Below are 144179 nucleotides of genomic sequence, written 5' to 3' on the forward strand. Positions count from 1 at the left end.
AATGGTCTAAATACAATTTGCCCCCCCAGGGGAGCGACCCTTGCCTGATGGGTCGCTCCCCATCTCTAAAAAAAGAAACAACAAAAAAAAAAAACACAAAAAAAAAATTGCCCTGGCGCCTAGAGTGTTCTGCCCCCCCCCCGGGGGCAGTTCGGCCTAATAATAGGCCGATCTGTCCCCCGGGGGGGCAGAAATGGCCTAAAATAAATTTGCCCCCCCAACCCCCAACCCCCCGCCCGGGAGCGACTCTTGCCTACGGGGTCGCTCCCCCTGCGTGACATTGGTGCCAAAAAACAAATCCCCGGTGCCTAGTGGTTTCTGCCCCCTTGGGGGCAGATTGACCTAAAATTGGCCAATCTGCCCCCAGGGGGGCAGAAATGGTCTAAATACAATTTGCCCCCCCAGGGGAGCGACCCTTGCCTGATGGGTCGCTCCCCATCTCTAAAAAAAGAAACAACAAAAAAAAAAACACAAAAATAAAAATTGCCCTGGCGCCTAGAGTGTTCTGCCCCCCCCCCCGGGGGCAGTTCGGCCTAATAATAGGCCGATCTGTCCCCCGGGGGGGCAGAAATGGCCTAAAATAAATTTGCCCCTCCAACCCCCCCCCCCCCCCCCCGGGAGCGACCCTTGCCTACGGGGTCGCTCCCCCTGCGTGACATTGGCGCCAAAAAACAAATCCCCGGTGCCTAGTGGTTTCTGCCCCCTTGGGGGCAGATTGACCTAAAATTGGCCAATCTGCCCCCAGGGGGGCAGAAATGGTCTAAATACAATTTGCCCCCCCAGGGGAGCGACCCTTGCCTGATGGGTCGCTCCCCATCTCTAAAAAAAGAAACAACAAAAAAAAAAAACACAAAAAAATTGCCCTGGCGCCTAGAGTGTTCTGCCCCCCCCCCCCCGGGGGCAGTTCGGCCTAATAATAGGCCGATCTGTCCCCCGGGGGGGCAGAAATGGCCTAAAATAAATTTGCCCCCCCAACCCCCACCCCCCCCCCGGGAGTGACCCTTGCCTACGGGGTCGCTCCCCCTGCGTGACATTGGCGCCAAAAAACAAATCCCCGGTGCCTAGTGGTTTCTGCCCCCTTGGGGGCAGATTGACCTAAAATTGGCCAATCTGCCCCCAGGGGGGCAGAAATGGTCTAAATACAATTTGCCCCCCCAGGGGAGCGACCCTTGCCTGATGGGTCGCTCCCCATCTCTAAAAAAAGAAACAACAAAAAAAAAAAACACAAAAAAAAATTGCCCTGGCGCCTAGAGTGTTCTGCCCCCCCCCCGGGGGCAGTTCGGCCTAATAATAGGCCGATCTGTCCCCCGGGGGGGCAGAAATGGCCTAAAATAAATTTGCCCCCCCAACCCCCACACCCCCGCCCGGGAGCGACTCTTGCCTACGGGGTCGCTCCCCCTGCGTGACATTGGCGCCAAAAAACAAATCCCCGGTGCCTAGTGGTTTCTGCCCCCTTGGGGGCAGATTGACCTAAAATTGGCCAATCTGCCCCCAGGGGGGCAGAAATGGTCTAAATACAATTTGCCCCCCCAGGGGAGCGACCCTTGCCTGATGGGTCGCTCCCCATCTCTAAAAAAAGAAACAACAAAAAAAAAAAACACAAAAAAAAAATTGCCCTGGCGCCTAGAGTGTTCTGCCCCCCCCCCCCGGGGGCAGTTCGGCCTAATAATAGGCCGATCTGTCCCCCGGGGGGGCAGAAATGGCCTAAAATAAATTTGCCCCCCCAACCCCCCCCCCCCCCGGGAGCGACCCTTGCCTACGGGGTCGCTCCCCCTGCGTGACATTGGCGCCAAAAAACAAATCCCCGGTGCCTAGTGGTTTCTGCCCCCTTGGGGGCAGATTGACCTAAAATTGGCCAATCTGCCCCCAGGGGGGCAGAAATGGACTAAATACAATTTGCCCCCCCAGGGGAGCGACCCTTGCCTGATGGGTCGCTCCCCATCTCTAAAAAAAGAAACAACAAAAAAAAAAAACACAAAAAAAAATTGCCCTGGCGCCTAGAGTGTTCTGCCCCCCCCCGGGGGCAGTTCGGCCTAATAATAGGCCGATCTGTCCCCCGGGGGGGCAGAAATGGCCTAAAATAAATTTGCCCCCCCAACCCCCCACCCCCCCGCCCGGGAGCGACTCTTGCCTACGGGGTCGCTCCCCCTGCGTGACATTGGCGCCAAAAAACAAATCCCCGGTGCCTAGTGGTTTCTGCCCCCTTGGGGGCAGATTGACCTAAAATTGGCCAATCTGCCCCCAGGGGGGCAGAAATGGTCTAAATACAATTTGCCCCCCCAGGGGAGCGACCCTTGCCTGATGGGTCGCTCCCCATCTCTAAAAAAAGAAACAACAAAAAAAAAAAACACAAAAAAAAAATTGCCCTGGCGCCTAGAGGTTTCTTCCACCCCTGGGGGCAGATCGGCCTAATAACAGAAAAGGCCTTCCCAAAAAATTCCCCCCCCTGGGAGCGACCCTTGCCAAAGGGGTCGCTTTGTTGCGTGACATTCGCGCGCAAAAACAAACTCCCTGGTGTCTAATGGTTTCTGCCCCCCTTGGGGGCAGATTGGCCTTATCAAAATAGGCCAATCTGCCCCCAAGGGGGGCAGAAATGGCCTAAATATATATTGCCCCGTAGGGGAGCGACCGTTGCCTAAGGGATCGCTCCCCACCTAAAAAAAAAGAATTCATCACAAAAAAAAAAAAAAAAAAAAAAAATGGTCCCTGGTGCCTAGAGGTTTCTGCCCCCCCTGGGGGCAGATCGGCCTAATAATATGCCAATCTGCCCCCAGGGGGGGCAGAAAAGGCCTTCCTAAAAAAATGCCCCCCTGGGAGCGACCCTTGCCCAAGGGGTCGCTCCCTTTTGCCAATTTCAAGAATGAAAAAAAAAATCCCTGGTGTCTAGTGGGGTTTCAAAAGCCGGATTGCAAGCAATCCGGCTTTTGAAACCTGTGAGATACTTCAAAGGGAAGGAAATACATTTCCTTCCCTTTGAAGCCTCTCGGGGCCTCCCCCATGGGATTGAAAAAGAAATGCAAAAGCATTTCTTTTTCACGATGGGGGAGACCCTGTGACTAATCAGCGCGCTTGCGCGCTGACGTCACAGGGGGGGTTGGGGGGGTCGGGGGTGGGAGGGGAAGGGCTTCCCCTTCCATCCCTGACTTGGGGGGGTGGGGGGGAACCCCACAGAGGGAGCGAGAGCGCTCCCTCTGGGCTCTGTGCACAGGACGTAATGGTTACGTCCTGGGCACAGCAGCACTGTGCCTCAGGACGTAACCATTACGTCCTGGGCACAGAAGGGGTTAAAGTGGCCTGGTGGGGACTGGGGAAAAAAGTAAGGCCCATATTTATACTTTTTTAGCGCCGCATTTGCGTCGTTTTTTGACGCAAAATCGGCGCAAACATTCAAAATGCAATTGTAAAAACTGGCCCACGAGTGACCCTGATGCACCGGCCCATTGCTAGTGCCTGAATGTCTACCTTCCCAATCTGACCATGGTCATCTTGAAGTTGGCGTCACACAGTGCATATTATTGGTTGCTGAACTGATATCTAGCATTCTTAAGGTTTTAAAACATTGTAGTCCTTCAGACCCATAGGGAAATGTACATAACAATGTAATAAACAGAGGAAGTAAGATTAAGCATAACTTAAAATAAAACTAAAGGTGTGGTGAAATATCGCTGATTTTAACCATGAAAGACTGAAATGATGTAATCCAAACACAGCATTTCAATAGATGGCGATGGTAGAAGTGGGAGCAGTCTTAAGGTTTCCTGTGGTAATTCAACTGCTATTGCGTCCCAAGGACCTGAGGTACCTAGCTATCAAAACTGAAACCAGTAGCTTAGAATTAGAGGTGAGCAGAGTTCACAGAATCCTACTACACGGAATTCCGCAGAGTTGGCTTAAAACTCCATGGAATTCCGCAGGGTTCCGCTTGCAGCGGACTGCCGCCTGCCCTTCCAACCTCGCTTGAATTATGCACCCGATCTCTGAAGCGCTAAGCAGAGTCGGGCCTGATTAGTAGTACTAACCAAGCCCGGCCCTGCTTAGCACTTCAGAGATCGGGGCCACTGCATTCAGGCCAGGGTGGTATGCCGCCCATAGGCAGCAAAAGTTGCTGTTTCAGGCCTCTTGTGCTGACACAGCCCACTGGCCTGGAGCCTGCACACTTCCCTTCACCAACTGCCCTCCTTCGCAAACTAGCTATGGCGGGCCAAACACACACACCCTATTTTGCACCAGCCCTGCAATCGCTTCCTCAGCACTTACACATAGCCTCAGACCACCCTTTCTTTGTGGCCCAGCACTAGCAGCTGCAAACCAGATCACCACCAGCAGCATGGTATTTTCACAAAGTGCCTACCCTTGCATCTTGCACTGGTGCAGCCATGAAGCATGCAGCAGCTTCACGCTACTGACTGACATTGGGCCACGTGCGCACTGCAGCCCAGTTATGGGGCACGCAAGTGCAGACTGTATGCGCTTGTGCTGTGTGGCCCATAACTGGGCTGCACTGCACACAAGGTGAGCTCAGCTACGCTGCCAGGGCTAGCGGAGTTTTTAGCTGAACTCCACACTCCAAGCGGAGCATCGAGTGACAAAACTCTGTTAACTCCGCCAGAGGAGCAGAGCTCACTGCCCACCCCCTCTTAGAATTACTTTTAGGGCAGTTAGATATGCCATGGTTCTCTATTACCCTGAGTGTAGAAGCAACGTTATGAGAGTTAGAAAAATGCCCCCTTTAACGGTGTCATACTCTTTCAGCCAGCAGGGCCGGAGGTAATAATCTATTTGATTTCTTTTTAAGTCAAGTCTACTACACAGCACAAGGTTTCTGGTTGTGAAAGACATATTGTAGACTTACCCACAACACAGAGAGGCTTGCAGTATCCATTGCTTACCATTTGTTGGCTTTGCTGTGACTTTCATTTGCCTGCTTCTTATTTAATTGCCTACCTTGCATACCCTCTTTGCCATCTCTTTGATTGGCTGGCTTCTGTGCTTTCTCTGCTCACTTTTTTGTCTAAAGCAATTCCTGAGAGTGCATGTGTTTTCCAGCTGTCTCCGTAGTGTGCTTCTCGTTCCCCTTTTGTGCTGCTCACTCTCTCCTATGTGTTTTTCCCCACCCTCTTGTGCTTGCCATCATGTGCTCCTCTCATTGCTTTGTCGTTCATGTGCATCTACCCTTCCCATATAAACGTTGCTGTCTCTCTCTCCAATTTGCTTTTTTCACCTGCCCCCACATTGCTCTTCATCTCACCTATTAGTTTTTCTCTCCCTCCGCCCACCATGTTGCTTCCGTGCACATAACTCCTTGCTTGTTTCTTTTGACCCCTCGTGTTGCTACAGCCCCCGACCCATTGCTTCCACCCTCAGTGTTGCTGCACCCTACCCCTTTAAAAACAAAAAGATTTTGCAGGTTATTTTTCTTATTATTTACTGATCCAACTCAGAATAGTAGAAAATGACGTGGGCAGCCGTGTTATCGTGTTTTTTTATCATTTAGCGATGTTGCACAGCAAATAAGTCCCAAAGGCAGTACCCAATGGCTTTGCTAATGTTTGTTAATTGTTTTTGCATCTTTTAGTCAACTTTAAAATGCTTTAAATTAAAGAAAAAAGAAGTTTCAATAGCTCAACTACTGCCCATATGGAGAGCATGATTTACAGGCTATAGATGCACAAGAGCCAATGGCTTTACAGTCTGTCGCTGAACTTTAAAAAGTTAACAAGTTTTTTCACCTGTAAAGTTGCTGTTGGATGGACATTTCCTCATTAGGATTTTGCAAATGGAGCAATGCCTCGCCAGAATAATTGCACTTCATTGGGCCAAAGGACATTGTGGTGGGGTGGTATTCACTGAAGGGATCTGGAACAAACTATGGAGTACCTGAGATCAAGCACAAGCTGAAACTGTGTATGGAGCTGCTACTGACATAACTTTCCATGTCCTCTTGAGCTCTAGAATCAATTAATGAATTGCATCTTAGTACTCAAACTACAATGCATTTAGAATGCTGCAGCACCTTTGCCTGTACCCGCCTGTCCTAGAAGCACTTTACTGGCTTCCCGTAGCTAGATGATCAATGTTCTAGGCACTCTGCATCGCTCACAATGTCACCCAGGGAAAAGGACAGTCAGACCGGGCATCCAGGGCATGATCTCCTCTGTCTTTTTTGCCTCTGATTTCTATGTTTTGTCTCTGTGCTGGACTCTGTTTTTGCTGTTTTTTGGTACTCTGGGCACTTTGCCACTGCTCACCAGTGCTAAAATGCAAGTACTCTCTGGGTAAATCAAATGCTGCTAGTGGGCCTGCAGCACTGATTGTGCCACTCACGTGAGTAGCCCTGTAAACATGGCTCAGACTTACCACTGCAGTTTCTGCGTGTGCAGTTTTAACCTGCCAGTTTGACCTGGCAAGTGTACCCACTTGTCACGGCCAAACCTGCTCTTTTTATATATGTAAGGCACCCCTCAGGAAGGTACGAGGTAGTCCCATGGGCAGGGTGCAGTGTATGTTAAAGGTGAGACATGTGCTGGTGTGTTTTACACGCCCTAACAGTGAAATACTGCCAAATTTGGTTTTCACTGTTGCAACGCCTATCCCTCTCATAGGTTAACATGGGGGCTGTCTTTAAATATGTTTTAATTGAGTTTCCCTTTGGGAGCAGATAGAGACATGGAGTTTGGGGTTCTCTGATCTTGCAATTTAAAAATACCTCTTTTGGTAAATTTGTTTTTTAAATTGTCAGTTTGAAAATGGCACTTTTAGAATGTGGGAATGTTCTTGCTTAAACCATTCTGTGACTCTGTCTGCTTGTGCATTCCCTGTCTGGGCCAGACTGACAGTTGGGCTGGTTGTGAATCCCCTCTAAACAGTGACACACAGGAAGCTGGGGTATAGCCTGCATATCTTGATGGGCCATCTGGGCTTGAGTGAAGGGAGGAGGGGTCACTCACACCTGAATGGGCTATGTCTGCCCTCACACAATGCATTCGCCAACCCTGAGTCTGGAGCCAAGCCTGGGCAAGGCATGATCTTGTGAACAACAGAGACTTTCCTTTAAAGTGTGTCAACTTCAAAGGCAGAAAGGGGTGTAAGTAGTGGACCCAAAACCCCAGATTTTCAGATTACTTCTGGAACCAAGAGGAAACTCTGCCAAGGAGAAGAGCTGAAGAGCTAGAGTAGTACTACTGCCCCTTTGCCTGTTACTGTGCTTTTCTGGGTTGGCCTGCAGTTGCTGCTTCTGCCTGAAAGAGGACAAAGACTGGACTTTGTGGTATATTCCTGCTTGTGAAGAATCCCCAGGGGCTTAGACTGAGCTTGCCTCCTGTTTTGAAGTCTCAGGGCCATCAAAGACTTCCTCTGCCAGCACTTGGACTCTCTGCTGAGACTCCTGCCCTGCCAAGTGGTGCCTGTCCAGTCCCTGGGCCCTTGAAAGGCGAAGCTGGTAGAGCAAGGACTGAAATCCACGCACAGGACGCACCACCTGCAATGCGGCTATAAAAACGATGCAGCACTCGCCTCATGGCTGAAATCGACACACCACCTGCAACGCAGCTTGGAAATCGACACATCACCTGCATCGCAGCTGGAGAAATGATGCAACACCCGCTTGCGGCTGCTGAAAATTATGCAAACCCCATGTAGAGCAGTTTTCCATCACGGTGCGGATGGATTTCTTGCGCATTGTTGCTGGGCATCAATAATCAACGTAAACCTGCTCGGACCTGAGGTGCCCTGTCCAGAAAATGACGCACTGCCTCACTTGCGGGTGAGAAAACAACGCTTTATTGACTTTTTTGACGCACGCTCTCCCAGGCGGCTTTAATTTTGCTGCAAATCAGGTGCTTTGTGTAACAACAACGTTTCCATTGTTTTCTAGAGTAAGACTCTTTTCATTTTTAAAATTCATATCTTGACTTGTGTATGTTGGATTTATGTTGTTTTGGTCTTGTTTGATTTAGATCAATATTGCCTATTTTTCTAAACTGGTGTAGTGTCCATTTTGTAGTGTTTTCACTGTTTTACTATGTGCTGTGGTACAAATACGTTACACATTGCCTTTGAGATAAGTCTGACTCCACGCTACCAAGGGGGTCAGCAGGAGTTATCTAAGTGTCCATCCCCATTGTCCCGACTAGAGTGAGGGTCCCTGCTTTGACAGAGTGCAAACAGACTGCCAACCTGAGACCCCATTTCTAACAAGCCCAAATTTATGTACAGCTAAAGTTTAAACACTACTGAAAAAAACAGGACTCTGCGCTCAGGTTAGCACTGTAAGAGATCATACACCCTTACAAAAAGAAATCCACTTGAGAGTCCGCAGTCTCAGTCCAAGCTGCAAAACGTGAAACTCATTGCAGCCAATTTGTGAATAGGAATTATCTAAATAAATTCCCCAAACACAGGCGCTAACAAAAAGCAAGGTATAACAACCAGCTGCAAGCACATGCACGGCACCCGGCAAGCAGGCACCCCAATAACCAGATGCCCATGTTCAGAAAAAATCTTTAGGCATCTCATGTGGGCCAGAGGCACTTGTTCTTCCCCCGTTCTCGAGCAGTCACAGCAACCCACGCTTCATAATGATTTTTAACCTCTGGAATTGGATATATCTACCAAGCTGTCTTCAAACTATAAATGATCTCTCTTCCACCATAATCTATTATTTGTCCTCTTTAGTAAACACGCAAATACTAGGTGGGCAGGTTCGTAGAGTTTCGGAGATTCACCAACCAGCTTATGAAATGAAGGAGTCTACATCATAGCCCATCTGTGCATATCTCGACCCACACAAAATACTCCTTGTCTGTACATTTTAAATATAAGTAAGAAGACCGTAATGCAAGTAATCCTGATGGATCCCTAGCCACCTTGCTAATTTGCATACTCTCACACACCACCACATCCCAAGTAGACACCCTTCTACTGCAACCAGCCTACACCAGGACCTGATGGGAATTCATACCATTCCAGGATCTGCAGAGGTACTCGGTGTGATAACCAAGACAACCTTAACTCTGTGGGTCTATCTCTTGTCTCTCTCACCCATGCCCTCAGATTCACAAGCCACTTGGAACTATTGCTGTGCAAACAACCACAAGAAAAGTTACACTTTTTTCTTATCATAGAACATGCATGTTTAGTTTTTCATTCATGTAGCTCTAGGTTTTGTCCTGTCTGGGACTCCTGGGAGGAACACTATGGGCACAGCACGTGGGATGTATGAAACTTTTTTCATATTACATAAGCAGCATCCAGCAAATTCTTCATATAGGTGATTCCAGAAATTAGGGAAAACTAGAAACTCAATTTGTTTCCAGAAATCAGGAATTAAGGGTAACTGGAAAACAATATTTTGTATTGATTGTGCATATATTTTACAACAGATAATGTAGCTATAATCACTCCTATCAGGTTATGTCATATGATTACACAGCCTTAGATTTCGTCTGATGAAAGCAATGACAAGCATGTGTGGGCTCACAGAAGCCATAACTACAGAAACTGAGAACATCAGTTAATGGATCAATAATGAAATAAGTCCCTGCAAGTCCAGCAACTGTTTGAGTTGCTATTGACCTAACCTTTCCTAGGCCCCACATTAGATGAAAGAGTCACAGCTAACTGACACCTGCCCAAGATACCTGCCAGGCAATCACTCTTCAGAGGCTCACACTTCCAGCTGTTGCCCTCCTTAAATGGGGTGTGAGCCTGAGTGAACCTCACTAAGGGCCTTATTATGAGTACGGTGGTCCTGGGACTACCGTACCTGCAGTGGCGGTCTGACCGCTGCCTCCTAGGCAGTCCGGCTGCCAGATAATGAAGATGGTGGTGACACCGTCACAAGACCGCCACAACTGCTAGGATCTTGGATCCTGTGGTGGCAGCGGTGCGGAAAGTCGTGGCCAAACATGGTGGTGTCGGCATCAGTGCTGATCATGACCTGCCGTTCCCTTGAGGTTTTCATGGTGGGGGCCCTAAGGCGATTTTGCTCACTGGGCAGTGTGGCAGGGGCCACATGTCCTGTCCCCCTATGCCTGCCCTGTTATTGCACACTGTTTGCCATGCAGAACATTTTGCCTGCCAGCTGTGCCTCTGAGTTGCATCATGGCCCTGCTCTGCTGCAACATGTGCTTCTGGCTCACTTTATGGACTGAAGCATGCCGCTGCAGTGCCACCTCTGCAGACACACATCCGGCGGTTGAGATGGTGCTGGCTTTGTGCGCTTCTCCCAACCGCTGGAACTGCAATCTGGCGGTTGGACCACCAAACCCAGAGTCAGGGCCTAAGTGTCTTCCCTGAAAAGTTTTCTCATACTGACATTGCTGCATTTTCAGGTAATTCTTCAGAACCATCTAAATAAAGGGATTATCTGTCTTTCTAAAAAGTCTGCAGGCAGCACCTGCCCAGCCTGGAAAATGACATCAGCAGCTATAGTCCATTAAATGCAAATAACGAGGAAACATTGACATTTGTGACATTGCATAAGAATTAATTCTGAGTGGGTAGGTGGCCATGGAAGGCACGTTCTGAGTTGCAGACCTCTGTGCAACATTTCTGTTCAACAGAGGGTCTTCAGAGTAAACAGTTTCTCACCTGAGGAGGTTTAATGATAGCAATCATGGCAGTGCTACTTGAACTACTTTTAAAGTAATGCTATTGCGGTACAAATGTGTGCTTTTTCACCTCTCCCACTATGTCAAATTCTATTTGACCTTTGCCTTTTCCTGAAAATGCTCTCAAGATGATTAGATGGGAGCAGGAAGGAACATTTGACCTCAAAAGGGTCATAGTATGAGCGAGCACATCAGACAAAAATGCAGTGCTGGGATTTACTATCTGCAGAGGGACCCTGTAGTCGTTCCAGATGTTATGGTATATTCCATTTATTGGGCGCACACTCACCAGAAGGTCTCTTGGCATTTAATCGAAGGAGAAAATCTAGCAAGGAAAGAAGCGGAGAACAAGCTCAAGGAAGAGGAGACCTGATCATAAAACCAGGTTTTAAGAAAACAACTAAACCTGGTTCAAGATTTTTCCGGGTAGAGGCTGTCAAGCACAGAGTCCTAAAGTTTGAGTATCGGATTATGTCAAGGCCTCGATCGAAGACTGGATTTTGAGTGAGGACTCACTATGACACACATAAATGAACAAATGTGGTCCTCAGTCTGAAGACTTCTGGTATTTCAGTGGCCTTGGTGGGCAAGGAGTAATGGTGATTGTAGTGTGCATTAGAATTACTTCAGAAGAAGTAGCCTGTCTTCTACGATAAGCATCCTCTGCTGGTAGCTGGTATTATAGGAATGATGACTTGATCTAACAACGGTTCTAGATCCAGTCATTTGTAGAGAGTGATTCATTCTAAAGGTAGGGCTATACCGGGGGGCCCAGCCCTCTATAATTTAGCAATCTTTGATTTGATGACATAGCAGAGCGGATGAGTACTGCAGGTATGGGAATTACCATGGCAAAAAAAAGATTTTCAGCTACTTGCAATTTTGGCACCAGGGGCAAAGCTTGATTTTGTAGGACTCTATCCCTCAGACTTTTATCTAGATGCAACTGATATGCAGTGATACAATGAATACGTACATCTCTCCATTGATAGAAGGCTCCATGGGATTAGCTCTTGAGTCACAGGCATCTTGCTAGTGTCAAACAACCTCCACAAATTAGAACAAGTTCCATACTCCAACATTACAGTCACCATACTCTATGTATAAGGTGCACTAGCATGCTTCACCATTCAAGGTTCAAAAAGCGTGATTCTAGGCATGTACCAACACACCTCAGACTGCAGGCTCTGAACATTTTAGGGTCCAGGACTGGAGTTTTGGCACCACAGGTATATTTGCGACAATAATCTATTGCTCTTTACCACCAATTTGAAAATGTGTTTCTGTGCTAAAAATGGGCAACTGCTCTGATGGAGAAACCATTACAATATGATTTACTCTAAGCCCCAAACTGAAGACTTCTCATTCTATCGTGACTTTCTTCATTGTCTCTCTTCTTCTTATCAACTCTTAGTAATGCATTATAATGTGAAGGGGGACTAAGCCTTTGCAAAACTGCAACGTTTCATGAAAATTTAGGAAAATTATACACAATTTCTTGAAGCAAAACTACCGACCTCCTCATTATGACCGTGGCGAAAGCACCACGGTCAGACCGCCACATTTTCACCGGCCGGCGGCCTTGTGGTGCCGGCTGTCTCAATCCACCAGGGCAGCACTGCAAGTCCCCTCTCCATTAGCTCTCTATGCAAAATTTGGCAGAGACTGGGCTTCTGAGGCCCCACGGGGGCCCCAACACTGCCCATGCACTTGGCATGGACAGTTCAGGGGCCCCCATGGCCAGCCCTGTTGCCCTTTTGACTCTCTGCTTGGCAGAAAGTGAAAAGCCGACGGGTGCTGCTGCACCTGATGTGCCGCAACATTGCCGGCAGCTCTGTTATGAGCTGGCGTCCATGTTGTGGACTGTTTCTCACTGCGATGGCGGAAGGAAACTCTGTTTACACCCTCCGACCCAGTGGAAAACTCTTAATAGCCATTGCGGTCAGATCACCCCACTGGCGGTTCTCTGACCGCACGGCTTCGGTGGACGAGCATGTCATCTCACCGAAGTCGTGATGAGGGCCTCAGTGTTCATTGTTCACTTGTTTGCTGATCTTTCAGAAATGTCTCAAACGTTCTGAAATTGTTTGAATGTTTTAATTAATGAACATCCTGTGTAACGCGCATATTGTGGAAAAGTCATGTTCTTTTGATTGTTGCATTTGGCCTTCTTGAGATGAGATAATGTGTACCAGTGGAACAATGGCCTCCAGTGCTCAGTGTAGAAAGTTAAAACTTGCAACAATTGCATTCTACTCCCGAAACATGTGATTCGGAGCAAGAGAAGAGGGTCCAATCATGAATGCAGAAAATGAAGAAAGATACTTCTCAAATGTGAATTGAAGTTCATTGGCTATGAACTAAACCACCTCATAGTCTGTCCAATAGAATTCTAGTTAGTGGCATTCTAGGATTTTAATATAGCAAAGTTTAGATGACGTAAATCAGATTTTCATTCCGCTTCAGTTGTGAGTAGATGTGTTATGTCCTTAGCTTTCCGCCATTGATGGTTCTGTTACAATAAGGCCAAACATTACTGAACTGTTTCTCTTTTCCATGTCATGTTCAAGAGAATACTGAAGTCGCTCTACTGATGAAGACTTTGCTGCTTGCTGATCCATTAAGGAGAGGTATAATCAAATGTGTATTTGTCATTTTGCAGGTTTTTATGTTTTTCTATCTTTAGAAATCCAACCATTTTTTGGTTAGCACCTTAGTTAGATGTTTTCCAAATAGATTTTTGTCTTGTTTTTCTTTTTGTATGATGTCCCACATGCACTTCTAATTAGTGTAATGGTTAAGGATGTCAAATTCTAAATTCGATCAAATAAAATTGGATTGTTAATAATTCACCTGTCCTAATTAAATGCATTCTGTTTCTATCTATCACATTCTATTGTTATTGATCAGTATTGTTATTCTCAAATGTTTGATGATTAATGCTGTGGCAAGATTGAGATTTTTAGACGTTTTGGTCAGCTGGTGTTGTTTCTGTACTTGTATTATTTGGTCCTTTGTATGATTTACGTGAACTTAGCATTGTTACTCTAGGGCAATAAATGTGTGAACTTTACTAAACTGGTGTGGTGATTCATGACCACATAGGCCATGGTGTGTGGAAATTAATGTCTCTAAAACTTAATGTAAATGTTAAATTGTTTTAATAATTATTAATGTTGTTTAATGTTGCTTCTTAGGATGTTATCGCACTCCTTTCTGAGTCTAAAGGTCCGTGTCGACCTCTATGGGTACTTGATGGATACCCTATATGTGACACCTTATAAATAATACATGAAAACAATATTAAAGCTATTCATGCCCACAATAATACAAATTTTGCAGATGCCTAAGTCCACGGCCTCAATCAAGCAACATGTCGTGCCTCTTTTTGATGGTGGGTTCTGTTTTATCTTACAAGCTTTTTGTTTCACTTGTCTTTTTCACATTTGTTTATTACTGGGCACACGAGCATCCTGGGTATTAGCAGTCTGCTCGATTTTTTCACATCCTGCAGTCTTCCTCTTTTTTGAGGTAATGTTATCTAATTACACTGAACACTACAGACCTTTGAGAGTTTTATTCCGTTGGCAATTTTCTTTTTTTGCACCATTTTACAAAGATATGTTTTTTGTGACGTATCACCCCTTTGCCCCATCACTGTGGCCTCTGTAAGAAGGCTATAGAGAACCTCTAGTGCCTACTCCTTGATATTTGGTGCACCTAGACCCACTTTAGTGATAAGGAGCACTGTTTTTGTGTGCGTCACAGTGTACCTTTAAATAGGTGCACCAGGCGCAAACAGGGACAATGAACCCTATAACAATGTATGCTGCCCCAAGGGCAGCACAATCAACAAAATACAGAGCAGCTGCTTCAAAGCCGCTCCTTGTTTCTCTGTCCAGTCGGCAACCCTCCTGCAATTGAGAGAGGGGAGGAAGATCTCTTCGCAAGGCATTGCAGTGCATGACTTAACGCACTTGAAGGTAGATATTAGTGGGGGGGTCCATGGAACCCTATTTCACCCCCCAGAGGGCTGCCTTCAGAGGGTGCTCTGGCAGTGTGCCTCCCTTTTGTGGCACACTATCAGTGTATCTCCTAAGGGCATGTTTGCCTCTGAGCTTGCATCCATAATACCGCATATGCTCAGAGTCAAAGTGATTTCCTCATTTCATGGGGCTACACCCCCTTGCACATGAGGGAATGCCCTCTGAACATAGCACTAGCACTACATGCAGGGCACTGCGAACCACTGCAAACCAAATTACGGAAGGGGTTGAATTTGCGAATACAGTCTCCTTGGTAATACCATAGTGCCCCAAGGACACAAAAAGAAAGTGCACTTGCCTGTTGTGCTACCTTGGGCACTATCTGTAATATAGCTACTGGAGTACATCCAAACTCAGGTAATTGGTGCTAGTAGTTCCTACCACTAGATGGCAGTCTTCTAGATTATGGATGCCTGCAGAGCATCATGCTTTAGAGAAATGCTCCATTATACTTATTGACGGAGCACGCATGCTGAAAGTTCAATTGATCATTTTTACCTCCTAGATCTCATCCATGTGACTCCAGAGTGCATTCAGCAAAGGAAGTGATATGGATTTCTGTGTAATAATGCAGACACTGACCTAAGGATTTTATAAGGCCTTTTCAATGAACCCGAGGGTCAAGCCATTGAAAACCAGATCAAAAGAAGAGAGAAGGTTCTTCATTTTAGAGGGTAGAGTTGAACACGGTCACTTGGTTGCAGCATCACTGAGCCGTGCGCAGTCTGCGTGTCATGACATCACTGTTTAGCGCACGTGGCACTGTATGTCTTGTAGGTCAGAGACTCCTATGCCCTCTGCCCAGCAGTGTAGCATCGCTCCGGAAGTATGACCACAACAGCAGCTGGAAGAGTCTGCGATGCAGAAATACGTCAGCTCACTTCAAGAGACCAGATTCTACTGGACTGGAGAAATACTTGTTGGAATAGAGTCCTTGGGGTTGATGCCAGGCCTAACACCGCCTTTTGTCTGGAAAACGTGAGAAGATACTCCTAACTTATTTGTAATTGATTCACGAATCCAGAATCCAAGTTACATATTTGAAAAGTCTAAAATGTAAGCATTCTCTGACATATTCGCTAGTCAGATGAGTGTCAGTGTGAAGAGGCTAGGGGTACAAGGGTTGAAACCAAAATAAAAGGGGTTTCAGAGGAGTGGGCAGGGGCAGGCAATGAACAATGTAGGAAAACCCACAACGTGGTAGACTTTAAGGCCATTCACAAAAGTTTTGAATTGTGTTTGTGACCATTGCGGCAACAAATACCCTAAATGGAAATAGCACTAGATGTGTGAAAAGTAGGAATTCTTGTTTATGAAGGCTAGGAAATGAAGTTAGGGGTGTAGATCACCCTTCTCTTGGGAAGGCTAGTGTAAACACCCAGCTTCCTTTTCACCCAGAAAATGGTCGTGATCTACAACTAGAAAGATCAGACATTGCATATATTCCACTGTTAAAAGTCATAAAGTGCCTTAGTTTTCATAACACTTATAGCTAGTAGAAACAGTTCTACTCTTTGGAAGCGGGCAAACCGAGAGACAAAGCTCATCCACTGCATCACGTCTGGGAACACCACACAACCAATTGTACTTTCAGCGGTTCAACCTCACCACACCTGCACAATGGACTATTAACGTATGTAAATGTATAGTGTGAACCTAGCCAAATGGCAGCAGCGTTGTACAGGGTAAAAGGCAAGGATGCAGCCAATGAGTGATTGAAGAGGTAGCTGGTTTCTGGGACCAGAAGTGGGTTGCTACTTGATAGGAATGTAATATTCTTTTAGGTGTGTCTTAAACTCCTTCCTAAACTGAAGCAGGCCCAGGGATGCTGTTACATATCCTGTTTGCATGACCTGAAAATACCTGTTGCCTTGGTTTTTACACTTCTTTTCATCCTGATGGCGTGCTGGTCACAGGTGTGCAAGAACATGCCCTGTGGGTTGCATCAGGGTGATATTTAATGATCTACAAAACATCCAGGATTTATAAATAAGGTCATTGTCAATACAAAAGTTACAAGATGAGCTCACAAAGGCTTGACATGCATGAAGGCCCTGTTTTTATATGGAGCAGGAAGAATGGACGATAGAGAAACCTACAATTTTTTTATCCTTACACCTGCATGAAATACAGAATGTGTTCTCTATGGGTCATATTTACAAGACAGTGGTGCATTGTCCCGATGTGCCACTTTTCTTTTGTTGCCCCTACCCCTCCTAACGACACCACGGTGGTTGTTAGGACAATCGCGTCAACATTTTTGACGCTATTGTGGCACTTTGCGGCACTAGTGTAAAAAATGTTGACACTAGTGCAGGGATGCACATGGAGGCCCATTGATTAAAATGGGTGCTTCATTTTAACACCTGCTCTGAGCAGACGTTAAAAAGGAAGGGAAAAATGGTGCAGTAAAATGTTGTAAATTTCACTGTGCCATTTTTATGGGCCTCCCTGCATCGGAATGCCTCCCTTGCATACATTATTCCTGGTGCAGGCATAATGTGGCACAAGGAATTACAAAGTGGTGCAATGCAAGCATTGTGCCACATTTTAAATATGGCGCAGGAGAAATACCTCTTTATCGCTGCCTTAGCATAAAAAAAATGATGCTAAGGCGGTGCAAGGTGGCGCTAGGGGCTTGTAAATATGCCCCTGTTTGTTTACAGGATTATGGACATAGGCGTGTGCCACCTTTTTTAGTATATATTAATACCAAAACATCCTGCATAGTTACATGTCTGCACTATGCATGTGTAGACTAAGTGCCAATAAAATGTGAACTTGGATGTTATAGTTTGTAAGCACAAGTCGGTCAGTAGTTCTGTTCCAGCCAAAAAATCCAGTTTTCCACCAAAATTAAATTATAAATTAGATTTTATCACAACCAGAATTGCCAAAAGCAGGTGCAATATGTTTCTCGTAACTTCCCATTCTAGGCCGAAAATACATAATTGATTGATAATAATGGTTTGATGCCCCATGGAAACAGTAATTTTGGTGCAATTTTATTTGCCCAGGATTACCGTAAAAGTCATGATTGTCCTCTTAATGTGATGCCCCTTAAAAGAAAACAAATTACATCATTCAACACAGGGAAGTTACTAAGTTTCATACAACTGTGCCCTCAGGAATTTAATTGTTATGCTATTGCGCTTTAAAGTAACATACGATATCTTCATCTCATCACATGCTTCTGTGTCACTCTTTTCATTACACATCTCTTTCAGTGACCGATACCAAGTGCCTGATTTAGGCCTTGGCACAGGGAATACTCTGTCAAAACCTGACGGATATCTCATCCATTGTATTACGATCCCCATTACTGGTATGGTTTCTGTGATTTTACACCCATCTACTGGAAAATCTTAGGTATGGCAGCTTGTTCTACAGTTCTGACAGGTTCTGGAATTTAAGGCCCTTGAGTGTTACTCTCTGGCCTGTGAGACAACCAGTAATGATCTCCAGTTAAGAATCCACAGGTGCTTTATACTTACTTTGTTACACTGCTGGCAAGACAGCCAAGAGAGGAAAGCGCTCTTTGCTGACATCTAGGTACAAACTGCAAGCCAATAGTTTGACCTCAAACCCTGCTGACTAGCCTTTCATCCTTCCGACCTCTATAAATGTTAAATTGTCAAATTAGATTATCATTAGCACATGCTTTATGAAAGTTCTCTTACTCCTCAACGAATAAATGATGCAGGATTTGGACTACAACTATTGATGCAAGTGTTAATAAATAATTGCTCTATTATCTCACATAAGGCCTAGATATAAATGAGCTGGAAAGTAGGGGGATCCTGTCTGATCCTTGCCCAGGCAGCCATTTCTGGCTGGATCTGGGATCAATCCAGCTCAGGGAAACATGCTGAATTTGGCCTGGTGTCATTTTCCAACACAGGGACATAATTAAGTCGTGCCCGATCGTTGTCTGCATTCAGTTCAAAGCAGCAATCTGCAGGCACCATGGGGATTTTTTATATTAACATCCAGCTTGGCTTTAAACAAAGGCCTAATTTAGAAGGCCATCAACCCTCCTTTTGTTCAATCATCAACCCTCCTTTTGTTCAAGTATCATCCTGGCTGGGAGCCATCTGGAGCCTAACATCTAGACACCAATGCAATGGAAGGGAATAAAGGTGCACTGCTTGCTATCAGTTCAGACGTACATAAGAGAAACTATTGGAGGCAGATTTTTTTACTTTGTTCACCTCACTATGTAAGAGATATGCTTGCACTGAAATAATGCAAGATTTATCTGTCTGTATAAGTAATTACACACATTTTGATTTAAATGACACATACAATTTTTTTTATTTAATTCTATTATAACTTTCTGTATCCCAGTGCAAGGTGTCAGAGTGCTTCAAATCATACACAGAGGCACAATAAGTCATACAAGTGAGTAAATCAATTTACAGGAAATATTACATAAGATAATGAGGGTTATATGATGAGATAATCACTTATCATTCATACCTGTAGACCTTATATGTTATGAGTGAATGGTTGAGAGAAACACAAAGTCAGACTTTAAAACGTAATTGTGATTGTCTTTCCTAACAAGACATCAATACTTCCCAAAGGACCCCTTCTTTGGAATCTTAGAATAACAACAGATTGAGAAAAAAATAAGGATCTACACCAATGACTTACAGTTTACATGCAGCTCCTTGAGGCAGGTAAATATATCACTGTGCGAAAGGATCTCTTTTGACATGGTAGCACCCCAATTTTTGCCTGGAAAAATATGTGTTTTCAAACTGTAAGTGCCCTCAGCCCCTGCTAAATAGTTTCCTGGGGCCAAATTTATTTCCCCAAAGCTGAACTATGTTTAGCACTAAAGCCACCTTCGTAAGTCCTAGTAAATGGTACCTCTGGTACCTGGGGAATTGGTATTGGAGAGGGCCTCCCAGAGCTGCAGCAACAATTGTGCCACTCTGAGAGGCTCCACACCAGCTTCATGCAGACTGCCATTGTAATTGCATGACCAGGAGTGTCCAAAGTTGAACACTCGATGTGGCACTCACCAAGAGTGTCAGTCCACTAACACTGCTTGCAGTGTAAGTAAGTCATCCCTCTGGTAGGCCTTACAGCCCTGAGGCAGGGTGAACTGCTATGCATGTGAGGGCATATGTGTCCATGAGTAAATATGCCCCTACTGTGACTTTGCTAATTTGTAGACATAGTAAGTGTACAGGAAAGCCATAGCAAATGCATGTGCAGGACACTGGTCATTATGAGTTCCCCAGCTACATAATGGCCTCTCTGAACCCTGGGTTGTTTGGTATCAAACAACTCAAAATAATAGACCCACACTGATGCCAAGGCTGGATTTAATATAAAATGTACCCAGCATAACCTAACAGCCATGGCATGGTTGCTGACTGGTTCTAGCCAGCCTGCCACCACCAGACATGATTCTGGACTCCTGGGGTGAGAGCCGTTTGCTCTCAGAAACCAAAACACAAAACCTTTCCTGGGTGGAGGTGTTAGACCTTCTACCCGACGCAGGCACCCTGCACCAGCGGTCAACTTCAAAGGCTTCACCACCTATGAAATCTGACCTCCCGACTGCTGCTAGCAGCAGATAGCTCGCCAATGGTTTTGCCCCCACTTTAGGCAAGAGAACTGGTGGGAAACCTAGCCAGGATAGTAGGAGTGGCCATCCCCAGCCTGCACCACCCCTCAGGTGCAGCAGGTGAGGTGACCACTTCATTTTATTTTCCTCCATCTTGGATGGTAGGAAACTAGCCAATCACGGTCAGGGATGTGACCCCCTTCCCACAGGAAGTGGTCACATAGTGGGGGTAGCCACCCTAAGGTAGGTGGCCCACTGGCCACGACTAGGTGCTCCCCCTAAAGCCCCCTAAATGTGGTCAGAAAGAAGACTAGGACAAAGAAGACCCAAGGTACGAGAACTGAAGCCCTGTAAAGAAAGAAAAAGGCACCAAACCCTGCCTGCTGCTCCAAGGACTCGACAATTGCCACTGAAGTATCACCTGGAAACCTAAAGGACTCCTCAAAACCCCAGAGTACCTCCCGCCTTATAAAAATTGCCAAGAAACTCCCTTTGAGTGAAGGTTTTGCGCCCTGCACGCTGAAGGCAAGGAACCCATGACGTCCGGTAAAGTCACCAGCAGCTGACCAATGACCAGGACCCAGCAGCCCAATCACATTTTGTACAATAACCCTTAAGGACAAGACCTGCCACTGTGCCGCATTTGGTGGCACTGTGACTCTCCAGGGCTGTGGCATATTCTGACCTGTGGGTACCAGAACCCCAACGTCAGACACCGAGAAGCAAAGTCCACTCCAGATTACCAAAAAGCTCAGAAGCAAGCACCAGTTGAGAGACTTCAAGACACCCAAGAACAACCCCCCACAGTAGCCCTACTGACCTGCAATCCACCTTCAAAGCTGCCTGCTCCTAACTCCAAGGACTCCAGGAACCAATACTCCTGGCTAACTTATCTGTGCTGCACCCAGCCTCCCTGGCCCCTGCATCAACAAACCAGCTGTGCTCTAGTGGTCCCTAATCCCTTGCAACCTCCACCCTCCAAAGGGACCCACAGGACTAACCTTTGAGTCCAACTCTGCAGTGTGTTTCCAAGTGGTCCACTTCTCCTTTTGGGTGCCAGCTCCAAGACCTTCAGCCGCTGCTCCCACTTGAACCAGGAACCACCCAAAGTTCTCCAGCTGGCCCATTGGACACTTCAATTACCTCGACCTAAAAATAGAAGGTGACATTTGTGAGAGCATTGCCTGGTTGTACTGTATATGCATTTTTAAAGTTTTTCCCAGTGATTCCTATGGTGTGGGATGATGCACAAAAACAGAACATTTTCTAAACTTTGAAAAATCATAACAAAAAAAAAGTTCTCACTGTATATCGATGATCTAGGTCTTAAAAATGTTGCACAAATGTATTTTTGTAAATTGGTCTCGAGTTGTTCACATTTATTGATACTGTGAGTACAACAAGTGCTTAGCACATCTCCAAGATAAGCCTAACAGCTTGCCCACACTACCACAAAAACAGAGCATTAGGTGGTCTGCTTTTCCCTCTGGATACCAAAGTGGGGTTGCTTGGACTCTCTGCACAGTGCACGTAATTTTCGTACACTGTGTAGAGAGCCAGCCTCCTACAATCACTTTGCTATATTAGAAGGATTGCTACTTATTAACTTGAAGTAAAAAATGATCTGTGTCAAAAGCAGTAGCACACTTACCTATCTAAAAATAAGAATCTATGATCTGCATGTTACACTGTGAGAATTGCAGAAGACACATTAACCACCTGTGCTACTTTATGAGCCGAAATTGTGATTGGGGCAAAGCACAGAACTCTCCCAGAACTGTGATAACTACTAGAGTTATCTTACCACTATTATAAATCCCTCAAAATTGTTGGGAATACAATTATCTCTTCAGTAGGTGTCTTAACCTTGTAAAAGCCTTGTTAGATATTTCAAAATGCAGCCTCTTTGTGACTAATCAAATAATCTAGAACACATTTTTTCTGTCACATATGTCCTTGTTGGCAATTTTCATAAATGTACAAATCGACCACCAGGATCTGCTTTTTAAGTTTTACTGCTTTTGACTCCACCCCCTTTCCAGTGCCACAAGTTGACCCCCAATGTATGGTTCATGGAGTAATTTTGTTCCCAATTCCAGCACTAGACATGCAACAACAAAAGAACTGTCTGAAATGCATTGTTGTGTTTTCTGGCAATCAACTCAGTAGCAGTGCAGAAGGTGGGTTAGAACAGTGATTACTGAAACCCTGCACACATAGAACACAAATGATCGTTTAGTTGCTGCTCGAATGTTAATCAATATCTCTCATGGCATGCTAGTTTACATGGGGCTTGTCAAATGTTGCTGCCCTGGTGGGTTGGCATAACAATAACATTGTCTGTGAACTTGGAAGCATATGTGATTTACATGGATGTTAGTTCGTGAAAAAGCCATTGGTAGCAGAATTGACAGAGTTCTTAGGAAAGAGTGAAGGGGGACACTGCCGACCATCCAAATAGGCCACCGGAGGCACACCTACCTACAATAGATTATGCCTTCACTGAACACATTTCACTAAGTCTGAATTTTGAAATGCTGCACAGGTCCAAGAGTTTCTTTTAGGACCAGTCTGTTCCATTTAGTTTTGGCATCCAACACGTGCTTAATTTGATCCAGTGGTTGCAGGTGGGTTCCACTAGCACTCTTTTTTGGGGAACAACACTTATTTTTCCTCACCAGACTTTGACCCAGAGCAAGAGAGAGAAAAAAACACAATGGAGGAAAAAAAGGAGGAAGCGTAAGATGGAAAAATGTAAAAAAAGGGTGAAAACAGGTATGAAAAAGACCCTGCAAAAGTGAGACAAAGATGCAGAGTGTGTAGGGTGGTGGATTAAAGGGGCCTGAGATGGAATCAAGGCTTTGCAGACTTAGCATTCAGCATGCCAATATTCAATAGCACCAGTCACAGACTTTGGAACACAATTTTGCACCCTGGCACTTATTATTTTACAGATTAAGCAGAGCATCCACCCCAGGGTCGGGAATAAGTAATTTTTTTAAAACGAGCAAAGCTGTTCTGTCTTTACGTAAAGGAACAGGTTAGGAATCGTTCCCACTTTTTAATACATTTTTGATAGATGTTGACCTATATGAAAGCATTGGTGGGAGGATATTGTATGACCACTGCCAACACAGGCGATGCTATTAATGGTTAAAAAGATTTCAGTGCCTTGAGTGCAAAGCTTTCAATTCTAATAATCTTTATGCCTTCCATTCACAAGCCATTTGCACATGTATGATCAAATTACATGTGCAAATTCATGTGCAAGTTCAACTAGGTTAATTTACAAATGCAAGATATTCACAGAAAGTCACACTGTATGCCTAAAATGTACTCCAGACCAATATTCCTCCATAATGGAGAAACAGTGCACAGGGGTTAGTCCTACTCCAGGGTTACTGAGTGAGAGTTCAGAGTCAAGAATTCCCTGGAAAGTTTGCAAATATGCACAAGCTGGAGAATTTGTGGGTTAACTTACCCATGTGTGGATGGTTAGAGATGTTCTCCGGCCAAGAAAAGGAGTAAATACCTTTCTAGGGATGAAATGAGCTTGTAACACCTCCAGGGGCAGAAGTTTCTTCTTTGCAAAAATGTTCCCCCGTGGAAGAATGAAATAAATAAATAGGGGGGCCTTTGCACAAATGTGGTGGCATCTTTCCTATTTACAGTTGTAGCACTTGAATGGTTGTGCACGAAGATATTCATGGAGCCTCTTAAACTTTTCCAGCAGGGCACCTGAAAGCCTGTGACCATCGCAGATTTGCAGTTGTAATCTTGGAAAGATTGACACATTCCTTACATTTGGAACTCTGCACACATGCAAGGTTTTTAATATTGCAGGTTTTTATTTCTAGACTTTACATTGATATGGGCCTTGTAGCATCTTTATTCTGGTTCAGCGCAGAAGCGGGACACTGAAGAAATACTGCACTGAAGGAACTGCCTGAAAAAGCTTGTTTTGTGTATATTCATTCCGCCCACGTCTAGAAACACGGGTCCTCACTCACAAAATCATATGTGCACTCATTCTTTCTGAGTGCACCATGGCCTGATTTGTGAGTACAAACTTGTGTTTGGCATACTCAAAACAATGTTTTGCACTTGTAAAGATTTACCTACACATCCTTTTGTGTCAGAAAATATTCTTCCGGGATAGGTAATTGGTTCTTCAGGGCTCGAATGCACTGGGACGTTTGTGTACACTCGAAAAAACGTCACATGCTCGTGGCCATTCGCACACTTTCCCATAACCCATTCCCATCCTGGACCTGCTTGGATTTTTTTCTCCTGCCAAAGGAAGGGGAAATCCTGTTGAGATTTGAAATGAGCAGGAACAGTCCTAAATTAGGGTAAGGAAAGAGGCTTTTCCATGGGAGTACATATATTTTCCTTGAAACAAAAAGAAAAAAAGATGCATTTATACGTGTGAAAATACATCTGCATAACTGCAAATTGTATTACATAAGATTATCGCAGCCTTTTAGGCATGCTCCTGGACCCCTCTTAGAATGACTAAAACGTCACTCACTTATTCCAATCAGACGAGGAAACCTATGAGAACATATTTTGATGGATTGGGCCACTAGAGTTTAGAGCCAGGCTGGATTCTAAGTGGGCTTGTAGACTAAGCAGAATTCAGTGTGTCTGGTTCCAAACTGTTGTCGTGTGTGACATTTTCTGCTAGGGGATTTGTTATCACTAGTGCAGCAGGTGCGGGGCCACTGAGTAACAGAAATGTGATCGATCCTCAGCGCCGCAATTATGGCTGTCATTTACTGGATGGGAGGTCAGTTTTCCTTGCTTGCATGCGGCCCATGATTTGAGTGGTATGTCGCTGATTTCGGTAAATGGATTTCAATTGAAAGGGCGCAGTATCCACAGAAAACAGCCCAGAATCTTGTGTGTGTGCGTCAGGCAGTCACACATCCTAGAGCTCTGAGCGGATGACCTTGTCCTCAGGATACACATTAGATGCACGCTTCGCCCTGCCGCGGCTCCATCCTAGATAGGCATCGACTGTTGACGTGTCTCTGTCGTGTCCTTTTCCCCGAAGGGAAAAGGGTTCTTTCCCACAGCCCTAGGGACCTCAGAGTCACAAAAACAAGCCCTTATCTGACATCCTATTTACGGAGTTGGTGTTTATACGATCAAGCAATCCTACAAGAAGTGATGGCATCTCTACAACTTTGACTTCCTTCCTAGCCAGTCAGTGGTGACTAAGCAGTGTATCACCTCACTATATAGCATAAAAAATACACATCCACTACACTGACCTAAGAGCTACAGTGTATGATAAGTATAGGTTAGCAAAAGTGGAGGAAAGAACAGTAAATATACACTGAATGATGCTGTAATAGCAAGCGATGTAGTGGATACAAGTTATTGCAGATTGATTTTATTGAACTCATTTTTGTGTCTTAGAACCAAGCAGTGCTAGTAGGACCCACTGGGGTAGCACTGTAGCAGGACCACCAATCTATTTCCAATGCATCACGCGTGGCATCTCACATTGTATTGTATTGCAGTGGTGTTTATATAGCATGTTATTGTCACTGGTTTGGCTTTATATTGCTGTGCAGTCCTTGTCTGAAAAAAATAGGTACAAGTAGCACAAGACTTCAGAAATGGTTATCTTGGCTGTTATGGTCGAAGGCAAGCTTGTCTGCCACGAAACCTCATCTGATTTGGTGCACGTAGGACTTGCATGCACAATTTACTTGAGGAGTTGGCAGAAGTGCTTTGGTTCAACCCAGAACATGTGTACATGATTAGTGGAGCAAGTGGTTGTAGTATGGCCTATGAGAGCAAAATTGATGTTGTGCATGGGGACCACACAATTGTTCTGAACTTGCCAAAGCAACTTGACACTGCTTGTATGTAGGCCTGTTTCATGGGTGGTTGTGAAAGGAGTATGGCAGCATGCTTTTGGTTGAGTGCATACCATGGATTATTTTCTCTCCTGGCTTGTCCAAAATCCTTGCTTTTTAGCACGTGTCTTGACTGAAGCAAGCATGGTTGCTCTATCCATTTTTCTGTCAGCTGGAGCATATGTGCCTGGTTACTTTGTCTAAATATTGGAGCTTGTGTGCTTGGTTGACTCGTCTGGTTTGGTACGAGCCTGACTGGCATACTCAGATCTGTATTTGAGTATTCCAGGACAATTTTATAGTTCAGGTAGATCACATTACCTGGCTCAACATGTATGATTGGGAACAAACAGAAGGTCATAAATTACAAATATACACCCAAAAACATCATAGATTCTGCACTGTTGAGTCATTGAGTGAATAATTCAATACAAATCACAGCATAGTTATTATGCAGAGGCTTAAACTGCTGCTGAAATCCGTCAGGATTTTGTTACTTTTCACAACAGATGATGGTCTGGAAGTTCCTTTTGCATGAAGGGCATATTCCAAAATGGTATGGTTTGAGAGCAGCACTTCCCACCTGGCATTTAGGAAACATGCAGATGACAAATAGTACAACTGCTTTAGATCTGATTCTTCCATGGTTGAAGGATTCATATCTTATGACACAGGAAGAGTTGGCCTCCATCATTAATTGTCTGATTTGTTATACAGAGTGCCTTAAATGAGATCTGTCTAGCCTGTGGGAGCCAGCGCAAGGCAGGAGAGCTCTAGTCTCAAAACTGGAATTGGAAAAGCAGCCTGGCCATTGTATTTTGGATGTGCTAAGGTGGCTGGCAAATGTAAATAGAAGCCCAAGCTCCTCTAGGCAAAAGAGAACATTGACATTGGTTGCCGATGCCAATTGTTGGGAAATGCATTTATGCATTCTTAAAGAGATATAACATGAATTGAAGCTGGGTATCGTTGAGAGATGTGTTCCTTGGTGCCCTTAGCTGTTCTTGTCTTTTTTTACTCCTGTATTAGCTGATGAACTGGTCTTGAATTAGTTCATCAGTTATGGGTTCAAACTGACAATTAATAGAAAGTTCATGTAATCTAGGCACAAATTTGTCAACTGATTCATTCATTCTTTGAGATTGGGTGTAAAATTGTAATCTTCTCATCGCCAAATTGACATCCTTGGCAAATCTGGTTTCTAGTCTCTTTCTGTCTCACTTATATAAATCAATGACTGGTTGACCATTAGGTCCAAAGGCTAATGATAAGAACTTAAGGGTATACTACCCTTCTTTCCCAAGAGTGCTCAATAACAATGACATGTTCCTTGCAAAGCAGAAGTCTTGCCCATCCAAAGTCAAATGTTTCCATCTACTCCCATTCTATTGGTGGTGGTCCAGGCTGTGTCGAGAACAGGAGGGGTGAAATGATGGCCCTGGTCTCTATGACACAGAGTAGAAAAGGAAGAACAAATAAATATGTCACTTTAACAAGAATATTGAATTGCTCTGATACAGTACTCAAAGCTATACACAGTGGCCCACAAACTATGCACCAAAAATGCAGCAATGATGTTAACAATCTGATTGTTTTGTAAAGTATCAGCAATCACAGACGTGATTATAGCACATACGTTACTATTGTTCATTCCTCTACAATGCTTGGTGTGCATCTGGTTACTTCTTGCTGAGCAGATAGAGCAGAAGAGAGCAAGGATGCTTTTGTGGGTCAGTGGACAGACCAGAGCAGTATGATCACCTGGCGGAACTGTGTGCAGCTCCCATCGAGGCTCACAATGTGTGAATCAGTTTGAGGGAAGAGCGGCCACAGGCAGCTTGGTCAATCAGCACAAGTAGAGCAAGGTTCCAAGAATCAGCTTTTTTACACTGATTTATACAGATTTTGCGGTATATTTTCCAGAGATTTTGAGGGATTGGATAATTTCACAGCTTCTCTCTTCGAAGGTTTGGAGTAATTGTTCACAGCCCAATTCAATGGGTTGTGGCGCCTTCTGCCAGAAGTTAATTCCTTCTTATAAACAGAGTAAAAGTGCTATGTATCAGTTTTGTCAACTTTCTCGGTAAGAAAAAGATGTTGCCTTGAAAAAAAAACACAACCTGTCTTTTTGGCAGGGTCCCTTGGCAATGCCCCTGCTGCTTATTCCCACCTCAAACTCTCAGCAGCCAGAGCGGCAGCTTATCAGCCAAAAAAACACACATTGTCCAGTAGGCTTGGAGCACAATTTCAAGGCCACCACAATGATGAAATGTGAATCAATCAGTAGGTGATGCTTTATTTATTTTTTATTAGAAATCTTGTTAGTTGTATAGAAACCTCCTCATTTTTTATGGCTGGAATCACTTAGTGATGCACTTTAAATACCATTGCAACCATGAGTTGATCTCCCTCCTCTCGGTCAGTAGTTAAATTAAATGAAATAATGCTGATTAATAAATTATTCTTTTTTTCTCCTGCTAATTGAATGTCATTATCTGCGGTCGAAGAAAACTAAACTTTAGCATTTGGTCAATTACCATTGATTGAGTTCCCATTTCTCAATTTCTATAATTTCTTCATTGCTTTTTTGTATTGACTTCCTTCTGTGTATTTCATGATGGCTTCCACTCTTTCACACATGAGAATACTTTGGTTTCTAAAGCAGAAGACAAAGATGAGCTTGTGAACCGGACGAAAGTAAATAACCAGTGCCAATTACTACCCAGTATGTTTGTTCGTTTTTGTGTAACTTTTGATCCAGCTTAACTAGAAACTCCTTTTCGCTAACATATTATATGGTAGATCACATATGCCATAAGGACTTTGTCCACAGAGGCACATAGTCTCCCTAGCCCTGTTTTTAAGTCAGAATGAGGAAGGCACCTCCAAACCATGCATGGTTAGTTAGTGATTGAGTGATGTTGAAAACAGAGTACAAGGTGCAGAACACTCCAGATGGTGTTGGACTGGCCACCACCAGGACCGACACCACGTTCTATGGAAATGAAGTGGCTCAGTGGTAAAGAAATGGTTAGTTATGTATTTTGTGTCACGTTTCATCTGACCACAGCCAGCACCTTCACCGCAATGTTTCATATAAGCTATGGTTCCTATCACAGAACGGTTGTTATCCTTTTCATTTAACCATTGACTATCCCACACAATGAGCACACGCATAAACATTGCTTTGCCGCACAGTCTGACTGTACATCATTGTATAATCCCAGCGAACAGACCCCTGAACTCTTATAGATAGTTTGCTACATGATCACAGCTATGAAAATCTCTGCAGCCGCACAGAGGAAGTAAAGAGCCATGTATTACTTATAACCACTGTCAAACTGTTCATTCTGCAGCAAGCGAGTTAAAAAAGTCAAAAGTGGACTTAGCAAGTGTTTATTCGCCAAGATCAGCAGCAGATCAGACACACAGTACTTCAGCATGCCCGAGTCTTTATAATCCTAGTAGGATACTTTAGAGTATAATTGTTCCTCCCAAACATGTAGACGTCCATGAGATACACCTTCCCGGATTTCAGGCCTTTGATCTTCTCCTCTGTCATTGCTCCCTGGGGTTCCGATCCCCGTAGTTGACGACAGGTCACCACTTCGGTCTTGGGCCTCGTGTCTGGGCCCAGGCAGCTGTTCTGATGTTTTCTGATCAATCTCAGGTCAAGGCTCCCCTCAATACGTCTGAGGTAGATGCAGTACTTGGTGGCCCCCCAAGAGCCTACCCACCTGACGGTAACTGCAGAGCATGCTTCTGGGTGATCGGAAACTCTTAGGCTCGTGTCAGAGGGAAGAGAAGTGAACGGGAGGTTCTGGGACCTGCTGGTCAGTAAGACTTTGACTAAGCTCGGACCTTTGTGGTTGGCTTTCAGTAGGACGGTGTAGACAGCTTCTTGGTCTACAATGAGTTCAAACAGATGAGCGCCCTCAATGCTTCGGGAAACCATAGTTTCTTGGCCGAGAGTGATTTGCAAACGAGCTTTATGGAGGCAGGAATGAATAAAAAGGCTTATGCGTCCATTCAGACTTTTGGCAGGAAATCTCAACACCTTTATCGCTTTACTCATGAGAAAAATGTCTGTAATCTCTTCGGCTCTCAGCTCGGAGATGCGAGGCTTTATTTTGGCTTTAGTTTCAGCAAAGGTCCCCGTGTAAGCCATGCTAGCTCCTGTCTCAGGATGCAGAGCAAACACATCAAAGTAATAATGTCTTCCAGGTCTGAGGCCGGGCACTGTGGCCTTGGTCTGGTTACCCACACAGAGTCTTTTAATGTCTGGTTTGCTTCTGGGAGCCCACACTACTCTTTCGTTTTCATTATGGAAGCTCCTTGGAATGCTGATTGAGGGGTTGGATTCATTAAACGCTTCGTTGTTGTGCTTCAAGAAATTCATCTCCATGCCAGCATCTGTTAAGCTTAAGCTTGATGTCCGTCTATTGCCCAGCTCCTCGGTTCTTACCTTGGAGCTGGCCTCGACGGCACACAGGGTTTTATAGTTATGCAGCCTGTTCACAAAGACACAATACTCAATGCCACTGCCAGAGCCCCCGGGGCTCGGATTCCATTCCAGCGTCACTTCTCTCAGCCCAGCAGAGGTCACAATCAGCCTGGGATCCAGGGGTAGCTGCAGGGAATGTGCCTGGGACTCTGCACTTGTGGATGTGAACAGCTGATATTCTGTGTCCTTTTCCATTGAGATGATGTCCAGTCGGTAAAGTCCAACAGGGCTACTAGATGTACGATAGGACTCCTCACCATTGCCTTGGTATGAAAATAATTCTTGAGGTGTCTTATTAGCTTGGCTTTTAGGATGTCTCATAGAATTTAGATGTCTGGCATCCTCTGCAACAAGAAAACAAATGTATTAAGCATCTCATCACCAAAGTGGTCACTTTTTCAGGTCACGCTGTGAGCAAGCAATACACATAAATATGACCAACCTAAGGTAGCATTTGCCTATGGCACCCTGTGGGAAGATCTGTGCTTTGAAACCTATGGCAACAGTCTACCATAAGGCCCATCTGTTTACCCTGCGGGATGAGAAACAATACCATAAGCCCTCCTTACACTGGGTTGAATGGACATGCATTTGTGCACCCTACACAGAGTTGCAGCGCTGCCAAACTCCTAGGTCCAGCCTATCCTTTTTTCACGACTTATCTTTCAGTTGAGGGTCAGTGGGGTTCCAATCTATACTACAATTGACTGGATCTCATTTCTATATGGTAGATGTGGTTATGCTGCAAGGCACTTTGCGATCTTTAACACTGTTTGCTGCTATTCTCCTTCCAGGGAAGACAAAGAAGGTTTAACTTGCTGGCACCATATTTGCACTTTGTTCAGATCATAAGGACTGTGCTCCAGATTTCAGAACAGGTATTTTTCGCGTTGCACAAGATCAGGGGTTCAACTTTCCTTTTTCTGATTTGTAAACACATGGATTTCTCCAATAAAGTATGACATGTGGGTATTCTGCATTTTCTCGATACACCTCAGACAGGGAATTTTTGTCAGGACACAGGGCTGGAGGCTCTACTTTGTGTGGCTCATGGAGGTAGTACCCCAAATCGGCTTACGCTGGGTCCTCTTCAACAAAGGGAAGGCTGACAGTCATCAAAAAGTGCTGGCACTGTTTGGACTGAAGCTAATCTCATGCATGTCCCAGAGAGATAGCAGCTATCTTGGATTATCAGGTATAGCTGTCCTCATAATACCTGTCGGCCTTTGCTAGGCAATCATACTTTAGTAGGACCTCACTATGTGGATTCCGAATGTGTTTCCAAGGGCTTGCTGCTCTTCAAAGGATTGTTCTGAATGGACATTTGGACTGCAGAAACTAATCTGAGGTGGATGAAAATGAAGTTTCTAACTATTCTCTTGAACATGTATTGAACTATTTAGACAACAGATTATTTCCTACTTTACCCGGTGAAGGAACTGAGGGTGCTCATGAAATTGATTATCGCTATGGAAAATGTCGTTTATAAGGTATTAAGAGTTTCAGTAAAGTTATATTAATGCCAAGATTAGGGAAAAGTTATTAATGGTATTGATTATTTTGCAGTTTTACAAAAGTTAGGTAGAAAGTATAACTCATCCTTGACCACAGTGCGTGTTGTGACGACCTTTGAGATAATTATCTTAAACGCAGGGAGAAGCACTAATGGACATGTATGCTTCAGATACTTATCTATTTGTGTTTAGTTTTTTGGAAATACCCATCACAGTGCTCAGGTATATGCATTCACCACTACAGATATGCTTAGCTGCCTGAATGTCAAGACACTTGAGATATATTTTTGTCCTACCAAAGAACCCATTGTCCAGCTATGTTATAAGGCAGCAGTGCTAGACTCCTCTGTTTCCTCCCCTGTCTCATTCCAATTTCCCTGCCTCCACCACTGTACATCTTATTGTTCTGTATATTGGGTCCTGGATGGGGCAAGTTAGAGACAGAAAAGTATATTGTTTCTGTTGAATCCTGTACGGAAGCTTAGTGCAATCTGACAATTATATATAAAATGACAAATACAAGGACTTCTCCAATCAAGTGTTGTTTGTGACTATCCCACCTTTTTGGGATACTATCAAGACAGGTATTATACACAAAACTTCACTTGGTGGAAATAATCATTGAGGCACAACCTTCTGTTTTGGGGTTTCTTTTGTACAATTCTCAATTGAAATCCAATGTCAACATCAAATACTTCATTGTTCCAAAATCTATTGTACAACTATGGCACTTTCAATGAATATACTGTTGCATCTGATATGGTATGTAACACAGCATCACTCTTAAGTCTGTCTGACCAGATTTACGTTGACTTCCTACTGCACTTAGAAAGTTTTTTTAAGATGAAGGATGTTTACAGAGGCAAGGGCCTGGGTGAGTCAAAAATACAGGAAAACAGAAAATAAAAGTGCTGGGTTAAATCCAGGGCCACTGGAATTTTGCGATTCTGCAGCTGCTGTGATTTTTGCATAGTTATGGATTCATCTGCTGCATAATCTGCAGATTTTAACAAAAAAGTTAGCTCAAGTCGATCAAAAGTTACTAAACTAGTGGTGACATATCTTGCCACCCAAAGGAAAGCCCTGTGTAAAGGTTGACTGGTTGTTTTTCAGTTGCTCATTATTGTATATTGATATTAAAATGGTACTTATAAAGTGAAACCTTTGCCCAGGAAGTGTTAGCATGTGAAAAAAATATAAAAAGATGTAGTAATAGTACAACAAAATGTGATGCATCGTGCAGCATAATTTACTTTTTCTTGCCGATATGAACGGAAGCTGTAAACCCTGACTAATAATTTGGTCATCTCTTGCCACATAATTCCAGTGGCCATGGTTATAGCAGATATGAACTGAACTTGTAACATGTTCAATACTGTCCAATTACTCATAAGGAGACAATAATTGGATAACTGATAAAAACAGGTCTCCCGTTTTTGCCCAGTGATCCTTTAGAGGGGGTTACTGTCTGTCTTTAATAATTAGGTGTAAGCTCTGATCTCCCAAAACAAAAAGACACATTTCAAAAAATGTCACCTAAACATAAATGATCAAAGTCTTGTGTAACGTTGTTTGTATAATGATGGCATTCTTTAACCTTTGCATCATTTAATTGCTTTGCAATCTAAAAACATGTTTTTCGCTGAAATAATCAGTTTGTGCGTCAAATCAGTATTTATGTTACATTTGTCATTTCCACAGAATAGAACATTTCTATGTCTCAAATCTACATGACCAAGTAAGGAAAAATAATTGGTAATTGGAATCGTGGTATTTTTTAAAACAACAGATACTTTTTAAATATCTTCTATGCAGGAAATGAGGTTCAGTGCTCAGTCAGGTTTTACTACTTTTCTGACTTTGCCTTAAAGATTCCTCTGTAGATCTGCCACAGGAAAATTCGATTTTTTGCATCAATAGACAAGCGTGTTTATTTAAAACCAGATGTTACTGAGTGCGTACCTTGGCCACTTCTGATGGCTTCTGAGGGCAACTCCAGGAAGCTCAGTCTCCAGGATAGAGGTGATTCGCATGGGGTGATGCGCACAGTTACAGGTGTGAGGCTCTTTGTCACTAGAAAGAAGTATCTAGGAGAATGGAAAAATAGAAATATTTCAGCGCTTGCATGTTTTCAAAAGGAATGCCAGCATATTAAGTAAACGTCATTGAACTACAGCGATTATCAAATTTTGCAATGATGACTTTGGAATTTATAGCAGCACACGTTTGTTGGTTAATGGTGTCAGCCGAACATTAAAATTCAGGTGCATTATTTTTAATAAACGCAACTATTCGCACAGAAAATGTTTAATGTCAGTAGACCTATAGTGGAGGTTGCTACTTGAAATGTGAGAAATCTGTAAAAGTAAAATTTTCCGGAATTATTTGTTTTTTTCTGGATCGATCACGCTGTAAAGCAGTGGTTCCCAAACTGTGCGCCGCGGCTCCTTGGTGCGCCGTCAAAATTAGCCAGGGGCGCCGCACACAGTCTGGAAACCACTCGGAGGTGCTTTTAATCGGTAGCTTTTCACCATGGTTTTGGAAACAAAACCCCCTGCATTAATTATTGTGACCAGCGGAGGGCGCCAGAGTACCATTAATAATATCCCTATAACAAAAGAAAATAAATAGTTTAAAATAAATGGTTTTCAGGAACCTGAACGAGAGAATTAAGAAGTCAAACTGTAAATAGTGTAGGTACAGGTACAGGCTGGGATTACGTTCCCCCACCCGCCAAAAAAAAGTAACATAATGGGGAGCCGTGGCCAACACGGCCAATAGGTCAAAGGAGCCGGGGATCGAAAAAGTTTGGGAACCACTGCTGTAAAGTGAACACCTGTGTGAGGGGACAGCTGCAGACAGGGGTCAGTCAGTATGTCCCATTTTGTTCTCTGAATGTAACTACCCGTCTTTACCTTGATGTCCTAATATGACACGTTAGTATGGATTCTCTATATGCCAGTCTATTCTTTTAGTCTTCCAGAATGTAAAAAACTAACTCTAAAAAATCCATTTGTGGCTGGTGTAAGTGACCAACCTATAATACATAATAGGTATTTTTATTAAGAGGTCAGGCACTCTTGTCATTTGAAACCCTCCAAATTGCTGCACTCTTATCAATGTAGAATCCACAAAAAAAACAAAAGATTTGTTTCCTAAAAGTTCATGATCTCTCTTATACCCACCTATAACTAGATTCTAATACGAGGGCTCAGGCCTGGTCCCAGTGGTAGTGCTCTGTTTCCGACAATGACTTTCATTGTTTATTTCTTTCTACTTACTAGATTGGGAACATTATATAATGTGGGTGTATCCCTGGAGGGCATTGGTCATCTTTGAATAGGAATATATTGCTTTTGAATATGGGGTTGCCTTGTCTATGAGCATGAGTGTACATTCTCTGAAATTGCCAGAGTATGGCCCTCACTACAAGTTGAACCTTAGTTTGAATGGCATCGGTAACAGCCCCTTGGAATTACCAGGCCCATTAATTTACCATGGGCCCAGTGTTTTTCTCCAAATGTCTTTGTGCATGTCTTAGCACTAGGATAGCAGTGCTTGACAAGACAGCATAGAGGCACATTGCAGAGCTTAGGAAGTTTGGGCCGGTGCAGCAGTGTGTGATAGGTCATCACAGAGAGGCACTGAGAGGGCTCTGCAGGTGCTTTTCTGTGGTGATAGTGCAGACAGTAACCCGGAACAGAGGAGCATTGTAAGAGCTCTCGTGATATTTCTGTCACTGGGGCATCATTACATAGTGAACGTGGGCCTGCCTAGAGAGGCGTTGTGAGATGCCAATAGCAGAAATGTCAACATGATAGCGCAGATCTCTGAAGAAAGACGTCGCATATACAAAAAAAATACATTATGTGAAAATTCGAAATATAGAATTTAAATATATCCAAGACACACTTTAAAACGTAACTGACACAAGAATATTGCCCTGTATTCTGAGTGGCCATTGCTTCTAATTTCTCTGCACCGCATAAACCCTATTCTGTGCTGGGACTGAGTGAGAGCCGTGCTATGTTGATATAGCTGAATTGTCAGAACAGATCCACTGATCCACTGATGCGCTGTTGATGCACTTTATGGCCAAATAAAGGCAGCATCTTCCATTTCAATTTTTGTTCCATTGTTTACATACACCTGGCCATATGCCAGTCACACCGAACATTTTACTTTTCGATCCTCCCCTAAAAACAAATGCTTTTCAATGCACTTGACAAATTATTGACTCCTTTATACACTTTGAAAAAACATTAAAAAGTAGGTTGCAGTAGTCTGTCTTCTAGAACTACTGTGTCCTACTGCGAAAGGAAACCAGGTGAGGAGGCCATTAAGAGGAGTAGAAGCAAAGCACAGAGGTAAGGCGGGATGAGGGAAAAGATACAAAGGTCTGGGTAAAAAGTTGTGGTGGGGATATGGGATGAATGAGGAATTATTATAATAAAAATGGAGTTAAGGGGCGGGAAGAAGAGGCTACGAATGTGTAACCATTAGGGGACCAATGATAGCAGAGGGCGAGGATGAAATAAAGGGAACCACCTCGACATGGGGTAGGGGGCTGCCACAGTGAGGCAGATGACGGGAGGAGAGAGAGAAAGAAAATGAAGAGAAAGGGGAATAAGTGGAGAAAAAAAAATCGTAAAAATATTACTTCTTCAAGAGGAACTTAGGGCCATATGTAGGAACACATTTTTCCATAGACACAAAATGGGTAAAACCCTTTGCTACATCTGGCCCTTAATGATTTCGATCTGACAATTTTCAGCTGTGCCAAGTGTTCCGTTTTCAAGTGGAAACCATCATGCAGTCTAGGCTTGTAAACCTAATGTGCTGAGATTTCTGAGTCCCTTCTAACAAAGTCGAATGTGAAATTACAAGCCCAGCACTGAAAGGTGCTTTTTTTCAAAGGAGCCGGGGCTGGCTGAAGGTCTTCGGCATGGCACTGGGCCACTTGACATCTATGAATATTATACTTGATTTTCATCAGGTCGAAGTATCAGATCAAAGATGACAGGGTAAATTTACGTTTTTACTGTCTTTTGGCAGCCTTACATCTGAGGTGTCGGCCATTTTGCCTGTGCAATCGGGTTTACCTCCAGCCACCTCTGGTGTATTAAATAACAGCAAATCGTAGTTTGGGGCTTGTATGTTTGTTCTTTTGTTTGTATACATCCATACTCTTCATGGCGTTCCCCTATCCATTATTTAGTTTTGCTTTGCTCATTATTGGCGTGGGCCCCCGAATTTTTGAGGTCTAAAAAGCCAGCACTGTCTGAAGATGCCACACAGGCCATGAACCTCTTGCAACATTTTTAGAATATTTGTCTGCTGTCTCATTCATCACAGGATTGTGCTAAGATGGCCCTCAATTTAGTCCACGTCGACATGCTTTGTTTACATATTCCTGTGCGTTGTGGTACATGTAGTTTTGAGTTTCTCATTTTGAATGTAGGGTTATATGTTCAAGCATTGAAAACGAAAAAAAAAACATGGGCATCGAGAATCAATCATTTTGGCAGGTTGCAGTATAGAGTCCCAATGATAAGAAGCAGCACATGCTAAGCGAAGCAGCACAGGTCAAGCTGGAGAGGAGAAAGGTCAGTCCCCTTTAGCTATTGGTTGCTGTAAGTGCCATTCAAATTGTGATCAGCCACTAGTTGATTGTAAGTGTTCATGGGCGTTTCCTTGGAACACTAGTGGTATGCAGAAGGGAGTTCCCTTCTTCCCATCACGCTTGTGAGATCTTGAAGCAGGAGCTCGACAGGTCCCAATACCTGTGTATGGGCAGAGCCTGGCAGACTCCACGAACGCATAAGTGCTGGAGTATTGCAAAACCACCAGACTGGCACCTCTGCGGAAGCGGACCACGGCGGTCTATGCCACAGACCCCACAGGTATACGGAGGGGCAGAGTAGCTAGAGTTTCTAATTCAAAAGCCGGGACTGGTGATCCCAGACGTAGGGCCTGATTTAGGTTTCGGCAGTGAGGTTACTCCGTCACAACAGTGACAGATATCCTTTCGCTGAAACATAAATCCCATTATTTCCTATGGCATTTGTATTTCGGCAGACAAGATATCCGTCACCGTTGTGACAGAGTAACCCATCTGGCGAAATCTAAATCAGGCCCTTAGTCATGGAACTATATAACATCAGCTCCCCCGGATGCATAAGGACCATAATGGCAGGCCCTTCTGCTGTAGAGAACTGGCTACAACACCGTGGACACTTTAAGGTCTGTTCCTGGTCTGTTACCTTAACTGTGTTTGCACAATGACATAACTGTTAGCTGCAATGTAATCCCTAAAAGGTTTCTCTATAAATCACCCTTATACTCTCTTTGACTAAAAAATGCTACGAAAAGCTGGTAAATAAATAGACAACAAATATAACAAAGTCAGGCATTTCACTTTGCTATGAACTTTTCTTTTCAGCGTTTCTCATTAGTTTAGATGTCTGAAGGTGCCACAGACTGTGCTCTATGTAAGATCCGAACAGCAATAATAATAACATGTAAGTCATGAGAAGGTCGTGCAGTCCTAAAACGTGCTTTCCATTCTGACACTTGTGGTTTTGTTTTTCAGATTATGAATGCAAGATTAAAAGTACCAGAATGCAAAAGGATCGCCCTACCTACCAGCTGAGCTCCTCAAGCCTTACATCAAACCTCTCAAGGCAAACACAATAATCCATTGAGGTTAATTTGGATGAAGAGGATACGTTTCCTGGATAACAAAAAGGGAGGATATTATCAGCATTTCCGTCTGAGAAGGGGCTATAGTAGGGGGAGACTTGCATAGCTGCCATGTGGCTCTGTGTCCACAGTGACACATTTAACACACAATCCTCCCCCCCCCCCCGGAATCGTAAACACCTGCTTGTAGAACTGGGAGCTGACACGATGAGCCCCACATTACATGGAGCTACTTAACAACTATGCACATTCATTTGAGATGGCTTTCATTTGTATTTCTTACACATAGAAAGAAAAAGGAAGGATGGTGCCACCAGCGGCTTCATACCTGATGTAGTTGAACATGGGATTTTTTAACCACTATGCTGTCAAACCTCTATCTTCTGTGTATTTTACTACAAACTATTTCTCTACTAAAGAGCATGCAGAGCCACCAAATAGAACACGATGTAAGAATGGCTTGATCACTGCGTGCCTCTTCACTTTTTGCGGAGACTTTGACTTGGACCTTTTGTGGTAGAGAACATTTGGGGGGCGAATTGGACATTTTTCTCAATGGTTGATATAAAGGCATCTGTAGGAACGGACTCTGGGAGGATTAAGGCACAAAATTGTTACTGGGCTTCAGTATTGTTAATTGTCCCATTTAGCTTTGAATTTTCAGAGCCTCACTAATATCGTACGCAAAACTGAACACCACATAGGATAGCTACGCAAAGCGGACAAGGCGTACATGAGAAGGTTGTGTGAGCTACAGACTCAGATCTTCATGTGCATAACAGTGGACAATACACCAATGCTCAGCCAATACTGTGTCTTTAGCAAAAACATTTTTAATTCTACAGACAGTGACACTGACACACATGAGAATTAGCTTCACAACATACACATATCAAAGTCCTCGCTAGTTCCACTATTGTTTAAAGAAGCCAACTTGTGATTTACATGTCTCAGTGTGTTACCTCTCCAAAGTTGGGGGGGGGGGCGAACTTCTTCGGGTCAAATACATCTCAACTTCTTCAATCGCCAACTGCACAAACGTTTGTTTGGGGTGATGAGAGCTTTCCCGCTGCAGTTCTACCCTCTTGCACATATGTGTGCAATGGCCACCCGCACTTCAAGCTGGGTCAGTGCATGCACCAGATAAAAGGAGTAAGAGGAGCTGCCCGCCATCAAGAATGCTACATAAGGGGACTGCCACATATTCTGGAGCCTCCAGTATCCTCTGAGCTCCCCTCGGGATTCTCTGTGGGCCAAGTAACCTCCGACCCAAAATGCGACCAAAGAGATCAATTATGCAACAGTGGTGATCCTTGGGAAAAGAGATGGAGTTGCTGAGACTCAGTGATGGGAGACTGATGTGAAACTAAAGGTGCAACGAAGCAGCAGTTACAAAGGAACTTCTTATATGAAGAGAGATTTTGCCCATCAGCTTTCAACAGGGATCCTGTCCTAATCTCAACTAAAGTCAAGTTTTAGTTTGGGGTAGGACAGGGTCCCTGTTAAAGGGTGATAAGTGACATCCCTCTTTATATAAGTAGCTTCTCTTAGGGGAAGACGGGGTGAAGGTTCAATATTCTTTCTCCCTCCCTCCTTACCTTCTTCCCTCCATCATATATGTAAAGTTTACAAGGATCCTCAGGCACAAGAGGAGATGAGCACTGGGAAAGCTCAATGTGTACTCATTATTAGGGGTGGGCATAACTTGCATAATTTTGTGTAGCGTAATCATGCAAAATTACCCAAAAATTCCACTAGTTTATGCGGAATTACACAAGAAGAGTAATTTTGCATTGAACAATATCATACTAGTGCAGAAATGACCCCATGCTCTTAAGGTGGACACAAGGATGCATTTTGTGGCAAGCAAATAGTGCTAAATGTAAGAGCACGTCAATAGCAAGAGTGAGCAGCCCCTCACTAAATGTGCACTTGGGGCACAGATTTCCCCAACCTACTCCCAGTCTAGAGCACAATTTCCTTAGCGCAAAATGCTCCCTCGCGTCCAAAATGGTTTTAAGGATGCATTTTGTACTAAAAAATAGTGCTAACTGCAACAGAAAACGTATAGCGAGCACAAACGGCTGCTCATGCTAACTAAATTTGCCACTCCAATTGGATTATTTTCTCTCAGATTACTTTTATTCATGCAAGGCAGTGTAATTGCATTATTATCGGTAATGTTGTATCAAAGAGTAATGCAGTATTACCAAAGTTACTCTGCCAAAATTGAAATTCAGCCCAGGCATATAGCCACCATTCACAGTTCAATAGGAAGGGGCTGCAGGAAGCACAAGTGGATGATCTCAGTTGACGGAATGTATGTGGCTGATGCAGCAGTGTAAATGTTGCCTCAGGCTTGATTACTCTTCACACTGGCTTCATTATACCTTCAGGCCAGAAGAGAGGACAGAGCATTCGATGCCCTAGTGGGGGCAGTCAGGGGCATGTGGGGAATCGTGGATAAAGGGGGTTCACCGAAGTTCTTGGAAGGCTGACCCTCCCCTGAGTTTCATGATGGTTGTTATTGATTCTAATTCCTCCTGTATAGTTCTACATCTATGGGATGCTGGGCTGTAGTTACCTCTTCTGTGAAGCATTCTTTTGTAGGGCTATCTCCAGTACCCCTCTCTGATTTAGATGAATAGGTTCCTTCCCTTATAGTTTCTCCAGGCAGTACTTCTAGCAGGATGTAGGACAGCAGGTCAGTTCCCAAACTGGAAGGAGAGTTGGTTGTCAAGGATACCAAACCTGAAGAGCAGTCACATTTTCCTCTCTACACTGCTGTGCAGAGCCTGGACACTGAACAGTGAAAAGTGCATGGGGTTCTGACTAAACCTGGGTGCAATTTACATTACACCAGTGTTGTTTGTGCAGTTTCAGGAATTTCATATGACTCTTGTTTAGGGGTGGGCGGAATGGGCAGACTTCATGTCACGAAATTCTGTGGAATTACATTAAAAGGGGCAGAGTGGGCACAGCAATGTGCAGTACGTATCCCTTGGTGCCTTTACAAACGTATGTAAGGGCACCAATGGGTATCCACTCCAGTGCATATCCCCTGGTGCCCGTATACAAGTGTTAGACCTGGCATCCTTCGATGGTTTTCCCTAACTTTTTTGCCTTCTGACCTCCTGTTTTGCTGACCTCGTTTTTGCTGGCTTTAGGACTGTGGGCACTTTACTACTGCTAACCAGTGCTAAAGTGCATGTGCTCTCTGCTTGAAACATACCAACATTGGCTTGTCCACAATTGGCAAATGTAATTTACTTATATGTCCCTAGTTAATTGCACTACCTACTGAGCCACACATTTCAGAAGGCCTTTAAACATAATTCAGAGCTTGTGTGTGCAACTTTAAAATGCCAAGTCGACCTGATGTAGGTCCTAAGCAGCACAAGGGCAAGGTGCTGTATAATTAAAACGTAGGACATCTACTTTTAGGTTTTACATGTTCTAGTAGTGAAAAACTCTTAAATTCATTTTTCACTACTGCAAAGCCTACCTCTCCCAAAGGATAACATTGGGTTTGCCTTGTTACATTTTATAAATGTAATTTCCAGTTGGGAACAGATGGGACTGTCAAGGTTAGTGTCTCTGGAAGCACAATTTAAAATCACAACTTATGGTGAAGTCGGATTTTGAATTATCATTCTGAAAATGTCACTTTCAGAAAGTTGGCATTTTCTTACTCTAACCATCTGGTGCCTTCTGCCTATCTCTGAGTGAACATCTGGTTGGCTGACAGCTGGGCTCTTGTGCCTCCACATAGCCAGACACAAAGGGAGCTTAGGTGTGACTTATGGGCCATCCACAGCCTGATGGACCATCCTGGGAAGGATGGGAGGGAAGAGATGACACTCATACCTGAATGAGCTGTGTCCTGATCCAACACAAAGAGTTGCATAACCCCCTGTAGTTAGTCTGGAGCCAGCGCAGGAAGGGGAGGGACTCTGAGCACTTCAGAGGCAAAGCTGGGTATAAGAACTGAACCTCAGACACAACACAATCAGTACACTTCTGGACCTGGGGATACTCTGCCAGGAAGAAGGACTGCTGCTGAAAAGACTTCCAAACTGGATTAAAAAAAATATATTGTATATAAACATTAATTTTAAATTGTAAGGTATAACATTTTTTGAAAGCTGTAAAATGATATATTTTCATTATTAGGTCGAGAGCAAGCGTTCGACCTCGTGTATACTTTTACTATACTTCTTATGGCTTAAAGCGATTTCATTTGTTGGCTGCAGTGTCCTTTAACAAATCTTGCTTGATAGTGGTCAGTTCTGCCCGTTTCTCTCTCCTTTTTCTATTTCAGAACAGTGACCAACTACTGTATTATTCCACTTTGGTTTCTTTATCTGTTGTTGTGATGGACTACTTAGGCATTTCTTTGTTGCTACTTTTTCACTGTGGGTGTTTTAGGCTGGTAGCTTCCTGCATTTTTTTTGCAGCATTCCCTTCCTATCACCTCCTCCCATGTCGCTGACATTTTTTTTGACTTTATTTCAGTACTGTCCTCCTTTACATTAAGCTTATTTTTGGGTGGTGTATGTAACATTAAAATATTTTTTTTACAAAAGAAACACCAATGCCTAAAGCTTAGCGTGCTCAGGAAAGCCACAATATGCCCTTTCTGGCAGAATGTAGCTAAACCTAGAAGCAATGATGTGAAACTTGCAGAGCCTGGTATCTTGAGTCTCTCTGGGGCCCCTCCTGACATCAGCACACAGGGCATTGCTTATCTCCTTTATTGGGGCTATGAATCTTCTCAGGCTGCCCTGCTATTAACTTCATTAGAGCATTGTAGAAATGTGAGGCAAGAACACTTGCATCATTTTCTCCAAGGGCTTTTTTATATAATGTATTGTATTTGTTCTTTGCCTTGGTTCAACCCCATGACTAACATTATGTTTTAGTTTATGTGCTACAGGCCCTGATTGACTATTGTTATGGATTTATACAGTATACTGAATGAACGTTGAGCTGAAACGCTGAACATAGTAAACTTGTTTGATAGTGTCAAGCTCTGCCGTCCACTATGATGCCCAAATGAAAATGAGGCACATGCAGTGGCGGAGAATGCTAAATGTCACAGAAAGTATGGAGGCCTTTTACTGACTTCATTAAGGCTGGCCTAGAAGGCCATCTATGGTGAGATATGAAGCTACATTCTACTGCATATTCTTTTTAAAGATTTTGTTTTAAGTATGGCTGATCCGCGGCGAGGTTGGCATACTGTAAACTATTCTCACGAGTTATTTGATTGATTAATGAGAATTTCTGTTTTTTGTGTAAGTCTATGTGAATAAACTATTTAAATGGCAAATGGACAACAGATGCCTTGTATACATTTCTGCAATGGTTTTGCTATATGTGTCCTTATTTTTGTCTATTGCAAATACCTTTACACAACGTTCAATGGAGTATAATATGTTTCCCCCATTCCATACCAAACAAGCAGCAGATACGGATAATTGCTTATCTCACTGTTTTTATCAAAAGCTGAAAGCCATGCATCATTGTGCTTCAAACTACAATAGATACACTGAAAAGAATCTGCCACCGACGGGCTAATATATTTAGTTCAGGAACAGTTATTAATTTTCTCTAGCTTACCACTAAGTGTTGCTGTAAGAGCAGGATTTCATGCAAATCCTAGCACAGAATTGTGGAGATCAGAATTTAAAAGCACAATTGCTACATCTGGGGCCTTTCTAGGCTTCACCCAGACATTCTGGGCTGATCTACGTTGCTATTTTCTCAGGGTAATCTAATTTTGTTCACAATATACATCAACAGTATTTTACATTTGCTTTAGGTTGTCCTTTGCTGCTTTGTACATTTTTTTATGTGTTTCATACATTTTGGAATGCCATAGTTAACAAACGACTTATTTTGCCATACAGTTGAGCACATTAAATGTCTGAGTGTATTTCTGCTTTATGACACTATCTAAATCTATCACCAGCAATTCGTGGGGAGTGGTGATTAGACCGAAAGGGCTGGTTCTCAAAACATTTTTAATACTGCTATTAAGGTAGTGCGTGCTCTTAACACCTTTTATCACCTTATTATGGACACATAACTATGGACATAATAATGTATGACAAAAATGTTCGTACACATTTGTTGCGATGGTAAATGTGTTCTGTTTTTTATTTTAGGTCACTCGCGAAAGTGCTTTGACCTGTTGTAATCTATCTGTGGGCATTTAACCATGCCCGCCGCACACCCATGACTATCACATGGGCTTGCCTTTCAAAGATCCTTTGCTATCGTTGGTAAATGCTTCACGTTTGTCGCTCCTTGTGGCAGTTTTGTTACCGCCTTGGACACCGACCCTGTTACATAGATATTTGCACTTTTGCCAATACGTTTGATTGCAAGCAAACTTCTTTTTCCTTTTGTGTCTCCTTCGGTTTCATGCTCATGGCGACCATGGAGCTTTAAATCGGCTCGCTTATGTTCACTGTTTTACTCTTCATTTTCAATTTATGTGGCAAGAAAAGTCCAGTTAGGAACTTACAACGCTAATAACTCTTACTTGAGGAAACACGAGACCCATTGCATTGTAAATGCTTGTTTAGGTTATATTTACATTGTGGCAATTTTTAAAATAATTTCTTTAACTCCTTGAATGCCACGGACGTAATGGTTACATCCGGTGGTGCAGTTCTCACGTGCCACGGACGTAACCATTACGTCCTGCTACTGGCCCTCGGGAGATGAGCTAGTGCTCCCCCTGAGGTCCTCCCACAACCCCCCCCCCCAGGGCAGGGATGGAAGGGGAATCGCTTCCCCTTCCACCCCTTGACCCCCTCCTACCCCCCCAGTGACATCTTGTGCGCTGACCTCATCAGAGGCTGCCCCCATCACGCAGGAAGCTGAGCTTCCAGCGCAGTCGGAAGAGAAGTGCTTGCATTTCTCTTCCGATCGGGGGTGGGGGACGGCAGAGCGGTTGGGCTGAAGAAATGCCCACTAGACAACAGGGAGTTTCTTTGAAGACATGTAAACAATGAAGGGGAGTGACCCCTTAGGCCAGGGTCGCTCCCCAGAGGGGCAATTTTTTAATAGGCCATTTCTGCCCCCGGGGGCAGATTGGCCTATTTTAATTAGGCTGATCTGCCCCCAGGATGGGTAGAAGCCACTAGACACCAGGGATCATTTATTTTTTATTTTTTAGATGTGGGGACCGACCCCTTAGGCAAGGATTGCCCCCATTGGGGATGCAAATTGTTTTTAGGCCATTTCTGCCTCCCTTGGGGGCAGATCGACCTATTTTTATTAGGCCAATCTGCCCCCCAGGGGGGCTGAAACCACTAGACACCAGGGATTTTTTATTTTGATGTCAATTTCATGCAAGGGGAGTGACCTCTTAGGCAAGGGTCGCTCCCCTGGGGGGCAAATTTATTTTAGGCCATTTCTGCCCCTCTTGGGGGCAGATCGCCTATTTTAATTAGGCCAATCTGCCCCCAAAGGGGGCAGAAATCACTAGGCACCAGGGATTTAAAAAAAAACATTTTTTACTAATGGGGAGCGACCCTTGGGGCAAGGGTCACTCCTCTGGGAGCAATTTTTTTTAGGCCATTTCTGCCCCCCTCGGGGGCAGATCGGCCTATTTTTCTCAGGCCAATCTGCCCCACTAGTCACCAGGGATTTTTTTTGTGCACCCAATTCCCCCAAGGGTAGCGACCCCTTAGGCAAGGGTCACTCCCCTGGGGGGGGAATTGATTTTAGGACATTTCTGCCCCCTTGGGGGCAGATCAGCCTATTTTAATTAGTCTGATCTGCTCCCAAGGGGGCCAGAAACCACTAGGCACCAGGGATTTTTTTTTTACTGATGGGGAGCGACCCCTTAGACAAGGGTCACTCCCCTGGGGGAGAAACCTTATTTGCGAGCCATTTCTGCCCCCTTGGGCGCAGATCGGCCTATTTCTAGTAGGCCGATCTGCCCCCGGGGGCAGAAACCACTTAGGCACCAGGGATTGGTGTGTTACGCCATACCCCACCCCAGTCCAAGTTTGGTGGAGGTAAGTCCTTGCCTCCCCACGCTAGACTGCTTTGCTGGGTACCGCGTGATTTGCAGCTACTCCGTCTCCTGTGCACTCTTCCAGGATTTCCTTTGTGCACAGCCAAGCCTGGGTCCCCAACACTCTAACCTGCAGTGCACAACCTCCTGAGTTGTCCTCTAGCGTCGTGGGATCTCCTTTTGTGACTTTGGGTGAGCTCCGGTTCACTCCTCTTTGTAGTGCCTGTTCCGGCACTTCTGCAGGTGCTGCCTGCTTCTGTGAGGGCTCCCTATCTTGCTGGGCGCCCCGTCTGTCTCCTCATGCAATTGGCGATATCCTGGTCCCTCCTGGGCCACAGCAGCATCCAAAAACCATAACTGCAACCCCTGCAGCTAGCAAGGCTTGTTTGCGGTCTTTCTGCGTGGGAACACCTCTGCAAGCTTCTTCACGACGTGGGACATCCATCCTCCAAAGGGGAAGTTTCTAGCCCTCTTCGTTCTTGCAGAATCCACAGCTTCTACCATCTGGTGGCAGCTTCTTTGCACCCTCAGCTGGCATTTCCTGGGCATCTGCCCAATCTCGACTCTGTCGCGACTCTTGGACTTGGTCCCCTTGTTCCACAGGTACTCTCATCTGGAAATCCACTTTGGTTGCATTGCTGGTGTTGGTCTTCCTTGCAGAATTCCCCTATCACGACTTCTGTGCTCTCTGGGGAATATAGGTGCACTTTACACCTACTTTTCAGGGTCTTGGGGTGGGCTATTTTTCTGACCCTCACTGTTTTCTTACAGTCCCAGCGACCCTCTACAAGCTCACATAGGTTTTGGGTCCATTCGTGATTCGCATTCCACTTTTGGAGTATATGGTTTGTGTTGCCCCTATACCTATGTGCTCCTATTGCAATCTACTGTAACTATACATTGCTTGCATTACTTCCTTTTGCTATTACTGCATATTTTTGGTATTGTGTACATATATCTTGTGTATATTTGGCATCCTCATACTGAGGGTACTCACTGAAATACTTTTGGCATATTGTCATAAAAATAAAGTACCTGTATTTTTAGTATATCTGTGTATTGTGTTTTCTTATGATATTGTGCATATGACACCAGTGGTATAGTAGGAGCTTTGCATGTCTCCTAGTTCAGCCTAAGCTGCTCTGCTATAGCTACCTTCTATCAGCCTAAGCTGCTAGAAACACCTCTTCTACACTAATAAGGGATAACTGGACCTGGTACAGAGTGTAATTACCCCTTGGTACCCACTACAAGCCAGGCCAGCCTCCTACACTCCCCTTAGAGTCCAGAACTTTGCAGCACCGAAATGTGAGGAAAAGGTGTTTTTTTTGCCAACATTTGAGGTTTGCTAAGGATTCTGTGTAACAGAACCTGGTTAGAGCACCACAAGCTACCCCGGCCTGGGTTCCCCTAGGTTTCTAGTTTAAAAAAATGTCCAGATTTGCTAGGTTTTCCTACGTGACGGATGAGCTAGAGGCCAAAATCCACAGCTAGGCACTCTGCGAAAAACAGGTCAGTTTTCTTTGGGAAAATGTGATGTGTCCATGTTCTGTTCTGGGGCATTTCCTGTCACGGGCAATAGGCCTACCCAGAGAAGTGAGGTACCGTTTTAATTGGGAGACTTGGGGAAATGCTGGGTGGAAGGACATTTGTGGCTCCTTTACGATTCCAGAACTTTCTATCACCGAAATGTGAGGAAAAAGTGTTTTTTTGTGCCAATTTTTGAGGTTTGCAAAGGATTCTGGGTAACAGAACCCGGGGAGAGACCCACAGGTCAGCCCATCCTGGATTCCTTTAGGTATCTAGTTATCTAGTTTTCAAAAATGAACAGATATGTTAGGATTCCCTAGGTGCCGGCTTAGCTATAGGCCAAAATCCACAGCTAGTCACTTTCCAAAAAACACATCAGATTTCAATGTAAAAATGTGATGTGTCCATGTTGTTTCCTGTCACGGGCATGAGGCCTACCCACACAAGTGAGGTACCATTTCTATCGGGAGACTTGGGGGGAACACAGAATAGCAGAAAAAGTTTTATTGCTCCTTGTCTTTCTCTACATTTATTCCTTCCAAATGTAAGACAGTGTGTAAAAAATACATCTATTTGAGAAATGCCCTATAATTCACATGCTAGTATGGAGACCCCTGAATTTAGAGATGTGCAAATAACCACTGCTTCTCAACACCTCATCTTGTGCCCATTATGGAAATACAAATGTTTCCTTGCTACCTATTTTTCACTCTTTATATTTCACCAAATGAGTTGCTGGATGAAAACTCATTGCAAGATGCAGTTCTTTTATTGGCTCTGGGTACCTACGGTTCTTGATATACCTACAAGCCCTTTATATCCCCACAACCAGAAGAGTCCAGCAGACGTAACAATATATTGCTTTAAAAAATCTGCCGTAGCTGGAAAAAGCTATGGAAGAAAATGTGGACAGAAATGACTCTTTTATTCACCTCAATTTCAAACTTTTTTTTTAAATTTTAGCTGTTAATTTTTGTAGGAAAACATTGAAGGATCTACATAAATGACCCCTTTCTGAGTTCAGAATTGTATCTACTTTTCAGAAATGTTTAGCTGCCCGGGATCCAGCATTGGTTTCACACCCTTTTCTATCACTAACTTGAAGGAGGCTCATAGCACAAAAAATAGTAAAAATGGGGTATGTCCCAGTAAAATGCCAAAATTGTGTTGAAAAAATTGGGTTTTCTGATTCAAGTCTGCCTGTTCCTGAAAGCTAGGAGGATGCTGATTTTAGCACCGCAAACCATTTGTTAATGCCATTTTCAGGGAAAAAACGACAAGCTGTAGTCTACAGCCCTTTTTCCCATTTAAAAAAAAAAAACATTTTAGCTGTATTTTATCTAATTTCTTGGTCTCCCCCAGGGGACCTCTAGAATCCCTAGGATGTTGGGAAAAAAGGACGCAGGATAGCTTATGTGGACAAAAAGTTATGAGGGCCTAAGCGCAAACTGCCCCAGATAGCCAAAAAAGGCCTGGCCCCTGAGGGGGAAAAGGCCTGTCAGCGAAGGGGTTAATGCACCCATTACAAAATATGATTTCAAGGTCGGCAGCTGAATCCACTAAGGCGCATAAATCACAGTGTGTGCAGGGTACATGAAAGACGGCTATCTTTCTTCCATTTGTTTACTTGTAATCTAGCAGCATTTCAAAAGCTGCGTTCCTTGCCTTATTATTTATTTATGTATTTACATGGCAAACGTTCCGTGTGTGGCCATGCACTTTAAATCTTTAAAAAATTCGATTTATATTGTAAAGCTTAGATTAGTGTTCTTCTGCACGCCTTGGGTGAGATGAGAGGTGCAGAAACACATTACAAATACAGAAATACAGGAGAGACGCGCCGCCTTTCATCTTGTACGTAGCATGCAGAAGAACACGACCGTTTTAGATATAAACCGAATTTTTTAAGCAGCGTGGTACACACACAACATTTGCCATGTAAATACTAAATATTAATAACGAAAAGCATGCAGCTTTTCAAATGCACATTAGGAATAACCAGATCGAAGAGAGACACGCCGCCGAGGAGGGTGCGACAACGAGCCAGGGGTGGCGAGAGAGGGCCGAATAGTTTCTAGCTGTGATCTGAAAGGAGACAACTATGCTCTTTGAAAGTTACCCTAGCTTTAAAGATCGCTATCAATCTGCATATGTGTCTAAATCACAGGATGCGAAGCCTCCCATTGACACAGGAAACTAGTACCCAAGCTGCAAATATACTTGGTGTAGCTAATAAGCCACATCTGCTGGTCTTTACGTATATCTGTGTTTTTCAAAATCACATTTTACAGTAGGGCAGATAAGAAATACGCTGATAAAATGTGCCATCAGCAACAGAACAAAGTTTTTTTTTTTAAATACTACATTCAAAAGACAACTGATGCTATGTTAAGGTAACCAAAGTTTAATGAGGCTTCACGCTTACTGTGCGAAAAAAATAAATCAATTATAACAAAAGACAGTAACATTGTAGCAGTCGAGAAACTGATAATGGGAGGAATATGTGTGAAATGGTTAGTGGATGGATTGGAAGAAAAATACATGATTCTGGGTGCATGACTAGCCTTTTCATCCAGCCATGCAATCATTCAGCAATGTACCCATCTGTTAATCCATCTATGAATTTGTCAAGTTTCAAGTTTATTTATTTATTATATTATAGAACTTGGGTGGAGGTCCACATAAAAAGATAATACATATTTATAAAAAATCATAGTAAAAATAAAAAGGATTACACTTTAGTAAACAAGTTGATTAAACTAGTTCAAGGTTAAGAATCATTTAAAATAGTTAAAAACTCTAGCACAAAACATTTAATTAGGCGGGATGAGGAGGGCTTGTAATAAATTGGAAGCAGTACTAAAAGAAAAAGTAAAACAAATAGAGCGCAGCCACCTGCGGTGATGGAGCAATAAGGCCGGGCAGATTAAAACAACATGTTTCAAATCTTGTACGCTGTTATGGCAAAGATTACAAATAGTGGAGGAACCAAACCATCTGGCTTGTAATGTATTGAGGGGAAGCTGCCCCTGTCCCAGCACAAGCCAGAATCTTTTCACCCCATGAGACATGTTCCAGATGAGGTAGGGCTGTGTGACCCTTGACCTTAAGGAATTGGATATTGTGTGAAAACTCTGCCTGTGTGCGCAGGCCTGGCTGTACAGGCGAAAACTCGCCGCCCAAGTTGCTTTCCTGAGTGTGGATTTGAGCAGTGCTGGAGAGAGAGTAAAAATTGCAGAAGGATCTAATTGTAGATGATCCATGGCATACAGAAAAATTCCTGCAGATGGTATATTTTGCTCTATGACCAGCTAATATTTCTTTTCTTTAGCAGTGACTGCAAAGAGTCGTCACTGCACGTCATCAGGTTAAACATCCAGCGAATTACCGCAGCCAGGCCTTGAGTAAAAGAACTGCACAAGCCCAACTCAAGTCTTAATAGTGGTGCCAAAAAGGTGGAGTTTACAGTTAAAATATTCCTTAAGACACGTCCCTCAAGTTTATTGAGAAATATCCATTTTGATACCATGATATGCTCTATACCATACAGTAGAGATGGCGGTATCTTCACCTGATAAACCTCTAAGAGGTGTTTAAAGTGCCTTCTGCCCATTGCCCTACATAAGGCATTCATACCTTTAGCTTGGGATTGGGCCTTCCTTTGATTGTGCTCGATGTGCTCTTTGTCTTTATGGCTCCCACAGACGATTTTACCCAAAAAGGCATAAAAGGTTACTCTTTCGAGGTGTTGAGCTCCCATGGTCAAGCACAAATTGCTGTACTTAAGTCTTTTATTCCCATGAAAGTACAAAATGTTGCTTTTAGAGCAATTTATCTTTAAAAAGTGGGCTTCAGTATATTGTTCGAGGGCTTGAAAACGATTATTAAGCCCCTTTGGGGTGCGATCTAAAATTATTCTGTCATCTGCATAAAGTAGAAACATAATGGTCTACCTCCTAATTCAGGGGCAAAACCCTCACACTGGCGTAAATGCGTAGGCAAGTCCAAAAGATACAGGGAAAATAACAATGGGGCCAACATACATCCTTGTTTTAGGGCGTTTTTGGTTGGAATGGCATGAGATAGACCTCGTTCGCCCCCTAGCAAAACACTGCACCGGGTGGAGGAGTGAAGGGCTACCACAAGGTCAAAGAGAATACCGGGCATGCCTAGTCTTAGGAGCTTCTTTCATAACAAGACACAATCTACCTTATCAAATGCTGTGGAGAAGTCTACAAAGGCTGCGTAGATCACTTCCCCCCTCTGAGAGCCATTTTTTGTTAATTACTTGCAAAACAGAGATATTGTCAATTATGCCATGATTTCTCCTGAACCCTGACTGCTCCAAGGGGATAATTTCATACCTTTCTGCCCAATCATTAATCTGTGACGACAAAAATTTGGTAAAGATTTTTCCGACCACATCCCAAAGTGCAATCTGGTGGTAATTCTTAGGGCAACTTTAATTCCCTTTTTTTATACAAAGGGACAATGATGCTACCCTTCCAGGATTGAGCAACATTCCTGGCTTCCTAGCAATGTTGATACACCGGGAATAAAATCCTACACCAGGAGGATATGTCATGATTTATTTACTGTATTGGGATTTCATCTGGGCCCATCGCGGCTGAACTATGCATTCCTCTTATAGCGGCCTCAATTTCTTTTAGAGTGGGATATGAATATGAGGAATCAAAACTGGTTTGGGGGAATTCCACTGTGGTCCCATTAGAAGCATAAAGGTCAGATAGAAAAGCCTACCAGCTTAATTAGTTGATGGACGTTGGGAAGGGCCTGGTTCTTGTACCACACTGCTCTGCAATCAGGGACCAAAACCGCCTAGCGTGGCCGGAAGAGGCTGCTTCTCTTACTGCAACCCAGGATCTATCTGTAGCATCCTTTTTTAGACGCACTCTTAACCTCCTTCTCCTTCTTTTTAGGATGTCTAGCTTGGATTACCTCACAGATGTATGATCCCTGTACTGTTTACGAATAAGAGCATTAATTTCTCTATTCAATAATAGTAGGGAACAGGGTTTTGCTATACGATTATTCTGGGGCTTCTGGCGGGGGATCGAAACAATAAGTTGAATTAAAACAGTAATACTCCCCATTACTTTTCCTACCCAGCTGTCAAGATCATTCAGGGTACTTTCTAGGATAACTTTGAGCCCCTTGAAACTACCCGGAGACCAATATGTTCTTCCAGTTTTGACATTAAACTGGGGGTGATTCTCTGCTAAACTCCATGAATCGGTAGATTGCGCCTTCAAGTTGAGAGAGACAACCAACATATTATGATCACTAAAGGGTAGTCTGTAATACTATTATATCCTTTAACAAGGAAAAAGGCTGATAGCTTGATACTATGTAGTCCAGGATTGCTGCACCCCTGGGTAATTTATGTGTAAAATGGGCTGGGGAGTAAGATGGGAGTCTACTGTTAGCAATAATACAATCATTCTCTCTCAGATACTCGAGAAAGAGCTTCCCACGCTTATCAGGCCTTATTTTGTGAGAGAAAATACAAGGAGGTAGTCCAAATGCTTCCTCCTTTTCCTCATCCCAAAAGGATGCAAGCCACAGGTTAGAAATCTTACAATTTAGATCTCCTACCATAATGACTTGGATTCCTGGATCCCTGTCACAAAGCTCCTTAATGTAATGAAATACCTTGACTAAAAGATTATTAAAAGGGACTCCAGGAGGGACATAAGAGTTAATCAGAGTAAGGGAAGTTACCTTGTCTCCAACTCCAATGCAGTGTAAAGTTACAGCTAAAAACAGGTTACTGGGTTCTCTAAAACATTCATGCTGCCAATGCAGCCTATTCAACAACAAACATGCAACCCCTCTGTTGGCGTGACCCCTCGTTGAGGGGGAGGCCTTGCAACAAAAAGAGTAATCATTTTTGAACTGCAACTCCCCAATAGACCAGGTTTCTTGGAGGCAAATTATATCAGGGTTTAAGTAGTTTAGAAAGTCAATTCTTTCCCCTTTAGACTTTACACCTGCTGCATTCCAAGATATAAGGGTAAGCTCATTGCTACATTGACGGAACTGTTAGCCTGGAAGTTGTAGTAGAACTACTTAATACTGCCGGTAGCCAATTCCAAGAATGGGGATTAGTACTTAAATCAGGAGGCGGACAAACAGGGGAGTCCCTAAATAATAGTTCTCGGCCATGAGACCCCAGTTGAATTTTAAAGGCCTGATAGGTATGAAAATTAGTGTGAGGGTTAGCAAAAGGGATGACTGGGAGGTAGGTTTCCTCGCCTCATCAGGAAGCTGAAGGTCCCACTCAGTTAACCTTAAACCTGTCTCGCTCAAGACAGGAACTACATTGATACCTTTACATTGTAGAGACTCTAAATTACTTAAGATTTTGTTGACAATCAATTTAGAGAAAAAGGATACTCGAGACAAGGGACCAAAATTGGAGGCCTTCAGAGAGAGACCAAGTGTATATCCCTACTTTCAATCAGTCTAAGGGGTTCAATGTCAGAAAAGCATTTTAACAATTGGGATCTGTTAAAAAAGAGATCATTATTAAATAAAAGCATGAAGTCTAAAGTTAAGGTGTCCTCAGGGTAACAACCCTGTCCCCTTTTGATGGATTGTGGCCAAGTCTGGGCAGGCATGAGTCCTGAAGTTGCTCCAAAGGATTGTGCAGAGGGATTTAAGGATGACCTAATTGGTTGAGAAATAGGAGGCTCACAAGCCGAAATTACGTCGACCATTTCAGGGTTGCCGATGGGTCGATGAGGTTCGGACATTGACTGGAAAACGGCATATGTAAGGTGAGAGTGTAAAACTGGAACCTCCTGGTTTAAGAGATCTTGCGGGCCAGATTAAACTACGGAGAATCGTATCTTTCTCTGACCTTTTTTAGGATGTTTCCGGGTTGATTTTTTGGACCTTTTGACTTTTTTCCTTTTACGTATTGGGGTTTGTACTAGGGTACCCGAGGTACTGGTCAAGATATTTGCCTTTGGTCGAGCTTTGAAGATTGGAAACATGACCGGCTCAGAGTTTTGACAGACTGGATCCGGGTCTTTCTTTGATGAAGAGTCACTTAATACAAATCTATTGGAGTTGACTGGTCTCTCAATGGGAGCGGTATTCATAGGGGATAGTCCCACCTGCAGTGCACCAGCCTGAGAGCAAAAGTCAGTACCAAGGGGTGTTTCGTTGTTTGTGATAATATGACGCCATGCTAAAAGGTCATTACAATGTTGCGTGAAAAATCCAGGATTTACTCCATTGCCAGCTGTCATTTCTTTTAGAATGGCCGTTACGGAATCAAAAATGCAATCAGATCCTCCAACCAATTTTTCTAGAAGGTTCAAAATAGAAGATAAAAGATGCTCTAAGCTTAAGAGCGAAGAGGAGACCAAAACATTTTGATCAGGGTTACTGTTTAAAGGGTTAACGTTTAGACTCAGGTTGGGTATCGTTGAAAGGTGAGAACATAGTGAGGAATGGTTGGAGGTTGTGCTACTAAAATGCTGCAAACCCGTGGATGGAGGTAAAGGAGATGGCGGTGGATATTTTGCTTCCTGGTGGGACCCATATCTTTGAAGGAGTTCTAAATCAAGATCAGGGAGGGTGAAGTCCACAGGAAGATTTTCCGGGCCAGTGCTTCGAAAAGGAGTGTCAATGCCAAGTTCAAGAGATGAAATTTCCTTTACAAAGGCCAGGCTGGTTAACTCATGATTTAATGGAGGGGTTGTACTTGGAGAAGGCGAGGAAGCTTTACAGAAAGCCAAAGGCTCAAGGAGAAAGGAAAATGTGTGAGATGTGACTGGGCTCATGTTTGGATCTGCCAGAACGTGAGGGAGGACTGATTCCCTGGGATAAGGACAAGAAAGAAGGGGTTCTTCTGATGGAGAAAAGACCTTGCAGTCTGCAGGACCAGGCTTCCATGGATTAGTGGGGGGGCCTTTTCTTTGTCCGATAGGGAAAAGAAGTGATTTCGGCACTTTAGGCCTAAAGTATTTGTGGCTTTATAATGCAAAGGATTGGATTTTGTTTTGGAACAAGATCTCCCTGGATGCAATCGGCCAGATCTCAATTTTTTTGCAGTCATTGTGCCCCACAATGCAATGTTGGGTGTTTCACTTGTTTTAAAATGGAGAATGTTCTGTTAGATGATGAGAACTTACAAAGAAATTAGAGCAGAGGGGGTGGCCAGGTGAGAGGGGAGAGAAATTGGGGTGGTGTTTTAGGAGATCAACAGTACCTTGTGGCTCCCGTGGCGTCCCTGCAACCGCTCTAGGCGCCCTGTTCTGTTAGATGATGAGGCCTTCCAAAGATGATTAGAGCAAAGAGGGTGACCATATGAGAGGAAAGAATAATTGGAGCGGGGCAACGAGCCAGCCCCCTGTGGGGGAGAAAGTCCCATGGGTCGCGGCCTGTACCACTCACAGCCTGCCACACCTGCAGCCTGCTGCCGAGCACTGTCCCACGCTGTCACCGCCGGTGTCCTGCCGATGTCACCAATTCTTCTTTGCGTCCTCTGACCTGGCGAGTGGGTCCCGCTGCAAAAAGTTGGGGTCAGCCCCCACATGTTGCACCCCAGCCCCCTCAGCGCCACACCACCAGCGCCTGTCCCATGGCCTCCGCGGCTCCTGAGCTGGTAGGTCCGAGGGGCTCCAATTCGCCGTGCTCGTGGTTGCGCTTGGTGCCGCATCACCAGCGCTTCCCCCGCAGCCTCCGCGGGTTCCCGGCAGCTTCCTTGCCCGCAGCAAGGCAGGAAGGTGGGGAGAATGCCCCCGGCTGGGAGCTGCAATTCGCCGTGTTTGTAGACACGCTTGGCATCACCAGTGCTTCCCCCGCAGCCTCCGCGGTCCCTGGTGGTTTCCTTGCCAGCGGCAAGGCGGCAAGGTGCGGAGATGGCTCCTGGCTGGGAGCTGCAATTAGCTACGTTCATGGACGCCACCACTGTCTGCCACCGTCTGCCGCCCATCTGCCGTCCTGGCTCCTCAATGCAGCATAGCGTGGCGTCATGCGTCAGCAACTCGTCAGAATTCCAACTTCCCATGAGATCCTGGGCCCAGTAGTCGAACGCACGCACTGCCCCAGCAGAGGGCCAGTCAGACACTCACTATGAATTCTTATAGTCACCCATTAACTGACTCACACATTGGTTCATCCGTGCTCTCACTAATTGATCCCTCACAATGAACCCATTCATGCACTCATTCACTCACCCATTTATTCAACCATTAGCCAATTACCCACAAATTCGCAAGCCAATGAAGAAGCACTTCCACTTATTAAAAATGATGCTAAAGCTATTTGCTTTGTCAACTTGTGCTCCCAGTCACTGTCGCCGGCCCAGGTCCTTAATTGTGTCTGAAATGCTGTGTGGCTGACAGATTGGAGGGCTTCTTAAAGTTTATGGTGGGCCAAGATCAAAGAGCAACTGCTCCCTCTACCCACTGCCGATTTCTAATCAGCTGTTTTTTTAGGATGGATAAGATTACATTGGGAATGCAAAGTAAGCGGTTCCATTGCTTCTCCACATAACGTGATAAAGTTCTGAAACGCTGGAGTGCTTTAATCAAATTGTTGGTATGCTGTCCTGTGTTTTGCTTAGGTTTTACTCTTTAAACAAATGCTCTGAGGGTCACTGAAGAACCGGTTTCCACTTCTTACTGCGCCAGAACAGGTGAATGGAGTAAATAAAATAATTGTGAAAAATTCTGAAGGGGGGCCCAATGATTTTTATTTTTCAACGGGGGGGCGCAGCAATAAAAAGTTTGGAGACCACTGGAGTAGGGTGACCAGTCGTCCTGGATTTCCACAGACAGTTCCTGGTTTCAGAGGACTATCCCGGTGTCCCGACTATGCTAAATTTTAAATGCATGTCCCGTTTTGTGGGACAAAGGTTAAGTCATCCTGTAAAGGAGAATTAAAAGGCAAAATGTTGTTGAGTGTTTTTTCCTTTTCAGGGTCAGGCAGCGCAGGAGGAGGTCGGCTGCATGCATGCTGCAGCAGAGGGGGGACCGTAGTTAGGGGGTTAAGAGTAGATGTGATGTGTAATTGTGTGGATTTATATATATATTCCCCTCCCTCTCCCTTTAGCCCTACTTTTATGTCTGGCCTCTCCCGGTGTTTGCTTCTCAAAATCTGGTCACCATAGAATGGAGACCACTGTAGGGTTGGACTCTGTTTCAGGGTGTCCACAAACGATCAGTGCTGGTAAAGTGCTTCTTGACTTTATAGCCTCCTGGTCTGGGGCTGCCATTTCTTTTTCTTGAACAAGGGCCTCACACCTGTGTTCTCCGAGGCACATTGGGGGCTGCTGAAGAAGACCCATATGTATTGTATTGTATTGTAATAGTATTTATATAGCGCTTACTACCCCTGATGAGGCGTCGAAGCGCTTTTTTCCGGAGTAGCACGCTACTCCGGAACCCAACAAGAATTAGTGATGGATTAGTATCGGGAGATATGAGTAGAGTTTTAGTATTATTATGAGTTCATTTGAGCCGTGGATATGAGAGTTTGTTAGTTAGATTGACAGGAGTAATGGAGGGGTGGAGGAGGAAAGAAAATCCAGAAGTGTTAATTGGGAGTATATCCCTCCTTTACTCATCCCAGTGGTTTGGGATGAGTAAAGGGGGATGGAGGAGGGAAGATTCTGTGGAAGGGTTAGGGAGATCATAGTAGCAGGGTGAGATAGATGAGGGCGAATTTAGTAGGGTTGTTTGGGAGGTCATGGTAGTAGAGTGAGGTTTTGTGACTTAGATATGGAAGCGGAGGGAAGAGCTTAGGCAGAGTTATTTAGGAGATGAAAGTAGTAGAATGGATTTGGGATGAGTCAGAGTGGGAATGGAGGATAGATTGATAGAGACATGACATATGATGGTGGGTAGGTAAGTGTGATAAGATGAGAGCAGGGATTGATATCTAGTGGATCTCTTTATCTCGAGGCCTGCAGACAAGTGGTCCCTTTGGGGTGACATCACCCCCTCTCCCTTGGTGCGGTTCATGGTGTGCTGCAGTCTCCTCGGAACAGCCTCCTTCAGCCTGTCTGTCAACCTGATCTCTTACAGTGCTCCAGTGAGCAGGTCCCGCAATCACTTCAAAAGAAGCCGCCCGTAATGAATGTAAATGAGAATATGTTTACTTTAATAAGCACACGTCATTATGTATTATGGTTTCTAGGCAGCTAAATATGGAGCTAATTATTCGAACAAAATTAGAGCACTTAAAGGTACAGTCAGTTGTCTTCGGAGCACGGCAAGAAGTGCTGCACTCTTATTTTCCAGTTTCTTTGTTAGCTGAAGAGCAGGTCTTCTGTATTTTATGTCGGTGCTCTGCTCCCAGCCTTCCATGGCTCCGTGCCGGCTTCTTTCTTTACAATGCTGATCAGTTCCCCTCAGTTTCAGAGGCAAGAGGGGTTCGCTTCTCCAAAGAGACTGCAGTCTGCGCTGTGTTTCTGTTAGAGAGCACTCCCAGCATCCTAACCTGGGGCCTACCCCCCCCCAGCCGCCTGTGCAGTGATGGTCTGCTAGAATATCAAAACCGTGTTGCAAGTTCACAGTAACTATTCTGTTCCGTGACGCTTCTGATATTTGTGAAGCGCAATGTCTGCCATTGCCTAGCTTCTTGGCGCCCAGTGCTATTAGACTTGCAGTAGTTTGCCGAATGGTGTTTCTTATTCACGGTGTTCTTGTCTTTGTTTGTCTCTTTTCTTCCTGATGTCTATATCTTGTTGTACCAGTACCAAAGTCTTGATGTCACCGAGTCTCCTCCTCTTGTCTCCAGTCGCAGTGTCTATTTCTCTCTGCCCCTCACACTGAACAGTATATGATGACAGGTGGGTGCAGTGGCGTAGCGTGGGTTGTCAGCACCCAGGGCAAGGCAAGTAATTTGCGCCCCCTAACCCGTGGATTTAGTCTCTTCCAAGATGTTGCGCCCGGTGCGGCCGGCCCCCCCTGCACTCCCCACGCTACGCCACTGGGTGGGTGTGCCATTAACTTTTGCCTGGGAACCTGCTTGACTTTTTTGAACGGAGGCTAGTCAATGTCAGTGGCAGTACAATCGAACATTATTTAGATATTTTTTTAAGGAGATTTTTTTTTAATATATAAAATACATCTTTTCTTAATGCCTTCATATTTTATATTTTCTAATATAACCTTATAATTCTATAACATCTAGCTACCACTAGTATTTTCCAGGAGTCTGTCATAAGAAAAGGGGGCTCATTCCAAGATGGCAGTATTTTTCGACTGGTAGTTAAACCCTGGGGAATTACCAATACTGCAGGGATTACTTTGTCCATTGAACAAAATTACTGCCCATTCTAAGGGCCTCATTTACTAAGTTTTGGTGCAGGGCAGCGCCACAAGCCTTTTTGCTGCGCCTACCTGCATCAACACAAAAGGGTAGGAATGCACTGTATCTATAAGATTCGGGGCTTTCTCTTCTTTGTCCCATGCGCTGGTGCACAAATTGCTGGCTTGTGCCAATGCAGGCACCCTTGTACTATCGTTCAAGGGTGTCTGTGTTGCAGGGATAAATGTTTATGTGCAGGAAGGGGCCCCTTCCTGCACATAAACAATTATTAATGGCATTCTCCTCTTTCTGTGTGTGTTGCAGAATGATGCACACATAGAAAGATGAAAGAATGTGGACAAATAATGTTATTTCTGCCTGTTGCGCAACTTTATCACCATCCATGAGGTGGCATAGGAATCTGACGTATTCTCAGACTTGTAAATTTGAGAATGTGTCAGATTCCATTGGAATCCATGGGTGTTGCATGGTAACAGCCACATCAACACCCATGGAATGCTCCTTTCACGCAGTGTTATGCGTGGAAGGGGTCCATATTTACAAAGCTATGAAAAGCCACGCAAGGTGTCTTTGTGTGGCTTTGTAAATTTGGGCTGGCAGACTGCGCCACTGGAGCATTAAAAACAAATGACACTTTGGTGGCGCAGTGTGCCACTAGGCCCTCGTAAATGAGGCCTTAAGCTTTGCATCTCAGAACATATACAATGTACAGTTGCTATATTCCCATAAAGGAAAACAACATCTTTTCTCACATGTTTCCCCATTCCCTTTCCAAGATGGAAAACGGAGAATCTTGCAGGTTTACCAAGCATTTATATTGTCAAGTTTGATGCTGTGAAATCTGTGCGAGGAGATTTAGGATGGTCAGTGCATTATCTTCACACAAGTTGTAACCTTATTTGGGTTCAAAGTCCCATTTGCCCTTGAATCAAGATTACCAGGGGGGTAATAATGAGATGCCCAAGTCTTGGCTTAATCCTCATGAATTTTGCCTGGATTAACATGGGGAAAGTTGTGAGAAATAACCACTAAGGTCAGCTCATTGTTCTGGCTTAAGTTATAATCCTTAATTAGGAGCAAAGTTCCATTTGCACCTGAATTGAGATTACGTGGTTGCTCACAAGGAGGTCCCCAAATCTTAGTAATTTTTAGATATTTCAGCATGCCTCTATTCAGAGGCATTCACTATAGCCTAGAGGTCCGTGATGGTCCAATGCAGTCAAGATCTTCCGGCTAGCCATTGACAATGTAAATACATTCCCTTAACTCGAATACATGTGAATTTCACTTATTTGGTTATCCAGAAAATTTAGCATGGACCCAGCCTGCACGACTCTGTTGGACATCTTTTCTGTACAGTAATTTAGTTTTACTTAACACGTGCAGGACTTCACAATTTAAAACGTGATTTAAATGGTATAATAAGATTCATTAATTTGATCACATCCTGCATTTTTACAATATTGTAAACCAGTGGTTCCCAACCTGTGGTCCGGACACCCAGGGGGTCTGCAAAGCCTCCTCAAGGGGTCCGCGACTGCTTAGAAAATTAAATTATATTAACAGATTAGGTCCCCAGCTTTCAGTAATGACTCAGCAGGGGGTCCCCAGATTCCATTTATGATTCAGTGGGAGACCCGGGTTCCATTAATATAAAGTGGGGGTCCACAGAAGTCGAAAGGTTGGGAACCACCATTGTAAACCAATGGTACAGGTAGGAACATCAATCACCGTCACTTAGTACAGGGAAATTACCAAGGACTCTGGCTTTTAAATTTGCTCGTGCATGGGTAATCTTAAACTTGGAACACATTTGCAACTCTATATAATACACAAAGGATCCTGAAAGACCTCAAGGATATCTAGAACAGTGATAGAGCTTCTTAAGTACTCATTGTGTAAAATTTACCCATGCAAATTTTCCACTGGCGGGAGAATTCTGTGAAAGCGAATCTAATGCAAATATACATTTGCACATTTAACTCTTTTTCTCTATATGAGGAAGAAAACGTTTTTCCCATTGATAAACCCATATCTGTAAGCCTCGATCAAGCATGTGAGTGTTCTCTCCTCATTCCAAAGTCATTAACACTCTTACACCTACTGTATTTTTTTTTTTAAATATATTTTTATTAACAATTTGCTGTTTTACATTATGCCATTCTGTTTATGGTAACATCTTGTTCTTAACACACACATCGTTTAACAGATACATATTTATACTAAACGTTACAGATGGTTTGTGTCTCGACCTATTGCTCTTTTTGATTCTCACTTGGTCTTTGTTCATCTTCAGATCAAATGTACTGACTCTCCTGTTTCATGGGATCTCATGCTTTATGGTTCCGTGTTACCCTTTTTTTTTTTGTACGTCCGCAAAACAGCTTTCACTCGAACTAAACCTATATTTAAACATGTTAGCTTCATGTGGGTGGATCTTGGGCTAGCTGGGGGGAGTCTCCCTCAGGGCACTACATTATGTGGGGGGTAACTGACCATTCTCTCTTATTCTCCTTTGGTACCTATGTGACAGTTCGTGGCTAACCCTGCCCCGTCCTGCGTGTCCGAGTACGGTCAGCTAGTATATTCGCCAGTGTCCATTACTAGTGTCGGGGGCTCTCCCTTAGGGGTGCTTCTGTTGGATGCGTTAGCTGTCTCATCCCTATACCCATTCAGGGCCCTGTTTCTACTGATATCACATTGGGGGCTATTGGTCCTTTCATCAGGACATCCCACCTCGTCACCAAGTCCTCCCATTCTGGGGCGATGGGAGTCTGGCGAATGCCTCTGGCTTCCTCAGCCTTCAGAACCTGCAACTCAGCCCTAGTCCATCTCGTAACGTCGCCTTCCCACTCACCGAGTGAGGGGTGGCTAGGGGCTTTCCAACCCCTCGCGATCAGTCTTCTATAGAGGGTCAGGGCCAGGTCCAGGAAGCGACCCCTGACTTTCCCTCGTGGGGTACCATTTTTGAGGCCCAGCAAACATATAGCGGGGGTTAACGGCAGCTCCGTGCCACATAAACTTGACATGACCGCTATCATCGCCTTCCAGCCAACCTGTAACACCGTGCACCTCCACACCATATGGTCAAAGTCAGCATCTTTGCTGCCACATCTGGGGCACACTCTAGGGGTCCCCCCATATATAAGGAAGAGTCGGCGAAGAGTGAGGTACGTCCTATGTAGGTAGTTATATTGAATGTATCGTAAGCGGGTGTTACGTGAAATCGCCCGGGGATAAGCCAGTGCCCTGCTCCACTCTGCCTCGGACAGACCACGCCCGGCCTTGCTCTCCCACCTCTCCCTCAGGGAGTGCAGGGGATCCAATGCAGCTTCAATCTGGGCCCCATATATTTTAGCAATCAAATGGGGCTCTTCACCTGACGTCAACAGGAGGTGCAACACTCTGTGGACAGTGGGCTCTGAGTTGATCGTATCCCAGTGGTCTTCCAGAGTATGCACCATCTTCCCAAAGAGTAAGAATTGACCCTGGGGAACCCCCACTCCTATTAGGTCAGTGAAACTCCTCAGCACCCCTTCCGTGAAAAGCTCTCCCACTGTCCCCATCCCCACTCTCGTCCACGGTCCCAATCCCTGGCACCTCGGTCCCATTCCTCTCAGGTCCATGGCTAGGACCGACAACGGCAGCGCCGGGGAGTAGGGCGGGCCCACTCCGACCATTCTCATGCATCTCTTCCAGCATGTCATCGCAACATTGGTCAATAGGTTGTCTCCTAGGGGGACAATCTTCCTTCCTGCATACGTGCTGCCATTCGGGCTGTGTCCAACCCACCGCGGGACGTAAGCAAATCCAGCTGCCCCCTACCCACCATCCAGCCTGATACCCATTGTAGTTGGGACACCAGATAATATGCCTCGAAGTCAGGAACCCCCAGTCCACCCATGTGCGTCGGCCTGCACATGGTCGTCAGTGCCATGCATCTTCGACCGTCGTCCCATATTAGCTCCCGGAGCAAAGCGTTCAACTCACGAAACCACGCCGGAGGGATCCATAACGGTAAGTTTGCGAAGTAATAAAGGAGGCGGGGAAGCATAATCATTTTAGACAACGCTACTCTGGCCATTATTGTTAACTTCAGTGATCGCCAGAACCCGACCGAGGATCGCAGGGAGCAGAGCGTCCCTCCCAGGTTGCCGTCCCGGAGGTCGCCCAGTTCATGGAATATTTGAATGCCCAAATATTTGAAGGTCCGAGGGGCCCAGTTCACATCCTTCGGGCATGTTTCAGGGCGCAGACAATCTGGCAGCATGGGGAATACAAATGTTATGCTTCGATTAAGGCGAAGCCCTGACAACACCCCAAAGTCCTCCAGAATCCCCAGAGCCCACGGGATTCCACTGATTCCATCTCTCAGATAAACAAGTATATCATCAGCATATAGGGAGATATTAGGCTCAACTGGACCCCATTCAATTCCTTTGCCTACTCCCTCCCGTCGCATCTGGGCCGCTAGCGGCTCAATTGCAAAGGCAAATAGCAGTGGGGACAGGGGGCATCCCTGTCTGGTTCCCCGATACACCGGGTATTTGTTAGAAATAGTTTTGCCCGTCTTCACCCGTGCTAGCGGGGATGAGTATAACAGATCCACCCATTTTACCCAACCCTCTCCTAGTCCCATTTTCAACCTTACGGCCCTGAGGTAGTCCCACCTAATCGAGTCAAAGGCCTTCTCGAAATCCACTGCAAGCAAAACCCCTGTTGGAGGCTTCTCCTCATCTGACATATGCAAGACAGCGAAGATTCGCCTTAAGTTCAGTGAGGTGCTACGGCCAGGGACAAAACCGTTCTGGTCCGCGTGCACAAGTGTGTTCATAAGGGGGAGCAACCTAGTGGCCAGGACCTTACTAAGGATCTTAAAATCGCTATTCAGCATCGATAAGGGACGAAAGTCAGTCACCAGTGCCTCCCTGTTCTTTGTCTTGGGGAGCGGGACCACTAGGGCCTCTCGAAGCGTGCACGGCAGCTCCCCCTGATGCAAAGCCTCTGTATACATTTCCGCTAGTTGGGGAACCAATAGTGTCTTGTATTTTTTGTAAAAGTCCATGGGGAGGCCGTCTGTACCAGGAGTCTTCCCGGGAGCCAATTGCGATATGGCCTCACATATCTCCTCCGCTGTCACAGAACCCCCCAGGCTATCCCTCTCTTCTGGGTTCAGAATTGGGAGTGGGATCTGCTGTAGGAAGCATTCAAATGCCTCCCCCCCCCCAGATCGTCAGGTTTCCTATACAGGTGTGTGTAATATTCTGTAAATGCATCATTAATTGGGCCTGGACTGAGTCTACGAAATCCCTCCTTATCCTGTACACTAGCGATGGGCTCGCCACCCCCGCCCGGCCGCACCAGCCACGCCAACAGTTTCCCTGATCTACCTTCCTCTGAGTGTAATGATGCAAAATAATTTTGCATGCTATGACATCTAAGTTGCTCCTCAATCCGGGAGTGTTCTCTACGGGCACGGTTATATTCCTCGTTCCCCTGAGCTTCAGGTCCCTGTCTCAACTCTCCTTCATGTATTTCCTTCTCTAGTGCGGACAGTTCCCTTTCAAGTGTGCGCCTCACCCCCACCGACTGACCCATGCAGAAGCCCCTCGTCACCACTTTAAGTGTTTCCCATTCTGTAGCCCTGGATGAGGTAGATCGACCATTGGTCTCAATATGCTCTGCTAGGTGGCAATGAAGGGCGTCTCTATACGCCTGATCCTCCAGTGCCGCAGGAGATAGTCTCCATGACGGTATGGGGGGCCTATTCTCCGTGACCCTCAGTGTCAGCAGCAAGGGATTATGGTCCGACAATGTGCAGCCAAGATACTCCGAATGGGTTATGTTACGCACAAGGCCCGCCGTGCAAGCCACTCTGTCAATTCTAGTGTGCAGCCGGTGGAGGCCCGAGTAATACGAGTAGTCTCTGTCTTTTGGGTGTTGCTCCCGCCATACATCCCGCAGCCCCCAGGCGTCTAGCCATTCGCTTAGTTTTTTGGCTATTCTAGTTGACACTGCCCCCTGCAACAATGGAGTTGACCTATCCATAGTTATGTCCAATATTGCATTAAAGTCTCCCCCTATTAGTAATTCTTCTGTGCACTGGCGGGTAAGGTGGCTCGATAACCTAGTCAGGAAGGGGATCTGGTCCTGGTTAGGGGCATAAATGCAGCTTATAACTATCGGGGTACCGTGTAGCCTCCACTCCAATATCACAAATCTACCTTCCCGATCTATGTTAGAAGAGTCTATTATTAGAGGGACCCTGGCCCTGACCCATATCATTACATCTCTTGCATAAGCTGAGTACTCCGTGGCAAACACCTGCCCCCTCCACCTGCGTCTCAGTTTCTCCACCTCCCCCTCTACTAAGTGGGTCTCCTGCAGCATTGCCACCTGCACCCCCCTTCTTTTTAAATAGGAGAGGATTCTATGTCTTTCCGCCGGGGTACCCATCCCCCTAACATTCCATGTTAAGAGACTATAGTCCGCCATTTTAGTGTAATAGTCTGATAGTAGTGCCCTTGGTTCACCCAGGCCTCTGACTTACCCCTTCCCATGTTCAGGTCTTTGCTACAGCGGGTCGTCGCCACCCACCTTGCCAACTTAACTTGCAACTGTAAACCCCAACTCCCACTCCCCAGGGCGCCTTCCAAACTACAGGTAGCCCAGAAAACTATGCAACAGTGCAACTTGTTCAAACACATAACTGCAGTTCTCGCCAGCCTGATTGGACTGGAGAAGTTCTGGGTTGGGGGTGGCCAAGTCTGGAGGGGCCACTCGTTCACCCGTTGTGCCATATCTCCGGGCCTTCCCGTAGTAGTATTATCCAAGTTCGTTGGCCGTTTGTGGTGTCACGTTGGGAGCGCTCGCCGAGCAACCCGAGTTCCCGGCTGAGGACACCACTGTATCATCCGATTCCTCGCTTGAACCCTCTGGGGGGGACACTCCTCCGCTCACACTGGCCACCGCCTCTAGGGCCACTCTCTTGCCTTTTTCTTTTTGTGTTTGCGATGGCGCCATCCGTGGGTGATCTCTGGGCCTCCGTGCTCTTGGGGCCCGGCGAGCCCGACTCCCAGCCAGACCCCCAACCTCAGGTTGCCCGTTCTGGGACCCGTGTTTCTCAAGCCATTCCCATGCCTCCTCCGGGGACTGATGGAAAGTGGTCTTCCCCTCCATCATCACTCTCAACCTGGCTGGGTACAACAGCAAGTACCGGATCCCCTCTTCTCTTAGGGCCCTTTTGACTGCTAAAAATGAAGTTCGCTTGTTCTGCACATCCAGTGTATAGTCCGGGAATAGCGTCACCTCTCCGTTCGCGACTTTAAACGGGCCTATCTCTCTGGCCTTCTGTATGAGGATGTCTCTGTCTCTGTAATGCAGTAATTTGGCAATCACTACACGGGGTGGTCTGCCAGGGGCAAGAGGCCTTGATGGCATTCGATGCGCGCGCTCCAGCGTGTAGAAGGGGGTCAGGCACCCGGGTGCAACCGTTGTGCTGAACCACCTCTCCAGAAACTCCACCATGCTGTCTCCTTCAACCCCTTCGGGGAGGCCCACTACGCGCACATTGTTCCTCCTGTTTCTCCCCTCCGCGTCCTCAGCTCTTGGTTCAAGCCGTGCCGCTCTAGTAGCAAGTGAAGTCACCTCGGCTGCCAGATCTTCCTGTTTCGGCCCTATGACCGCCAACGCGGTTTCCGTTTCTTTGACTCTGTCTACCAGTTTATGGTGGTCTGCTCTCAGTAGACCCACCTCAACCGCCACTTGGTTGATGTCGCGTTGTAGTGTTGTCTTTGTGTCTTCTATCGCTCCTAGTATTTTGTCCAGGGTATCCTGTACGTTGACCTGTGAGCGGCCTTGTACTTCCATTTCTTTATGCCCCGATGTTATTGCGGGGTCCATGGTTTTACACTTGTGTCGTCCCTTGGGGGGCATCGGTTGAAAGAAGTCAGGGGGGTCACGCCCCCAGTGTGCAAGACCGAGTCTTATCGTGAGCTCTCCTCCTCCTGTAGGCCCACACCTTGGTCACCACATGCCAGGCCACAGTTTTCCCTGTTCGGCGGGACCGCAGGCTCGTTCACGCTCTCGACGGGGGCAGGCTCCTGTCTTACAGTTCTGTAATGGCCCCCAGGGTCCCCAGCCGTCAGGGCCCACCGCTGTCCCCTCTGGCCCCAGGGTCATCAGTCTCTTCCCGCTGGCATGGCGTCCGGTCCCTCACCAGCTCCGGTGCTGCGTCCTCTGCACCGTGTTCGATGCCCTCACCGGGGCCCCAGCAGCGCATTCACCAGCCAGCCCAATTACCTCTCCGGGCCGCGCTCATCTCGGGGCCAGCAGCCGATTCTAGTTTCACAGGGTGCTGCCCCCCCGGGGCCTTCCCGGTTCTCCCCGGGCCTCTCCGCACCCCCAAGGCCCGGGGGTGGCCCAGTGCCACTCACCGCACTCCTCGCCGGGGCCTCCCACTGGGTTCCGGCCGTCCGGTTTAGTCCGGTTCCAGATTTATGGGGCCCAGTCACTCCAGGGCCCCTCGATCTCCGCCGGGCTTCTCCAATCCCCGGGGGACCGGGTGCGGCCCAGCGCCGCTCGCGCCTCCTCCCGGTGCTGACCCCCGGGCTCCGGTGCCTCACTTTCAGGGAGACCCTCTCAGGTCCCCCCCTCCGCCTTCGGCCTTCCGCCTGTGCTCGGCGGCGGCCCGCAGCCCCACCCGATGCCCCGGCTCCAGCCGAGGGGGAAGGCCGCCTGGGGCCTCCCTGGTTCTCCCCGGGCCTCTCCGCTCCCCCAGGGCCCGGGGGCGGTCCAGTGCCACTCACCGCACTCCACGCTGGGGCCTCCCACTGGGTTCCGGCCGTTCGGTTTAGTCCGGTTCCAGATTTATGGGGCCCAGGCCCTCCGGGGCCCCCGATCTCCGCCGGGCTTCTCCAATCCCCGGGGGACCGGGTGCGGCCCAGCGCCGCTCGTGCCTCCTCCCGGCGCTGACCCCCGGGCTCCGGTACCTCACTTTCAGGGAGACCCTCTCGGGTCCTCCCCTCCGGCCTCGGCCTTCCGCCCGTGCTCGGCGGCGGCCCGCAGCCTCACGCGAGGCCCCGGCTCCAGCCGAGGGGGAGGGACGCCGGCCTCCTTCGGAGTCTCCAGCCGGGCTCGCACCGTCCCTCACTCCAGGGTTAAAACGGGGGCCTGGTCGCCTCCAGGACCGGCCCCCAGTACGCCGCCCTCACTCTGGCTCTGAATTTCCCGGAGATGGCACGCTTTTTCTACGGATTAATGTCGGCCCCTCTGGAGCGAGGGGACTAAGCGTGCGCCATCTCCGGATCGCTGGCCACGCCCCCTACTCCTACTGTAGACAAGCGTAAAACATGCATCATGTGGAGAACTACAGGGTAGATGTACATGAATACAAATCAACTTAACAATTTACCGATATTTGTGAGTAGACCTCTCAGAAGCACACACAATTATATTTGTAGGAGAGTGCCCCTTTGTGTATTTCAACCCCCCCATTTTTTACATCAGTGCTGATGTATTTTACTCTGTTAGTGCACTGAGAGCCTGCTAACCAGACCCCAGTGCCTGTGCTCTCCCCCTAAATTTTTCAGTCAACATGGTGATTGCCTGATTGGCATGACCTTACCCCCTTAAAAGACCCTAGCAAAAGGTGTCTAGTGTACCCTGGGCATAGGTGTTAAAGGGGTCCTCAGGGCTTCAGCACAAGGTTTTGCCACCCGAGGTGACCCCCACAAATTACTGATGGCAGACCTGTCATTGCAGAATGTCAGAGCAGTGCAAACTGCTCAAGTCAGAGTGTGTCCTCACCATGAGTGGCACAGTCCCATGCACTGACTTACATGAATGTTGTACACCCCTAAGGTAGGCCTCTGCAACCATGCAGACAGGGAGCATTATATTTAAGGAGCAGACATATAAGCACATGCTTCTTTGCCTCTATAGCATTCTTTCTATTAACGCAAACTATAAGTGCAGACCAGTTCATAGGACAACATGGAACTTAAGCCTGGGCAGACCCGGGCTGCTAGCGCCATTATGGTATGCCCTAAATATGTAGCGTTTGGTGTCAAACAACTTGCTTTCTCTTCCCCAACATGAATCTTGTGTCGAGGGATGGCTGGCATGCACCTAGGTGGATACTAGAGGTTGCCCACCGGTTTGCCACCCTTCTTTGTACTCTGACTGAGCAGTCCGCATTTGCTGCAGCAACAACGTGCTTCAGATCTCCTGCCAGGCAGCCTCCAAGGAATCAAAGGCTGAGGTATGAAGGAGGTCACACTTCCTGCCCCTCAGCTGGGCTAGTGAATAGAGCCATCAGGACAGTGAGCGTCTAAAGTTTCACCGTTCAGATAGCCATCTGCGCTGTCCCCCAGCAGAGGAAACAGCCCTCCCTCTGCCCCCACATTTGCTCATGGTCAGGCAGGAAATTAGCTACGCAGGTCTGAGAACACCCCAAGTAGGCAGATCACACCTCTAGGGTGAGCAGCCTGGTCTGTGCACTAAATTTTGAAATTTGCCACGTTCTAGATAGCCAACAGTAACCTGTCTCACCGGATGTGGTAATCTCAGGGACATATTAGCTGTAGGTGCTAGCTGCCCATTGACCACTAGTCTCCACATCCCTAATTCCTCTAAATCCAGGACTTAAGGGACACCCCTGACACCAGAACTTCAGTTCTGACCGTTTAACTTCAAAGAAGCTCAAAGAAGGACAAGGAGAATCTCTGCATCAGCGACAACCAGACTCTGCCTACTGCACCACGGCAAAAGAGGGATACTCTGTCCCTGATGTAGCAGACAGGGAACTGCGTGATTGACTCTCATCCTTGTCTGAAACTCGTCATTCCCGACAAGAGGGACCCTTGGGAAGCCAGAAGCACCCTCTGACTCCCGTAGATTGGTGACACTAGTCCTCTGGAAACTGCGGGTAAAACATTTGCCGGATCCGAAGTTTTGCCAGTCAGCGGGCCCACCGGGGATTGTTGAAAGCCTGGTGGTCCAGTGTCTTCCCAGAGTTGTAGTCCAACATGCCCCCAAGTTTCAGGCCACTACACGGCTCCCTCAGACCCCGGGAAGTTCCCAAAGGATTTCTGCACCTTTACCACTGCCATGGCTTGTTGGTTGCCAGGAAAACTCTGCACATGGACCCTACAGACTGGGTAGATGTGAACTGACTGCTGTGGCCTAGTCCCACGACCCGCACAACCTTAACGTTGCAAGTGTTTCACGCAGCCTGACCTCCAAGTGTTCATTTGTCACCAGTGGCTCCCTACCATTGACTTCAACGCGAGTGCCATTCAGCAACATGGACAGCCAGGGCAACTCTACACCCTGACGGATTGGGCTAGGTAAAATGGTACTTGCTGTCCTGTTCTGGTTCTAGGGACTGCACAACCTTAACCCTGTAAGGGTTACATGCAACTCACTTTCTAAGTGCATTTTTGCAACCATAGGTTTAAATGCCAGTTCTGCTGAAATTTAATATTGCTTCTAAAATCTGTAACTCTGTTATACTAATTCAATTCTGTTTGTTTTAGTGGCTAAATTAAGATAAAAATAAGCTCTAGTTTTATAAATTGGTGTCTGATTGCTTTCAAGTCATGTCAATTACTTATTGTTCATGTTTGTGCTGTGAAATGCTCTAAGTAAAGCCTGACTGTTCTTTGCCACACTACAAGGACTGAGCTAAGGATTCACTAGTGTGAATCCAAGGACCATCTCTGGGGTACTGTGTGAGTATTACATGGTGAGGACTAACCCCCACACCACACACCACACAATCACTTTCCTACATTGGTGTTTCAGCAGTGGGATCTTGAACTTGTGTTTCTCTGTATCACTTGGTCCTAAGTGTACTTTGCATGAGAAATTCACTAAATTGACAGAAGCGTCAAAAATTAATTCTGCAAATCTTTTTTTTTAAATTTTCTAATTGGCTTGTAACGGCTCTGTGTAGGTTGAGTTAGGATTTTTTTCTTAAACGTTTTTCCAAATTTTTAATAAGGTCCCAACTCTTAGGTTAAAAAGCACAATGGAAACTGACACGAGTCTTGACTTGTCTATCCTACCAGCCCTCAGGATCAGTGACCTGGGAGATCTGTGCAAAGCTAAAGGCATTGGCTATGGAGCTACAACCAAAAAGGAGGACCTGGAGAAGGCCCTCAGCCTCTATAAAGAAGAGAAGGTAGAGAGGAGGCTACTTCTTCAGAAAATGATCCTGGAGAGGCGGAGGAAGATGCTCTTGCCCCAGAAAATGAAGGGGTACTGGCAAATTGGACTCACAGAGGGAGAAAAAGAGAGGTCTGCATTTTCCACCCCAGAGGGACACTACCAGTTTACTGTGATGCTCTTTGGGTTAAAAAATGTACCTGATACTTTTGAAAGGTTAGTGAACTGAGTTCTCTAAGGGCTGGAAGGCTTTCATGCAGCATACCTGGATGACATTGCTGTCTTTAGCTCCACCTGGGAGAATCATGTGGTCCACCTGCGGGAATTTTTATAGGCCTGCAGCAGGCAGGCATATCTATCAAGACCAGTAAGTGACAGATCTGGCACAGTTCTGTTGTGTACCTGGGCCACCTTGTAGGTGGAGGCCAAGTACAACCTCTTCAGCCCAAGATCCAGACCATTCTGAACTGGGAACCTTCCAAAATCCAGACTCAGGTCAGGGCCTTCCTTTACTTCACTTGGTACTACATCCTGTGTGTTAAGAATTATGGGACCATTGTAGCTCCCTTAACTGAACTTACCTGTAAGAAACAGCCTAAAGAGCTCATATGGACTGCAGGATGCCAAAAGGCCTTTGCCACCAACAAAGAAGCTATGTGCTGAGCACCTGTACTCAAAGCACCTGACTATACCAAGTAGTTCATTGTCTAGACAGACAATTCTGAACACGGGATTAGGGAAGTGTTAGCACAAACAAATGATAAGGGCCAGGATTAACCAGTTGCCTATATCAGCAGATGACTCCTCCCTTAAGAGCAGCATTGGAGTGACATTGAGAGGAAAGCCTTTGCTGTGGTTTGGTCCCTGAAGAAGCTGAGACTATTCTTGTTTGGGACTTACTTCAAATTTCAAACTGACCACAAACCTCTCAAATGGCTAGTGCAGATGCGAGGGAAAACCTCAAACTGTTGAGGCTGTCCATTTTCCTGCAGGGTATGGACTTTACAGTGGAACACAGATCAGGCACTGACCATGCAAATGGCCTTTCCAGATTTTTCCACTTAGACAGTGAGAACTACAAGGGTGTAGGTTAGTTTTTCATCTCCTTTCATTTGGGGGAGTAGGGGTGGGGTCATGTAGGAATGTGCCCATTTGTGTATGGTCATACCTCATCTTTTGCCCCAGTGCTGATGTGTCTGACTCTGTTAGTGCATTGAAAGCCTGCTAACCGGATCACAGTGCTTGTGCCCTCCCCCTAAATTGTTATGTTGACATTGTGATTCCTGATTGGCAAGACCTAACACCCTTATGAGCCCCTAGTAAATGGTACCTAGGGTATCCAAGGCACAAGTGTTAAAAGGGGTCCACAGAGCTGCAGCACAAGGTTGTGCCACCCTAGGTGATCCCCACAAATTACTGATGACAGGCCTACCATTGCAGAATGCCAGAGTGGTGCAACCTGCTCAAGTTCAGTTGTGACCTCACCATGAGTGGCACAGTCCCGTGCACTGCACTACATGTATGTCCGACCCCCCTAAGTAGGCCTCTGCACCCCATGAGGCAGGGTGCATCATATTTAAGGTGCAGACATATAAGCAGAAGCTTTTATGCTTCTATAGTATCCGTTCCATGAAGGTACACTTTAAGTGCAGGCCGGTCTATAGGGTAACATTGGACTTAAGCCTGGGCAGTCCCAGGCTGCTAGTTCCATTGTGATACTGCCTATTTATGTTGAGTTTGGTGTCAAACAACTTGCTTTCTCTCCCCTAATATGAATCTTGTGTCAAGGGACAGCTGGCATGCACCCATGGGGCACCTGTTTGCCACCCTGGCCCAGAAGCCCGTGCTTGCTGCTGCCAAGACAGGTTTCTGACCTCCTGCCAGAAGGCCTGGGCACTCTCACGAATCAGAAAAAAAGGCTGAGGCACGTAGGAGATCACACACCTCCTTCCCCCCAGCCAGGCTGGGGAATAGAGCCATCCAGGCAGTGAGCTTCAAAGATTTCACCACTCCTGATACCCATCAATGCTGTCCCCTAGCAGAGGAAACAGCTCTCCCCCTCCCCCAGGCACATTTGCTCATAGTCAGGTGGGAAATTAGATATGCAGCTCTGTGCACATCCCCAGAAGGCTGACCATGTCTCTAGGGTGAGCAGCCAGGTCTGTGCACTAAATTTTGATTTCTGCCATCTTAAGAGTGGCAGAATAGAGGGTTCTGGAAAGCTAAAGGTGGCCTGTCCCACCAGATGTGAACACCTCAGGGGTGGATTAGCTGTAGGAGCTAGCTGCCAATTGGCCTTTAGTATCCACATCCCTACTTGACTTAAATCTATGATTTAAGGGACACCCCTGACACCAGAACCTCAGTTTTGACCGACCATCTTCAAAGAAGGACAAGGAGAAGCTCTGCATCAGCGACAACAGGACTCTGCCCACTGCACCAAGACAAAAGAGAGCTACACTGTCCCTGACACAACAGACTGGGAACTGCATGATCGACTCTTATCTTTGGCTGAAACTCATCACTCCTGACCAGAAGGACCCATGTGGAAGCCAGAAGCACCCTCAGACTACTGTGGACTGGTGGCACCAGTCACCTGCAAACTGCAGATAAAAACACTTGCAGGATCCGAAGTTTCACCAGCCATCGGCCCGATGTGGGATCAATGAAAGTCAGGTGGCCCCTTGTCTTCTGGTAGTTGTTGTCCCACTAACCTCCAAGTTTCAGGCCACTACACCACTCCCTCAGACTCTTGGAAGTTCCCAAAGGAGCTCTGCACCTTTACAGCTGCCAAGGCTTGTTGTTTGCCAGTCCGGTAACTAACACCCACACTCGAAGCCGCAAGAACAGGGCACAGCGTACACCCTGCAAACGACATCTGCAACCCAGCCACAGCTGAGATTTTGCATCCTCTTGTCAGCACCATTGTGTAAGTGGTAAGACCAACACCAGCGCGAGTCGCATTCAGCACCACAGACAGACAACTCATGCACCCAAACCCCACAGACCAGGCAGGAGTGAACTGATTGCTGTGGCCTAGGCCCAAGGCCTGCACAACCTTAACCCTGCAAAGTTCCCCCAGCCCAAACCACAAGTTGTTGTTTGTCGCCAGTGGCTCCCTGCTATTGACTTCAACACAAGTATGGTTCAGCACCACGGATAGCCAGGACAACCCTGCACCCGGACGCCATGGACCACGAAAAACTGCACCGACTGTTGTGATCTGGTCCTAGGAACTGCACAACCTTACCCCTGTAAGGGTTCCACGCAACTCACTTTCTAAATGCATTTTTGCAACCAGTGATATTTCTCCCATAGACTTCAATGCAACATTTAAAAGCCAGCTCTGCTGTAATTTAATATTGCTTCTAAAATCTACAACTCTGTTTATACTGATTCAATTCTGTTTGTTTTGGTGTCGTAATTAAGATAAAAATAAGCTCTATTTTCATAAATTGGTGTTGGATTTTTTTTTGAGTCATGCCAATTACTTATTGTGTCTGTTTGCGCTATAGAATGCTTAACACGTGTTCCTCTAAGTAAAGCCTGACTGCTTTTTGCCACACTACCAGGACTGAGCCAAGTATTTATTAGTGTGAATCCAAGGACCATCTCTGGGGTATTGTGTGAGTATTACATGGTGAGGACTAACCCCCACATCACATAATACTCCACTTTCTACACACCTCTAATGTAAATTTTAGATTGAGGAATTTCAACAGTCACAAATTCACTTTGGACAGGCAATATCCCATTAATTGTGTTTCAGTAAATGAGGATTGTGGTTTTACTTGTGCAAACTGGTCATTCTGCACACTTGAGATCAACTTATGTGAATAAAAATCTTTTAAATTAAGCCCCCATTTCTTTTCATATTTAATCCATTTAAAGAATCTACGTTGTGTTTAAAGTGCTAAAACCAATAATTATATAACAGTTTCCTGTCTAAGGCTCTCCATTAACCACAAATCTACTCTGACCACAGTACATGACAAAGTAGTAAAGTCAGTTCAGAGGTATGAATAAATGTATGTATATGTAATTTCTGTAGCGTGACACCTAGCCAAAAGGCTAGGAGCACTGTACGGGTCCAACAAGTGATAGGAAAGGTAGCTGGTTTGTGCACTGTTTGTGCACTGTGATGTAGTTTTGTTTAAGGAAGTGAATCCTTAATTCTTTCTTAAATTGGAGCAGTCAGGGCAGTCCTATTGTGTACAGGGCTGTTGTTCCATAGCATGGGTGCATGGATGGAAAAGGTCTGCAGCTTTCTTTTTTACGCTTCTTAGTATGCAGTCTGACGATGTGTAGATGTACCACAAACCACCAGAGATTGTGAGCTTGTCTGCAAAATAAGCAGGAGGGCCGGTCGTAATGGCTTTGTAAATGATGCAGTTAGTGTTGAAAGTGGTGCAGGCCATCAAGGGGAGCCAATAGTGTTCAATCAGGCAACTTTCCCTCTTTTTCACTATATCCTTAGTAGTGTCTACCTATAGCCACAGGGAGGATACTGCAACTGTGATAACCCCCACAAGAGCAAAGCTTTCCCTCCTCGTGGAAACACCACTTGATGGAAGAAACAATAAGGGGGTCATTCTGACCCTGGCGGCCGGTGGCCGCCAGGGCCACCGACCACGGGAGCACCGCCAACAGGCTGGCGGTGCTCCCACGAGCATTCTGACCGCGGCGGTTCAGCCGCGGTCAGAAGCGGCAAGTCGGCGGGCTCCCGCCGACTTACCGCTGCTCGGGGGAATCCTTCATGGCGGCGGAGCGCGCTCCGCCACCATGAGGATTCTGACCCCCCCTACCGCCATCCTGTTCATGGCGGGAAAGCCGCCATGAACAGGATGGCGGTAGGGGGGGTCGCGGGGCCCCTGGGGGCCCCTGCCGTGCCCATGCCGATGGCATGGGCACGGCAGGGGTCCCCGTAAGAGGGCCCCGCAAAGTATTTCAGTGTCTGCCTTGCAGACACTGAAATACGCGACGGGTGCCACTGCACCCGTCGCACCTTCCCACTCCGCCGGCTCGATTACGAGCCGGCATCCTCGTGGGAAGGGAGTTTTTCCCTGGGCTGGCGGGCGGTCTTTTGGAGACCGCCCGCCAGCCCAGGGAAAAACTCATAATACCCTCCGCGGTCTTCTGACCACGGAGCGGTATAATGGGGGCGGAATTCTGGCGGGCGGCCTCCGCCGCCCGCCAGAATCAGAATCACCCCCTAAGATCTTTGATGTGGGAAGTAAACATTATCTACTCATATCACATATGACCTGAGGAACATAAATGTGGATTCTGGCAGGGCTAATTCAGTCTTCCTTCCGTCTGAGGAAGATATATTGCAAACCATTACGTTGGGTAATTTTAATACATTTTAAAATGCTTAAACTGGCAAATCTGGGGAATAGCAAAACAAGTTATTATTAGCTGATCATGCAGACATTTATATAATGGGTGTTGGCACTTTTTCTCTCGCCCTGTAGAGCTGACTTGCTTGTTGTGGACATTCTAAGACATATTTGTTTCAGTAAGTTGACTGCACGGGGGAAATATCTCTTCCTTGGAGCCACTTGGAACATTGTAGCCTTTTTAGACACCCTGGCCTTCATTCTCTGAATGCCATATTTAATAAAAGTGACCAAGAATGTTCAAGTGGGTGGGAAACATATTTAGGTGTCACAGACCCACAAGCCAAATCTCTGTGGCAAAATACAGTCTTGCCACACTTCCACTGAACCTGCTGCCTTGAATATAGCATTGACATCAACACCACACCCCACTACAAACACCCAGTCAGTTGGGATCCAATGCAACTTTGGTATGCAAGTAGCCAGGAGTCTAGAAGGCAGCAGACATGCTTGAATTCCCATGTAAAGAAAGGCCTGGGCCTTCAAACAGAACTCTGCCATCACCACAAACACCGACACCCGCCCACGCCCAACTACAGCGCAGGTGTAATTTGACATAGGTTTATCTAATTTGTGGCCATGTTACACCAGGGTATTCTTTATAGATTATCTGAAAGAGATGTAATGCCCACTTTGTAAGTCACTCTACGCCTGGGACATTATTAATGTAAGGCACAGTGCTCATGTGCCACTTTTTCCCAATAACTTCAGGTTTAAGATACACGACTGAGAGACAGCTGCAAAGTCAATTGACATATCACATAAATCCATATTGAAGGGTCTGGTTCATAGTCAAGAGCAAAAGAGCCAATAGGAGCTGGAAGTGATTAGAGATGCAAGAGATAAAGTAAGAGATGGAATGGAAGGGCGCTCACCTTGCTGGTGTCTCTGTAGTCAGGAATCCAGTCATTTGAGCATCAGTAGGAAGGATTGAGACACCTTTCAAGAAACTGGGCCTCGGAAGTGCTCCCCAAATGTTGCTATCTTGGCTCTGCTGCACCTGAAAAGACAACTGCACCTGCAGTATCAAGTATAAGAAAATGCTTCTTCCCAAGACTAGATTCATGATCGAAGAAGATGAAGGACACAGCTCTCTCTGCACCTGGAATAGATGGAAAACAAGCCAATTATTCCTGGCCAATACTGACCTTCCGTATGGCTCTCATGTTAAAATGTTCATCTGTTCATGGCTGTCAAGTTACAACATTCAAATGTTGTTGTGCACTCAATAACAGGCAGGAAGGATACATAACGAGCGAGACTTCATTGATGTGTATGAGATCAGACGGTGGCCACCCACCCGTCAAGGCAGTGTAATTAGCAGTGTGCAGTATAAGCAAAATGATCCCCATGATTCTCCTTTTGTGAGAGATTGTTTGCGCATCCCATTAAGGTAATCCTTGGTATTACTGGCATCCAAGAGCCCCTGGAACCTAAAAATCACTGGGGATTTCCTTACCCATACTGCCCTCTGGCCCTGCTCTGGCAACAGATTTCCTCCAAGGCAGCAGTCCTACAGAGAATGCAAGAACATCAGCACGGTGGTGCTTTCACCTCCACGTTAATGTTTACCACTTCCCACCATCATTCAGCCATGACTGGCCAGCATATTATTCAAGGCAGTTAACGCTAAGGTCATGACTTTGCTGGAAGTATTTAAGCCTGATCGGAGGCAGTATCTTTAATCAGATCTAAAGGAGACCCTATCAGACACACCAATTTGTATAAAGGCTTTTTTTGTGTGCACCATCTAAGATATCTTTGAATTGTATGAAGTAACATATGAACAGGTAGTGGACATCATTAATTTACATTAACATTGCCATTTACCAAGGGGGTCCTAGTCCATTATCCATTAACATGGAACATGTGCAGGACCTAGTGTTTGTCTACATCAAATTTACTGAGTTGCTTCAGCACTTGCTCTGACCCTGATACTTTACAACAGGATTGCATGACTTTATTAGCTACAAAACCTCTCAGGTCATGAATGATTGCTAACTCAATTGGCCTGTAATACCAAACCTCCTACAAATCCTGGACAAAGCTGCCATCTTCTTTCTTTAAATGTACTGGATGATCTTCAGTCAGGCTTTAGGTACAACAGGTATGTGGAAACAATAAGTGCTAGATGTCCAATTTTCTGTTTTGGAATCCATTGATAATGGAGAAGCTATCTTGTTAGCACTTGAAGCACTATTTGTAGCAATTGCCACACACTCTCAGCCACTCCCTCCTGCTTTTTAGATCAAAGAGTACCAGACAGCTGTCTGGTTTGCTAGAGACTCCTCCTGAACATCCTGAAAGCTTTCTGAATGTATTCTGCTCATTGCTTACCATTGGCTTTGTGTTTTGTAACTCACGGTTGCTTGCTTTTTAATTGCTTGATTGTATGTGTTTTAGACTATCGAGCTTCAGTTAATTCCTCCCATTGAGCACAGTCTATTTATTGTATTCTTAAGTGCTCGCTTTCTGTAAACAGACCTTTAAATCTTGGTCTTATCTTATCACATTTGCTGTGCATTCACAATCTCTGGTTAGCTGTCAGGCTCTGTCTTCCAAGAGAGCTTGATGTCTATTTTTCTTTCTTTGACTTCAGAGTAAGAGGATTTATATGACAATCTTGCTGTGAAAGGAAAAGCTTTCACACCATTGCATGCTCCACATTACGCCACTCCACTCTACACACCTCCACTTCACAACACTTTACTCTACTCTACTCCATGCTATGACATTCCACACCACTATGACATGCCACCACACTTTATGGCATGCTACCCTATTCTTTGACATGCCACTCCACTCCAAGGGCCTAATTACAAGTTTGGTGGTCGGACCGCCATACCGTCAAGGCGGCAGTCCTAATAAGACCACCAAGTCGATGGCCTCCCACCCGCCGTATTACAATGTTACTGCTGGCCCAGTGGCTCTGTTCCTGATGATAGTGGACTGGTGGGGGACGCGGTCAGCAATATATGGTATATTTTTACATTTGTGTCGGTGCATGTGTATGCATGACACATGTGTAAAAATACTTTGTACATGTACCATTCCATTGCTGGAGACTGGGCCATGTATGCCCAGTCCAGTCAATGGAAGAAAAATGCAAAAGGTACTTACCTGTGTTTTTTGGCGGTTTTTTGAGAGTGAAGATCTGCTGTGAAGGGGTGGGCCTGGACGAAGGCGTCCACGTCAGCAACTGAAGGGAAAAGAAGGAAATGGGGGAGCTAGCACCCCATTACCTTTGATTCTGCCATCTCGAAGCAGGAGGTCTCCCCACCACACGGAAAAGCACATCGTAATGTAGATGGTGGGACCCTTGTCTATCCCACCCTCTGACAGCTGCTTTTCCCCAGCCACTGTAAAGGCAGTCAGCAAATGGCTGGTGGTGTGAGCGGGACTCCGACGGTCTCTAGTTCAGCAAACTGCCAACATCATAATTCAGCTGGCGGACTGCCTAGTCGGTGGTCGGAGTTTCCGACGCTGCCATGACGGCGGTGACAAGCCCACAAAACTTGTAATCAGGCCCTAAGACATTCTATGACACACTATTCTGTGACACCCCACTCCACTCTACTCTACAATGTGCCACTCTACTCTATGACATGAATCTCCACTCTGTGCCTCTCCACTCTATGCTACTCCACTCTATGCCAATCTACTCTATAACATGCTCCTCCACTCTATGCCTCTCCAGTCGACATCCCTCCCCTCTATGTTCCTCCACTGTACCCTACAACACTCTACTCTGCAACACACCACGACACTCCACTCTATGAATCTTTACTCCACTCTATGCTCTGCCACTCCACTCTAAGACACTTTACTCACTACTCCTCTCTAGGCCACTCCACTCTACAACACTGTACTCCATTCTGTGCCACGCAACAACACTCTGATCCGCTCTATGACACTCTATGCAACTCCCTTTATGCCACTTCACACCCTCATTCACACTTTACTCCACTCTGACAATCCATGCAATGCCAATCTACACCCCTCCACTCCACAACAGTCTACTCCACTGTACGACACGTCACTCTACAACACCCTACACCCCTTCACTCTATAACAGTCTACTCCTTCCATGACACTCCATGACACTCCATTCTATGACACTCTACTCCACACTATGCCAGTCCACTCTATAAAAATCTACTCCACTCTGATCTACGACATTCTACACCACTGTATGCAACTGCCTTAATGCCACTCTGTGACACTTCACTCCAGTCTATGCTGCTCCACTCTACCCTACAACACTCTATGACTCTCTAAGACGCTCTACAACACTCTACTCCACACTATGCCACAACACTCTATTCCACTCTATGACACTCTACCCTACTCTGCAACACTCTAGGCAACTCTCTCTAAGCCGCTACATGCCACTTTACTCCACTCTTACACATTACTCCATTCTACTCCACTCCACTCTGTCCCACTTCACTCTACGACACTCTACAAAATTCCCTCTATGCCACTCCATGGCACTTTACTTCCCTTTACTCTGACACACATCTCCACTTCGCTCCACTCAAGTCTACTCTACACCACTCCACTCTACACAACTTTACTTTACAACAGTCTACTCCATTCTATGCCACTCCACTAAACTCCACTTCACCCTAACACTCCACCTACCACACTTCACATGACAACAGTCTTCTCTAATCTACTCTACGACACTCCACTCAATGACACTCCAGTCCACAACACTCCAGTCCACTCTTTACCACTGCACTCAACAACACTCGACTCCACTCTATTCCACTTTACACAACTCTCTCTATGCAACTCCAAACCACTTTCCTCCACTCTGTTACTCTACTCCACTCCGCTCTACGACACTCTATGCCATTCCACTTGGACACTCTATGCCTCTCCATGACACTCTACCCCACTCTACTCCCCTTCACTCAACTCCACTCTACAACACTCTACACCCACCACAACACTACACAACACTCTATTCAATGACACTTTACTCCACTCTATACCACAGCACTACTCCACTCTACTCTGCAACACTCTACTCGACTGTATGAAACTTCCTCAATGCCACTTTCTCTAAGCCACTCCATGCCACCTTACTCCATGCCACGCCATTCTGCTCTATGCAACTCTACTACAGCCCACTCTACTCTACAACACTCTACGCCACTCCAATCTGACACACTATGCCACTCCATTAAACTCTACTGCACTCTATGCGCCTCCATTCAAGTCCACTCTACAACACTCTACTCCCTCTACAGCACTCTCCAACACTCTGTGCCACTCCTTTCTACCAATCTCTACTCCACTCTATGCCATATTACTCTACGCCACTCTACTGTGACACTCTACTCCACTGTATAGAACTTCCTCTATGCCTCTCGACATCACTTTACTCCATTACTGCCACCTCACTTTATGCCTCTTAACTCTGCCACCCTACTCCTCTCTATGACACTACGCACTTCCAGTCTACTCCACTGCACTCTGCTCCACTCTACGTCCTCCATGAATCTCCACAACACTCTATGCCACCCCACTCTATGACACTTCCCTGTACAAACCTTCATGACACTCTACGCCACTCCACACCACTCTATAACACTATAATCTACTCCACTCCACCCCACTTTACAGCACTCTACCTGACTCCACTATATTCCACTCCACTCCACTAACTTTAGGGAATAGCCACCCCGCTGGTGTACAATGTGACTAAAACATATTGCCAAAGCAAGTGCTTGTTAGGCTGGTGTTGGTGGTGAGGGTGTTAGACCAGATAATGGATAAGTTATGTTCCTTTCTTCATAATAAGCTATGGGCTGTGTGGACCTATCATCATGCTTTGAAGCATTGGTCATCTACATGGTCCTAAAGGGAACTTATCGATTTGCAGCTATGACACAAACTTCTAGTGACCCCGTGAATACAGTTTAATAACGACACAGAAGAGTCAGATACTGTTCAATCTGATTGGCTGCCCACACCAAGATTTGCTGTACTTCTCTTCTATGTTTGCTAGAAGTCAAGAGTGGATTAATCAGAATTGGCTAAGTTTCAAATGCCTTTAGGTTCACTTTTATGTGATAACATCTGTTAGTAAGTTAAAGACAAAGCTCTGTGGGTTTCATTGATTCCACCCTGTCTTTGGATAAATAAGTAAAGTTAGACAATAGCATCATGCTCATAATATTGGAGACTGTGACACAGAACTCTCCCCTGTCTTTTAGTAGTCAAGCGACTGCTAGTATGTAGGCCCCTGTAGGATCCAAAACTGGTTATTGTAATGCCTTATTAACACTATCAGAAGGAACTTCAAAAGACAGAAACTATTACATTATTCTATAGTAAGGCATGTGGCAAGGAGAACACAAATATATAGTCCCATTTCCCAAAGCTTGCATTGATTGCCAGTAAAAGTTGGAACAGCTTTTAAGGCTTAGAAATGTGTACATAAATATACATATGCTCAAGCCCTCAGTGCCCTGGACCACTGGAACTATGAATCACAGGAGGACCAAATTATGAAGCAGAGTTCACTAAAATGTGTGGCAAAAAAAGTTAAATTATATGGAGTAATACTGCACATTTTGTCACAGTATTACTTCATTATTTTGTCATTTTTACACAATGTAACACTGTATGGGGAAATATTTCACCTGATTAATAGCAGTCTAGCAGCCAAATACAGCAATAAACAACTGAAAGATGACCAGCCGACTTTTGAGAAGGGCCTTTTACTGAGTAGGAACATGTCACTGCGTTTTAAGTAACTTGCGTCCGTTTCAGCCAGAAATATTTTTGTTAAAATCTGTAAATTATGCATCAGATGATGGATTATATGGGAAATTCTCAAATCCATAATTATGCTTAAGACGCAGAATTGCATAATTCCAGTCGCCCATTCTCTGCATCATAATACTATACAGCATATTGAGTCTTATAACAGTGATGTGGAAAATGAGAGAACATCTGCTGATAATATGTGAGTCCAGTGAGGCAAGAAAATATGCAGACTGCTTTGGAGAGTATCCGGCCAAAGACTTGGGAAAGGGGGAGACTCCATTGAATGTACTAAGCCAATAAAGGGGAAAGAATGGGTGAGAATTAATTCATTAGTATATGGATAGTGTTAGTTAAATGATTGAGACTTCCTCGAAATGTGTGAAGCTGGTGGCAGTGGAATGCATGATACTGCATTGATGTGTATAAAGCCAGTGACCCAAGGAAAGGGTAAGACCACATCTAAGTGTGTGAGGTCAGCATTAGGGTGATAAGTTAGGCTCTGTTGAAGAATGCGATGTCAGTGATCGAAAGAATGGGGAGCCCCGAACTGAAGTGCATGAGGTCAACAATGTGAGAGAAGGTAAAACTTGATAGAAGGTGAAACTCCACATATGTGTATGAGTTTAGATGTTGTATATCAGTGAGACATCACTGAAGTGCATGAGGTTAGTGATTCGGGGAATAAGTGAAACCCGACTGATGTGTATCTATATTTCGAAGGAACGTGTAAGATTGCACAAATGTAATAGGAGGTCAGTGCTGAGGAATGAGTGAGACTCCATTGAAATGTCTGAGGATGAATGAGATGAGGAATGAGTGAGAATCAACTGATGCGTGTGAGACTCTTGATTTGAGGATGAGTAATGCTTCTGAGAGGTGCAAGCCCGGTGATGTTAAGAATGAGTGAGGCAAATAAACCCAATGGTTGTGAAATGAATGATATTCCATTAAAGGGTATGTGGCCTGTGATGCGAGGGAGGAGGGTGACTGCCCTGGAGTGTGACTCTAGATATGGAGGCATAAATGAGCCATCAGTGAAGCATGTGAGTTAAGTGATGGAATAAGATGCTCTGAAGATGCGCTGAACTCTGCTGTGGCAGACAAGGGGCAGGAGCTCCACAGAAGAATATTGTGAGAATGGTGTCACGAATCAGAGGAAAATTACCAGTGATGTTGATAAACAGGACACACATAGCCTGACCGCCCCCGTATATGCTCGTCGCTGGCCTAGTCTGGAGAGCTCTGGTTGCCATGGGACCAACTAGCAATCAGCAACACCAGTCTCCTCCTTTCGCTACAGCAGTACAGGCACGAGGATAGATTCACAAAGCTGTGGACCTCTGCCTTCTGCGAGAGGCCCTTCATGGTGTTTGCATTTCACCCGGGATGAAATAGCAGCTGGGCTGGTCTTGCTATTTTATGCCTGATGCTCGCTCCTGTGATTTGAAAACGACGTTTACAGTGACAGAAAATCTTGGACAGAAGATTCTGGAAGATGGACGACTTAGAGCGGTGGCAGATTTTCAGCAAAGAGTCCTGTGAGCACGATAGATGGACAAAGGGCCCCCAGGTGTGAGAGGGATGCATAGATGCCACAGGCCGTAAGCAACGAAAATGAGCCTCTGCTTCCCGGTTGGATAGTGAAAGAAGTCCATAATCAGACTGCGGTGTGCTGCAGTGCTAATACTCCCTCTGCACCATTGATAGTTACACTACAGTCGGTAGACACGGTCCTAGGGGATGTGCCTGGGGTGGGTGGAGTGCATGTGGGATGAGGGAGCGGTCGTAGCTTGAGATGATCTAGGCCTGCTTTAGCTTTGGTGGCGCAAGGTGTGACCGTCATTTGTTGCACCCACCTCAGACCACCTTCTTCATGGAATCTCTTGCTACCACCCTCCAGTAGTGCCCTCGCCTCTTCTCAGCCCCTCTCTCACATTTATTTATTTTATAGTGATTGTTCTCTTCTTTCTTTCTTTTTCACTCTGTTTGTGTTTTTTCTTTTAGATGTGTAATCAATGCTCTCCATTTACAATCTCCTTTCCTCTCTCGAACTTTGTGTTTCGGTCGTTGCCTCGCTCCTCATATTGCACTACCATTTGACTCATTTGTTGTCTTTTTTTAGTAATATAAGTGCTTACGGGGACCTTCAACAAACCCTCTCCTCCTACTGGCCTGTTGTCCAATCATTCACAGTTTCCTTCTGTCCATTAAAGCATTCGACATGGGGCTGTCCATCAGCTCATTCCAGCCACTGCCTAACTTCACTGTGAGTGACGGCAGTGGGCTCTTTCATATGGAGCACATGCACGCACATAGTCAGGGGTACAACTAGACCTGAACTTTGGGGTGGGGTAACAATTGAAAACTTTGGGGCAGTGTTAACGCTTCAAGCAATGAGGGCAGGGTTATCCACAGAACCAGTATGAGAGAATGTGGCAACATACTCTGTACTTTAAACATTGGACATACCCAATATGATTAGGACAACCAGTTTTTTGTAGATTGGATATTTTATAGGCCACTGACAGTGATCTGTGGAAAAGGGACTGAGTGCAATCACAACTACAATGCAGCTCTGTTAGATTTCCATACAAAGCACATTTGAACTGTTTTTTGTGACGTTATTTCAAGGAGACAACCCTTTTAACCAATTCACCACAGTTCTTCTGTGGTAGAACAATGTGCTCATAAAATGTTTGTTAGTGAAGGTCCAAAAAGACTCTCCTGCCCCATTGTTGTCTAAAGGTATGTTTTCAGTCTGCCCAATGGGACATTTTAACATATGCATGATCGAGCATGCCTCTATACACTGAGCTTAGTGTGATACAGTGGCGTAACAAAGGCCCCCGCAGGCCATGTGGAGCGGAGGGCGAAAGCGAGATCTGAGAGGTGGGGGCGGTCCTCAGCAGGTACAGTGACCTGAGAGCTCCTGAGTGAGTCCGAAGGGGGGCCCTCCATGTATTTTGCAGGGGGTCTGCTCAAGTTTTGTTACGGCGCTGGTGTGATAACGCACCTGAGGTAGTGCTGTAAATAAATCAATATGTGAGATGTGCATCCCATTGTTATGTTTTTTTTGTGCAGAACCTGCAAGAGTAATGCCACCATTTTTAAAGTTTCATGAATATGAAAAAAATCTCGCATATTAATTCAATGTAGAAGAAAGGTTTCCCAACGATCAGTACATTTGTGTTGCATACATAGTGAGAAAATAATATTTTTATAGTTTCCAAACAATGCTGTATCTGTCAGAAGCCATCAAAGGAGAAATTGATTGACTATAGTTAGCTATTCTTACTGATGTGGGCAAATAATGAAATCATTCTAGCACAGATAACAATCACAGCGAAAAGCTGTGCAGTTTTGATTGGTCAGGCTAAACATTTCTGCTGTTAATATTCAGGAAACTGGATTTGTGAAGTGTATGTAATCTTTCGCTTTGTGATATGATGGTTTTTAATTCCTGATTAACCTCAAAGTGTACCCTACCGAAACACTCAGGTAATTCTTTGACTGCTACACTATAATGTGGGGTTATTTGCTTACAGGAAGGAATTATCAACAGCTCTGCTTTTTGTAAATATAACACACCCAACTCTGGCATTATGGGTCATGTTTGAAAGTATAGCTGGAATAGGAAGAATAAAACAAATCCACCTTTATCGTCAGATCTTATGTATGTTTTTCAGATTTGCACAGTGCAGTTTCACCATTTATATGTTTCCACAGTGCTTTTAAAGTCTGGTGTGCACGTACATGCAAGTTTGTGCTGTGCTGAATGCATCCTTATGCAGGTTTTACATTCCAAGGGGTTTCCGCCCTGTTTCTCTTGTGCTGATGTCACATGAATAACCCTAAACTAGCGCCTGCCTAGACTACACTCTGAAGAACTCTGCTTTGCAGTTCATTGGATAATTTGGTGTTTTCCTTAGCACTATATGCAACATTATGGCTGCTGCACAGTATCAGAAGCAAACATAGAGGTGGAGACTAAGTACAATCTACAAGGTTTTGGAGGCGGGGAAAATGGCGTTATCAGGCAAATGTGGTCATACCTATGTCCTGTCAGTATCTATGCATGTCTGATCTTAGGCATCTGTTTGGGAATGTGTTAAGAGTAATTTGTATAGTGCTGTGTTACTATTGGTGTGGCCTGATATGCTGTCAGGTTCAGGAGTATGGGATTGCACTGTAGTTGCATTGACCTTCATACTCACTGCAACGCACTGAAGCACATCTGCGGACAGGTAGGACGCTACTGTGGAAGAATAGGTGTTTGTCATATGGCTACTATGGGCAGTGGTTTGATGCTATGCATCAGTAGTGTATTTTGTTTTGTTGCTGTACCAGTGTATGAAGTCAAAACAAAAATGTGTGAGGCCTCCTCGACAGTAAACAGCACCTTACGGATGGATATAGGTGTGTGAGAATAAAGTGGACCTTGTGGAACTGGTTTTGATGTTGTGTAGGTACGGCAGAGATTACTGAAACAATTTCATAATCATTTGTATGCTGTACCTACACAAATATATGTAGGAGAAACACGTATCAACTTCAAGTAGCAGTGGCTTGCATTTACTGTTCAAACCACAAAGAACATGAGCCTTGGGAAGTTCCCATAGATGAAACCTGCTACCCTTGGGTGGTGAAAACGTACTTAAAATTTGAAGCCTATCCGCGCATTACAAAGAGTAGTCAGTTTACAACTAGTTATGCTATATTCCGTGTAATCCACTCAGTAGCCCCACAGATCAATGATCTATGCTTTATGCTCTGAGGAGTTGGATTCCACCTACATAGACTCCTAGGCGCATATTGAATGTGTGTCAGAGGGCAGGGTCCAAACCACAAGAATGAGTATTATACAGAGGGCCACACCAAATGGGCAATGTAGTCTACCAGGAGTGAAGAGCTTTATAAAAACTACAATAGAATAAAATACAACTCCTAGCCTTTTATCCATAAATCTTTGTCCATAACCCTGCACACTTAACTCTATGTTCCTAACTATATACCCATAAACATGCACCCATGAGCATGTAGCCATGCCCATGCACCATGTTCCTGTTTCCCTGTAGCCACAACTGTACAACCCTAAAGCTGCACCCTGTACGTGTACCCTTATACCTAAAACCATGCACCCATAAGCCAGCATTCTCTAACTTGTATTGTTTCCATGACCCATAACCATTTATTTTGTGTGATCAGCCATGTACCAATAACCCCGTACCCTTATTTCTGTACCTATACCCAATAACCTCAGAGCCAGAACTATTTATTTTTAGCCCTGTAGCCAGAAATAAGCAACATACAGCCATAACCATGTATCATTAATACTGTATCCTGCATCCCTGTATCCTGTACACACAACCATGCACCCATAACCCCATACCCTTATCCTTGTATCTTCTAGCCTGTATTACTATCTCTGTACACATACCACTTCATCCTATACAGATATCCCTATACCATTAACCCAGTACCCTTACCCCTATACCCTGTAGCCATAGCTCCATGTCCAAAACCTGGTACCCCTGAACCTGTATCCATAACAATGCACCATCAGCCCTGTAACTGGAGCCATGTGTGCTTTACCCTTTGTGCTGTACCCATAACGCTCCATCCCGCTAGTGTAGCTTTGAATCCTTTGCCTTGTACCCAGAATCCTGTGTGTGTAGACCTATACCCTTAACCTGTACTTTTAACCCTGTACCCATAACCTTTACCCTCATCCTTGTGTCCTGTATTATTTTCCTTGAACCCATAACTTTGTAAACCCAGCCCTATACCCTTAGCCGTGTGTACCTATCTCACACATCTTCTCCTCTATCACAGTCCTAGGCACTATGCTCCAAGACAAGATTTTAACAGAATTGAGCAAGAGAACAAACAAGTGAAAAAGCACATTTAAAATTACAAGATTTAAAGAACATACCGGTATTTAATGGACGAATTTTATGCCAACAGAACATATAACAACCAGAGTTTGGGGCGACCTTGGGGGAGATTCAGCAAACAAAATACAATTGTTTCCTTTTTTGACACTTTAGTTGACTCCTCTGATAACTCCGATCCAGGAGAAGGTATGAGGGCCTCCTCTGGCACAACCAACACCTCTTCTTTCTTAGAAAGAGGCAAGGGGCATCCATCAAGGCGGGGAAGAGGACGATCACAACGCTGGAACAGCACCCCAGGGGAACGTCAAACATGTCAAAAACATTACCAGTGGTAGCTATGGCAGGTTTGAGGGATAATAATGGGGATATTCTCCAAATAGTGCCCATATTTAATCTTTTCACTCATCAACTCTCATCTGTGGAAGCATTGTTACTGCACAAGGGCCTTCTTTTGACCCCACAACCCATCCCAATGACAGTGAACTTCAAACGGAGGTACTGCGATCCTTTCGTAGCATTCATCTCCATGCCTTTTTCATGGGAGACCCAGTACTTTGTTCACAGCCTATGTGAGTTTCTGACCTCCCTCCACTTTTTTACCACCTTCTCATCTTTAACCCCTGAGATACAGACTTTTGAGAGAATGGTACTCAAGTATCCTCAGGGTGTGGTTCCAGACTGCAACCATTAGGACGCTATATAGACGTATTCAGCAAGGATTTAAACACCAAAACTCGCTGTTATGTCAAGGACTCTATGGACATGATTATCCAAATTGAGCATCTGCCCTTTGGCCCCAACATGAGTATCGTTTGCAGTTTGCATGTAGAGCCTCTCTACACTAATATTCCCCAAGAAGATGGTGCTAGGATCATTAAAAGGACTCTTGATCAGAGGCCTCGCCCCCATTCGGTCCCGACCTCTTTTATTATTCAAATTCTTGAGTTATGCCTGACTCTGAACTTTTTCTTTTTTGATGGTAACAACAGGCCAAGGGAACATCTATGAGGGTGTCGTTGCTCCTAATTTTGCTGTTTTGTTCATGGATAACTTGGAGGCCAATAACATTCTGGCCCAAAATAATCCTTTCCACGCTAACATAGGGGTATGGAAACAATACATTGACGATATCTTCATGATATGGCATGGGTCGGAGGCTGTTTTTTTGGGATTTGGTCAATGGATGAATGCCAATAACAGTGGTCTGATCTGTACTCTAACACACAGCAGATCAGAAATTGTGTTGCTAGATTTAAAAATTAAAGTCTCTGTTGGTGAGCTGATTACGTCCTTACATAGTAAACCAACAGAGAGGTACATCCTCCTTTCTTACACAAGTGATCATCTGAGGGCTCTAAGAGAATCTCTACCTTTTTTCACAATTCCTCCACATCCGTAAGAACTGTTTTCTCAAAGAAGACTTCTTTACAGAGGCCAACGTGTTGTCTGATGAGCTACGAGCAAGGAGTTATCCACTAATTAGACAGTTGATAAAATGAGCCTGGGCCTGCCCTAGAGAGGTCCTCCTCACCCCGTAAGAACAACAACAAAAAAGATAATGATCGCCTTGTTTGTGTGACTACTTTCTCCCCGGTGTCCAATCAATTAAGGAAGGGTACTCTCAAACATTCGTCAGCCCTCAATGCGGGAGATCTCAATCTTGAAGAGGTTAGAACATTAAAGATCATTTGGTGAGGGCTAGCTTATCTATTAAAACCACCAACTCCTCACTTTCGCACCTCTGGGGATTAACTCCTGTATTAGGACATTTGAAGTGTGGTAAATGCATAGTATGTCAATTCACCATTGAATTTAAGGTATTTGAATATGGGAGGATCAATATTCTGTTGAGCCAATTTTCCAACTGTTATACTGCAAATGTTATATTCGCCACTTTTTGCCCCTGTAACAAGAACTACATTGGACAGTCTACGTAGAAAATCCGTATTTACATCTGCCAGCACAGAAGCCGGATTTGCTGTAAGTGTCCAGCTTGGTGGATGATTTCCTGGAGAACGGACATACTGAAAATGACCTCTGTTGGCAAGTGGTTGAGGCAGTCAAACCTCCTGAGAGTGGAGTGGGCATTCTGTCATTACTGGACAAGGAGGAATGAATGTGGAATTTGTGCAATAACAGCCTGCATACCGGCCTGAATAAGATGGACGACCGGACAACACTGGTGTATCACTTGACCTGTTTTTTAGTTCGTACTGTACATCCACACCTTGATTGATTCCTTTCAATATTTTGGTTGTATAAATGTGAAAATTCACACACACTTGTACATGGAAGGGCAATGTATATAACATTTTATCAGATTGTACACGAAATGGCTATAAATAACCACTGTATTTTCTTTCGTTTTTTTTTCTTTTTCCTTTTACCCCTTTTCTGTCTTTCTTGTCTCGCTCTTTTCCCTCCCCTCAGCTCAATGAATATAAAGTTACTTGGCTGATGTTATGGTGTGTAGTATGTTACACGTTATATTTTTTTCTTTTGGGGTAACTCTTATCAGGCACAGCTCTGGGATCATTACTAAACCACTATTTTGAGCTCTCTGACTACTTCAAGTTGGACGCCACACTTCTCATGTAGTGTCTTGTGACTATTCCCTCCCGGTTGGCTGCCACGCTGGTTGTTTGATTCACTAGCACACGTTATTATCAATAGTATATTTCATTGCTGATGCTATATGATGTACATTAGGGCACTGACATTGGTATTTTTTCTTTTTGGTTAGCTTTGTTTTACTTTTGTGAGGACCCATTGTTAGACCTCTTAGTATTTCCAGTTTTCCAGCACCTGTACTCCAATTCAAGATGTCCGCCATGGTTTTCGAATGCTGTCACATGACCATCCCTTCCTGTTTTAAGGGGCGAGCGCAAATCGCTCAGTCCCCTGCAGTGATCATGTCAGTAACTTTCATTGGTTTGTGGGCTTGCATTTTAAAATGCTCTTGGTTTCATTTATGAAAGCCATGCATACGTCATGCCTTTTCCGGTGTTAAGTCCACCTACACAGCACTGGTAAACTACTGAAAACACACGAGGCTTGATGTTTTCAGCATGGTTTCCGGACTACTTTATCTTTTTATTTTGCAAGCAGCGCGATTGCGCTGGGGTTTACATAGCGCGATCGCGCATGTTTTTTCTGTTTTCGATTTCAGCACGATCGCGCTGCACTTTAGATAGATTGTTTCTTGTGTGGCAAGAAACGTCCAGTTAGGAGTTTACAGGACTAATAGCTCTAACTCGAGTAAAATGGAAGACCCGTTGCATTGCAAATTCTTGTTATACATGGTGAGCGTTTCACTCGCTAGCTCGGCCCCTTGATGTGGCGGCATTACTGCTGCCCTTGCCTTATCTTGTGACCCTGCTGCAATATAATATATCGACTTGCCAAGTAATTTTGTAGACATGCCCCTTGGGACCCAGTGATTCGTTCATTGGTTCTGACCTCGTGTCTCCTTTCCACGCAGCTCTAGTGATTTGGCATTGTGTGCATTTGTTTTGTACAGCAGCTGGTCTCCTGGCAGGGTAAGAGTTTTGGCAACTTTTTCTTTCTGGCACTATTGGAGTACAGGATTGTTGTTCACTGGCTTATGTACTCCTTACTATTTTTTAGACTTTTTGATGTTCATCTAGATTGCCTGACTGGGCCTTATTACACAGTCTCTTGACCTGAAACCTCTCTTGGAGACCGACCGTGGTCAGTTTTTCATTTTGCCTTTTTTCACTGTGTGCCTTCCGTATGTATTCCATTCAGCAGCCACCCTTTGTATGATTATCCTATTCGTAGTTACACCATGGTTATGAGCAGTCATTATGCACTCAGGGGCATAGTTATAATGCCCTAGCACCACCTTGTGCCACATTAACGTCATTACTTTTTAAGTTAATGTGGCCCGACGAGGCCGAAATCCCCACGCCATTTTACAGGGTGGCGCAATTCATGCATTGCACCACTCTGTAACCCTTTGCGTTACATTATGCCTGCACCAGGCATAATGGATGCAAATGGGGCATTCCCCCGTTAGTGCAACCGGTAAAATGGTGTTAGGAAATCTATTAGATTTCCTTGCGCCATTTTTTACAGCACTTTTAACGCCTGCAGTTGTTAATAGGGGGCTTCCATTCTTTAGAATGGGGCTCTATGTACTCTGCAGGAGTAGAGCCAATATTTTGGCCCTACTCCTGCAGCGCACATGAATAGCGTCATAGGAAATGATGCTATTGACCTCTACTCTGCGCCATGGTGTGTCGTATTTTAAAAACGGTGCACACCTGGTGGCTGTAGGGGAATGCTGAAGGGTGCAGGGAAATTGGCGCTGCACTCGGTGCAAGGCCACTTTCCATAAATCTGCCCCTTAGTTCTTTTTAGTTATGTATTGCATGTGATTCCCCGGAATTGCAGTGGCCGGCTTTGGTGGAGCAGATCCCACAATGTGCATGTGTAGCCCTCCCTTCATCACCGGGTTTCTTTCAACATTCTATTATGAAGTGATATAATTTATGGTGTTTATTTTATGACTTTTTTTCCTTGTCCCCTCCCTCTTCTTCCCTTTTCTTTGTTACTTCTCTTTCACAACAGGCCTTGATTACTTATGTAGTATCCCTTCTAGTCTCGCAGGCACATTTTTAAGTCCTGATGATGATCCCGGTATTGTGCGTGGGATTGAAATGTGAACCACAAAAGTACCTTGACTCAAAACGTTGTAATTGATTTTATGGATATGAGCATGGGTACAAAGTGTGTGACTTCATTTGTATGCCTTTCAAGCCAAACTGAATATGTCTGAGGATGACCTTGTAAATGCTTGGATGCCCACAGCAATTGTTTGTTATTATTCTTTGATCTAATAAATGCACAAGTTATTCCAAGTCTACTCTTTAGACTTGCTCATAGACTTCATTGTAACTCCATGAATATCACAAAAAAATGTATTTTCCTCAGGGACCAGTGTTCTTAAAAGCCAATAAAGAAAAGAGCACTTCTCTGGTCGCTTACCTACAACACCAAATTGATTCTCACAGAGAATCACAACAAATACAACACACCATCCACCATACACTACCCCACGGTGCTGTGTGCTCCCTGCCAGAAACTGTGCTTCAGCAGTCTACTTCAGGGTATGAAGCTTTATATAAATGCTGGAATACAATGATTTGTTTAAAAATGGGGTGAAACAATTAAAGCTTTATTATGCAGACAGCTACAAGGCCTGAGAATTATTCCAATAATTCCAAAAGAGAATCTGTGGTGGGAAAAAACAAATACATTGGAAGGTACACCAAGGCCTACAGCACTCACAAATCACCTTGATGGAGCCAACAGTTTCATGTGATGAGGGAAGAGAGCAGGCTGGGAGGGCTCATTAATTAAACTTGATGTCAATTCTATATTTCTTATATCCAGTTTGAGTTTTAAAAGTGTGTCTTCTGTTATGATTGGTTTCAAAACACTAAGAAAATCAAACCAATGTTAACATTTAGGTTGTAATCCCATAAACATTTTCTTTGTTTTTTCTTTGGAAGGTCACATTACTTTCATGTTGTTTCTGCCATATCTATGTTTATCAATTAGATTCTGGTTGAACATTGCATACTTTCTGGCTTTTGTTGTAGAATATGTCACTTTTCATTTTTTATTTTTATTTGAAGACACTTTATCATATTTGTTGCATGTGGACATAGCAAATGTGTTCATAACTTGGCTTGGACCTAGGCTTCTAAGGCTAGCCAGTCCTTTAGGTCGGCTTTCCATATTCATGTGTTGGCTCACTGTGGCAAATGGGTTCCACTCATTTAGTGTGCCAATATTTTTTGGCTTTAATCCAAGTTAATGGTCAAGTTGTCCTTTTCCTGCCTAAAACCAAAAGGCCTTTCTGCCAGCGTTCAGTGTCATAAGAGTCCTGATCGCTCTCCTTTAGTGAGATGTTAATTGTTTTCAGACAGTGGTCAAAGGGCCCTGGGTGTGTGGTGAGAGTTTGCCTCCTTGACAGAATGGCCTGGGGGCTGTACCCAATAATATGATTAACTTCAAAATGGCCTCCCCTGTCACAGGCAGATGTAGCTGACACCTGGGCCTGCCCTCTTAATTGTCCTGCTAGCTAGCTTGGTTCCAATCCCAGTGGGAGAGGGGAACTGCCCAGACCTCTTTCAGAGTGACCACAGAGGAGGGGCTTCTCATTTCCTTGGCCACACGTCTGAGTGGGTGCAGGAGCTCCACACAGGGGAAGAAGGTATATGCCATATTGAATTGTCCGAGGATGCTCTGCAGGAGGGTTGGGACATGGGTGGAGGTGAGATGTGGTGTCCTAGGATTGGCCAGGAGTACTTGCCATCTAGAACAGTGGTTCCCAACCTGTGGTCCAGGGACCCCTGAGGGTCGTTGAAGCCTCCTCAGGGGATCCGCGACTGCTTAGAAAATGTAATAACATTAACAGGTTAGGTCCCCATCTTTCACTAATGGCTCATTGGGGGGATTCCTGGATTCCAATAATGATTCAGTGGGGTACCCGGGTTCCAGTACTGATAAAGTGGGGGTCCACAGAAGTCAAAAGGTTGGGAACCACTGATCTAGAACTTGTTACCTACATGTGTAAACTCCTGCACAAGGGAGAAGAAAAAGCAAGATCCCCTCCCAGGACAGCGTTGACCCAAGAATCATGGACAGCTGATGTCACTGATAGACTAAAGCAGACTCCCAGACTAGATGGGTCTCTCTGGTGATAACTGTTCCCTTATGCCCAGTGAGGACAAGTTGGGAAGGAATATTTGGACTTTGATGCCATCTCAAGCGCCCTGCAAGGCAGGTAAGTTGCTCTGGGACTTGGGAGTGTGGACAGGATGGAACTCTGCTGACTGGTAGCAGAGAGGCTGCACAAAAGGCAGGAGAGTAGAAGACAGGCAGAGGGAATCTCTAAATCCAGCTCCCTGCAAACTGCACACCTTTAAAGGCCAGGAGGCTTACTGAAAATGATCCTGGTGGGTAAAGCGCACAATGAGCCCATAATCGTTCAAAGCCTGAATTATGCAACTTCAAAGGATTTGACTTTTACACAAGAAACAGAGCACTTTAGGTCTGCCACAATTTCCCCGGGATCAACAACAGAGGGCCAGGACAGAACACTGCACCCACCTGCAGGTGGAGAAAAAAAAGCTGGCCCCTGTAACACGGGAGCAGAAAGTGCAAACCGTCTCTCATGTGCAGCACCAGAGTGCAATGAATACAGGGAGCCATCAGGACTCCGGGGGCCTTAGTCTCTCCCTGCGAACCCTCAATGATCTACACCAGCACGTGGGTGTCATGGGTGGGACCTGGACACGATCTTAAAAACGGCAAACAAAAAAAAGCGCAGCCCTCGGACAAAGTGGCAGAGCCTCTACTACAGTATTTATAAACTCTGGCCCAGAAGCACCCCATAATGCCCTGTGAGGGCACATTTTCACGATGTCCTTTCCTTGTGGTCCCCCAAGGAGGGGCAGAGGTATCACTAACATATATTTTTATTGTTGTGGAGTGCTGCGGGGTGTTCAGCAGCTCCACGGGAGTTAACTCTTTCTCTCTCAGGTCAAAGAATGCATGACCTCAGAAGACTTTTCAACTTCTTTAAAGAATTTCTGGAGTTGGGGCTTGATGGCCTTCATCTTGGGAGTGCAGGAATGCTCTATTGGTGGGTCAAAGGTTGCCTTTGTGGCCTGAGGTGGTAAAAGAAAGACTCTATCACAAGGTTCATGTCCTGTTGAATTCAAATGCTTTCTTGACAGTTTTATTCATGCACCATGCAATGTTTATTGGAAATTAATGTATTTAAACATGATTTTTGAACCTATTGGTTTTATTGCTGACTACTAATGTGTGGTTATTGTTCTTATAATGTGTGACCTCTTTGACAAAGCTAATAGGCTTGTTCTATACTGAAATCACTTTTGACCATTATCATGTGATTTTTACATGTGATATAGGTAGGGGGGGTGTGTTGCAATAACAGGGTTAATGACCAATTATAGGTCAAATGTGATATCAGAATGTCACCAAAGGTATTTCCATCTACTATATGTAAATATGTGCAAGTTAATACACTTCTCCTTTTTCAAAGAAAATGCACTTGCTGGATAATACTTTATTGGTGTTGTTATTGCATGGCAGCTATTACATGCTCTGTTTTCACTTATCTTTATTGTTGCCTCAGCCCTCTTTTACTATCATTATTTTTATCTTTCCTCTCACCCTCCCCTTTTTATTAGGCCTCCTTGTTTCCGTGGACGCCTGCTCGGTGAAAAGTTCACCAGAACAATCTTAAGGAAGCAGCTGATTGTGGGCTCGCGGACCTCCGTGCACAGTGCGCACCTGCGTGCCGCAGCGCGAGGCACTAGAGGCCCAAGACATGCAAAGAGCTCAGGGCAAGGGTCTGATGGGCAGATGCGTCAGTCTCGGTCAGCTACAGGTAAATTCAGTGGCCTTACGGCGAGCTCCATATATAAATTAGACGTGGTGTTTAGAAATGTGACTACGAGACCTCGCGAGAACTACCTCAAAGATGCGGGGTCTCTGAGCTTTCAGAATCAGCCTTCCCTTTACAGTAGTGAGTCTGTGAAGACCGCCCACAGGTACACCATAAATACAACATTGACCTCGGATGAGTGTGCTCAGTACACCCTTTATTACAGGGGCCACAGTGAGGGGGGTCCCATACTCGGAAACCGATGGTATTGTTCTAGGTTAGTTCTCACTGCTTTATAACAATTTCAAATGACCTCTGACCTTTCCATCCCTGTAGCCTTGAGAATGACAAACAGCCACTTGTGCACTTGTTGACCAAGGCCTTTTGTTACTCAGCTGTAAATAACTATGTAAGGTCTTTGCTACCTCTCTCTTTGAAGACTGTTTTTATTCTGTTCCTGCCCGCACAGTCGGGAATGTGACGTTTACAGACTGTTGGGGCGGATCACCCTCTGGCAGGTCATCAGCCAACACATTTATCTCACTCAGTATAAATAGATATTTCCATAACACTCCAGATGCTGTGTGTGGGAACACATGGGAGGAGACCTTCTGATGACCTGGCCTGTATCATAAACCTTGTTGTCAGAGGAATAAAGTACCATTTACACAAATGCCACCACACAAAGTGCCACCATATTATTGGCTAATTTACACAGTCATCCGGAGAAGAGTCGTTATCACACGGCGAGCCGGAAACCCTCTCAAAGAGTGGGTTTTCAGGTCGTGTGTGGAGGTTTTCAAGTAGTGAAAAACACAGGATTTCACAACCTCCCTTTAACACACGTGAAGGTGACTTCAATTCAGAAGCCTTTTTGTTTTGGTCCAAATAGGAACGGTCCCTCCTCCATACCTTGTCCTCTCCCATGTTTCTCCAAAACAGCACAGCCTGCAATAGTTTTAAGCCCTGCCCCCATGTCCAGGCTACACCCCCACAGTGTAACAGTTTGAATAGATTTTCTTAAAGCATTCAAAGAGGGCTAACATAGATGAGTGTGTATCCCTGATGGCTATCTCGGGGAAAACAGTTTTGGAAAATCCAGTAGTTGTCATGGGTAAAAGCTATTATCCTCGGTAACACGTGTTTTTTAGAGCTACTATTCTTAAACATTGTCAAATTGCATAAATGGTTAAACATCCCATTAAACACATACATATAGATTACTTATTCAAAAACACAAGTCCGTAAATTGATCTGGCTTATAAAGTTTATACTGCTTTACAATAACCTATAGCCACCCTACAGAGCCACGCTGCTGTACAACATGGCAAAAAAATGACAAACCCAATAGATCTTGCATAGGTAAGACCTATTGGCTTTGCCAATGCTTGTTTTCGGAGGGCATCTATATTTTGATGTTGCTGTGCAAACAACAAAAGATTTCACTAGAAAAGAACACACAACATCCATCAGAACCCATTATACAGAACACCAACCACACATCCAGCAGAGTTCAGATATTCCATACATTTGAATATCAAAACCACCGAGCTCACTACAGTATTAACCATAATAACAAATTATCACAACTTCCAACAGAAAACGTAACATCGAAAAATGCATAAACATTCAACATTCTTAAGGACCAATAAGCTGGATCTGTCTGACTGACTGGTCTACTCATTGTAAAACAATATAGAACTCCATGATAACCCAGAAATACAGTAAATGAAAACTTAACCAGTGCTCAATAGTTATGGAAGAAGGACGACTGTGAAAACATTGCAAGACACGATACGCCCATTTACTTGAGACTCTTGAAGTCTGGTGGGAGATGGCACAAACTCAAATTGTCAAAGATCCCCAGCAACACACACACATCAGACACCACGAACCACTTTTAATATACACACAACCAAATATGTACACAATAACGTCATATTAGCCACACTCACACTGCTGATGATTCAGCTAAAAAACTCAAAAATAATTCTGTGATCTGTGACGGAATGCAGGAGGCCGTGCCTGAAGGTAATAAACCCGGACAGTATTCTAAGACATTACTAATGCCATGACACTTGCTCTGCTAATCCCTAAAATCTAACATTTAAAAGATTGTATCCGGCTTAGAAGAAAACGCCTGGAACATGGTGTTATGTGAAGTCCACATCTGAAATATTACATCCATTTCTAGTGGCCACATCTGGAGAGCTGCATCCAGTTCTGGATACCAGATAATGAGCAATGTGTCATTTGTTGAGGCCACATGTCATGTATGTTGTCTAGTTTGAAGGTGATATTTTCAGGGTTATTTTCAGCTCTGGAAATGACATCAGGAGCATTATGCCCAGTTTCAGAGAAAATATGTTGAGTATTGTGTCGAGTTCTGAAAGCCACATCTGCTGAATGGGAACCAATTCTGTTGGTAATGCCAGGACCATGCTGGGACTCGTAATCTCCCTTTCCCCTTATAAACTCCGGCTTGCAAGCCCCAACATGCTTAGAACATTAGATGACAAAAACATAAGTTACAGAAAGGTACGTGGCACGTGTCCTGCTGACACCTGTGAGCAGATCAGTTTCTGAAAAGATGTCTACATGATCCAATGAACTCATCTAAATAACTTCAGTAGACAAGCAACAGAAAATAGTAGATTAAGGTCCCAAATATAGGTTGGGCGGAGCAGTATTGCCGGGTAGGATACCACCGTGTCCAATTATAATCAGCCTGGTGTTCCTGCACCTCAATATTTTTTCAGGTGCGGGAACCCCAGACCCCTGAGGTGTGGGCTGCAAACACCTTACATGGCATGGGGGACCAAGGAACGCTGCCGCTGCCAGCCCACAGCCTCTGCTGTGCCCAAACACCCTGCCCACCCTCTGCTTCCATAAATGGAAGCATATCATCTGTCCATGGAATGGGGAAATATCATGTGGATTTTGAACATTAAAAACTGATCCGCTGATTATTCCTCATTTCTGGGACAAATATTCATGGTAGCCAGGAATGTTAATTTCCACCACATGGTATCCAGGCATATAAATACAACCACCTTGTATTCGGGCATAAATTGGCAATTAGAATTGAATAAAGACATACCAAATGGGGATTGGGTGTGTCCTTTAGCAGAATCTAGTAGGATGAAGGCAAGGCTGAATCTGCTTATTCTGAATTTGTTCAATGAATACAGGGATTGTTGAAGGTGTCAAATGGTGATGCACGACTGGGTAAAGAGAACATTGTCTTTTTCTCCCCACTCCTTGGCCCCTTTAAGAAATGGAAATCAGGGAAGGATTACCTTTGAATAATGGACTTCTCAATTGAAGACCTGAGCTGCTTTGGAAAGTTATCACCCAACATCTCTAACTAGGGAGATGAAATCAAAGGAACATGGGTCTGTCTTGTGGAGTATGTGACTGGGCGGTTCATAAACCACATATTGAAGATAGGTTATATGGGGAGATGATGCCCTTGCTAATATATAGGGACCTAAGTTCGATTGGTGCAACATGTGCAGTGGCACCGGGGCCCGGAGGCTTGAGAGGCTCTATGAAGCCTGATTTTTGCCTATTTCATTCCTTGCACTAGGGCCCATGGCACACTGGCTACACTACTGCTAATGTATGGGTAATACGAGTGCCTCCTTCCTATTCCTTTCTCTTCACGTGTGTAGCTCTTTGTTGTTCATTTTTTCAGTGTGTTTCCTTGCAAATTGACCTTCATTTCATGTACCCGTGGGTGAGATCTCATCTGCTTTACTAACTAGTTTAAGGAGATCGTGAGTATTAATATTGTATCACCTATTTAATTCGCCCATCATTGTGTTAGCTTGTGACTCGCTGTTCTCATCATTCTTGATCTGGAGAGGTTCATGTAGGATTTTTTTTTAACTGGCTATCTATCTGGTCTCTGCATTTGTGTCATCATTTACACTTTTTGAACATAAATGCAACATTTTGTGAACACAGAAATTCACTTGGTTAACTACAAAAACCCAATCACAGCAATAAGCTCTATCGAAATAGTAATAAAGTAATTTGGAACCAGTACCAACATGCAGGTGAAATATCGTGCAGAGCCGAGAAAGTACAGTAAAGATTTCTCACCTGCTGTGGAAATTCTTGGCAGGCTGTGAGGGTGTCTTTCTCCCTAGGTGCGCTCCAGCGGTGTGTTTGTGGCGGGCCCTGCCATGCAAAGGGAGCAGGGTTCCCTGGCCTCCTGCCCCGAAGTCTCTTGTCCGCAGTCCGAACCTGCGCCTAGGAACCACTTCTGATAACTCTGGTGGCACCAGTACCAGGGGCGAGGCCTGTGCACCTTGGTACTCTGCCGTCAAGAGGCACTGCCTCGGCCGCACCCAGGCGCGCGCACACAGCAGACACACCTGCAGGCTCGCACGAGAGAAGGGAAAGTTGACTCCTGACCATGTTTGCATGAGATAAAAACAGCGAGATACTCTCTCTGCAGAAAATCCTCTCTCCTGTCAACTTGTTTGCTTACAGTACAATGTGGTGCACGTCTCTGTGTCAGGCATTCAGGTGAGCACTTATGGTGCTCAGAAGGAGACTGAACTACAGGGACGATGGCAGGTTACCAAAACAGATCTGAGTCTCTGAGTGGACAGTGGAGCTGTTGAAGGGTCAGTCACACGCCAGGACTGGCACTTGGCTCACGCACCCCCAACCAGCCCTGCCTTTCCATGGGCCAGATTAGAAAACTTCTCACTTTGTCCGTAGGCCCATTCACCACCAATGTCTTTTCCGCTCCCCTCCCCACTCACAAACGACATACCGGTGATGCCAGGCTACAGGGGTTCACTTGTGCTGCCAGCTTCCACATGGCACTCGTGTATCAAGGACAATGTTTAGTATGTCCACGTTTTTCAGCCAACTGCCCTAATTATCAAGTGACATGTAGTTTCACTTTTCCCATTTCCCCATTCAGCGCCCAGATACCCCTAGGGGTGACAGTACTGCGCTTTACAAATGCTGATTGATTGGTATGTTTGAGCCTACAAGTCTCAAGATGCTTAAAGGTAAAAAGGGCCCATTGTCACATTATGCCGCTTGATAGATGCATCTAAACTGAAGGTATCATACAGGCTGACAATTGTCTTCATTCGGAGACAAAATTAGGAGTATAAACCTTAACCACAATGATAACATTTAGACGAAAAAGGTGTCACTGGCTCTCATGGCCAGTGTGATACCTTTAAGAATTCTTTCAATTTATGTAACATTTCTTTGCATGGGACTATGGGAATTCTAGTTTTTATTGCCATCACAGGTATGGTCTTAAATATATATTTCTATATTTATATATACAAACACACACACATATATCTAAAAAATTCATAAAATGCATGGCACATTGCACTGGATCACTTCATAGCTATAAATAGTGTAGCCTGACGCTGGTGAAGGCCCCACCTGGAGTGTCTCATAAGCTAATTAAATATTTGTTGCGCTCTTACCAAGGTCAATTTAGTTGCTAATAATACTTTAATTGTTTACTGGTAATTTGCATTACTCAGAGTTCTTCCTTCACTTAGCGCAGGGCTTGTGTGAGCAGTTTCTGCTACAGGGACCTGGAATCTACATTTAGCTGGCAGGCCCAGAACTCCCCTTTTACTACATGTAAGTCACCCCTTAGGTAGGCCCTAGCTAGCCCTATGGGCAGGGTGCCATGTATGTAGAAGGCAGGACATGTGCCAGGTTGCGTGGCCTGTCCTGGTAGTTACAAACAGCCTAACTTGGTGTCTCACTGCTGTGAGTGCTGCCTTCTCATAGGATTGCATTAGAAATGCCCTGCTGTATATGTAGGGGGTATTGTCTGATTTATGAGGGGTAGCATAGGCATGTTTGGTATGGTTGTAATGGTGATGAGAAATGCTGCTTACTGGTGTAGGTGTATTTTTTATTACTATTACAGAAATCCCACTTCTAGAAAGTGCACATTTATCTGTGCTTATGACTCTGGTGTTTTGCAGCTTGACTCCAATCTACGCCTGGGCAGAGTGACAGTTGGGCTTTGTGCTTACTTTCCAGACAGCCTGTACACAGGGAGGGTGGAGCTGTCACAGAGGTGCATCTGCATACTGAATAGTCTTCCTGGGCTGAGAGAAGGGAGCGATGGGGCACACCTACATTTGTAAAGGCTGTGCCCTGGCCTCGCACAATAGGGTTGTTTACCCCCAACTGATGTTTGGAGCCTGTGCTGGAGGAGAGGGGGCACTCCCAGAACCAGTTGTAACTGGTTGGAACCTCTTCTCCCCTACCATTGTAAAACACTGTAAGGACTGAGTATAAGTACAGGGGAGTTTTCCCCACACTTGGGAGACTCTTTGAGACATCTTGGAACTGGACACAGAAATGCTGGAAGGACTCACCAGGGACCGCCATGGACTGCTGCTGCTGTGCTGACCTGTGGCCTGCTTGGACACTGTAAGGACTTGCCACCTGCTTGCTTGCATCCTCTTTGTGCTAGCCTGTTGCTGCCCGCCCCCCACCTGTGGGCCTTTTTCCCTAAACTCTGTCCCCCAGGAGCAGGGTGTTGTGGCTCCTGTCCCGTGCTATCAGCTGCCGAAGAGTAGGAGGAGTGCTTCCCCTCCATTGCATAGCGCTTGGAGAGCGCTCTGTTGTAATTGTACCCCAGCGCCTTGAAAGAGCCATCGTTTCCTCGTTTCCAGCTTCATCTGAGCGCTGCCCAAAATCACCGCTGCGACCCGGGCAAATTGCTTTTGGGAAGCACGTCCAGAGTGCACTGGGATTGGTGCCCCGGGGCTCAGGAGAGCTGTTGGTGGTGCCCCCGGGGCACCAGAAGGACCTGCTAGGTGCCAAGACCTCTCCGCTGCAGCCCGGGATTGCAGAGTAACCGCGCCCCGTGTCAGGTGTGGCTGGCGTGTTCCCTGCGAGCTGGCGGAGGAGTGGGGCAGGGCCTGGGGCGAGGAAGCCCAGGTCCACAGGAGCCCTGAGCCTGCAGAAGCGACGCGCGGTCTCCCAAGGACGCCCGGAGACCACGCACCGTGTGTGCCTCGCCGGACGGGAGGGAGCCTCATCGGAGGCCCCCACCTGGTTGAGGAGCAAAGACAACAGGATGGCCCCCGAATTAGGAGGGGGGCCGCCCATCCAGGTTGATGCCTTTGGCCCCGGCCTACCCCTGTGAGGGTTGGCCGAGGCCCCGGGCCCCCAGCGATCAAGAGCCCCAGGACGGGCCGGTTGTAGATACCTGGTCAGTGGGCGGGGTGGAAGCCTCATTGGAGGCTGCCCGCACTGTCGGGCCCCAGTATTGTCCTTTGGGGCATTGTTGTGGCCCCCCCTTGTGGAAGGGTCAGTGGAGGCCCGGGGGGGCCCCCCAGAGATCACGGGCCCCAGGAGGGGCTGTCCTTAAAGCAGAGGGTGTGCATGGCACCCCCTCCTTTCAGAAATTAATTGCTGACCATGGCCCCCCTTGTGAGGGCCAGTGGAGGCCCATGGGGGCCCCCAGCAATCGCAGGCCCCAGGAGGGGCCTGTCAGTAATGCAGAGGGAGTGCATGCCGCCCCCTTTAACCCAGAACCCTCAGGAGACCCCCACTTTGCGCAGAGGAGCGCCGGGGACCCCTTCTTCGTTCTTTTGGCACTGGAGGTGCCTTCATCTCAAACCAGATACTATTAAAAGACTAAGGTGGTCATTACAACCCTGGTGGTCGGTGTTAAAGCGGCGGTAAGACCGCCAACAGGCTGGCGGTAAAAAATTTGCAATTACGACCGTGGCAGAAACCGCCAACAAAGACAGCCACTTTAACACTCCGACCGCCACGGCGGTACAATCAAACAGCGGAGCGGTCACCGCCAACAAACAGGCGGAAGACAAAGTACCGCCCACAGTATAACAACAGGCCAATCCGCCACCTTTTCCGGGGCGGATTCACCGCGGATAAAAACATGGTGGAAACAGGATTCCGAAGGGAAAACGCTCATCTCTACACACCCCATGAGGAACTAGGACACCATGGAGCCGGAACTCCAAATTCTCCCTGCGATAGTCTTCCTGCTCCTCTACCAGGAGCACGAACGCCGGCGGCGAAGACCACGGTGAGTACTGCACCTACGACACAGGGGAGGGGGGAGGGAAAAAACAGGGACACACAAACGCAACACCCCCACCCCCACCCTCACCCACTACAACACACACACTAATACATATTAATACATGATAGTCACACCCCCCAACCCCCTCCAGAAGAATACAAAGACAAAAGGAAATTAGTGGAACCATTGTAATATATTAAAATCAAGTAGGCAAATATATATATATATACACCATAAACACAATATACACCAAGCATAGTAGTCCAGGTAGTGCTCCAATTAAGTCCGTGGAACACTGGGCCCACACAGTATGTGCGAGGCCCACACAAGATCCCCGATCATGATGGAGAGAACACTGCAGGGGCATCAGAGAGCAAGAAAACAGGCACCTCAGGGGGAGGGAAAGGGGGGGCCCATAAGCCGGTTGAGTGCACGACACCAAGTCCACGAGAGGGCCACATGCCCACTGTTCAATCCTGGGGAGTGCAAAGCCACAGTCTCTCAAGTCTCTACAGTGGGTGGGTTGCCCACTGTTCAATCCTGGGGAGTGCAAAGCCACAGTCTCTCAAGTCTCTACAGTGGGTGGGTTGCCCACTGTTCAATCCTGGGGAGTGCAAAGCCACAGTCTCTCAAGTCTCTACAGTGGGTGGGTTGCCCACTGTTTATCCTGGGGAGTGCAAAGCCACAGTCTCTCGAGTCTCTACAGTGGGTGGGTTGCCCACTGTTCAATCCTGGGGAGTGCAAAGCCACAGTCTCTCAAGTCTCTACAGTGGGTGGGTTGCCCACTGCTTTATCCTGGGGAGTGCAAAGCCACAGTCTCCCAAGTGGATAACAGTCTCCACTGGTCCTGGAGGGGGCTTTGTGCCCAGAGTGCTTCATCCTGCTAAGGACAGAGGTAGTGGATGTATCTCTCCACTGGTTCTGGAGGGGGCTTTGTGCCCAGAGTGCTTCATCCTGCCCGTGACGGACTCAGTAGCGTCAGTGCCCTTGGCGCTCATGGGCCAGCGGTGCTTGAGGCGGCGGTGACCTGTTCAGCGGTGCTTGAGGTGGCGGTGCCCTGTTCAGCAGTGCTTGGAGCGGCGGTGCCCTGTTCAGCGGTGCTTGGAGTGGCAGTGCCCTGTTCAGCGTGCTTGGAGCGGCGGTGCCCTGTTCAGCGGTGCTTGAGGCGGTGGTGCCCTGTTCAGTGGTGCTTGGAGTGGCGGTGCCCTGTTCAGTGGTGCTTGGAGCGGCGGTGCCCTGTTCAGAGGTGCTTGGAGCGGCGGTGCCCTGTTCAGCAGTGCTTGGAGCGGCGGTGCCCTGTTCAGCGGTGCTTGAGGCGGCGGTGCCCTGTTTAGCGGTGCTTGAGGCGGCGGTGCCCTGTTCAGCGGTGCTTGGAGCGCCGGTACCCTATTCAGCGGTGCTTGAGGTGGCGGTGCCCTGTTCAGCGGTGTTTGGAGCGGCGGTGCCCTGTTCAGTGGTGCTTGGAGCGGCGGGCTCCTTTGCAGTGACTCAGCTGCTGGTGGTCCTCTCTGTCCCAGCGGGGCGTGTGGTCCTCTCTGTCCCAGTGGGGCATGTGCTTGCGGTCCTCTCTGGCCCAGCGGGGCTTGTGCTGGCGGTCCTCTCTGCCCCAGCTGGGCTTGTGCTGGCGGTCCCCTCTAGCCCAGCGGGGCTTGTGCTGGTGGTCCTCTGTGGCCCAGAGGGGATGATGGCGGTGGCCTCCTGGGCAGCGGGGATGATGCTGTGGCCTCTTGGGCAGCGGGGATGATGGCGGTCTCCTCCGCCCTGCTGCTTTTCCCAGGCTTTCCTGGTTTCTTGTGTTCCTTCCCCACCTTGGAAGGTGTCGCAGCTGACTCCACACTCCCACCGGGACCCCTGGGAGCGGCTTTGGTGGCTGGAGTCTTCCCCCTCTCCCACCGGGCACTGGCCAACCTTTGATGCTTCACAGGTGGGGGACTGTCTGTGCTATGGCTCTGTGCCACACTGGCTGCCCTGGTGGCCGGTGCACTCCATATTCCGGTGACTTCAGGCACCACTGGTCCCGGAGATGTTTTGGCTGTGGTGCTAATTCGGGACCTAGGAGACGGACGGGGTGGGGGAGGTGTGGGAAAGAGGTCAAGGTTGGACAGGAAAAGTTTTTTGGAGACACTGGGACGGGTAGCTGGAGGGGGTTTGGGAGTGGAGGAAGAGGTTGTGGTTGTAGGAGGTGTACGTTTGCTGACTTTGGGTGAAGGTGCATGCGCTGGAGGCTGTTGTGAGGTGGATGGCTGTTGGGTGGGTGTGTGCCTGCGTTTGTGTATCTTGGGAGGGGGCGTCACAGACACACTGGGAGAGGACACAGGGGACGTGTGAATGGTAGTGGGGGTGGTGACTGCACATGAGCGGGGTGTGGTGGTGTGTGTGCTGGTGATGGCAGTAGTGGCTGTTGATGTAGTGCATGCAGGTGTGAGTGGAGATGAGACTGGGAGGGAGGAGGGAGACGAGGAGGAGGGGGACACAGTGGAGGCAGTGGATGTTGGTGTGTCTGCATGGGTGTGATGCTTGCATGACTGCCTGTGGGATGTGTGGTGCTTATGTCTGCCTGAGCTTCCCTTGTGTGTTGACGTGTGTGCATGCTGGTCTGAAGGTGTGCTTGGGATAGGCTGGGGTATAGGGGATTGGGTCTGGGTGGAGGAAGTTGGAGGGGGGAGGCTAGAGACAGGGACAATGGCTGCCATCAGTGCTGAGGCCAGAGTCTGAAAAGCTCGCTGAAGGTCCGCCTGAACAGAATGAATGCCCTCCAGGAATGCATTTGTTTGTTGCAAATGCCTTTCTACACCCTGGATGGCATTCAAAATGGAAGACTGCCCAACAGTGAGGGACCTGAGGAGGTCAATGGCCTCCTCACTGAGGGCAGCAGGGGTGACTGGGGCAGGGCCTGAGGTGCCTGGGGCAAAGGTGATGCCCACCCTCCTGGGTGAGCGGGCACGGGGCAAAGGCTGAGGGGCTGCTGGGAGGGCAGTGCTGGTAGGGGGGGTGGTGGCTGTACCTGTAGATGCGGGGGGCACAGATGTTGCCGCCACCACAAGGGAGCTCCCATCAGAGGACGAGTCCGTGTCGCTGGTGTCAGCTCCTGTCCCCGCTGTGGATCTCCCCTCGCCCTCCGTCCCACTGGTGAACTTGTGGGATGCAGCTCCCTCGTGTTCCGGTGCCACTGCTCCTCCGCCTGATGATGCTAATGCACACAAGAACAGGGAGACCACAAAAAGGGGGGGACGACAGAAGAAAGACATGTTGAGTGCATGCATTACCGCTACTGTTGGCGGACACAACAGACACAGAAGCCCCCTGCACTACGCCGCGCTCTTGGGCTCCACTGTTCAATTCCAGGGAAATGGCCTACTAGTCTATGGACGACATCTGCACACATGGATGACACAGGGGCATGACTAGGTGTACTTGGCACTCCACAGAGGTGGGGTGGGGTGCCACATGGCCTACTTTACGGAGGGACCTTGCCTACTAAACTCGCCCTGGCCTAGGGAAACCCACAGCCCACCTCCCCCACCCAGACACCTCCACTGCGCGCTAAATCAGCAGGATGAGAGTGTACTCACCCCCTTGTGGCTGCTGTGATGCCCTCAAGTGCCCATCCAACTCCGGGTACACCACCGCCAGGATCCTGAACATCAGGGGGGTCATGGTGCGACGGGCACCCCTCCCACATTGGGAGGCCATACCCAGCTGAGCCTCTGCCGTCTTCTTGCACCAGCGGCGAATGTCCTCCCATCTTTTCCGGGTGCTCTGGGTGCTCCGTCTGTGGTAGACCCCCAGGGTCCGGACGTCCTTGGCGATGGCACGCCAAATATATTTTTTCTGCTGGGCGCTGACCTACATGATTTGTACTGGGGGAAGAGAAACTTATTACAACTGCACTGTCACAGTTATTGGCCCCCATCCCTACCCTTGGCATGTGGCACATGCACTCACCGTCGTTTCATGCACGCCTCACTCTACCCCTTCCTTCTTACATCCCCCCCTCTCCACACAGGCATAGCCCATACAGCATGCTCCCAGAGTACTTACCTGTTTGTCTGGAGGACCGTAGAGTAGCGTGTACTGGGGGAGGACCCCATCCACGAGTTTCTCCAACTCCTCTGATGTGAAGGCAGGGGCCCTTTCCCCAGACACTCGAGCCATTGTCTCTTCCAGACCGAGATCACAGCAGCACTTGCAGTGTAGGTCCTCTCCTGTCGAAGATCAGGTATTGAGTGAATGCACATATAGAAAATGGCGGTCACGTCCGCAGCGGTGCGTACCATCACCGCCGGCATACATCGTCATTGGCTCCTGGGACCCATAGGGTCCAATGTTAACCAATGCAGCATTGCGCCGCGGTTTTCGACCGCCTACCGCGACGGTGTACAACGCCAGCGCAATTACCTCACATCCTATTGTCCCACTTTACAGGTCAGGCAGCCGCCATTTCAGGGACCCACATGGCTTAATTTTTAACTGCGTCACACATAACTAGGCCTAGACTCAACACACATACAGGCCACTTTTTGGATTATGATTGGTGTTCTGTGTAAGCTGTGGGTATGTACCTCTGAGTTGTTTGACTGTGTGCTCGCTGTTGTCCTTCATAGGCACCGTCCGCTGGACATGTGAGGAGATGGCGGCATCCTCCGGTGCACCGACCGTTGGTGGACCTGTCGACAATGGAGGAAAGACATGTGATCATCACCTACAGGCTTGACTGTGCCACAATCCAGGAACTGTGTATCCAGCTTGAGCCAGACCTGATGTCAGCTATCCGCCATCCCACAGGAATCCCCCCTCAAGTGCAGGTGCTGTCTGTGCTCCATTTCCTTGTAAGTGGGTCATTTCAAACAACAGTGGCCATAGCATCAGGGATGTCCCAGCCTATGTTTTCCAACGTGTTGTCCAGAGTGTTGTCTGCCCTGCTGAAACACATGCGGAGCTACATTGTTTTCCCTCAGGTGGAGGATTTGCCTAAAGTGAAAGGTGATTTCTATGCCCTGGGACATATCCCCAACATCATAGGTGCCATTGATGGGACCCATGTGGCTTTGGTCCCCACCCCACAGGAGTGAACAGGTGTACAGAAACCGGAAGAGTTATCATTCGATGAATGTACAGATGGTATGTTTGTCCGACCAGTACATCTCCCATGAGAATGCCAAGTTCCCTGGCTCAGTGCATGACGCCTACATCCTGCGGAATAGCAGCATCCCTTATGTGATGGGTTAACTCTAGAGGCACTGTGTGTGGCTATTAGGTAAGCACCTGGAAGCAAGGCAGTGGGAATGGTGTCTGGGGATATTCCTACAGGTTAGTGTGTGTCTAACAGTTGTCCCTCGCCATTTGCAGGTGACTCTGGTTACCCCAACCTGTCATGGCTACTGACCCCAGTGAGGAATCCCAGGACAAGGGCAGAGGAACGCTACAATGAGGCCCATGGGCGAACTAGGAGGGTGATCGAACGGACCTTCGGCCTCCTGAAGGCCAGGTTCAGGTGCCTCCATATGACAGGTGGATCCCTATTCTACTCACCAAAGAAGGTGTGCCAGATCATCATGGCCTGCTGTATGCTTCACAACTTGGCTTTGCGATGACAGGTACCTTTTCTGCAGGAGGATGGTCCAGATGGCGAGGTTGTTGCAGCTGTGGAGCCTGTGGACAGTGAAGACGAGGAAGCAGAAGAAGAAGACATGGACAACAGGGACTCAGTGATCCAGCAATATTTCCAGTGAAACACAGGTAAGAATACAAACCTGCCTACTACATGTACTTAAACACTACCACCTCTCTACTGTCTGTCGTTTTCACCCAGTGTATGGTCACTGAGTTGTCACTTTCCCTTACGATTTCACAGATGTGGGTCCCAATGTGTGACATCTGCTTTGATTCCTCATGGACTACAGCTGTGTGACATAGGTATGTTGACATTACAAATGAAAGAGCTTTTTGCCACAGTAATTGCTAATACACTATTTCGAAATCACAGACTGACTGCAGATTGTTTTGTGCTTTAAGGGTGTTTATTTTAGTGCTCAATATTGGAGGGGGTAGCAAAATGGTGAGGGGTGATGGCAGAGGAATGTCCATGGCAGATGCCAGTCTATTAGTCTCACAGGTGCATTGCCCAAATGGGCATAGGAAGTGGAGCTGGGGCAGTTTAAGGATGGACAGGGTGACAAAGTGGGACAGAATGATGACATTCAGGGTGGTCTCATTTCTTGGCGGGGGTCTTGGCATCGTTCTCTGTCTTTGTCCTGGATCTCAGGGACCATTTGCGAGGTGGTTCTGCCTCTTCAGGGGGTGGGGTGCTGGTGTGGTGGTCCTGTGGCGGTGCCTCCTGTCCACTAGCACCGGCGGAGGTGGTGGGCAGTTCATCATCCAGGCTAGTGTCAGGGGCCCCTTGTAGTGCCACAGTGTCCCTCCTGGTGTTGAGTACTTCCTTCAGCACCCCTACGATGGTGCCCAGGGTGGTATTGATGGATTTGAGTTCCTCCCTGAACCCCAAATACTGTTCCTCCTGAAGCCACTGGGTCTCCTTAAACTTGGCCTGTACCATTGCCATCGTCTCCTGGGAATGGTGGTGGGCTCCCATGATGTTGGAGAGGGCCTCGTGGAGAGTGGGTTCCCTGGGCATGTCCTCCCCCTGTCGCACAGCAGCCCGCCCAGTTCCCCTGTGTTCCTGGGCCTCTGTCCCCTGAACCTTGTGCCTACTACCACTGCCCCCAGGTCCCTGTTGTTGTTGGGGTGGTGGGTTAGCCTGGGTTCCCTATAGTGGTGGACACACTGCTGATTGACGTGTCGTGGGGACGGAGGTATGGGCCCGCTGGGTGGGTGCTGTGCTGGTGTTTCCAGAGGGGGGAAGCTCTGTGGTGGCCTGTGACTGTGTGAGGGGAACCGACTGTCCCGAGGTCCCCGATGGGCCGGGCTGGTCATCTAGATCCAGTTGGACATAGCTGCTGTCATCACTGTGGGCTTCTTCTGTGGGTGGAGTGGACATATGTGGACCCTCCTGTCCGGTGACGTTGGTTAGGGGTCCTGCAGGGGTGTAAAGGCATGATTATTGTATGTGCCATGGTGTGCAATGGGTGGGTGACCCTGTACCCCAGTGCTTGCATTCTTGTGTGGGACCTTGTGTGATAATGGTTTATGGGGTGTATGGGTATGTGCAGTGGCCATGCCTTGGTGATGGGTGTCCATGCTTTGGTGTTGCATGCAGGGCTTGGGTTTGGGATGTGTGGTTTGTGATAGTGGGACATGCGTGAGGAGTTGGAGTGATGGGGGTGAGGGCGAGGTTGGGGGTATGTGATAGCATGCAGGTAAGGTGGGGGATATAATAGTTAAGATTTGACTTACCAGAGTCCATTCCTCCAGCTACTCCTGCGAGGCCCTCAGGATGCAGTATAGCCAAGACCTGCTCCTGCCATGTTGTTAGTTGTGGGGGAGGAGGTGGGGGTCTGCCGCCAGTCCTCTGAACTGCAATCTGGTGTCTTGAGACCACGGAACGCACCTTAACTCATAGGTCATTCCACTTCTTCCTGATGTCATCCCGTGTTCTTGGGTGCTGTCCCACTGCGTTGACCCTGTCCACGATTCTGCGCCATAGCTCCATCTTCCTAGCTATGGTGGTGTGCTGCACCTGTGATCCGAATAGCTGTGGCTCGACCCGGATGATTTCCTCCACCATGACCCTGAGCTCCTCGTCAGAAAACCTGGGGTGTCTTTGCGGTGCCATGGTGTGATGTGGGTGATGTGTGGGGTGGTGTGTGTTGTGATGTATGGGGTGATATTTAGGGGTGTGTTGTGTGAGGTGCGTGGATGTTGTGTGAGTGATGGTGTTGAGCGCCTGTGGATGCTAGTGTTGTTTTTGGTGGTGTCTCTCTCTGGCCTTCTGTCACAATTTTTGTCGTAGGGGTTTGTGGGTAATGTGGGTGTGTGTTTTATATTGTATTGGATGTGTGGGAGTGGTGTGTGTATGTGTATCAGGTGTGTGTATTTGGAATTGTCCAATGTGGTATAGTTTTGTAAGAGTGTGTGTATTTTGAGCACGGCGGTGTGTACCGCCAATAGAATACCGTGGTTGAAAGACCGCGCGTGGATTCGTGGGTCGTGATAGTGTGAACGTATTCCTGTTGGCGTGACGGTGTCGGTTTTGGTATCGCCAGTTTATCACTGACCTTTGGTGTGGCAGACTTGTGTGGGTGTCTAAAGGGTGGCAGATTCCGAGCTGTGGGTCATAATAGCTGTGGCGGAATTCAATTGCCGCGGCGGTGTGTTGGCGGTCTTCTGAACGGCGGTAAGCGGCTTTTACCGCCAATGCTGTAATGACCCCCTATGAGTCCATAAGGGCTTGTTGTTTGATGGCAGTAGTGAATTGTTTATGCATGGAAGAAGGCACAAAAGTGTTTTTAGAGGTATGATCTAAGTAAGGATCCATTACCAGATTACAATCTCCGAAAATGTATATTCATCTGTAATAGGCATCAAAGTATGGTTAATGGCGGGCCAAAATGTTTTGCCCAAATGTGTGGGAGCATATACATTAAAAATTGTGACTGAAATTATTTTTGATGAGTGTCATCTGTGTCTAGATCATGTGACAACATTTTAACATCTAAGGTTATTTTTTGTTTTACAAAGAATAACTACACAGTTACGTTTACATGTCCCTGGTGATGAGAAAGCATATCCCTTTCAATGACGAGCAAGTTTTGAAACTTCTTTATCTACTTCATGTGATCCCTGTAATAAAGCAACATCCACATTCAATTTGGCTAAGTGTGTAAGTACCTTTTGGCTTTTCATGGGTGAGCCTAAACTCTTAACATTCCAAGTGACTATACGCAAAGCCATAAGAAACAATTGAACTGATTATAACACATTCTACAAATTGAATATTATAAGCATATTTTGTATTCATATCAATAGGAAAGGTAACAGTAAAACTGACTACACAGAATTAGGAAAAAGGGGATATACAAACTAGCATGAATTAATTCCATTGAATGAAAATGCCAAGATATATAACTTTTGATATTAAATGATTTTCGTTGATGATGAACTTTAGTATTAGTATTAACGGAATGGAAAAGGAAAAGAATAATAAAATAATGACAGAAGAGGGTAAATAAAAATCAAATCAAAGATTAAATCATTATATGAGAAGTACAGAAAGGGAAAGAGAGAGATCAGAAAAGAGTAGACATAAGGTATGGACAGAAGAGGTAGAAAAAAAAGTAACGAAAACAGCATACCTATAAAACACACCAATAGTTGAGGGTGGTGCCACATAAGGGAGATGACACAATTTGAACTATGATGCAACCAACAAGGGAAGAATCAGACTATATAAAACAATATTGATGTAATCTTCAAGGTATATATGAAAACAGTACCTTAAATGTGAAGATAAAATAAAATATTAGCGAAAACAGTCCACATGATGAGGAGGAAGACATAAGACATAACACAGAATGAAAAATGACCAATTTATCAGAAGAGTTTCCTCAAAAGAAATTATATTCAACATTAAAAGTCAGGTTGAAGAACCTTGTGAGATATCCACGTCTTCTTTACAATTATCGATAAAGTGCTGCAATAGCAAGGGATCATAGTTCTATTTTTATAAGTAACTTTAAACTGACATGGATAAAAAAGGACAAATCTTGCATTCAAGGATTGAACGGCTGGCCTCATGTCTAAAAATCATTTTGTCCAATCTGATGTAGCTTTTGTAAAATCTTGAGCAAAGAACAATTGGGACACAGCCCAGGAAATACAAACTTCGGCTCTAGCAGCTTTGATAACTTGCTCCACATATTCTAAGAAATAGAGGTTGACTCCCATAGGTTTTTACAATGATGAAGGATGTCGAGTAGAGTGACCAAATCTGTGTGCACAGTGCATGCTCAATACTAGGGAAGTTCTGTGGTCTAAAATCTTAGGAAGAAGATCTTGGAAGAAATAAATGGGGTCAGTGCCTTCCACTCCTTCCTTCAGTCGTCCATAAATACAAAATTGTTCTTTCTAACCCTGTTTTCTAACTCCTCAGCATGCTTTGTCAACTGCATTACTTCTGATCACAAATTGTGAAGAGTGTACATGCTATCTTCAAGATCACTGATCCTTTCCTACACATTCAATATTTGCAATGTATTGTTAGTATCTTCCATATGGGGTTTAAATGCTTGAATCTCCTCAAGTAGAAGCTCCATTGAAATAATATTGGATGGTTTGATAGGAGGAGGGGTCTTTCTTAACTCATTTGGTAGCTTGAGTAGTATTGGAATGTTGCTTGGGCACCACTTTGATATTGGGAGTGATATTTTCACTGGATGGTGGAGTGGATGAAGCAGCAGAGTCTTGACTATTGCCCTCCATAATATTTACAAGTGCCTAAAATGGGTTAATAGTATTGAGTGAAAAAGTAGTTGAGGAAATAGCAGTATTAGGTGACAAGTGTCTCAAACCTTTGGTTCTTCCCATAAGGTAAAGGGAAAGAAATCGGTTACATTAAAATGTTTGTAATATGAGGGTGTTGTTTTGTTGACACCATGCAGAAACTGTGGCAAAACCACTTAAAATTGAGTAATTTTCAGTTTAACAAATTAAAATGTAATGTTACTGTTTCTGGGCACATGAATGGATGAAAGAAGTAGGAAGTATTTACTGAGAAAACATATGGCTATGTAGGTGCAAACCACAGTCGGCCATTTTATATGACCTTCAGTCAGAAATGGTGTAAGGAAATTTCAAGATGGTGGGCATGACATCTCTGTCAGTATGCCTGCCTTGTTCAAGAAGAAAAGCATGTTGGGGTGGTAAACGTAACACTCCTGCATGAAGCAGCAAGCTTCATTAAGCAAATTACATTGATTCTGGTGTTCGTCACCCGCGTTTGTGTACTGTTGGGCCGACCTTCACCCGCATCCGCTACAGAGCTCCTTAAGGTATGGCCATCTTCGGGTGATGCCAAGCCACGCCCAACATCGCTTTAGTTGATCTGTTCTGAACGCTAATGGAGAACGAAATCCTGCCTCCTTATAGGCTAAGGGCCTAACCCATCTGCTAAGGGGTTAACATAAGTGTTGGCTCCCATTTTGGATGGACAAAAGTTAACATAAAGCTAAGAGGAAATCCTGAAACATGATATCCTGTCTAGATAAATGAGAACTGCCCTTCTCACATCCAAGGTGCGGAAATATGGACCTTTTTCCCAAAGGGTACATTCCACCACACGCTGGTGGCACTCGTTTTGCAGATGCCAAACCGACGGACCCCTTCGTATTGCGCTGCATACACAGCACCTTACACTTGCAGGTCGCCACTTGCAATATTTTCACACAAGATCATCAAATTGAGCATTAATCTGTGCTGTTTTGTTTGTGATGCATGTTGTGTTTTTGCACACAAGATTGCTTTTACTCAATGTCCACAGATCAGGACCGACACTTGCATCCCTCCTTTCTCTCTAGGCTTCTCCCTCTAAGCGGTTTCCTAATGACAAGACTACAAGAGGCAATACACAGACGGTATGTTGTGCGTGTTCTTGCTGTTCTGTCTTCCATGTACCAAGGCCTGCTTGTGAATGGAGAAGGTAAGTTAATATACTCTTTGCATGCAAATTCTAGCATGTTTCATGTGTTCAGTTTGACTGATTGTACATTGACGCCAGGGCGATTATAAACACAGACATCCTGATAAAAGCCCAGGACCTTTCTAGGCCACAGATTCGGGTTGAAACATGTTGACGGTTAAATGAGGGTCTTAGGACCATAAAATCCTAGCAGTTCTCTCAAAGTGATTTTAACACAAACCCACATTGAGCACCAATAAAGGGACACCTTTGCTGTCATGAGGTATTTTTATCTGTAGAGTACCTCTGTAGTTTTTTTTTAAAATCAAAGTGCATCCTGGAATATGGTTGAGCCCACCCTGGCTTTTAGGGGCTGGGGTGGACTCGATGATGAAGCATGCCACAACTAGAGTGGGTGAGAGTCACATATAAAAAGAGAAAGCTTAGATCTGTGCTCAGTGATCAAAGAAGCAAATAACGCCCCTAGAGAACTTTTTAGAGTGGTGCGCTCCCTCACTGTTCCTACTGCTCCCCCAGAATTGGAAAATTCACAAGAATTGAGCAACAAGGTCGCTAACTTTTTTAACAATAAAGTCATTCAAATTCAAGCTAATTTTGCACAGCACCCTGGTGTGCTAGACCCCCAAGAGCAATTAAATAGTTCAGAAACCAATGATACCCCTACTGTCACTAATTTCCATCCTCTGCAGATGGAGAGGATTAAGGAACTAATGGGGAGAGTTAAGTCGGGCTTTCCCACCGATCCCTGCCCACACCACATACTTCAGCTTGCTCCAGAGTTGGTGTCCCTGGTACCTGTGTAGCAGCAGATTTTGAACCCCGGAGCACTTCCTCCCTCATGGAAGGAAACGATTGAAAAAGAAACCTGGTGGTGCCCCGAACGATCTCCCATAGCTTTGCTGCCTTTTCAGCCAACATTTTTTGAAAAACATCTTAGTACAGAATTGGCACAATTCCTATAAGAAACAGGATTCCTGTTCCTTCTCAGCCCGGTTTTAGGAAAGCTCATAGCACGGAATCCACCCTTATCACCACCTCAGATTCTATTCGCAGACTGTTTGATAAAGGGGACGGAGCAATTTTAGTGCTATTGGATCTATCCACCGCGTTTGATACCATTTTGCCTCATTTAATGGTACAATGTCTCCACCAAGCGGGAGTTAGAGAGAAAGCCTTGAGTATTCTGAAGTCCTTTCTATGCGAGCGTTTCATCATAGTAATTTGTGGTGATTTTAGAGCTCCCCCATCTCAACTACCTTGTGGGGTCCCACAGGGCTCCTCTTTCAGCCCCACTTTGTTTAATCTTTATGTGGCCCCACTAGCAAGACTTATCTGCTCTTTCGGCTTTCTGGCTGCTTCCTATGCTGATGACACTCAGCTCATTAATCCTGTTATTAAAAACTGGGAGGAGCTAGTGGACAGATTCCATCACTGTATGTGTGAAATTAATAAATGGATGGGCCACAATTAGCTTAAAATGAATGGCGACAAAACAGAGATCCTATTCTTCGGCTCCAGCAGTGAGTTGTGGCGCTCATGTTGGTGGCCGCAATCTTGCGGTGACCTACCTGCCCCATAGCATCCACTAGAAATCTTGGGATTGTGTTTGACAACTCCCTATCCTTCAAGTCCCATGTAAAAGTAAATTTGACCACTAAAGCCTGCTATTGGACCCTAAAAACCCTGAAGAAAATGTTCCCCTATCTCCAGAAGGAACTTAGAAATTCGGTGTCTCTGGTCTTGGTGATCTCCAAACTAGATTACTGCAATGCGCTGATGTTAAATATCGATAAAGGCTCTATCGACAAATTGCAACTGATTCAGAATACTGCTGCCTGCTTGATATTAGATCTTCCTCGTTCTGCTTCGGCTAGCAGCAGCTTGAGACAGCTGTATTGGCTACCTGTCGAGAGGCACATTACGTTCAAGGCTCTTTGTCTGGCTCATAAGGCACTTCACTCGGTAGGGTCTGAGTACCTCTGCTCTTCCTTACAGTGGTATGTGCCAGGTCGTCAGTTCAGGTCATCAGGCCTCCATTTGATTTCTGTCCCTCGTAGCTGTAAGGCTAGATGGGGTGACAAAGCTTTTACAGTAGCAGCTCCCAAATGCTGGAATACTTTTCCTCTGTCCATTAGGAAAGGTGATAACTTCCTATCTTTGAGGAAGCAGTTTAAAACTTGCCTTTTTCCTAATTAATTACTGTTAGTTTCTGGCAGCTACCTTGCATCCTCCTTCTGTGCTCTCCTTCTTTCTCACTTTTTTGTCACTAGCGCCTCAATGCTACGGATGGAATGCGCTCTATAAATACCAATACATACATACATACATACACAAAGAAAATAACTCTTTTCTTTTGAAGCAATACTGGGTTTTTGCATTGGGAAGGAGTTTTACACTTCTCGGCTTGGAATACTCAGGTCTATGCAGTACTGCTGTATATGGGAGAGTGTATTCCCCAGAACCCCCCTCCTTTAACCAGGAACTATATTACTTTCCCTTCCAAGTGGCAGGGCTCTTTAACGGCCTTGGCCCACTTTTTTTTAGATATTGTCTCTAGAAATAGTCAGCATAGATCTTCTAGTACTGATAATAGTAGTAGTAATAATAATAATAACATATTTGTTATATTAGATTTCATATCATACATTACACTTCTATCATTTCTAAGTAATGTACATAAAAGAAGTTATTAGCCAAGTTATGGTACTCAGTGTTGTACCTCAAATGTATTTACAACTGAATCTGCCTTGACAGAATGTAAACGCATAACCTCTAAAAACTACACCAGTCAGCAAAAAAATGTTCAGCTGATTGATCCACTCCCTACACGAGCTCATTGGTACCTGACCACCTGACCCATCATCATGTAAAGAGTCACATTGTATGCCTTGCAGAAGAAGCCACAAGGACACAATTAAGAACAACAGTGCATATGTCAATCTCAAGACTCCATAGCTATCAAAAGTAATGAACAGGACAGAGGTCAGAGCTTAATTTGAATTGGTGGTTGCCACTGGAGCCCACAAGCACTCTTTTTTGGGGACCAGCACTTATCTATCTTCATCAGATATTGGCCAAGAGCAAGAGAGAGAAGAAGACACACACGGGAAAGAAGGAGGAAGAAAAAGATGGAAAAAGTTACTTGGGGAGCTAAATTTACTGTACCTCAATATTTCGATCCTCCCAAAGTTTATCTCCAGCTGCTTAGCTCCAGTGGCCTTTATCTTGCAATAACTATCACCACCCACCTCGACATCAGGACCAGCAAATTCAAAGATTAATTGAGATAATAATTGGAACCACTCCAAAACTGAGTTCCAAAGCAATACAAAGTTTACTAGAAAATCTCAAATAAGCATTACAGGAAAATTCACAATACAAACTAAGCAAGAAAGGCTCAGATATAGGGGGCATAGTGAGAAATCAGAATTATTCTAAATCTCAATAAGTAACAAAAACACAAGAGAAATGGTTAGCATCCCTATAGAAAGAACGATGTCATCAAAAAGTGATTGGACATAGTCTCATGAGAAAAACAAAAAGTCTATTAATCTGCCAGATTCACAAGAAACACTGCACAAAGGGAAAGTCTCATGGCTCACCCCAAGACCAGGGGTTTTTATGTGCATTCACCATATAAATAATAAGCAACAACTGCAAATTCAGCATGGCATGACTAACAGTAACACATATGGGACACATCAGAATTGAGATTGTCACAAATCCAGTTATAACCCTAACCTATTTCTAAGGTAAAGGAAATCTTCCATTAACTTCCATTAACTTCCACAGCAACAACGCAGTAAAACAAGGACCCATATACATGTGTGCTAGCAATCCTGCATCAGAATTTAAAGTGAAAGTGCCCTTCAGAAACACCTAGACAAATTTGCACATTTAGAAAAAGCTTCAACAACCTCTCCCCTCAGATTATGTTTTAATGATCTGTTAAAAGTCATTAATAAACGTGATCAGCCATCAATTAGTAAACAAAGTCATCATCTTTGGTTGTCTCCAGGAATAGTCCTCCAACATCTTTAACTGGTTGTAGATGTAGTGTTGTGTGAGTTATGAATGACTAAACCCCTTTGGCTTCTGATGGGCTCAGTAGAACTGTGACATAAGTGTTAGAGCGTGGTGAAGTGAATGCAAGTTTAGAGAGTTGAGTTTGCAGTTACACACAGACGAATAAAGACATGTAATACACAGCTCTGTTTGTAGCATAGTCATTGGCGGGTACCCAGGCTGGGGAAGATGCTACAACCAGTTTCGGTGGGCCAGCAGCTGAAGAGCTTTTTCAAGATGTCATCCACTGTATCATACAGCCTGTCATGAATGCTTTCAACTATAGTGATGACATGTTAGTTTTCGTAGCTACACAGAAAGAGCACGGGAAAGCTCTCAAGCAAGTTTGTCACTTACTTGTTGATGCAGGTTTAACTTTGAATGCTGAGAAATGTGAATTCAGTAGGACAAGGCTGAAATTCTTTGGCCATATCTTTTCTGCTGGGGGTATGACAACTGACCCTGCTAAAGTGCAAGCATTGTCAAATGCCAGTCCCCCACAAGATGTTTCCATGTTACGTTCATTCACTGGCATGGCCAGATAGTGTTCCAGATACATACAAGACTTTGCCTCTGTGAGTGCTCGATTGAGAGACTTGATGAAAAAGATTGCTTCATTTTATCGGTCACATGCATGCAAGCAAAGTTTAAAGAGAATCAAGCAAGCTATCAAGAACAGTAGAGAAATGGCATATTTTGATCCAAATCTTCATACAGAAGTTGTTATTGACCCCAGCCCAGTTGGATTTGGTGCAATCCTTGCACAACACAGCAGACATTCAAATGCTCAAAGACATATTGTGGCATAAGTTTAGCAGTGGTGTGGGCTTGTGAACATTTCCATGTGTTTTTATACCGAAAGCCTTTTAAGCTTGTGACACATCGTGAAGCATTGTTGACCATCTTTGGCAAGCCAATGACCAAGATGCCTCCTCGCATTTAACGTTGGGATCTATGACTACAAGAATACAATTACACAATTGTGCACTGTCCAGGGAAAGATCAAATCCCTGCTGACTATTTCTCCAGAGTGCCTATACATTGTCATGGTAACTCTTCCAAGACGACTGAAGCCTACGTACATTTCATTATGAAACCAAACACACCAGCTGCCATTTCGTTGGAGCAGATTATCAATGCCACGAGTCAAGATAGTGACATGTAAAAACTGAAAGACATTATTAAACATCAGTCTTGGAACCAGCACACTCGGCCTCTTACCAGTAACAGTGAATACTAGAAATTTAAAAATGTCAAAGATGGACTGTCAGTGACTCACAAAGGCATTATCCTGAGGGGTTTGATAATTGTTATTCAGGGGAGTTTGTGACAACAGATAAGTGAAATGGCCTTTGAAGGATATTGTGGAATCTTTGTCACAAAACGAGCTGCCAGAAACTGAGTTTGGTTACCTCATATCGATGAAGGAGTTGAAAGAGAGTTAGAGGCCTGTCATCTATGGAACTTAGACGGCATCTTTGTGGCATGGGGTGTTTTTGCGATCTTAAAATCCGACAATGGCCTACCTTTCAACACTCGAGAATTAAAAGATTTTCTCAGTCATCTTAATGTGAAGCATCAGAAGAGCACACCTCTTTGACCGCAGGCCAAAGGCCTTGTCAAACATTTCACGAGTACATTGAAGAAAGCTGTTCAGCATGCTGCATTACACAAGCTCGACCTTCAAACTGGCTTGATTTCTATGCTGCAAGCTTACCATTCAACCCCTCAACTGACTACAGGTGAAAGTCTTGGAAATGTTGATGTTCGGGAGAGCCATGACGACCATGTTACCTCAGTGGACCAACCAAAAGACCAAGTACTGAGAACGAAAAACCCGTACCAAAGGCTTAGATCATAAAAGGGAAATGAAGGCATGTGGAGACAAGAGACGACATGCAAAAGACATTGTTTTCATCTGAGGAGAGGAAGTTCTTGTCCATCAGTTGAGAAAACTTAAGACTGATGCTCCATTCGATGCGAAGCCATTCCATGTTGTAGCCAGCAAAGGACACATGGCGACTGCCCAACATCCTAGGAAGTCCGTTACACGAGATTCCTTGTATGTCCAACCTGCAGCTCATCGTGAGATGCTGATGCCAACATAGTGGCTCTTTCTGAAATGACAATTAAAAAACACCCTGCTGCTGTTGCTCCTGCATTGCGATTGCAGATCATGGACACTTCTATTGCAGATTCTCAGTTTCCGAAGACATGATTGAAATGAAGACACCACAAAAGCTCAAAAAAGGAATGGATGCTCCATTCGATGCTGAGCGATTCCATGTTGAATACAGCAAAGGACACATGACTGCCTATGTGACTGCCGAACATCTTGGGAAGTCCATTATGCAAGATTGCTCACATTTCTGACATGTGGCTCACCATTCGTCAGATGCTGATGTCAACATAGCGACTGGTTCTGAAATGACAGTTGAAAAACCCCTGACTACTGTTGCTCCTCCATTGCCAAAGCAGATCGTGGACACTTCTATTGCATGTTCTCAGTTTCCAAAGACATGATTGGGATGAAGGCGCCACAAAGGCTCATCAAAGAACTATGACTGTATCTAAATATATATGTAAAATGTTTTAATTTATTATTTAACAGATGGGGAGATGTAGTGTTATGTGAGATGTGAATTACAGGACCCTTTTGGGTCCTGATGGACTCAGTAGAACTGTGATGTAAGTGTTAGAGAATGGTGAAGTGAATGCAGGTTTAGAGAGTTGAGTTCATGGTTACACGCAGAAGAATAAAGATGTGCAATACAGAGGTCAGTGTGTGGTGTAGTCATTGTGGGGATACGCAGGCTGGGGAAGAGCCTACAGTAGACACGATAATTAAAACTCTCCAATTCCATTTACACTGATTTGTTTTCCTTTTCTTCAACCTATTTTCACCTTTATCTTTATATCTACTAATCATACACTCAGAACATTTTAGCAAAAGAAACAGAACAATTGTACAAATCATCATGAATATTACAAGGGTTAATACAGCTTTGTAAGCTTTTCCTCCTACATTACTTAGTCACTCAACAAACTTACCAAAACTCTTCCCAAACTCACTAAACCATGCACCCACTGTTTTCTATAAACCGGGTTCTTGAAATGACTTAATATCATGGGAAAAATTAGTTAAATTATAATAAAAGAATCAATATCCCTACTGTTGTCAGGAATAAATGTGCAACACCTATTGGATTTAATCACTTTATAGACTGCCCTCCTTAGCCAAGAGAATATCTAAAGCAAGACAATTTTTCATCACCATACATCTATAGCTACAGTTTCAACATTTACTGACTTAAAAGACCCTGGTGTATCGTCCACAAACCAATCTACAACCATAGACAATTGCCTAACTTTCCTATCATTTATTGCCACCCGGATAAAAGGAATAATAGCACCGTATATATAAAACTACTTGTCCAAAAACCACATCTCATTCTTTTCAAACGTTGTTAATTATTTAATTCATCCTTATGATAAACTCCAGGAAACACTAAAGCTAAATAACATGGACCAACCCAATTTCTCAGCAAAATGAAATAAGCAGTTTTTCCACAAACATGATACATTCCCGTCAAGATAGGTTGTTGACCAAGTGAATAGTTTCCACTAACTTCATATGTTCTATCCCACACAGTCTCTCATACAAATTTTGCTTTACCTCTTTCATAGAACCACATCTTAAAAGTCACCTTTTCTCTCATGTTCCATTCTCAATCTAGGATGTGAATCTGACAATCTAAATTCTTCTTCCTCATTTATTGGCAGCTTCTAATGCAATCTTCTGGTCTTCCCAGTTTCTCTCCACTTTTACTGCTCTCATGTTGTATTCTCTAAAGAAAATATGCTCCTCTCTACTCAAAATACACCTCTAACAGTGGTAGTATTGTAGTTGTTTTGTGCAATCACTCTAAAAAATTACCATATTTAATTTTTCTCTGTGCTGTAATAAGAGGAATAAATTAATCTTGGTTGAAAATCACAACATATGTTCAAGACAATGAATATGAAGTAGGAAGCTGAAAGTAAGTAGAGCCCTCCCTAGGTGACTTATAAAAGTGGGCACACATGTAGTACCCACTAAACTTTATTATATCTATAAATTCTCTAATCATTTTAATATGCACATTATTTTTTAATCCACTAACTAAATGTTCTCTATGTACCGGTACATCATGTTTTAGGTACATTTTTTTAGTAGTAATCTCAACATTAGCATTGCAAATGTGATCGGAAGCATATCCCACAGGAGGCCGCAAGCACAACAGTCCGACTAAAACTATTAACATTATTATTATTCATATCAACTCTACGATTTTAAAGCATTTGCTATATTCCAACTTCTTTGAGAAAAAAAAATCTCTTATTTTGGTAAAAATCTGCAAAACATTTCTATAAAAACATGTCCCCACATCACTAGTTTACAAAAGGTCGGAAGTGTTCCCGCATAACTAGTTTACAAAACGTACAGATTTTACCACACTTGTTGAGTGATTTTGGAACTGGGCACCTAATCTCATTTGACTACAGACCGGATCCTGTGTAGATTACTTTTACAACGGTCCTGACACATTGCCTTAGATCATCCATGACTACTATGCTGGCAAGAAACATGTTGACCTTCCTTTAAAAAGGTCCCTTGAGATACAAAAAAACATTATTTCCTTCATGGTTCCATATTGTTTTTAGATATGACAGGATCCACCACCCCAATAAACAGTTATTAGGTGACTCCTAGTCCCTTTAAAACCTTCAAAGTAATTTTTTTCCAATATACACTTTTAGCACCCTCACCTGAGGCTCATCACGGCTATTAACATCTAAAAGGATCTGGGTGAAGAAGCTTGCACCGATGAAGCAGTGCTGCAGTGTAAGCTTCTTCACCCACAGTACAGTTGCTTCAGCAGCGTAAGCTTCTTCACACATAGATCTGGCACAGCACTGCTTCAGCATTGCTAGCTTCTTCACCCATAGATCTGGCACAGCACTTCTTCAGCAGTGCTAGTTTCTTCATTCACGGTGCAGGTGCAACATTGAAGAAGCTTGCACTGATGAAGCAGTGCCGTACTTGATCAATGGATGAAGAAGCTTGCACCGATGAAGTACTGCTGCAGTGCAAGCTTCTTCAGCCACAGTACAGGTGCAACACTGCTTCAGCAGTGTAAGCTTCTTCACCCATAGATCAGGTACAGCACTGCATCAGCAGTGCTAGCTTCTTCAGCCATAGTGCTGATGAAGCACTAAAGAAGCTTGCACTGATGAAGCAGTGCTGTACCTGATCTATGGGTAAAGAACCTTACACTGCTGAAGCAGTGCTGCACTTGTATTGTGGGTGAAGAAGCTTACACTGCTGAAGCAGTGCTGCACCTGTACTGTGGCTGGAGATGCTTACACTGCTGCAGCAGTCATGGCAGTACCCTGAGTCTGAGTGAAGTAGTCATAGCTGCTGCATCTGAAGTCTTTTTACTTTTGTGTGTGTGTGAGAAAACGAGAGAGAGAGAGGCTTGCACTAAAGCTGACTATTCTACAATTGTTCTGGATGTCTTGGTGAAGCTTGAGAAAACACAATTTCAGCATGCAAAATCAAGTGCATGCTTTCTTTGTTAGTTTATGAGCAAGACAACATTGCTCCTACAGTGGAAGAGGGAGTTTTAGTGGCGATGGGGCACGTTTGGTGGGAAAGACATCAAACAACAAGTAGCCCAGTATGGTGTACTGGGCTACTTGTTGTTTGATGTCTTTCACAGCTCAATAAGAGTCCATTAAATAAAATTCTCATTGAGCTGTGAGCCCTTAGCAGTAGCTTTGAGTGGCCATTGCCACTTGAATCCAAATGCCTTTAAATTCCCATTTGAATGTGCAAACATCTAGTCTGATAGTTATTTTATTGGCATCAACCCCACAGTATAAGGCACTAACATGACGTCTCGACAGTTACCACTGCAACAAATGGTACAAGGGCTGTAACAGTCTGGGCTGATCTGTGTCTCCACTGCCCGAGTATGAGAGGACCTCTTGCCAAATTGCCCTGTGATTTGTCTGATGTTTGTGATGCACAGAGCAGATAGAATGCGAAATTTCCTAGCTATCGTGAAGGAAAGTTTCAATTCTATTAAGGACACAGAGGCGAGGATTATGCAGATCTCTTCTTCACTCTTTATTAAACAGCAAGTTCAAAGTTAAACAGAAAAAGCACAAAAAGACTAAAAGTTCCATGAGTCCGCCTCCATGGCAACCAGTGTCCAATGAGGATCCACTCCCGACGATCGTATAAATATCCTCGAGCACATCACTCTTCCTCGACTTCACTGCAAAAGGAATCCTAGATGTTTCAAGTGGTCGTAGCCTCGGATCCTAGGAAAAGATATGAATGATTAAAGCAGATGAAAAAACATGGCAAGTGTCCAAGCCAAGCGACAAAAAACTGTTTGGTCTTATAAATCTTAGACATTCTGATAAGAAAAGAATACATAGTAAAGAAGGGTTTAAACGTTCCCAAATTGAATATTAACATGTAATCAGTTAAGAAAACATACAGTTATGTACATGAATGTAAAAATACCACCTTATTACGAAATCTTATAAATCTTTGGGTGGGAAAAAACACGTGACTAGTGTAGGGCGGGATAATCCTCGCCTCCGTGTCCTTAATAGAATTGAAACTTTCCTTCACAATAGCTAGTAAATTTCACATTCTATGTCAGGACCGGAGACAAGGATTATGCAAGTTCAAAGCTTACTCACCACCAAGGAGGCTGCTTCGTGTATTGGTTTAAAGTAAAACTTTTTAAAAGTAGATTCAGAAGACCAATCAGCCGCATTCATAATGTCTTCTAACCTACCACCCACTTGGATGGCTTTTGAGGCCATGGCACCCCGAGCAGAGTGTGCACCAAACACTTGTACATTGATACCTGATTCGGCTAAAATCCATCTGATCCACCTGGCAATGAAAGGGGAGGAAAGTGCCCTAAAAGGTTTCTTCAAGGAAATCAACAATTGGTTTTTACCCACAGGTCTAAGCTCCGCTGTTACCTCCTCATAGACTTTCAGGCACTGTATCACACATAATTTTGGAGAATTAGGGAAAGCAGGGTAGGATACTGACCTGGTATTATTCTTCGTTCTCCTAGAAATTGTAAAGGTTACTCCTTCCGGAGAAAACACTCTAGCCGATACATCTAGGGCTCGAACATCCAATACCCTTTTACATGAAATAAGGCACAACAGCATGGCCAGTTTAGCTGACAACTCTTTCCTTGAAAGATATTCATTGTCCTGCCATGAGGATAATAGGGTAAGAACTAGGTTGACATCCCAGAGCTCCGTGTACCTGGGTTGTGGAGGTCTGGAAAGTCTAATGCCTTTGAGAAGTTTACAGACCCAAGGATGTTCTCCGATCGGGCGGTTATCAAGAGGGGGATGACCCGCCGAGATGGCTGACCTAAAAGAGTTTATCGTACAATAAGCCAGACCAGACCAGACTCAGCTACTTCTGCAAGGAAATTGAAGATGTCCATAATACGGGCCCCCATGGGATCTAAATGTTTGTCCACACACCAAGACCATCTATTCCAAGCGGAACTATACCATTTGCCTGTCCCTGGTGCCCAGGCCTGTGCAATGAACTTTTTAGCTTCCTGCGAAAGTCAGCAGTGCTGCCATTGAGACCTGAAATCTTCCATGCCATTGGAGATAAATGGCCTTGAAGGACCAGAGGGTGAAAGAGGCCTGTTGGGTCCCGGAGAATCGAGGGAAAGACCGGAAGACGAATTGGTAACTCGCATGAGAGCCTCCAGCAGAGTCAGAAACCACGCTTGGGACCTCCACAAGCGGGTTATCAGAACCACTGTCGCCTCCTGACGGCGAACCTGAGCTGCAACCCTCGGGATAAGAAGGAAGGGGGGAAATGCATATCCCTGATGCTGTCCCCAGTTCTGCAGAATCGCATCCACTGCCGCTGCTCCCAGATCCGTGCGCCAGTTGAAGTATAGGGGTAGATGGGCATTCCACCTGGATGTAAACAGGTCCACCGAACAAGGACCCCATCGATCCATGATTGCCCGAAAAATCGATTGATCCAGTTGCCAATCGCTGGAATCCGTCAGAAACTGGGAATTCCAATCTGCCATAATGTTCTGGGACCCCGGAAGATACTCCGCCGTGACGGAGATATGATGTTGGAGGCAAAAGTGCAAAAAATCCTTCGCTAGTTCCGCTAGGGCCCTCGATCGTGTCCCACACAAGCGATTTATGTATTGCACCGTGGACACATTGTCCATCCGCAGGAGAACAACACAGGAGATTTTGCCCTGCGTCAGAGACCTGATCGCAAAAGAACCCGCCAGGAGTTCTAGACAATAGATATGCATGGTGAGCTCCGGAGGGGTCCAGCGTCCCCCAAACGAGATGTCCCCGCAACGCGCTCCCCATCCCTGGCGACTGGCATCTGACTCTATCACCAGGTCTGGGGAGGCTCCGAAAATGGCTCTGCCATTCCATGCTTCCATGTGGTCTAGCCACCAATGTAATTCCGTCCTCGCCTCCGGAGAAAGGGAGATTAGTTCGGAATACGTCACCCCTCGACGAAGGTGAAAAGCTTTGAGGCGTTGAAGGTCCCTGTAGTGGAGGGGAGCTGGAAATATGGCCTGAATTGAAGAGGAAAGCAAGCCCACTACTCTGGCTAACTGACGTAGAGCGAGATCCTGTTGTGCCGTAGGACCTTTTTTAACTCCTTCTTGATCTTGGATATCTTTGGGATCGGAAGACTGAGAGATGCTGACCGTGAGTCTATGGAGAAACCCAGAAAAATCATCAATTGGGCTGGTAGAAGATCTGTTGTTTGATCATGAAACCCAGTTCCTGCAAAAGCACAATAGTTGTGTTCGCATTGGATAAAAGTTGAGACCTGGATTGATCCATCAGAAGAAGATCGTCCAGATAAATGATGAGACGGATCCCTTGCGACCGCAGTACTTCCACTACGGGTTTGAGGAGTTTGGTAAAGCACCATGATGCTGATGAAAGACCGAAGGGGAGAGAGGTGAACTCGAACACCTGATCTCTCCACAGATATTGCAGAAACCTGCGATGAGGAGGAAAAATAGGGACTGTGAAATAGGCGTCTTTGAGGTCCAGTTGGACCATCCAATCTCCCTGTAACAGGAGATCTCAGAGCATATGAATGCCCTCCATTTTGAAGTGCCTGTATATTACCCAGTCGTTGAATGACTAGAGATTGATAACCGGGCAAAAGCCTTTGTCTTTCTTTTCTACTAAGAAAATGCTACTTACGAAACCTCTGGGGTGAAGAGACGCAAAGCATATGGCATTTTTGTGGAGGAGTTCCTGGGCCTCTAAATCTATGAGTTCGGAATCCGCAACTGAAAATATTAGGGGCGTGGGCAGCGTCTCCTAGGATGGGGTTCCCCAAAATTCGATCTGAAAACCGGAGACTGTCTGCAGCACCCAAGCATCCCTCCAAAGTTTTGAGGGGAAAAAGGGATAAGCCTTCCCAGAAGGTCCTCCTGGGGCGTTATTTGCTCCTCGTGCGATCCTGTTCGCTCTGCCTTTTCCCCTGCCTCTATTGGGGAAGAACGTTCCTTGGCGACCGTCACGCCAACCGTTGTTTCTAAAGGGACCGGGGCCTTGTTGGTACTGGCGGACGGAAGAGCGACCCCGCCTCGTCCGGCCGCGCCAAAAACCTTACTCGGGAAAATATTGTTGATGGGCGACTTCGCCTTGTCAAGGGCAGAAAAAGTGGCAACAAACTTGCCCAGTTCTTTAACCCCTTTGCTGCCAGGCCTTTTCCCCCTCCTGTGCCAGGCCTTTTTTTGGCTATTTGGGGCAGTTTGCGATTAGACCCTCATAACTTTTTGTCCACATAAGCTAGCCAAGCCAAATTTGCGTCCTTTTTTTCCCAACATCCTAGGGATTCTATAGGTACCCAGACTTTGTGGGTTCCCCTGAAGGAGGCCAAGAAATTAGCCAAAATACAGTGAAAATTTCGTTTTTTTCAAAAAAATTGGAAAAAGTGGCTGCAGAAGAAGGCTTGTGGTTTTTTCCCTGAAAATGGCATCAACAAAGGGTTTGTGGTGCTAAAATCACCAGCTTACCAGCTTTCAGGAACAGGCAGACTTGAATCAGAAAACCCAATTTTTCAACACAAATTTGGCATTTTACTGGGACATACCCCATTATTACCATTTTTTGTGCTTTCAGCCTCCTTCCAGTCAGTGACAGAAATGGTCATGAAACCAATGCTGGATCCCAGAAACCTAAACATTTCTGCAAGTAGACAAAATTCTGAATTCAGCAAGGGGTCATTTGTGTAGATCCTACAAGGGTTTCCTACAGAAAATAACAACTGAAAAAGAAAAATATTGAAATTGAGGTGAAAAAAACAGCAATTTTTCTCTACGTTTTACTCTGTAACTTTTTCCGCAATGTCAGATTTTCGAAAGCAATATACCGTTACGTCTGCTGGACTCCTCTGGTTGTGCGGATATATAGGGCTTGTAGGTTCATCAAGAACCCTAGGTACCCAGAGCCAATAAATGAACTGCACCCTGCAGTGCGTCTTCATTCTATACCGGGTATACAGCAATTCATTTGCTGAAATATAAAGAGTGAAAAATAGCTATCAAGAAAACCTTTGTATTTCCAAAATGGGCACAAGTTAAGGTGTTGAGGAGCAGGGATTATTTGCACATCTCTGAATTCCGGGGTGACCATACTAGCATGTGAATTACAGGGCATTTCTCAAATAGATGTCTTTTTTACACACTCTCTTATATTTGGAAGGAAAAAATGTAGAGAAAGACAAGAGGCAATAACACTTGTTTTGCTAATCTATGTTCCCCCAAGTCTCCCGATAAAAATGATACCTCACTTGCGTGGGTAGGCCTAGCGCCCGCGACAGGAAATGCCCCAAAACGCAACGTGGACACATCACATTTTTTGAAAGAAAACAGAGTTGTTTTTTGCAAAGTGCCTACCTGTAGATTTTGGCCTCTAACTCAGCCGGCACCTAGGGAAACCTACCAAACCTGTGCATTTTTCAAAACTAGAGACCTAGGGGAATCCAGGATGGGGTGACTTGTGGCGCTCTGACCAGGTTTTGTTACCCAGAATCCTTTGCAAACCTCAAAATTTGGCTAAAAAAACACATTTTCCTCACATTTTGGTGACAGAAAGTTCTGGAATCAGAGAGGAGCCACACATTTCCTTGCACCCAGCGTTCCCCCAAGTCTCCCGATAAAAATGATACCTCACTTGTGTGGGTAGGCCTAGCGCCCGCGACAGGAAATGCCCCAAAACGCAACGTGGACACATCACATTTTTTAAAACAAAACAGAGGTGTTTTTTGCAAAGTGCCTACCTGTAGATTTTGGCCTCTTGCTCAGCCGGCACCTAGGGAAACCTACCAAACCTATGCATTTCTGAAAACTAGAGACCTAGGGGAATCCAAGATGGGGTGACTTGTGGGGCTCTGATCAGGTTTTGTTACCCAGAATCCTTTGCAAACCTCATAATTTGGCTAAAACAACACATTTTTCCTCACATTTTAGTGGCAGAAAGTTCTGGAATCAGAGAGGAGCCACAAATGTCCTTCCACCCAGCGTTCCCCCAAGTCTCCCATAAAAATGATACCTCATTTGTGCGGGTAGGCCTAGCGCCCGCAACAGGAAATGCCCCAAAACGCAACGTGGACACATCACATTTTTTTTAAGAAAACAGAGGTGTTTCTGGGAAAGTGCCTACCTGTAGATTTTGGCCTCTAGCTCAGCCGGCACCTAGGGAAACCTACCAAACCTGTGCATTTTAGAAAAATAGAGACCTAGGGGAATCCAAGATGGGGTGACTTGTGGGGCTCTGACCAGGTTCTGTTACCCAGAATCCTTTGCAAACCTCAAAATTTGGCTAAAAAAACACATTTTCCTCACATTTTGGTGACAGAAAGTTCTGGAATCAGAGAGGAGCCACAAATTTCCTTCCACCCAGCGTTCCCCCAAGTCTCCCGATAAAAATGATACCTCACTTGTGTGGGTAGGCCTAGCGCCCGCGACAGGAAATGCCCCAAAACGCAACGTCGACACATCACATTTTTTTAAAGAAAACAGAGGTGTTTCTGGGAAAGTGCCTACCTGTAGATTTTGGCCTCTAACTCAGCCGGCACCTAGGGAAACCTACCAAACCTGTGCATTTTTGAAAACTAGAGACCTAGGGGAATCCAAGATGGGGTGACTTGTGGGGCTCTGACCAGGTTCTGTTACCCAGAATCCTTTGCAAACCTCAACATTTGGCTAAAAAAACACATTTTCCTCACATTTTGGTGACAGAAAGTTCTGGAATCAGAGAGGAGCCACACATTTCCTTCCACCCAGCGTTCCCCCAAGTCTCCCGATAAAAATGATACCTCACTTGTGTGGGTAGGCCTAGCGCCCGCGACAGGAAATGCCCCAAAACGCAACGTGGACACATCACATTTTTTCAAACAAAACAGAGGTGTTTTTTGCAAAGTGCCTACCTGTAGATTTTGGCCTCCTGCTCAGCCGGCACCTAGGGAAACCTACCAAACCTATGCATTTCTGAAAACTAGAGACCTAGGGGAATCCAAGATGGGGTGACTTGTGGGGCTCTGACCAGGTTTTGTTACCCAGAATCCTTTGCAAACCTCATAATTTGGCTAAAACAACACATTTTTCCTCACATTTTAGTGACAGAAAGTTCTGGAATCAGAGAGGAGCCACAAATGTCCTTCCACCCAGCGTTCCCCCAAGTCTCCCATAAAAATGATACCTCACTTGTGCGGGTAGGCCTTGCGCCCGCAACAGGAAATGGCCCAAAACGCAACGTGGACACATCACATTTTTTTTAAGAAAACAGAGATGTTTTTGGCAAAGTGCCTACCTGTAGATTTTGGCCTCTAGCTCAGCCGGCACCTAGGGAAACCTACCAAAGCTGTTCATTTTTTAAAACTAGAGACCTAGGGGCATCCAAGATGGGGTGACTTGCGGGGCTCTGACCAGGCTCTGTTACCCAGAATCCTTTGCAAACCTCAAAATTTGGCTAAAAAAAACACATTTTCCTCACATTTTGGTGACAGAAAGTTCTGGAATCAGAGAGGAGCCACATATTTCCTTGCACCCAGCATTCCCCCAAGTCTCCCGATAAAAATGATACCTCACTTGTGTGGGTAGGCCTAGCGCCCGCGACAGGAAATGCCCCAAAAACGCAACATGGACACATCACATTTTTTGAAAGAAAACAGAGGTGTTTTTTGCAAAGTGCCTACCTGTAGATTTTGGCCTCTAGCTCAGCCGGCACCTAGGGAAACCTACCAAACCTGTGCATTTCTGAAAACTAGAGACCTAGGGGAATCCAAGATGGGATGACTTGTGGGGCTCTGACCAGGTTCTGTTACCCTGAATCCTTTGCAAACCTCAAAATTGGGCTAAAAAAACACATTTTCCTCACATTTTGGTGACAGAAAGTTCTGGAATCAGAGAGGAACCACAAATTTCCGTCCACCCAGCGTTCCCCCAAGTCTCCCGATAAAAATGATACCTCACTTGTGTGAGTAGGCCTAGCGCCCGCGACAGGAAATGCCCCAAAACGCAACGTGGACACATCACATTTTTTTAAACAAAACAGAGGTGTTTTTTGCAAAGTGCCTACCTGTAGATTTTGGCCTCTAGCTCAGCCGGCACCTAGGGAAACCTACCAAACCTATGCATTTCTGAAAACTAGAGACCTAGGGGAATCCAAGATGGGGTGACTTGTGGGGCTCTGACCAGGTTTTGTTATCCAGAATCCTTTGCAAACCTCAAAATTTGGCTAAAACAACACATTTTCCTCACATTTTGGTGACAGAAAGTTCTGGAATCAGAGAGGAGCCACAAATTTCCTTCCACCCAGCATTCCCCCAAGTCTCCCGATACAAATGATACCTCACTTGTGTGGGTAGACCTAGCACCCGCAACAGGAAATGCCCCAAAACGCAACATGGACACATCACATTTTTTTAAAGAAAACAGGTGTTTTTGGCAAAGTGCCTACCTGTAGATTTTGGCCTCTAGCTCAGCCGGCACCTAGGGAAACCTACCAAACCTGAGCATTTCTGAAAACTAGAGACCTAGGGGAATCCAGGATGGGGCCACTTGTGGAGCTCTGACCAGGTTCTGTTACCCAGAATGCTTTGCAAACCTCAAAATTGGGCTAAAAAAAACACATTTTCCTCATATTTTGGTGACAGAAAGTTCTGGAATCAGAGAGGAGCCACAAATTTCCTTCCACCCAGCATTCTCCCAAGTCTCCCGATAAAAATGGTACCTCACTTGTGTGGGTAGGCCTAGCACCCACAAAAGGAAATGGCCCAAAACACAATGTGGACACATCACATTTTTTCACAGAAAACAGTGCCTACCTGTGGATTTTGGCCTCTAGCTCAGCCGGCACCTGGGGAAACCTAGCAAACCAGCGCATTTGTGAAAACTAGAGACCCAGGGGAATCCAAGATGGGGTGACTTGCGGGGCTCTGACCAGGTTCTGTTACCCACAATCCTTTGCAAACATCAAAATTTGGCCAAAAAAAACACTTTTTCCTCTCATTTCTGTGACAGAAAGTTCTGGAATCTGAGAGGAGCCACAAATTTCCTTCCACCCAGCATTCCCCTAAGTCTCTCGATAAAAATGGTACCTCACTTGTGTGGGTAGGCCTAGCGCCCACAAAAGGAAATGGCCCAAAACACAACGTGGACACAACACATTTTTTCACAGAAAACAGAGGTGTTTTTTGCAAAGGTCCTACCTGTGGATTTTGGCCTCTAGCTCAGCCGGCCCCAGGGGGGGGCAGAAATAGCCTAAAATAAATTTGCCCCCACCCCCTCACCCCCACTCCGGGAGCGACCCTTGCCAAAGGGGGCAGAAATGGCCTAAATACAATTTTCCCCTCCAGGGGAGCGACCCTTGCCTAAGGGGTCGCTCCCCTTGCGTGAAATTCACAAAATCAAAAAAAACTCCCTGGTGTCTAGTGGTTTCTGCCCCCCTTGGGGGCAGATTGGCCTCATCAAAATAGGCCAATCTGCCCCCACCTAAAAAAAAAAAAAAAAAAATAGAAGAAAAATAATGTTCCCTGGTGCCCTAGAGGTTTCTGCCGCCCCCCCGGGGGCAGGTCGGCCTAATAACAGGCCGATCTGCCCCCAGGGGGGGCAGAAAAGGCCTTCCTATAAAATGCCCCCCCTGGCAGCGACCCTTGCCCAAGGGGTCGCTCCCTTATGCCAGTTTCAGAAAAAAAAAATATCCCTGGTGTCTACTGGGCGTTTCAAAAGCCGGATTGCAAGCAAGCCTCTCCTTACCTCCCCCACGTGATCGAAAGAGAAATGCAAAGCATTTCTCTTTCGATCGCGCTGGAAGCGGAGCTTCCAGCGCGATGGAGGAGGCCCTGTGACAAATCAGCATGCACTCGCGCGCTGACGTCACAGGGGGGGGTGGGGGGGGCCAGGGGTGGAAGGGGAAGGGATTCCTCTTCCATCCCTGCCTTGGGGGGGTTGGTGGGGAGCACATGGGGGGAGCGCTAGCGCTCCCCCAGTTCCTGTGCCTTGGACGAGGTGACCTCGTCCAAGGCACACTGGAACTGTAGCCTTGGACGAGGTCACCTCGTCCAAGGCACAGAACCGGTTAACAAAGGGGTCGCCAGATAAATTGCCTTGGGCAATAGCCCCTGCCTCCGAGTTAGAAAGTTCCCCTAATTTGGGGTCTATTTTGATGAGCAAGGATCTGCGCCTTTCAGCCGAAATGGCATAGTTTGCGTTGCCCAGGAGACAGACAGGTCTCTGGGCCCACCCTGCTACAATATCTGTTGGAAGGGGTGTGCTCGACTGCTTGGCACGTTCCGCCAGTTGAATTATCTGTGTCAGGGGTCCCAACACATCAAGGAGTTTATCCTGGCATGCCCTCCAGGATCGGTCAATACCCTTCTTAGGGTCCTTAGTGTACTTGGCAAAAAAGGTACACATCTTTGGATCAATATCCGGCGTGACCGCCACCCTGTCCGATAAGGTCGGACGCGGACATTCCGCCCTTAAGCGGGCTCGCACCTCCTTATCTAGAGGCTGCCGAATTTTACTTGCAACATATTCGGCCACCTTGTGATCCGGATGCCACTCCAAGGAACGAGGGTGGTAAATCCCATCCGGTTAAAAAATATCGGAGTCAGAATCTCCTAAATCCGAAGGATCTGGCATGGAAGCTCCGGGGCTCCAAGGGCGACCGGGCTCATCGCCCTCCAAAGAGGAGGAATCTCCATCTGAGTCTCCATTGATGCCTTTAGGTGAGCTGCTATCAGGGTCCCATATGTTGTAAAACTTTTCACCCATTGCACCGGGTAGCAAACCCTCCCAGGAGGGTATGCGCGCGCGCACTCTTATTGAAGGCATCGGAAAGGAACGCAACGTCTTCAAGGTGCCCCGCATCGCACTTGCGTGATTTCTTGGGGGCCATTAGGGTAGATGATCTACCCTTCGCCCCCGTCGCACCAAACATGCCCGTCCCTTTGGAAACTTGTTCAGTGAGCAGCGCCACGCTTTCCTTAAGAGGAGCGAGGGCCTGTGTGATAGCCTGCGAGAACATAATATCAACCCCAGAGGGTAGGACGCAGTGAGAGGGGCCCTCACCTGGGGACATGTTGGTAAAGGAATCGTGGTCCTGTGTGGACTGCATCCTGTGACTCAGGTATTATGACAGAGAGAACACCCCAAAAAAAATGTTTATAAAGGGTAATCCCTACCCACACTCTGTCAAACAAAAATTATCAGCTGATATCTGCTGAACAAATATCTTCCCGGAAGGGGTCTGTAATTCTTACCGCAAGCGGTGTAGCAGGGTAAGGTAGGAGAAAAAAGCAGAGCGTAGGCTCTGAAATTCCTCTATACTGAGGTAAACGAGCGTCGAGCGCTGAGGCAGCTCGAGCGCTCAACACGTGGCGAAAGAAATTCCTGTGCGTGCCCTCTACCGGGCCCGACGCGTCTCTCTCAGGAAAACAAATATGCGCTCGGGCTGACAGCCTGCCGCGCTGAAAAGACGCGTCACTAGCAACGCTCGTTGCTAAGAATAAACAAACGCTGATAAAGCCGAACGTGCGCAAGCAGTTGGAACATTAAAGAATTTAAAGTATGCGCAGATAAAATAAACTCAGAGGCAGAAAAGAACTTATCTGGCTTAAGCAGTGAAGAAAGAGGAAGAGTGACATGCTTGAGGATATTTATACGAGCGTCGGGAGTGGATCCTCATTGGACACTGGTTGCCATGGAGGCGGACTCATGGAACTTGTAGTCTTTTTGTGTTTTTTTCTGTTTAACTTTGAACTTGCTGTTTAACAAAGAGTGAAGAAAGATCTGCATAATCCTCGCCTCCGGTCATGACATAGAATTCAAATACACAGAAAGTAACACTAGTTCCATTAAGAAAGTAGAGACAGAGTAACTTCGGGTAATTTGAATGTAATTTACCAGCCAGATCACAGACTGCAACCTCACTCAAAGCACATCTCTGGAGAGCCAGATACCGACATCTTACAGCTCACCATACCTAACTCTTTGGATCCTGGTAAATGGAGAAATACTGACTGGAATAGAGAATACATTAACAAGGACATTGGAAACGCATGGAGGTGGGTGGGCTACTGAAAGCTTGAGCTGGGCTCGAGCCTGAAGCCTGGCCCTGGCTCAGCTGGAGGTCCTGTTGGAGCCTGAGCCCATAAAAAGTAAAGCTTCCCGTAGCTTCTGACTGTCTGGATGTGGAATTACTGCCAGAGCTGCCGATTTTGGTACTGGGGAACCATGTTCAAGTGTCTGTATCAGCTCTACATTTTGTAATTTCAAACCACTACATGTAGAAAGAATAGGAATAGTGACTTCCTAATTAAAGTGAGGTAGGTCACAATTTGCTACCCATTGGGACTAGCAGACATCACAGGGATGGTGGCCTCCTGGAGTCAGCAGACCACACCTGTGATTGCTTTTAAATACAGCAATATATATATATATATACATATATATATATATATACATATATATATATATATATATATATATATATATATATATATATATATATATATATATATATATATATATATATATATATATATATATATATGTATATATATATTTTAAACACAACCCATTTTCCTTAAAGGGAAACAGGATGTGTTTGAAAATAAAAAAATACAACTTTGAAGTTTCATTTTTCAAGAGCGGGCATTGGTCCTCGGGACCACCTCGTGCTCTTGAAAAATATTTTCCCAACCATTCTGAAAGGCGAAGGGGTCCCTTGGGGACCTCTTCCCTTTTGCAAATGGGTTACCGCCAACTTAGTTGGTGATAAAGTATGGAATGTTTGGGACCTCATTTCGAATACAAAACATTTGTACATACCATTAGGATTCGGTATTAGGAAGGGACGACCTCAACACGCCCCTTCTAAATAACAAATCGCAAAACCAAAATTGCAATTCAGTAAAAAAGTTACTGATTCTCAGTTTGTGCTTTATACATCCCAAAAGACATTTTTGCAGTTGCAAATGGCCCGACTCTGCAAATTGGGCTGTTTGTGGCCTTAGAAATGCTTCGTACATCTAGCCCTTAATCCCCCAGAGACTTTAAAAATTGAATGTGACCTTGTGTAATGTAACTGGTGTTCAGCCAAAGCACTTCATCCCCTTTGGGTCGAGTTCATGCTATATCAAAACTTCAGAAAATGCACAAAGATGTAAAAATAAAGCATCAACATAAAAAAGAAAAAATTAATAAATACCCATTTAGTGGCCAATATGTACAAAGTGAAACTAGAAAACGTGGATGAATAAGGGCTTAACCTCTTAAATTGTATGATCTTAGGCAAATATTTTATTTCACCAAAATTTCTATATCGTCATTGTCGCGTAAGAAAGCACTTTCAAATATGTAAGTTCAGAATACCAGTTGTATAAAATCTATTGCGCCTGATTCACAAACATAACTTCTGAGCAGTAAAGTTAAGAGTCTGGAGTCTCCACACTTGAGGTGGAATCTCTGCACTGCACAATGTGGAGATTCCGCACTGAGTGTATAGATTCGACCCCGTGTGGGTGCAACTCAACACTCATATCTTTACTGCACAGAAGTTACCTTTGTGAATTGGGCCCATTGTGTTTGATTTAATAGACTATAATGTTGTCCTATAATAATCTGGGCCATGTACAGGGTTTACATGATACTTGTCTTCCCTCTTAGTTCACTAATGGTTCATGTTTAAAAACTATCACTTTTAAGAAGTACTTCTTGCAGTGCTCTATTTTGATGTATTAATGTCAAAGATTCCACACGTTAAAGATATTTTATTTTTATTTTGAAGAGACTTTATAATATTATATGTGATGACTGTTGTAAACATTTCCCGGGCTTGGCTCATGCCCGGGCTTTAAGATCCAAGCCAGAATATTGGCTTGGCTCTGCTCTGCTCTTCCTGTTAATTTCTTGTGTCACTCACCTCTAAAAATGCTGATCTTAGGTTGGTGGACAGCAGGTCATTTGATCAGGAGAAACGCAGATACTGGAGCAGGGAGACATGTACAAAGGGACAGGGAGAACAAACGCATTGTCAGTGAGTACCATCACAACAGGTCAGAGAATAGTCCGATAGTGGGACAGGCAATACCAGTGATAGGCATTTATAAGGGAGATTTTTCCAAGGCCTATCCTTCGTCAGGGCAAAGCACTCTAGTTCAGAACCCTGCCTATTGATTTTGATGCTTCCTGTTTATTCACACGGCTAATATAGTTAACATCACTAGATGATGAAAGATACAGGAAGTGCCTTGTTTTCTTTCCCTGTGGCCTTTTTTAGGTTTTGCCTAGACAGTCCATTCTCCGACTCTGTGAGACTTTTTGTTTCAATACGGGGGCTTACAGCCCGCCCATAGCTTACCATTTCTTAGCATCAGTATCACTCTCATTTGCTTTGCTCCCGTTTGTCAGAGCATGTGGGTCTCATGTCCTCTTCTTGTGTTATGCCCTGACCTGGACCATGGACCAAGTACTTGTGTGCATCTGTTGTATAAATTACAACTTTGGCATAGTGTTGTAAGGCTTATTTTCCACCCACGGGTGACACAGATAAGTGAATTTGGTTCAATCTACCGGCGCTGAATGTGAAAGACAGGTTATTGTAGCCCTGCCGAACCCTATCCAATACATTGTTGAAGTACAGTTATTGCTTTTGAGTCACTAACAATCCCTGCAATGGGATCAGTGACACTGTGGTAACAGAAACAGACCTATTTCACTATTCACAATATCACACGCTCCACTAAGAAGAATAGACAGTTTTATCTAAAGGTATTTATTACAAAATGGCAAATCTGTTTCTCAGTACATCTAAAATAACTACACAGGATATCATAAAAACAGCAAGAAGGCACGCTGGGAGCAACAGCAATAATGTAAACCATTCAACATCGTTAAATGTAATCTAAAACACCCTAAAGCCTACTTCTATGCACTACACTAAGAGAGCATGGGGAGGACTGGGAGCATATACTGGTAGTGCCATCTTATCGCCTTATCCCCAGTGTAACAGCCACGGTTTATCTTTCAATAATGCTATAAAGACCATAATCCTATCTAAGTCCTAATCAATCATGGAAAGAGGACTCAAGTAAACAAATAACACCAAAATGCACAAAGCGACAATGGTGGTTTTCTGGTTGCCCTGGAAAGGGGCAAATGCATAAGTTAAGGCTAACCACAATGAAATATGGACCAGGTACAGCCTACAGGGGCCAGGTTAGTCCTGGTGGAAAGTTTACCTTTGAGCTCAGTCCATTGCACACAGAGAGCCTCCATTAGAGGTTTGTGTTGGTATGGGCAGCAACAAGGTCATTGTCAGGGTGAGGAGATAGCCGCCGGTTGGAATTTGAGTGCAGTAAGATAATTGTTGATGCTAACAGGAAGTCGCAGTTTGGAGCTTTGCTTAGGCAGATGTGGATTGATGTTACTGGT

The 144179-nt window shown here is 45.5% G+C and overlaps 1 protein-coding gene across 1 annotated transcript; it reads right to left on the reverse strand.

The window, feature by feature from the left end:
• Positions 1-28374: 28374 nt before the first annotated feature.
• LOC138245717 (protein NDNF-like) lies at positions 28375-103746 on the reverse strand. Its single transcript, XM_069199565.1, has 4 exons — positions 103505-103746; positions 79147-79373; positions 34088-34212; positions 28375-30955 (listed from the first exon to the last, which is right to left on the reverse strand). The coding sequence occupies exons 2-4, from the start codon at positions 79335-79337 to the stop codon at positions 29544-29546; spliced, it is 1728 nt and encodes a 575-aa protein (XP_069055666.1). The 5' UTR covers positions 79338-79373; positions 103505-103746; the 3' UTR covers positions 28375-29543.
• Between the last annotated feature and the right edge of the window lie 40433 nt (positions 103747-144179).

Source organism: Pleurodeles waltl, chromosome 7, assembly GCF_031143425.1.
Source record: "Pleurodeles waltl isolate 20211129_DDA chromosome 7, aPleWal1.hap1.20221129, whole genome shotgun sequence".
In the NCBI taxonomy this organism is placed as follows: Eukaryota; Metazoa; Chordata; class Amphibia; order Caudata; family Salamandridae; genus Pleurodeles; species Pleurodeles waltl.

What these genes read in the sequence shown, in the direction of transcription:
- LOC138245717 (XM_069199565.1), bottom strand. Translation starts at nt 79,337, where the DNA reads ATGAATCTAGTCTTGGGAAGAAGCATTTTCTTATACTTGATACTGCAG. An exon ending in ACTACAGAGACACCAGCAAG is followed by an intron (nt 34,213 to 79,146) that starts GTGAGCGCCCTT and finishes CCATTCTCCTAG; the next exon opens with ATACTTCTTTCTAGTGACAA. An exon ending in AGCCATCAGAAGTGGCCAAG is followed by an intron (nt 30,956 to 34,087) that starts GTACGCACTCAG and finishes TTCTTGTTGCAG; the next exon opens with AGGATGCCAGACATCTAAAT.